The 121,896-nt window shown below is 36.5% G+C and overlaps 13 protein-coding genes, 1 long non-coding RNA gene and 1 pseudogene across 19 annotated transcripts; 9 read left to right on the top strand and 6 right to left on the bottom strand.

The window, feature by feature from the left end:
- Positions 1–6,058: 6,058 nt before the first annotated feature.
- Positions 6,059–8,839, top strand: LOC121777283 (C-type lectin receptor-like tyrosine-protein kinase At1g52310). The gene is made up of 5 exons (XM_042174478.1): positions 6,059–6,394; positions 6,487–6,550; positions 6,861–7,268; positions 7,381–7,951; positions 8,027–8,839. Exons 1-5 carry the CDS (start codon positions 6,311–6,313, stop codon positions 8,553–8,555), a joined length of 1,656 nt encoding a protein of 551 aa, XP_042030412.1. The 5' UTR covers positions 6,059–6,310; the 3' UTR covers positions 8,556–8,839.
- A 171-nt stretch (positions 8,840–9,010) lies between these two features.
- LOC121776001 (allantoate deiminase 2-like) lies at positions 9,011–12,146 on the bottom strand. Its single transcript, XM_042173120.1, has 12 exons — positions 12,003–12,146; positions 11,377–11,447; positions 11,045–11,148; positions 10,878–10,962; positions 10,676–10,792; positions 10,474–10,583; positions 10,295–10,400; positions 10,132–10,218; positions 9,818–10,060; positions 9,600–9,725; positions 9,347–9,508; positions 9,011–9,251 (listed from the first exon to the last, which is right to left on the bottom strand). Exons 1-12 carry the CDS (start codon positions 12,073–12,075, stop codon positions 9,123–9,125), a joined length of 1,413 nt encoding a protein of 470 aa, XP_042029054.1. The 5' UTR covers positions 12,076–12,146; the 3' UTR covers positions 9,011–9,122.
- Positions 12,147–17,197: 5,051 nt separating this feature from the next.
- Positions 17,198–19,663, top strand: LOC121775980 (polygalacturonase QRT3-like). Its single transcript, XM_042173097.1, has 3 exons — positions 17,198–17,441; positions 17,514–17,741; positions 18,510–19,663. The coding sequence occupies exons 1-3, from the start codon at positions 17,277–17,279 to the stop codon at positions 19,503–19,505; spliced, it is 1,389 nt and encodes a 462-aa protein (XP_042029031.1). The 5' UTR covers positions 17,198–17,276; the 3' UTR covers positions 19,506–19,663.
- Positions 19,664–20,996: 1,333 nt separating this feature from the next.
- LOC121777869 (RING-H2 finger protein ATL73-like) lies at positions 20,997–21,895 on the top strand. The gene is made up of 2 exons (XM_042175209.1): positions 20,997–21,018; positions 21,224–21,895. The coding sequence occupies exons 1-2, from the start codon at positions 20,997–20,999 to the stop codon at positions 21,778–21,780; spliced, it is 579 nt and encodes a 192-aa protein (XP_042031143.1). The 3' UTR covers positions 21,781–21,895.
- Positions 21,896–24,415: 2,520 nt separating this feature from the next.
- On the bottom strand, positions 24,416–25,042 carry LOC121777866. The gene has a single exon (XM_042175208.1). The coding sequence runs from the start codon at positions 25,040–25,042 to the stop codon at positions 24,416–24,418; it is 627 nt and encodes a 208-aa protein (XP_042031142.1).
- An 8,185-nt stretch (positions 25,043–33,227) lies between these two features.
- LOC121777366 (copper-transporting ATPase RAN1-like) lies at positions 33,228–38,647 on the bottom strand. Its single transcript, XM_042174604.1, has 9 exons — positions 38,265–38,647; positions 36,614–37,228; positions 36,047–36,476; positions 35,615–35,940; positions 35,421–35,479; positions 34,955–35,297; positions 34,546–34,746; positions 34,191–34,448; positions 33,228–34,096 (listed from the first exon to the last, which is right to left on the bottom strand). The coding sequence occupies exons 1-9, from the start codon at positions 38,520–38,522 to the stop codon at positions 33,620–33,622; spliced, it is 2,967 nt and encodes a 988-aa protein (XP_042030538.1). The 5' UTR covers positions 38,523–38,647; the 3' UTR covers positions 33,228–33,619.
- A 6,954-nt stretch (positions 38,648–45,601) lies between these two features.
- LOC121775848 (thioredoxin O2, mitochondrial-like) lies at positions 45,602–47,928 on the top strand. Its single transcript, XM_042172924.1, has 6 exons — positions 45,602–45,920; positions 46,484–46,549; positions 46,647–46,697; positions 46,785–46,864; positions 46,972–47,016; positions 47,631–47,928. The coding sequence occupies exons 1-6, from the start codon at positions 45,674–45,676 to the stop codon at positions 47,727–47,729; spliced, it is 588 nt and encodes a 195-aa protein (XP_042028858.1). The 5' UTR covers positions 45,602–45,673; the 3' UTR covers positions 47,730–47,928.
- Positions 47,929–48,262: 334 nt separating this feature from the next.
- LOC121776584 lies at positions 48,263–50,403 on the top strand. The gene is made up of 3 exons (XR_006045335.1): positions 48,263–48,297; positions 48,535–49,392; positions 50,243–50,403. It is a non-coding gene; the product is annotated as an uncharacterized LOC121776584 (long non-coding RNA).
- Positions 50,404–51,413: 1,010 nt separating this feature from the next.
- On the bottom strand, positions 51,414–54,299 carry LOC121777865 (annotated as a pseudogene).
- Positions 54,300–57,251: 2,952 nt separating this feature from the next.
- On the top strand, positions 57,252–62,092 carry LOC121775956 (UDP-N-acetylglucosamine diphosphorylase 1-like). Its single transcript, XM_042173064.1, has 15 exons — positions 57,252–57,521; positions 58,055–58,109; positions 58,199–58,350; positions 59,003–59,042; positions 59,417–59,509; positions 59,580–59,689; positions 59,764–59,838; positions 60,141–60,180; positions 60,269–60,351; positions 60,454–60,531; positions 60,624–60,767; positions 61,172–61,239; positions 61,313–61,427; positions 61,535–61,691; positions 61,777–62,092. The coding sequence occupies exons 1-15, from the start codon at positions 57,381–57,383 to the stop codon at positions 61,872–61,874; spliced, it is 1,449 nt and encodes a 482-aa protein (XP_042028998.1). The 5' UTR covers positions 57,252–57,380; the 3' UTR covers positions 61,875–62,092.
- Positions 62,093–62,643: 551 nt separating this feature from the next.
- On the top strand, positions 62,644–64,211 carry LOC121775753 (50S ribosomal protein L7/L12-like). Its single transcript, XM_042172794.1, has 2 exons — positions 62,644–62,777; positions 63,258–64,211. Exon 2 carries the CDS (start codon positions 63,318–63,320, stop codon positions 63,930–63,932), a length of 615 nt encoding a protein of 204 aa, XP_042028728.1. The 5' UTR covers positions 62,644–62,777; positions 63,258–63,317; the 3' UTR covers positions 63,933–64,211.
- Positions 64,212–64,858: 647 nt separating this feature from the next.
- Positions 64,859–66,070, top strand: LOC121775872 (50S ribosomal protein L7/L12-like). Of its 2 annotated transcripts, none has more exons than XM_042172950.1 (2): positions 64,859–64,995; positions 65,275–66,070. In XM_042172950.1, the coding sequence occupies exon 2, from the start codon at positions 65,298–65,300 to the stop codon at positions 65,922–65,924; it is 627 nt and encodes a 208-aa protein (XP_042028884.1). In that variant the 5' UTR covers positions 64,859–64,995; positions 65,275–65,297; the 3' UTR covers positions 65,925–66,070. The 2 variants fall into 2 exon arrangements, with proteins under 2 accessions (XP_042028884.1, XP_042028885.1); XM_042172951.1 differs by having other exon boundaries at positions 64,887–64,995; positions 65,297–66,070.
- Positions 66,071–66,183: 113 nt separating this feature from the next.
- On the bottom strand, positions 66,184–68,885 carry LOC121775871 (protein FAR-RED ELONGATED HYPOCOTYL 3-like). Of its 3 annotated transcripts, none has more exons than XM_042172949.1 (3): positions 66,637–68,885; positions 66,506–66,556; positions 66,184–66,426 (listed from the first exon to the last, which is right to left on the bottom strand). In XM_042172949.1, the coding sequence occupies exons 1-3, from the start codon at positions 66,931–66,933 to the stop codon at positions 66,352–66,354; spliced, it is 423 nt and encodes a 140-aa protein (XP_042028883.1). In that variant the 5' UTR covers positions 66,934–68,885; the 3' UTR covers positions 66,184–66,351. All 3 variants share the same exon structure in this region; 1 of them encodes a protein (XP_042028883.1).
- Positions 68,886–79,268: 10,383 nt separating this feature from the next.
- On the top strand, positions 79,269–85,514 carry LOC121776176. 3 transcript variants are annotated; one of them, XM_042173323.1, is made up of 10 exons: positions 79,269–79,453; positions 80,221–81,746; positions 81,897–83,387; positions 83,520–83,600; positions 83,839–83,991; positions 84,113–84,276; positions 84,345–84,492; positions 84,654–84,776; positions 84,892–84,979; positions 85,118–85,514. In XM_042173323.1, the coding sequence occupies exons 2-10, from the start codon at positions 80,373–80,375 to the stop codon at positions 85,321–85,323; spliced, it is 3,828 nt and encodes a 1,275-aa protein (XP_042029257.1). In that variant the 5' UTR covers positions 79,269–79,453; positions 80,221–80,372; the 3' UTR covers positions 85,324–85,514. The 3 variants fall into 3 exon arrangements, with proteins under 3 accessions (XP_042029257.1, XP_042029256.1, XP_042029255.1); XM_042173322.1 differs by having other exon boundaries at positions 80,221–81,873; positions 82,024–83,387; XM_042173321.1 differs by having other exon boundaries at positions 80,221–83,387.
- A 547-nt stretch (positions 85,515–86,061) lies between these two features.
- LOC121777721 (potassium transporter 11-like) lies at positions 86,062–90,221 on the bottom strand. Its single transcript, XM_042175066.1, has 8 exons — positions 89,862–90,221; positions 88,880–89,105; positions 88,557–88,802; positions 88,421–88,471; positions 88,083–88,343; positions 87,833–88,000; positions 87,385–87,639; positions 86,062–87,222 (listed from the first exon to the last, which is right to left on the bottom strand). The coding sequence occupies exons 1-8, from the start codon at positions 89,982–89,984 to the stop codon at positions 86,216–86,218; spliced, it is 2,337 nt and encodes a 778-aa protein (XP_042031000.1). The 5' UTR covers positions 89,985–90,221; the 3' UTR covers positions 86,062–86,215.
- Between the last annotated feature and the right edge of the window lie 31,675 nt (positions 90,222–121,896).

Here is a 121,896-nt window from a genome sequence, read left to right as displayed (position 1 = left end):
CGGCGAACGGGATGGAGGAGAGGGCAGAGCTTCGACAGAAAGACAATGCAGGGAGAGGGAGAGAGCTTATGCAGAGAATGCTTGTAGGTGTGTGTCCTAATGCAGTGGTATGGCTAGCCTATTTATAGGCCAACCACCATGCAGGGTCAACCAGCCATTGAAGGCTCATCATGGCAAAAACGTAACCGACGTCGGTTACAGGCGTGTGGCTGTAATGTGCCACCCGTGTGTGGAGCGTGTGGATTTCTCACGTGGCAACCGTGACTGTGCCTCGCTTGACGACGTGTCAAGCCACTTGGATTGCTGACTCGGCGGTGGTCCAAAAAGAATAGTTTGGGCCAAGCACCAAGCCCAAAGACCACCCAAAGACCAATTGCCAAGATCCAAGTCCAAGTCCAAGATCAAGATCGAGATCGAGATCGGGCTCGGGCCCGAGGCCCGCGGCCGCGACCGCGAGCACGTGCACGGGCTCGGGCTCGGGCGGGCGGGCGGCGGCGGCGGCGCGCGCGTGTGCGCGCGTGTGGGCTCTTTCACCCATCTTGGTCCACTATAATTATTAAGTAACATAAAGTCACTTAATTTATACACATTAAAGATGTGTTAATCCTCCAATGTGGGATAATTAACACTAGTTAATTATTCCCTAAGCTCCATCTCCAAGCTTTAATTAAAAGCTAATTATGCCCAACTTTAATCCACTATTTCTCACTCACCGGAAATCGGATTTGAGAAAGTGAATATACTACATTTACCTACGTAAAATGTAGATCGACGCTATGTCATTTAATTTCACAAAATTAAATGTCTCGTCACATTTATTATTTGGTCAAAATCCATTGACCGGGCATATTTAATCCATGATTTTTTACAGTTTTGGTATCCCACACTGAATTCACCAGTAAGCAAACAAAAGAGGAATTGTGTCTTCAAGCAACAACAAAAGATTTGGCTCAATTATGGCATCGCAGATATGGTCATCTTAGCTATAAAGACCTCAAAACTTTGCAACTCAAGGAAATGGTGAGAGGTTTGCCTAAGTTCTCTGAGTCCAGCGATGTATGTGTTGATTGCTTGAAGGCAAAACAACATCGAGATTCAATTCCCAAGATGAGCACATGGAGAGCCTCCCAGAAGCTGGAACTTGTTCATGCAGACTTATGTGGACCAATCTCCCCGATCTCCAACAGTCACAAAAGGTATCTGATTTTCTTCACAAACGATTTCAGTAGAAAAGCATGGGTGAATTTCTTGGATGAAAAATCAGATGCATTTGCTGCTTTTAAACTCTTTAAAAATTCTGTGGAGAAAGAGTCTGGTTTGTCCATTAAGTGCTTTAGGACAGATCGTGGCGGGGAATTCACTTCAAGAGAATTCAATGATTATTGCAAAATGAACGGAATAAAGAGGAAACTAACCAATGCCTATACTCCGCAACAGAATGGCGTTGCAGAGAGGAAAAATCGGATAGTAATGAACATGGTGAGATGTTTATTATCTGAAAAAGGTGTTCCAAAGAGCTTCTGGCCTTAGGCTGTGAATTGGACCATCTATGTATTGAACAAGAGCCCCACACTATCAGTAAAAGATGTGACTCCAGAGGAAGCTTGGAGTAGAGTTAAACCATCTGTAGAGCATTTCAGAATTTTTGGAAGTATTGCACATGCCCATGTTCCTGACACTCGAAGGACAAAACTTGAAGACAAGAGTTACAGTTGTGTTCTATTGGGAGTAAGTGACGAATCAAAAGGTTATAAACTTTATGATCCGGTATCAAGAAATGTGGTGATAAGCCGTGATGTTGTATTCGAGGAGGAGAAGAAGTGGGACTGGGATAAGAGTTATGAAGATCTAATCCTACTGGACTTGGAATGTGGAAATGAGGATGAGAAAAATGTCTCTTTCGGGTCTGGAAGAGAAGACACAGAAACTGATGATGAAGTACTCCCAAGTCCTATAAGTGCAGCTCCATAATTGAGTGCAGGAGCTTCTCCAGAATCGTGTGCAGAAGCCTCTCCAGATTCGTCTAGTTTGGAAGCAGACATGAATCGCAGAGTTCCGGCATGGATGAGGGACTATGAAACTGGTAATAATCTTGGCTTCTTTGATGAAGATATTAATGTCAATATGACTCTCTTTGTTAGTGTAGATCTTATCATTTATGATGAAGCAGTAAAGGCTGATAAATGGAGATAAGCCATGGATTCAGAGATGGAATCAATTGAGAAGAATGGAACGTGGTCTCTGACAGAGTTGCCAAGAGGAGCTAAAAGCATTGGGCTCAAATGGATATACAAAACGAAGCTGAACGAACTTGGAGAGGTTGAGAAGTATAAAGCTCGCTTAGTTGCAAAGGGTATGCTCAAGAATATGGAGTTGACTATGAGAAGGTGTTTGTACCAGTTGCTAGAATGAATACAGTTCGAATGATTCTTGCTTTTGCTGCACAAAAGGGCTGGAATATTTATCAATTTGATGTTAAGTCAGCATTCCTCCATGGAAAGTTGACATATGATGTCTATGTTGAACAATCAAGGGGCTATGAAGTAAGAGATGAAATCCATAAGGTTTATAAGCTCAACAAGGCACTGTATGGACTCAAACAAGCATCTAGAGCTTGGTTCAGTCGGATTGAGTCATATTTCCTAAGAGAAGGTTTCAAAAAATGTGATAGTGAACAGACACTCTTCATCAAAACCAACGAGCAAGGTAAACGTTTGATTATTAGCTTGTACGTTGATGATTTAATTTATACCGGAGATGATGAAGCTATGATCAACGAGTTCAGAGATTCAATGATGAATGAATTTGATATGTCGGATTTGGGGAAAATGAGGTATTTCCTCGGTATTGAAGTGGTGCAGTTTGGTGAAGGGGTCTTTATAAGCTAAAGGAAGTATGCTATGGAGATTTTGAAAAGATTTGGAATGGAGAACAACAATGAAGTTCAGAATCCCATCACTCCAGTGTCCAAGATATTCAAAGATGAAAATGGTGTGGAGGTTGATAGCACCTATTATAAACAATTGGTGGGAAGCTTGATGTATCTGACAACCACTAAACCAGACATAATGTTTGTTGTCAGTCTGATCAGTAGGTACATATCAAAGCCAACATAACTTCATCTCATGGCAGCCAAGAGGATTTTGCGGTATATACAAGGAACGACTGCATTTGGGATCCTTTACAGGAAGAGAGAGAATAAGGAGTTGATTGGCTTTACTGACAGTGATTGAAGGGTGTTTGGAGGATAGAAAGAGCATGTCGGGTTATGCCTTTGTTCTGAGCTCTGGAGCAGTTGCTTGGTCTTCGCGTAAGTAGCCAATTATTACTCTTAGCACAACAGAGGCTGAATTTGTACCTGCTGCAGCGTGCTCATGTCAGGCTGTGTGGATGAAGTGAATTTTGAAGGAACTAGGTTATGAAGGCATTGAAGGAACTACCATATTCTGTGACAACAGTTCAACGATCAAGTTGTCCAAGAACCCTGTGATGCATGGTAGAAGCAAACACATAGATGTTTGTTTTCACTTTCTACGGGAGTTGGCTAGAGAAGGAGTCGTGCAGTTGAAGCATTGTGGAACACAGGAGCAGATGGCTGATGTGTTAACTAACCACTTAAGTTAGAATCTTTTCTGAAGTTAAGGGATCAGTTGGGAGTGTGCAATGCACCATCAGTAAACTAGTTGCTTTGACAATCTAGTTTAAGGGAGGGAATGTTAGGGTTTAAAGTTTGTTATTCAGTTAATAAGTGTCATAGTCTTTAGGATAGTGTGGTAGATTTGAATTATTGTTAATTTGTTACAATGTTTATAGCTATAACGTGGACTGTATTTCAATTTTGTTTTCTTTGTAAAGCTATTATAAATAGCTCCTTGCATCTTCAATAAAAGTAGTTCATTCCCTCAAATTTATACTATCTTGTGAGATTCATTATTCCTATAGAAATTATCATCGAGCAAAACTTTGTGGGATAAAATTTGCTAGCGATGAGAGTTCTAAGCAAGTGTGAGGACATGGGTGGAGAGTAAGCTCTGGGGAAGAGCTTTCCGGTGAGAGTGGTCGGAGAGTTTACGCAGTGAGACTGAGCCATTGTTGTCTCTCTCTCTACGTTTTCTCGCCGTTTTTTTATTTTTTAGAATAAATTTAATAATTCATCTTTTTCTGCTTTATAATGGGCTTAGGTTGGGATAAAAGCCCAAATATAAAAGGCCCATCCTTGATAGTAAGTTGAATATAGAATCTCATGATCAATGTTGGGATTGGAACTTATCATATTCTTCATTAGAAAAGACAAAATAAAACTTTACAATGTATCAAAGAAACAAAACTCTATAGAAAAATGAACAAATTTATTTATAATCACTCTGTTTGCAATAGAAGTTCTATTTTATTATTTTGATTCATCTGTCATATTGAACTAACACTCCCCAAGTTTTCAACTCACCTTTCTTAAAGTCTATCAAAAAAAAGTGAAATTCTTATTCGCAGATAAATAATAATATGAAATAAAATTCACACTTTGCAAAAAATTTCAACTCACATTTCTTAAACTTCGTCATGGAAAAAAGTAGGATTCCTATCTGTGGACAAATGGAGTATAATATCAACATGAGCAAAGCATAAATCTAGATGAGCCCCTAGTTTAAAAAAGCAGAAATTACGAGTCTGTTGATACAATTAAAAATGAATTTTATAAAAAAGTAGAAAATCTAGAATAATCACAAAAACCAAGTGGTTTTCTATAGAAAATGCAAACTTCATGAAGAAAGTACACGTTTTTGTTAGAATATTGTCGGTCTTATGTTCTGAAACACATTCTCATACGAGAAATTTCGGAATATGGGTTTAAATTCGCTGACCTTTCGAGATAAGGGATTCAATTCGCTTACCTTTCGAAATATGGGTCCTATACATGCAAATTTTTCGGAATAAGGGTTTTACACCTTTTTATATTTATTATCTTCATTTTTTTTTATTATTTGTCTTTCAATAATTATAGATTTACTAAACTATCATTTAACCCATCTTTCAAAAATTTCATTTTACCTCCCTCCAAACAATTTGCGCACGCCGCCTCCGCCTCCACCCTCCACTTCGTCGCTGTCTCTTCATCAGCACTAGAGCCCAGAGAGGAAGATGATTTTTGATTCAAATCAAGTTACAATCACCAGTTTTCAGCGACACCCGAGGGCCTCAAATATTGTTTTATATATGTTTGCTTACAGGAATGGACACATAGCTGCTCTGATTCAAATATATTCATCTGATCTCTCTCCACAATTTCACCCAACTCTCTCGTTTTCAAGCTTTATAAACATGTTGGAAAAATTGATCTTTGCAGTGTTTCCACTATCGCCTATCGAAAGAATCAGTGCCCTCTACTAATGCAGGATTGAAGTTGCACAGTGGCGTCAGGAAACAACCACGGAATTTATGCATGACTAACAGCTGAATTAGGGTTTATTAATCCAAAATTAAGGTTTCGTAATCCAAAAATTGGGGTTCAGTAATCCACATTTAGGGATTAGCAGTTATATGACAAAAATAGCTAAGAGTGGAGCGCAAATCGCTTGGAGGGAGGTAATATGAAATTTTTGAGAGATGAGTTAAATGATAGTTTAGTAAATCTATAATTATTGGAAGGGAAATAATAAGAAAAATGAAGAGAATAAATATAAAAAGGTGTAAAACCCTTATTCCGAAAAATTCGCATGTCTCGGACCCATATTTCGAAAGGTAAGCGAATTGAATCCCTTATCTCGAAAGGTCAGCGAATTTAAACCCATATTCCGAAATTTCTCTTCTCATACTCGCATACCTAAAAAATCATTTAGTAAACTGTTGAATCGCCTTATTGAACCGTCAAATAACTGTGTAGATTAATAAGACGATTTTGATTCAAACCGAGATGGCCGATTTCAGTTCGGAAACCGTAATCGATGGTTCGGTCCAATCACAATTGACCATCTACATGAACCAATTGAAAAATAGGCAACCGGGCCGAAATGACCCGGCACAGCAACCCACATTATCACGGGTACGGGTAGAGAATTAACTGCAGTTGTCAGAAAAGTCACCAACTCCAACCCCCTGGTTTACTTCTACCTTCATTTCTCTTTAATGTCGAAACCCTAATTCCACTCCTCATCTCTTCTTCTGCTTCGCGCGAACTCACTCTTCGACATGAGCTGCGCCTCAAATCAGCCGCGATTATGTCGGTTTACATGCTTGCAATTAGTTCACCAGCTCTAATTTGTTGGATTTTGCTTTTTGATTGCCGTTGATTCAATTCTGAGATAGCGAAAGCTTGATGGAATTCAAGCTCACAGTCCACGCACAGGCTCTCAAGCTGCTGATTTTTTGCCTATTGCTTCCGCTCAGAGCTTCCAACTCGGTCGGTATACTCGCTGATTTTCGCGATTCAGCTTATTATGCGTTTAGCTTGTTTGCTCACTTTGTTATTGCTTTATGTTTCTGTTTTCGCAGGGTATCAACGAGTCCGTTGCGGCCACTGTTATAGAGCCTTCTTCAAATCAAACTGAAAGCAGAGGTTAGTCGTTTCTTTCTACTAGGATTGGATCGTTTAATTTAGATTGTATGCTATCTGAAAGAAGAGCTAGTTAGTATTTATTTCCGATTGTGTGATTGAGAAGCAGATCATTTCGTTTTTTTGGAATACTCATGTAATAGTAGTTTAGCTAGCTGCATTGGTAAAAAAGTAGGAGTTGAAATGTTACAGACTTCTATTGTTTTTTGTCTGTGTTCTTGTCTTTTTTGTTTTTTTTTTAAATTTTTTACTTTTATTTCAATGATCTCACTCTCACGTTTCACTTGGTAAATGTTATCTGGATGGTTTTCAGCGCTATGCCTGCCTGGTTGGAGTATCAACCTAAGCAGGACTAAGTGTGTTAGATACAATGCAAGCAATGAATCGTGGGATGAATCTGAGAAGAAATGCACTTCTTACGGTGGGCATCTAGCAGCTGCTACATCATTGCAAGAACTAAATGAGCTTCAGCAGTTGTGTAATGACAGCTCCAGTGGTTGCTGGATTGGCGGGAGATTCATCAGTGGAGGTTGGAAATGGTCTGATAATACATCATACTTAAATTCATCTATCATGCCAACCCAGTTTGATTGCACCAATCAGTCTTGCTTGAGCAGCAATGTATCCAGTCTGTGCACATTGGTCATGAATAATGGAAGTGCATTGCTCATGGCTCAAGGATGCAATGGACTGCATGCATCCCTGTGCATGCTCGATTCGGGTACGTGATTCTTTGATAACTATCTGTCCTTTTGGCTAGCTCTTTTAACACTTATCTTGAAAATTATCTAGAAGTATCAACAACTAACATTTGAACCAATTTTCATTTTCAGAAAATAAATGTCGGGGAATGCATTGCCACGAGGAATATCTTATCATTCTTGCTGTTGTGAGCGGTCTGATCTTTTTCACTACCCTGGCTGTTGTATTATGGCTTCTTGTATATCGACGTAATAAAAGGCGCAAAAGATCTCGCAAACTGTCCAATCCGGCAGAATTGGCATTAGTTACGCCTCCATGGAAAGTGTTTACGCGTGAGGAGCTCAAATCAATTACAAAGAACTTCAGTGAAGGGAACCGTCTGCTTGGTGATGCAAAAACAGGTGGAACATATAGTGGACTTCTACCTGATGGCTCAAGGGTAGCAGTGAAAAGGTTAAAAAGATCAAGTTTTCAGAGGAAAAAGGAGTTTTATTCTGAAATAGGACGGGTTGCTAGACTGCATCATCCAAACCTTGTGGCTATTAAAGGATGCTGTTATGGTCATGGTGATCGTTATATTGTGTATGAGTTCATTGCGAATGGACCTTTAGATAGATGGTTGCACCAGGTTCCCAGAGGTGGGAGGACATTGGATTGGGCAATGCGAATGAAGGTTGCTACGGATCTTGCTCAAGGAATAGCGTAAGTGAAAACTTGTGCTCCTGCAATTTAAACTTTTATTTATTATTGAATAAATTATTTTCTGTTACTTAATAGGTTCCTCCATGACAAGGTGAAGCCACAGGTGGTGCATAGGGACATCCGTGCAAGTAATGTTCTTCTCGATGAAGACTTCGGTGCCCATCTCATGGGAGTTGGTCTCTCAAAGTTTGTTCCATGGGAGGTGATGCACGAGAGGAGAGTCATGGCTGGTGGCACTCACGGATACCTTGCTCCAGAGTTCGTCTACAGAAACGAGCTCACAACAAAGAGCGATGTATACAGCTTTGGGGTACTCCTGCTCGAGATCGTCAGTGGACGCAGGCCTGCACAAGCTGTTGATTCTGTAGGTTGGCAAAGCATCTTCGAGTGGGCCACACCGCTAGTGCAATCCCATCGCTATCTGGAGCTTTTGGATCCCGTGGTAACATCATCTTCTACATCCGTAATACCAGAGGCCGGAACTATCCAGAAAGTTGTGGATCTTGTATATTCTTGCACTCAACATGTACCATCGATGCGCCCTAGGATGTCCCACGTTGTCCATCAGCTACAGCAGTTGGCGCAGCTACCTTCTTTGAAATAAGTTTGGCTACAGCAGTTGGCGTAGCTACCTTGTTTGAAGTAAAGCTCAATCCTCTTATATATGAAGTTGCTTCACATAGTTTTAGAACAATATAGGAACTTTGCGCTGATATTATTATATATATATATATATATATATATATATATATATTGTACTCTTTAACTTTGGTAGCTAGAGTTGATTCAAGACGTTTAAGCTGATTTATGTATTATGATAGACGATGGTTTCGTTTCCTTTTGGCCCAAGTTTTTTTCTTGAAATATCATATACGTATGCTCTCCTTATCATTTTTGACGTACTATAAAATTAATGAATTAGTGTGAAGTTTTATCGTATTCGTGTCTTTATCAAATTTATTGAATAAGAGCATCATAATTTTAGGTTGGTAATGATTTATTATCATTAAGAAGATGAACAAATGCATTTTTCATTTTTATTTTATGAAATTAAGTTAGTTAACTACAAATGCAGTTTTCATCTTTATTTCATGAAGTTAACTATCATTAACCATTTCGTCTCTACGAACAAATAATCACATTTGGATGATTCTAATAATACATGAATAATTTATTTATTTACATAAGACTCTAGAAACTCGAGGAGTGCCATTCCGGCAGCCCAAACATCATCGTTCAACACATGCTCCGCCGGAGAATGACTAACGCCGCCGCGGCAACGCACAAACAACATCGCAACCTATCAAAACAACCACCAAACAAATCATCAAACAACGAATGCAAAATCACACATACATCTGAAAATTAATAACTAAACAGGTCATAAATCATCACCTTCGTAAGATGAGACATGGCCATTGCATCATGCCCTGCTCCGCTCATCAACACGGGCATGTCGAATGACTCGTTGCCACTCAACGTCCCGACAGCAGCATAGGCCGTGGACCTGAGCTTCGAGCTCAACTCAGCGTCGCACGCCACTGCATCAGCATCATGCTGAAATTATCCAAAACTCCAAATGAGCAACAAAATTGCTTTTAGGCATACAAGTATGAAAAAGATTGGGGGGGGGGGGGGGGAATGGAACCTTCCGTTCAACGAGACACAAAACCGAACGCTTGTCACATATTTCGTGAATTCTGTTGGAAAACTCGTATATAATTGCTTCTCTTCCTAGATCGTCCATCGCCCGTATGTCAACTGTGAAGGTCACCTGTCTTGAATGAACAAAGACTGTAACTCTTAAACTCATGCCAATGGCTGTAGCAGTGGAAACAGCAAAGTTTCAGCTCGTTGTCGACTTGCCTGGCCGGGAATCACGTTGCTTGCGCTTGGCCAGGTTGAGATTTCGCCAACTGTACAAACGAGTGATCCTGCTAGCAATTGTGCTGCTGATGATGCACACTGACCGTCGTAGGATAGAAAGCTCTCGGGTTGATTACAGAGACTCTCAAGCAATACAATCAGTTCAGCAGCTCCAGCCATAGGATCCCGTCTCATTTTCATAGGGACCGTGCCAGCATGCCCTTGTGTACCTTTTACCGTCACCTGCAAATCATGAAGACTACATATAAAAAGGATATCAGACGAATAACATGCTTTTGTAAAGGCCACGTTACCTTCAACCGTGTCTGACCTGCAATGCCTTTCACCAAACCAAGAGGAAGGCCAACATTCTCAAGAACCGGTCCCTGTTCAATATGAACCTACAAAGCAGAAGATATATTAGGTACATGTCTACATAGATGGACTCTTGAATCCCGCTTGCTCTCGATTGTATACCTCAACATAGCCATAGACAGATTCCGGGTCGTACTTGAGTTGCAAGAGATTCTCCTCAGAGATATCAATGGAGTTCATTTTCAAAGCACCTTGCACTGTTACACCACTGGAAGTGTCATATATGGTCAGACGATTCTGAGATTCTATCAAACTTAACTTCTTCGGTTAGTAATACTGACCTTTTATCGTGCACTTGCAGCGTTGAAACGGGTAATACACCAGCAATGGCTGCACTTCCTAAGAAGGTAGATTGAAACCTAACTCCCTCCTCATCACTAAATGCAATAACCTGAAAAAGCAATGATAAAAAAAACAACCAACACCTCATCACTACCATAGCCTAAATGCTTAGAAATCCCAATCCAACATAAATCTTGCTACCTCCACGGGTCGTTTAAGGTTTCCAAGCATTCCTCTGATTTTCAACACTTTTAACGCAGACAGTGCAGTGATAATTCCCAGCGCTCCATCGAACACTCCAGCATCAATTACTGTATCCTACATGAGATAAAACAATCTACTCTACTCAAAACAATCATCAAATATACACTATCAAAGAGTGTCAAGTGCAAAGTTGCTTCACCGAATGAGAGCCGATTAACAGAGCTTTCTCTCTCGGATTTAGCCCTGAATGCCGACCATGCACGTTCCCCATTTGGTCCACCCACCTAGAGAAAGGAAATACAAATATCAACAAAGTACTTTGAGACATGGAGAAAAATCCGAACAAGAATGTTTCTGGCTGCTTACGTCTCCAATCCCGCATCCTCCATCCATCTCCTAATAAGGTTTCCTGCTCTTACAGAAGCTGCAGACTGAAAAGTCCTCTCAAGAAAATCTTCCGAATCACTCACCTGCAACGCCAAAATCCACCAGCTACACCGTTACTCAATTCTATATCCAAGCATGATGCTCTTATTCACTGAAAGACGCGCAGTCGACAGATCCTCAAGCTAACTCAAGATGCAATTTACTGACCATATATCAAGGAAAAACATAATGTTGCCATACCACATTTCAACTTTTTTCACTCCATGAACATTCTTGTTCACTTGCTCATGTAAGAAAGTTCAAATTCGTACCTTCCCGAGCTCAAAAAGTCTTGCCACTGCCTCATCTTTTAGTATTTCCGAATGCAAAAGTTTCTTCTCTTCTGCATATTCAACAACACACAATAATTGTTCCAAAATATCTCAAATGACTACAACTTTACTCAAGGGAAACGCTCTGAACTCAGATTATCAAGTGCAAACTGAATTGCATCCATGCATCATCGATATCAAAATAATTGAAATTCAACATCACCATTTTCAAACACATCAAATTATTAGTACTTTTTTTTTCTGAAAACGACCATGGCCTTAAAAAACTAACTTAGATTTCATGACTTCTTCAAGCTCAATAACTAGCAGCGATACTAACAAACAGAATGATAGTGACAACAAATAAATGAATATTTCCATCAACAGGAGTTGGTACAAATATATGAATCTAGTTTCAAAGCTCAAACTCTATCTCAATTAATTCACAATCTCCAGCTCTCAGCTCACAATCACAGATGCTCCGATTCACAAAATACGAATTAAAATAAATCAAATTAACAAGCTACCGATCAACAATCACTAGAACTCATTTCTATCGAAGAAGGCGTCGATTACGATTTACGAATCAGAAACGATGAGCGAAGAAGAAGCAAAAAAATGAATACCGGAGAATCCGTTTGCAGAGGCAGATAGTAAAAGGAGGAAGAGAGAGAGGGAAAGATGCGGAACCGACGGCATTGGGGAAGAGGATTCGAAGCAGAAAATTTAAACACGGAAATGGAAATGGAAAATGGATTCAATCCGAATAAAAAGGTGGTGGAATTGTGAGGTCATGACGATATTGGCTGCTTGGCTTTCCGCCTCGTGACTGTATGTTTCTGTTGGGGAAAGTGGGGCCCACTTGATACTCAGCCCCACAATTTTTTTTACGCTTTATATCATTCAATAATAATTTCCCTCGAGATTCGTATTTATTTTTATATATAATTAATACATCAAAATTACTAATATAACCTTATTTTGATTATACAAAATTCGATTATTTGTTACCACTCTCTGCTAATGTTGATGAATAGTGAGAAAGCATATATTATTGTGATGTACTATCTATATTAGTAATAGTAATTCTTTAATTCAATTGATAATTTCCATTTAGTCAAACTTGAGAGGTCAAAATGGTCTTTTACGCTTCAGTATGAGAGATTCGTCAGAATCGTACAATGAATAAATAAAGCGATATGCAGCGGGCCCCACTCTTCTCATGATCTCAATTCTCATGCAAATGTGGAATTTGTTTAATTTAACTAGGAGTAATATGGAATTCGGCATTTTCATTAAAAAAATACTCTATGGAAATCATTGTCAGTGTCACACCACTAATTATTAATCCATTATTGTATTTTTATATCATTCATGATTCCTAGGTGTAAGCCAACCCTCAAATAGCACTAGCCATATGCCTCAACTATTAACCATGGTATGTCAATAAAAATATTCAAATTCATGGAGTTTGGAATTCATTAATAACCCCTTTAACTTAATAATCATGATTTCCATTATTGTAACCAGTGAGATTTTTTCCAAATTACGTAAATGATAATGTTACCAATTTTTCATAGTATAACAAATCTTAATCCCCAACTCATAGTATGAAACCATAGAAAACTCAACTCATCAATATATAAGACTTCGAAGATGAATTCGAAGAAATGTTTAGTAGTGCTACCGTGGATAAAATCCATTTTCTATTTATTTCTTTATTGATTTGACCAAATACAGCCAAAATACAATTTTGTTTTCCATGCCTTTGGGACAAGGCATTTCCAATTGTAACACTCCAAAGTCCAACCCCATCTAATATACATTTATAATTAAATAAATACAAATAAAAGTAAAATAGTTGCTTCATATCATATAAATTCATGAACCAATACTCATGAGTGACACACAGAAAAAGAAAAAAACATTAATGTAGATTTAACTATTTTTGTAATTTTTTGGGCATCTATATTCAGCAAAAGATAATATTAACACTCTTTTAATAATTTACATAAATTTATAATGAAGAGATATAGATTTATCATCCAATATGATATAGTGAGGCTCTATTAATATGACCAAACACAATGAACAAATGCATTTTGGTTCCGATGCATTGAGATGAGACATATTTTTACTACATTATAGTAAATACAACACAAATACATTTGGCATATATTCTTATAATAAACAAATACACGTAAAAATAAAAATGATGATGTCTTGAATGCCAACTGTGACACGACCTTTAAATTTTTAATGTACTTTACAATAAAATAACAATACTATTTACAGATACATTTCCAAATAAATTCTAATCTCTCTCTTTGAGAGGAAGGCCCAGTTTAAAAGTAAAAGTCATGATGCTCCAAGAAAACAAAAATAATGCATAAAGCCCACAATGGTATGGGCTATAGGCCCATAATTTCAAGATTTAATGCAGCTAATTAAATAAATCACTGATACTAATTTATTAGTGTGCTATAGTAGTCCAAATGCTACTATGCCTATAAATATAATATACTCTAGGATATATATGGAACATAAAATCATGGATTTTGATATATTTCATTTTCTTGACCGGCCTAATTCACCTGTAATCAGTTTTTACACACACAACATTTTTCTTATTTTGACTACATTTATTCTAATTTTTTCTTATCACATTTTTTTCAAAAATTGCCCTACAAAAACAAACTGAACTATATCCTTCAAGTTACCATTGGCGTATCCAACATAGAACAAGGAGTACAATTGTACCCCAAAATAAGATACTAATAATATGTATTGAGATAAATTTGTTAAAAAGTCTCTCCGGTCCAGTGGTTCTGCTACTCATTTTCATAGCTCAGGTTCCAGGTTTGAAACCCCTTGGTTCATATTTTGATTTCTTTACCTTTCTTGTTTTATTTTATGCTACATATTTCTTCACCTTTCTTGCTTTGATTTATTATAACATATAAAAGCTCTGCGTATATCATATTACTTATTCAATTGTTTTTTGTTTTAATTTTGTTGATACAATGTGTTTACTTATTTCATGTTTTATTTTATTCAGAGAATTAAAAATTTTACAGCCTTTTACTTCTTTTTCTATCTTTTTTATTACTAGAATAATGAATTTACTTTTTTTGTTTACTATTATTTAAACAATTGAAAAAATAGATATATTATCTTTTTTATTAGTTAAAACAATTGAAAAAATAAATTTATATACTTCTTGATCAAATTTTCAAATAATCAAAAAATTTACTTTAAACCTAATTTATGATTTTATCTATTTTGCAGAAATTATGTGCACATCTATATAAAACATTTACAACTAATAAAATATCTATAATTTTTAAAAAGTAATTGACATTTTTCTTAAATTATTTATATCCACAATGTTCAGTTCTAAAAACTTTTAATCTATTATTTTTTTTAAAATTTACTCAAATAAATTATGTCAAAAAAATTTATTTCCAAACTATATAATTTATGTCTATATGCGACATTTGTATTTAAGAGAACAAAAAGGATTGTTAACTTCTATAACTATTTTTCGTACCCCCGAATAAAAAATCCTAGATCCGGCACTGCAAGTTACAACATAAAAATAAGAAGGTAAAAGATTCGTGTGTGAGTTGATCTAGTGGTAATATGCTAATGTTTGATATCAAAGATTTCATATTTAGGTCCATTGTATCACGATCTTTAATTTTATAGTATTAATTTGCCTATATAAAAAAATCACTTCCATCACAAAAGTTGACATACGTTATATTGCAACGGCATTAAACACTTAAAATTGCCCACATTAAGTTTGTTTCATTGCATAATAAACTCTTCTGACCTAAATATAGTTTGGTTCCCTTTAATTAAATAGAATGACTGCGCCAGATTTACAATTAATCACTATTTAAATCTTGCATGCAACAAATAAAATACTATATTATATTTTATATTTGAAAAAAACATCATCAATATTTTCTATTTTTAACACGATGAATATTGGTATATGGAAATTCAAACTTTTTTATTTATGTATTCCTTTCGGTTTTATGATCTAAATATATCCCAATTGGCTATAAATTCGTTGGAGGCGGTTGATGAGTTAAAAAATACTCAACTAACATATATAAAGCCATTAATTACCCCTCTACACTTTATATTTTCACCTGCCACTTAAACATTTTATTCCCCCAATTCCATAAAGCAAGAAATAAATGAGAAATATAAAACATATTGTGGTGAATAATGCATCGAATCGTTGCGTTAGGACATCTAACTTCCTAATATAGTATGACCATTTCTCATATTGTGATGTCAAGTAAAATGACCAATTCAAATCACAACAAAACTATAGTTCAAAACTTCAAATCAATTTAACGAAATTCGACTTCTTATTTCAAATCAATTTAATGGTAACAATGTGTCTTAAAGTCTTTTACTCCCATCTTATTTCAAAGTACAATTAATAGTAATTTCTAAGATAAGTTCTAATGTAAACAAGCAAGAGAAACTTGAACTAGAAGCCAATTGAAACTAGAAAGTAAAGAATCACCAAACCAACAATTATGGTGGGCTTGATGACTCAACAATCTTTGAGAAATGAGGAAGTACTCGATTAATTGTTGAAGTAATATTAATTTTCCTTTGGAATACACATACCTTACATACATGTCAAACTTTGCTAGGACCACTTAATTACTTTAATTTACCAAGAAAACTAGTAAGCCACTTTTATTTTACCATCTCATTTATTAGTCTAATAACTTTGCTGACTGACGCAGTTTAAGACTATATAGTTTGGATGTTACTTTATTTTGCGGCATTTCTGTTTCTTATTACTCCATTCCATAGTAGTGGAGACATATTTTTTCGGCGGTTAATTTAAAGAAAATTGTGTTAAGTGGGTTAAAAATAAATGAAGAATAAAGTAGTTAATGAAAAAGGTAGAGATGAAGAGAGAATAAAGTAAGAAAAAGTAAAGTAAGTGAGAAGAAATATGTTGATTTTTACTAAAAATAGAAATGACTCCACTACCATGGAACGCACCAAAATAACTCCACTACTATGGAACGAAGGGAGTAGTGTTTATAGGTATCACGTTCTTCGGGCATAAGAAGTTTTCAAATAACGTTAGGAATACTCTCTCCGTCTGCGAATAGGAGTCCCGGTTCATTTTTACTATAAATGGTAATAGGGTCTCACATTCCACTAACTCATTTCATTCACATTTTATTTAAAACTAATATATACAAGTGTTACCCATATTTCACAACTTTTTTCATCCACTTTTCTTAACATGACTTCAAATCCGTGCCGCCAAGAAATAAGACTTCTAATGACGGACGGATGGAGTACATTATTATTTTTATTTTATTTTTCCTTGTGTTTTTTTAGTGCTTTTGGGACACACACGATTTAAAGAAGCATTTATATTCACTATTTTTTATAAGTGGAACTACGCTGGACTAAATCGTTATGCACATTTTACTAAAAAAATTATATAAAAGTGAAATTCATATTCAATTAATTTTTTTTACCATTTTTTTAAAGTTAAAATAATTTTTTAAAACTTACACAGAGTCAAAATATATCTTGAAATTCTAGACTGAGGGAGTACGTGTGATTGCATTTAAGTACCCATTGTGGTAAAATATCATCAAGGTCATTACAATTTGGCAATTTTTAGTTTGTGTCAAAAATTAGAAAGAAGCATTGAATGATTATACTATCTAACTCAATTCACCAAGAATCCAACATCAAAAGAGAGTGACGCCTCCTTCTTTCCGTGAATTTAAATCAATTCGCCATATCTCTCTCTCTTTTTCTCTCTATATATACCTCCACCATTTTATCCCACATTGACAAACAACGAAACGACGCAGTTTGTCCAAAATCCGACCAAAAACATGAGAGCTTCGATCACAGCTATAATACTCCTCTTCGCCGCCGCCGTCCACGTGTACGCCTCCAATAGGCCCGTTGAGTTCTCACGCAAGCGCAACCACCTGCACCGAATGCAGGGGATTCTGGAGAGGCGCAGTCTTCAACAAGAGGCGCCTCGTTCACCTTCGGTAAGTCTTATAATAAACGATACGGCGCCGTTTTGGGGAATGTTTAACCGTTGTTGGCTGCCGGTAGTGTAGGGTCCGGCTGTTTATCACGTGACGGCTTACGGGGCGGACCCCACGGGCCAGAATGACAGCACGGATGCGGTTCTGAAGGCGATCAGCGATGCCCTCAACTGCCCCGGGAGAGGGGTGTTGTTCGAGGGCATCGTTAATCTTGGCGGAGCTCGGGTTGATCTTGACGGTGGAAATTACTTGATCAGTCGCCCGTTATTGTTTCCCGTCTCCGGTAGAGGGAACTTAGCCGTAAGTTTCGATTTATCCTTGTGTTAAAACGAGTCACTTTAAACACGAAGTTTTGATTATTCTTGTATTAAAAGCTAAAACGAGTTACTTTAAATTTGAATTTTATTCGTTAAATTTAAAAAATAAAAATAGAAATACTACAAGTGTCCTAGATTCGATTTGTGATTTGTTGTTGAACGTTTGAAAGCTATTGATTTTGACAATTGATGATGCAGTTTGGTTGAAATGTTTTGTTTTTATAGAAAATGTGATTTTATTTCTAGATGAACTGTTGACATAATATGCATGACCACTTTTTCATTGCATTATTTATGAGAGGTAATTGCACATAAATGCCTCTACTTTCATTCAATTTCGATCTTGCGTGTTGAATAAAAATTGTACTAGTAGTAAAAATTAGAAAAATTGATCAAATTCAGTTTAGTCTAAAAAACTGTCTATATTATGATTTCGATGAGACAACATAAATTTAAATTTATATCTAAATTTTTATGTTTAGAATTTTCATTATTTTAACAATCCACTTATATGTCACGTGAATAATAGCACTCCATATTACTTGTAGATAAGTTCAATTTTAGTTCTGATATGAATTTCATGGTTTTTTCGACTGATAAAAATTATCATAAGATCATAATTTGACTAAATTTCATATTTTTCATCAATTAGCTCAGTAAAAATTCCATCTTTCAATGCATTGGTTTTTTCAATTTGCGACAAATTAGTGTCATCGTAACATCATTTTGACTAGTTGAAGTGACGTAACAGATCCACGGGGGCTCACTCACGGCATCAAACAACTTCCCAAACGACGGCTATTTGCTCGACCTATCATCATCCTCAAATTCTACATACAACTATGAATTCATAACCCTACGCGACCTCCTCCTCGACTCGAACTACCGAGGAGGCGGAATCCGGATAACAAACTCTCTCCGCACCACCATCGACAATTGCTATGTCACGCGCTTCAACACCACCGGGATCCTCGCCCAGGGCGGCCACGAGACCTACATCCGCACCTCCTACCTCGGCCAGCACGTCACCGCCGGCGGAGACTCCGGCGAGCGGTCCTTCTCAGGCACGGCGATCGCCCTCGCCGGAAACGACAACACTGTCTCCGACGTCGTGATCTTCTCCGCGCAGACCGGGATCCTCGTCACCGGCCAGGCGAATCTCATCTCCGGCGTCCACTGCTACAACAAAGCCGCCGGATTCGGCGGCGTCGGGATCCACCTCCGCCTCCCCGGCCTCACGCAGACGCGGATCGTCGATTCGTACATGGATTACACCGGAATCGTCGCCGAGGATCCGGTGCAGCTCACCGTCGCCAACACGTTCTTCCTCGGCGATGCTTTTATTCTTTTTAAATCGGTTAAAGGAGTGATGAGCGGCGTAAATGTCGTGGATAATATGTTCGCCGGCGGCGATAGGGGGATCGAGATCGTGCAATTGGAGGGGAATTTCGGTGAGGTGGATCAGGTGGAGGTGGATCGGAACGCGGTGAGGGGGATGGCGGTGAAGACGACGGTGGCGAGGGCGAGCGTGGAGGGCGAGGGGCCGTCGTGGACGGCGGATTTGGGGGCGGCGCTGATTTTCCCCAATTTGATTAAGCAGGTGCAGTACACGTTCATCAGCGATGCGGCGTCGTTTCCGAGGCATTTTGTGAGGAATGTTTCGGATAATAAAGTTGTGATTCAGTCCGACGTGGCGGTGCAGGCGAGGGTCTATGTTACGGCAGATCAAGGCGGGACTTATTTGTAAATTCATTATTTTAATTTTATTCGTTTTAAGCCCTTTCCTAATTGGTAGGAGAAAATTGGGGCTTGCATCTCTCTACATTCCTTATAGGAAAATCAGCAAAAATTGTGAAATTTGATCGAATTTGGTTCATTTTCAATTTTAAAAACTATCTAGAAAAATGACGAAGTTTGATTTATTTTAAACTATCTTGTCTTGAAAAGAATTATAATATGGATGTGTTTCGATTAAACGATGTCATATTATAAAGAATACCGGCATCGTGTATACAATGCATTCTTATTTACATTCTATTTCCATGGAGAATAACTAGTTGGAAAAATTGTTGAAAACTTTGAAACGCGTTCAAAATTTGGTTTATTTTTCAACTCTAAATACTAGTAGCAAATAATTATGAAGTTTAGATTTGTTCAAAATTATATTTTGTTGAAAAGAGTCGGTTACTTATGTATAATAGTAGAATATTGTTTATGATTATCGACTAAACTAAAGGATGTTGTACTATGTATGAATAGACGACATTGTTTAAGTCAAAGGGGTAATATCCATATATAATTACCAATTGATATAGCAACTGCAAATCAATAAAAGTTTTCACCATGATATAATTGCAAACGAATCCAAATCTCCTGATTTTTCAGCTGATTTTTAAAACCGCGGAAGGAACTTGTATTACGCTTCACGTTATTCCCGACAATTTGCCATATTTTATCTATATTAGTTCAATTTGTTATTATTCATTGTTGCATAAGATTGAAATCAGAATCTAGGTGGTCAAAATGATTGAAAGAGCAAAATGAATTTCAACTTGTTGGTTGTTTACCAACAAAATTTTTCAAGAAACAGAACTAAAATGTAACGAATTGAAATAGTAATTTATTGTGTATCAGCACTATTAGGTGAACAATGTGATTGTTTGTATAATGTGATTCGTCATCCGTGCATTTATATATTGAATCTGTTAGGCATAGGCAATATTTATTTCTCGAAAGATAGATTTGTAAACTACTACTATTTGACAAATAAGTGAGCTGAGGAGTTAGGAATATTAATTTATAATTATGCCAGATTCTTTTTATTAATTTATAATTATGCCAGTTTATAGAAACTGCTTCAAAAGTGTGATTTCAAACCCAATATACAATCTAAGCCCAAATTAAAACTTTTATTTAGGCCCATATTATCAGTCGAGGATATGTAAGCAAGTGCCCAGTATGAAAGCCCAAACTCTAATAAAGTTAGCACTTTATCCAAAAGGAATCGGAAAAACTATTTTGGCAACTAAACTACTTTCTTGTTTTAGAGGGTTTTCTTAATTAATTAAAAACATAAAAAAGCTAACATCATTGGATTTTCAATTCAGTTAAATAATCAATTTTAGTTTCCCAATTATTGGTCCTTCACAAATTTTAGTTTTATACTACTAAAGTTCGTGGCAAGCAGAACAAAAAGCAACAATGATTTAGCTGTGCTGAGCAGAATAAAAAGTTACCTATGCTATTACGATTAACCCGCCGTAAGAAATAACAACATAAAATATAAAGTTTATGATATTTTAAACCACATGTAAAGTTTGTAATTCAAAATTATCATAATTGAGTCAAAATTTATAATTTTAAGAGCCAACCCCTTTTAAATAAGCTTATAAGCTCATCCAAATGCCATCTAACCATGAAAATGCATATGTCCAAACCCCTTATCTCATGTGTCCCAAAACAAAGACAATCATATATGGAAATCAAGTAAGCATGCATCATACCCCACAAACAATTCCACCCCAATCCCAATCACACAATCAATATTTCTTCTTCCCCTCAAACAAAACCTCCCCACAAAATGTCTCTCCTCTCCCTCTCCCAACCCCCCAACCCCCCACCCTCCCAAATCCGCCGCTCTCAACCTCAACACCGCCGTGATCATCGCCGCGGCCGCCTGCGCCTTCCTCTGCGCCGTCGGCCTCAACTCCACGCTCCACCACTGCCTCCTCCAGTGCCTCCAGCGGGCTCTCGCGGAGCCCGTTGGCTGGCTCCCCGCCCGGGGGCTGAGGAAGAGGGACGTCGTGGCGCTGCCCACATCGCTCCATCGTCCCTCTTCCTCGGGCTTGGTCGGGTGCGCCATCTGCTTGGCGGACTTCAGCGATGGGGAGAGCGTGAGAGTGCTCCCGAAATGCGGGCATGGATTCCATTCCGCTTGTGTGGATAAATGGCTGCTGTCGCATTCGTCTTGTCCTGTTTGTCGAGTTTGTATCGAGCCGCCGCGTGCTGCGACGTCGGTTTGATTTGTCGTAGGTTGTTGTGAGGAGTACTCTGTTTTTTTTGGAGGTATTAATAGTAATGTGATGTTGACTGTTCTGTACTAATCAATCTAATTTGAGTGAATCTCTAATTGCAATTTGCACATATTCAATAATAGATAAATTAGTTAGGTTATTCACTTTTAATTCAAATACATAAATTAGGATATTAACTCACGTTTACTTAAATTAAGATTAGAGTTAATTAATAAATACGGATAATAGAATACAAGCTCAGTGACTAGAGTCTACAATGTAGTTAATTTACATTTTTCTCTCTCAATTATAGACTTATAGGAGTACTAACAAGAAGTAGAATTTTATGTTTGTGAGATTTAGAGTAACTTTTTATTAGACAAATAGCACTTATATTTATTATAGAAATTCTTTAGTTTTTTTCTGACGAGATTATTGAAACTAATGGATTCACCAATTGAATTTTATCAAACACCGGAAACAAAATACACAACAAATAAATCTATTAAATATTGTGTTTATATGCTCAACACACATTTTATGTTATGAATTTATACCATATTGTCGTATGTAATTTCCGCTACATATCATTAACATTAGATGATGACATAAATTTCTAACTAATAATGTCACATAGTTGAGCGGCAAATTAAACAACGTCGTTTATTTTAAGTAGTTTAGAATCCATTAATTGTCTTGATTAAACTCTACTTATTGTGAGTAGTTCTTATGGAGAAAAAATTCACAAGTCAAGACACACCAACGTGTCATTATGACATGATATGTCTATCCAATAATTATTTGACAAATGGAAATAGATTAATACCTAAACTAATCTCACCTAATGGGACATTTACTTTATTTGGAAAAATTCTTACATATGGTAATATTTGTGGACTTCCTATATACTCCTACAAATCTCAAATATGCATTCATATGCACACACACATATAACTTATATATTAAGAAAATATTTTTGAAAGACTTTTATCATAATTTTAAGTTTGAATATTTATTCATTTATGATATACACAGATATAAGATATTTAATACTCCTACTATATTAACTATTTATATACTAATTTTGAAAGGGTTAATGTGATCACGATTAGTGACAGTAAATAAGAGTTGGTTCGGCCTCTTGGACTTTTTAAGGCCCATTCTCCATCTGCAGGTTTTATATAGTAGTAACTTTTTAATTAAAAAATATCAATAATTTATTAAATAGAATCGTATTAGAGTAAGGTTTAAATTAAATTATATCAATAATTTATTAAATAGAATCGTATTAGAGTTTATTTAGTTTGAGAGAGAGAATGACATGATTCTGATAGGAAATATTTTGGAAAACGGTATTGAAAGCTAGCCTTTGCATGCTTTCTGAGTGCTAAACAACACGAAATGCACATGTAATTTCTATAAACATAAATAATTCGACCACACTTATAGTTAAACAACATGCAACGCACGTGTAAATTATACTATGAAGATATATAATTGCTGATATTTGTAAAATAATTGTTGACAATTATACAATGCGCCAAGGCAGTTGAAAGAGATGGATGGAAGGAAGATATATAAAAAGTAATTTATTCCACAAAATACAGAAAAAGAATCAGCAAGAATATCATACTATGCTTGTTTGATATCTTCTCAATCAAGATCTTACGCAACTCATGCAATCACATCCAAGAATTTCGGTGCAAATATTTATCATAATATTATACTGATATACAAATACAAGACAATTGAATAAATAATAATCTCTTCTGTCGCAAAATACCGTCCATATTTGACTCGGCGCGGGTTTTAAGAAATATGAAGTATTAGTTTTATAATAGTATTTGAGTGTAATGAATTAGTGAAAGTGAAGTCTATTTACTAAAAATAGAAAAAAATAGAAAAAAAATGGACAACATTTCACAGACAAATCGAAATAACAAAATTAAATACTCCCTCCGTCCCACATAATTTGACACAATTTTCCATTTTTGGCCGTCCCACATAATTTGACCCATTTCACTTTTACCATTTTTGGTAGTGGACCCCACATTCCACTAACTCATTCTTACTCACATTTAATTATAAAACTAATATATAAAAATGGGACCCACATTCCACTAACTTTTTCAACTCACTTTTCATTACATTTTTTTAAACCCGTGCCTGGTCAAAGTGTCCCAAACTATGTGGGACGGAGGGAGTAATATTTTACGGACGAAGGAAGTACAGTATTCAAATAATGTCTCATTTTCCATTAAAAACCATCACACTGGCTGAACAATAGCACTCATATGTCATTATATAGTGGATCCATATTTATTTGACTAACCTTTTAAAACAAATTTCCCTCATATTTAATAAACACGGTTTGAATCAAATCCTAAGCCAATACCTATTTGAATACTACTACTATATTACTTACTATTAATAATAATAATCTCACAAACATAAAACGATTACATAAAAATGCCATATATTGATACAATAAAACACGAAACGTAAGATCCCCCACACAAACTATCCGAACCGGCCAACGAACCTAATCACGAACCTAGTCTACCGATTACAACTAATTCTAAACACCTTGTGCTCGACACACGACCTAAATCTAAACCGGTACGACGCCGTATCACAAAAACCCTTAATACCCCCAAAGCTCACGGTCCACTGCTCCAGCCAGCACCGCATCGCACCCTCCACCTCCCGCCGCCATCTCCCGCCCCCAAAATCCATCCTCGGACACATCGAAGCCCCCCTCACTAGTCAACGCAAGATCATTTCCAATTCCCGAAACAATCAATTGCTCCCCAAAATCTTCATCAAATCCCACCCGATCTCGACCATTAGCAGCAGAATCATCGATTTTCCCGCCAAAAGGGAAAAATCTCCGATCAGATTCCTCCTCAGGATTCCGATTCACGGGATAGAAGCTCCGCTGCTTGAAGTTCAAGTTGATCGGGCCCTTGTAGGCCCGGAGCAGCGGGCCCTCGCTGTGGCGGCCCGTGAACTGCTGCACAAGGGCCCGAAAGTTGCCCGGGTCCGCAGCCAGGAGCGTGGCCGGGGCCTTCCTGGGACGCGCCTTCCTGGCCGCGGGCTTCCCCACGCGGCTTCTCGGGCCCGTGGGCGAGCCTTTCAGGCCCGGACCGATGTTTCGGGCTGGGCTGGGGGAGAGGTCGGGTGGCTGAAAAGGATCGTCGAAAAACGGGCCGGGAATGGTGGCGATGATTTCTTCGAAGCTTTGCTCCCAAAATTCTTCGGAGGATTGCATGTTTTAGTAATTTGGGGTGATTAATCAATCTTGATTAAATTGGATTGACTAATTACATGTTTAAGGGTGGTGAGAGATGTATAGTAATGTGTGGTGTTTTCTTGGAAAGGAAGTGTGAGCCTTAGTTAAATAGTAGGGTGATGATGTGAGAGTTTGGAAGACAGAGATTAATAAGGTACATGTCAGCATGAAATTATGTACACTTGAGACTTGAGAGTTAAGGTGTTGTTAGGGTACTTCCAAGGAAAAAATCATGCTTACCTCGAGTTATTTAATATCACTAGCTCATGCAATAAACTATACTCCCGGTTAAGACGGCACACTTGTTGGATGACACAGAATTTTAAGAACTGGAGTATTATTAGTAGTCTTTCGATCTTAATAAAGATACCTATTTCTAGATGACATGAGATTTTATGCAGTACTGCCTCCGTCCATCATTAATAAATCCTCGGCTCGGATTTTAAATAATATAATATATAGAAAGTGAGTGAACAATATAACTGGAAGGTGGAAAAGAAATAGAAATACTATTATTAGTACTTTGGTGGAACGATGAGCTAGAGTAATATATTTATAAGTATTTACCTTTGTTACAAAGTATATCCTTTTACAGCAATTTCGGTATTTCAATTTCTGTCCACATTGAAATAACATTTGGTCTATGAACAATTTTCTTGAAAAGATCGAAAATCTTGAAATTGCTATGATTCAAAATGTAATGTACAGTAACTATTAAAACTTTGGAAAAATGTAAGGTACTATGCATCAATTTATTCCACAAGAAGTTGAATCAAGTGAAGTTTGATGTGTATCAAGCAGCAGATTTTCTCATGGCTCGTCACGTCACGTCACGTGTACCAATAGAAAATCAATGTGAACATAATATTTTTTTTAAATAGAATATTACGATGCGTGGGGTGACAAATTATTTGTGACCTTTTCAAGTTGCCAACTCTTTTTTTACTATTCACTTCAAATTTCATGAAGAAAACGATGAACATTGATTTTAATTGTTCATTTTAGGGTTACGATATCACAATTTCTTTTTCACAATTTCTTTTTTTAAAAATATAGACAAACGTCTAGAAATTACATTTTTCCATCCCACATAGCATATGAAATGACTGAAGATAGAAATTTATGGGTTTTATCCTAAAATCAATTGGTGATAGGAGGAGTGACATATTAGAATTATATAGTGGTTTCAATCAATTGGTGATAGCAGGAGTGACCTATTAGAATTATATAGTGGTTTCAAGTCTATGTGAACACCGATGCGTGATAGTTGTAATATATTTTTTTTAGTTTCAATTGCTAACACCCTCCCTCAAAGGGTTGGACTTTTTTTCTGATCGATTGGACGACTTATCCAATTTTTTTTGATTGGTTGGACCACTGGCCCAAATTTTAAGCCCAGATATACTGTTGGGTCAGTCATTTTTTTTCGGTTTCAGTCCAGATATACTGCTGGATCACTTCACCTTGGAGGGGTTGGACTTTTTTTCTGATCGATTGGACGACTTATCCAATTTTTTTTTGATCGGTTGGACCACTGGCCCGAATTTTAAGCCCAGATATACTGTTGGATCAGTCAATTTTTTCGGTTTCAGTCCAGATATACTGCTGGATCACTTAAATTTGACCTTAAATCGGAGACCCGCTCTGATACCATGATAGAAATCCATGAGTTTCATCATAAAACCAATTGGTGATAGGGAGAGTGACCCATTAGAATTATATGGTGGTTTCAAGTTTATGTGAACAACGATGTGGGATAGTTATAATATTTTTTTAGTTTCAATTGCTAACAAGTGAAAATATATAAATTTCATAATTTTTCATCAAAGAAATCACACTCATTAATAATTATATCATTGGTGTTTAAATATTTAAACGCAGAAATTACGTAAAAAAGAAGTGATATCAAATAATATACGTAAGTAGATAAATTAGTTTTCTAACAATATTATGTAAACAAAATTAATTACATACAAGCTAGTTAAAGATATTGTTCTATATATAAGTGGTGCAATGGACGAAGAATAATAAGATGACGTTGACGATGAATTATTGAAGTATTAATTTATAATTAACGATGCTAATTATAATGTGAGTTTGTGACGTTGCATATGTGGGATAAAAGGGTCCAAAATAACGAAAAAAAACGAGTTCGAGGAGGTAAATTTTTTTTGTTTAGGATGGAGATGGGCAAACAAATCATGAATTATTATTGGATAGTAAACTTTGATGAGACAATAACTAATAATGTTTTTTTTTTCGTCGCTACCTACTGTTAAAACGTGGACACTAAGTAAACATGAGTGATATATAAAATTAATCTTAAATGATAAGACATTCACAACCAATCAATTGGTCGGAGATTCAAGTTCAAGAAAAATTATTATTGATTTTTAGTAAAAAATAAAGTAAAATAAAATAAATTTATACTACATGCAATTGATTTTGAGTAGCCACTATAAAAAAACTGAGTTTTGCTACACATTTTTCTGTCATTAAATTTAAAAAATTTATAGATATTTTTACTTGGAAATCTTCCATGGACACTATATCACACTATATCGATAATTGAACGATATCATGTATTAAAAAAAATCATCATTATATTACATGTAGACTATCTGAGATTTTCACCACGATATGCTTGTCAACAAATTCAAAGCATCTTAAGTACTACATGTTTTAAGAAAGTTGGTTTATACTATGATATATGATATTTTATGTTTTACAATATCTATTATTTATTTACTAAATTCAAATATTTCTATATTGTGTTTTTAATTTACTTTCTCAAAATATGTAAAGTAACACCATACCATCATTTCTAGCCAATCATTTGTATACGTGGATGAATAATCAGCTGTCATGTGGCAATCATAAAAAATGTTCAAGGGTAAATTTTCTCGGCCAGCAATATCCAATACACTATACAACATTTTTTCTCGGCCAGCAATATCCAATACGCTAGATTGCTGTCTAGCGTTTATACTATTGTTGTGTAGCGTTTATAATATTGCTGGATACGTGGTGTCACAGTGTCACTTTCAGAGGTGTTTTCATTTTAACACAAACATATATATATATATATATATATATACATATATATATATAGGGGTGTGTTAAGGTCCTTCGCAGTTTTTCAGTCCAATGTTCTTTTTAATCACAACCCTTGGATCCTTGAATTGGATGGTTGTGATGATCTGCATTATTTGACGAAAAATTTACATTATTAGTCGGTGTGCATTATTCAACTGAAAATCTGCATTATTAAAAGACACGTGGCATCAATCTAACCGTCGGATGACAAAATCGTGGGGCTGAGATTAAAAAGAACAATAGAACAAAAGATACAAAAAGGAAATTAATACAACCCTATATATAGGGAGATGATCAAAATAAAAATGCATTTAAATCCAGAAATGCAGCTCAAATCTTGGCCCTAGGATTAGATGATCTAATGGTCAATAATTAACCAAAAACACAGAAGGTCATAATTAAGCAATTTTAGGTCATATTATAATATTTGGGTTTAATGTCATGCTAAGATCATTTTAGGTCATGCTTTGTTAGCATGACCTAAAAATTAACTAACTATGACCTAAAAGTGCCCTACGTATGATATTGTTCTGCGTTTCTGTATTTAAATATAGTTTTGCAGGGATGTGATCAATTGCTAACTAATTAGAAATCCAAAATTAAGACCAATTTTTAATCATTAGATTATGAGATCTGGTGGTTGATATAATGTCAAGTAGATTATATTTTAAATTTAAATAATTATTAAATAAACTTAAAGGGTATTAATGTCAATTCTCTCTTATTAAAATTATCCCAAAACTTTAAATTTATGTAACTCACTCGATTTAAATTATTTTTCACAAAAAATATATCAAATTAAAGGTAATTTTATAAGGATTCTAACGAGATCTCAATTGCATATGTTCCGACGACGTTCGGATAATGAAATTTGATGATTTTTATTTCAGTTTTTGTATATGTTGATAAACAAATTTTAATCAATAAATAAATCAAAAAATCTCAATATAATGTATGTAAAATCTCAACATAATGCATGTAAAATCTCAATAAAAATGTGTTGATATTCTCGTGTACTTGTGTTGAAATGTTCATGTCATTGTGTTGATATTTGTAATACACTATGTTGATGTAAAAAAACACAAAAATTATGATATGATAATAGAATGTCGATCTTACCATTTTGTTGATATTTTGTCAACTATTTATTGAAATTCGTAAGATTTAATCTCATCCACTCATTTTGAAATCTAATGGTGGAGATTTTGCCTTGATTTTGGATTATGATGCTATAAGCAATAGAAGATGACCATATATATATAGGGTCCTGTTAGGTTGAGATTTTTTAGCTTAATTGAGAATTGAGATGCATTTTCAGCCACCCATCCACAATATTTTTGAAATGTCAACTGCAAATAGATTATGTCAACTCGGAGGTATTATCGTCAATAGCCTGCACATCAAATGTCAATAGTTTGCACATCAAATGTCAACAACTTATAGTTGACTATATGTGTGTAGTTGACTATATGTGTGTAGTTGACATGAATTGTATATGTAGTTGACATGGATTGTACACATAGTTGACATTATATGTGTGGTTGACAAATTTTTTTTTTAAATTAATTTTTTTTAAAAAAAATAAAAAAATATTTATTGAATAAAATGTACCATGAAATTACCATTCCGCCCTTTCAAAATTAAGTAATCTAAAAATATTTTCCATGTGGCAAATTCTGGACCACTCATTTAATAAAAATGATTGGCTGATAATGCATCTCAATTCTCAATTAGGCCAGAACCCCCCCTCTCTCTATATATATATATACTATAATTTTTCCTAAAAAAAAATATCGCAAGCACCTGCACAAATTAAACTACATGGCTTGAAGGCAAAGTCCACATAGAAGAAAAATGACATCATTTTTCATATTAGAGCCGACACTATCAACTCAAACAAGACTACAAATTTCAAATACTAGTAATTGGTGTGGCCTAGACTTACGACTTTGCATCAACAATTAATTAGTTACTATATCCATCGAAATCTATAATGTCATAACTCCTTATCTTGTTCTTCATTAAAACTGGAGACAAGATTGTCTCATGTAATTGGTTGGATTCATATCAAATCATGGAATTAATTGTCACAAAGTCAAACTGAGTACTTGGTCATGCTCAAGTAACATAAACAACAACCCTAATAAATGAATGGCATGCTATTGTTAGGAACATTGCTCTAAAGTCAACGTAATCAATGCACGATTTGTGGAATAGAGAAATCAAACTTATACAAAAACTAAGCCATATACATGTACATCTCAACTTATGTGTTACAACTATATTTCATGTTAGTTTTTCCATTTTGGATTGTCTATAAAAAACAATTATCTTCTAATATTTTTTAATAAATTTGTTCTTTTTAATAGGTGGATCTCATTTTATACTAACAATATTCTAACCAATTACCTCGTTTCTTTGTATCTATGTTAATAGTTTTGTAAGAATATTAAAATATGTGTTGTTTCCTATCTGAATTATTGATAATGGACATAGGGAGGGAATATGATATATTTGAATTTATTAAGCTGGCAAAATTGACTAATTATCAAAAAATTTGACTACTTGTAATATAATAAACTTCTTTAAGAGTGGATTTGTGGATAATGGGACTCTTACATAATCTCCTTAAATTTTTTAAAATTAATTGAATTTAATTAAAAAGTAGTTTTGTTATTTGTTGTATTATTATGTAGTATTTAATAAGAAAGAAGCGATATAGAAATTTTATGTCAAATTGTAACATGATTTCGAGTTATATTCGAATTAATTATATACTCCCTCCATCCCACAAGAATATGCACTCTTTCATTTTTAGTCCGTCTCATAAAAATATTCACTTTCTAATTTTGGAAAGTTTTGTCTCTCTAATGAGGCGAGACTCATTCTCCACTAACAATACTTTCATTACTTTTTCTCTCTACCTCTCTCTTACTTACCAATTTGACATTAAAACTCGTGCCGAATCCAAAGTGCATATTCTTTGGGACGGAGGGAGTAGTATTTAGTAAAAGAATACTATTTTTTTCTTAAATATACAAATATTTAAATAAAAGTTTATTTTTTTTGAAATGTTGCAAAATAATTAGTATGAATTTTATTTAAAATCAATTAATGTTTATGAATCGATTTTCAAGGTTAAATGTTAAAAAAGTTCGAACGTACAATTATGTACATTTATCATTACCCATAAAAATATATGCCAAAATAACACTTTGATTAAGTCAATAGAATCTACATCACTTTTATCAACTGCGAGTTTTGACTGTATAAAATTAGTAGACACACATAACTCATATTTGATGATGTATTTATAGTTTATTAGTGTATGACTGATTTAAATAGAAAATTGACCTACTAATCCTTGGCAAAATTCGTTAGATGATCTCACTACTATTAGAATTTTCGCAAATAAAGCTAAGCCTTCCTTCCATTATTTTGACGTGGTATACAGACAGTGATATGAAACTCCAATCTCATGTTTATGTCATATTGAAAATGACTTGTCTTTTGAAATCCTAGTGGATTTTGACTAGCATATGTTTGTATGGTCTCCTACAAAATGATGTATACTAAATTTAATTTTGGGCAACTTGTCAATTAAATCATGAAAGATGGTTAGAATTTTGGTTTATCCAATATTTTTTAAAAACTGAATTATAAGTCATGAAGTTTATAGTTTTTTCAATTATGTTATCCATCTTTTTTTCTAGTAATATACGCAATAATGTGGCAGACGATCTTAAACACGTCATACACCACATAAACATATGTATCACACTAAAGAAGAAAGTCAACATTCCTAACATAGCCCTAATATATCTGCGTGTTTTAAAATCGGTTGGTACAAAATCGTGCATTTAGTTGAAAAGAAGACGAGTGATATAATTGCAAAAATTACAAATTCTTTATGATTTATAATTTACTTTTTTAAAAAGTGTGAGGCGGACTAGAATTTGACCAATTTTCGTTATCTGGTGATTTATCCTTTGATTTTTGTTGTATGTTAATTATTAAAATTATATATTGTTCAACTCTATCATTTTTATAGAAAATAACTATGCCATCACTATATCCCAATTAAGACCATCAACTACCGGCGAGTGTTTTTAAGAATAGTAGGTGAGAGATCATAGTGGGGTTGAATTATTTTTTTGTCGCAGCCTCGTATGTAATTAAAGCTTATACCTAGTCTACTACTAAATATATTTGAGTGGTCAAATATGTGTAATATTAAAATAATGAATTGCTACAAAAAAAATTCAGTTGTGAAGGGAAAGGCGGCTTGAATTCAAGGTTAAGACTGAAAATATATAAGGGGCTATCTCGTATTAGGGCAACAGTAGTAGTTTTTTCTGTGATTTAATTTCGTATTTTAGGTATATTACATATTTGTTAGAGCATACTTCCTCACTAAAAGCATTTGATAAATATGGAATTTAATATAACGGCGTTTAATGACTGAGTAGAAAGAAAATAATATTGGAAAACATAGAGCGTAAGTGGAAAATAATAAACTAAGATTAAGTTAAATCCATCTCAGAATAGATATCACATTTTCTTTTTTAATTGTCTTACAAAAAATATCATACTTTTTGGAAAAATTAATTTTCATATTAATATAAATATATTATTTTATTTATTTTTTCACTTAACACACAAAAGAAATTTCCTAAAATCATGTTTTATTATTCAAGTGTGACATTTATTATGGGACTAAGTGATATTTTTTAATAATAAAAAATAACTCAAGAGTAAACTATAATAACACAAAATGGAATGATGGGAGTTAAGTAATTCGTAATGGTGGAGTACAAAAAAATAAAATAAAACTTTTGGATCATAGTGTGGTGACACTGTGGCCCACTCCCAAAATTGACGAGAAAAAAACATTTTAAATGACACATTATTTTTGTAGAATTTCAAGGGTCAATTGTTTATGTGTGTAATAGTCAATTGACTTCACTAATCATGTGGAAAAAAAATTGGTAAAGAAAAGTGCCTGAAATTAACACAATTAACGAATATAAGAAACATCTATGCTATCATAATAAACCAATCTAAAACATGATAAACCAATATAAATTTTAGTGTTTGGGTATGATAATAAATTCTGGTGAGTTTGTACCATAATTTTGTAGGGGACCAATCGTTACAAAAAATAGAAATAGGAGTAACTCACAGATTCCACTACTTAGATATTCCAATAATAGTTACACAAAATCTCATAAATGAATCTATACATCAATATACATTTATGATCAGCACAAAATAAAATCACAATTGAAGGATGACCTAGTTTGTGAAATGTAAGAATTATAGAAAAATTATAATGCATCTTTCCAAAAATTAGAGAGAAGAGAACTCATAACCTTTTTCCATACATTTTTTTCTCTCCTTTTAATTTGCATTTTTTACCCTTCTTTTTTTTGTTTTATCAAATTTATTCAGCTTCATTACCTACTCAACAGTTATTTCAAGCACAGTTGTAAGTCTTGGTTTTCTGTATCTTCTCAGAAGAAGAGAGGAGCACACAACGGTTACTGATGACATGGCCATGCATGCGCCGGCGACCCACGGCGGCAGCCGTACCCTCAGCCAAGGATACAGAACTCCGGCGGCCACCGGTATAGCTACCACGTTATAAGCACTCGCGAACAAGTAGTTCCATCGGATTCGGGTTATGGTCTTTCTAGAGAGATCGATAGCTGTGATGACATCCTCTAGGTTGCTTCTCATCAGCACATAGTCGGCAGCTTCTATGGCAATGTCGGTCCCGGCCCCAATGGCCATGCCGACGTCTGCAGCAGCCAGGGCAGGGGAGTCGTTAATACCATCCCCCACCATCGCCACTACATTCCCGCCTTCCTGGAACGAGCGGATGACGTCAGCTTTTCCCGAAGGCATCACTTCTGCCCTCACATCTATAATGCCAACCTGCATCATGATGAAGATTTCTCTTCTTGTAAAAATGTCATCAATCATACAAATAATCGTTTGATCGAGGTAGATAAGGCGATGAGATATTAACCTCCTTCGCGACAGCCTTGGCTGTTCTCCAGTTGTCACCGGTGACCATGACAGGATTGACTCCCATTTTCATGAGGCCTTCTACTACCACCGCGGCTTCTCTCTTTAGTGGATCGGCTACCCCAAGAACACCAATCAACTCGTTATCATAGGCAACGAGTACTCCAGTGTTGGCGCTTTCTTCCAACTGTACGACAAAACCTTCCACGTGTTCTGCAATGGCGACTGAATTTTCCATCATGAGCTTCCGATTACCAACCTGTTATAAATAGGCACAACCTTGGCATGAGCATAAATGGAGCAAATGAAATTCTCTCTCTTGTTGGAGATAAGTTTGACTGCCGTAAAACACTCACCAGTATCTTCTTCCCGCCTATGAAGCATTGCACACCTTGTCCAGACAAAGAAGAGAAACCGGATACATCATGAAGCCATTCGAAGGACTTAGATGCGAGCCCATTGCTTTTAGCATCCGCAGCAGCTGAAGGTTCATCGAAGAAATGGAAATGCCGGGTGTATTCCAGTATTGCTTTGGCCAACGGGTGTTCACTACTAGACTGCCAAAGAAAAGAGGCTTCATCAAATTTTATACATGAAAGTCGGTCACCGATGGCATTAGTTGAAATGCACCTCCAATTAAAATAATGAGATGCCACTTGATGACAGAAAACGAAGTAATTACAAAGGCAGCCAGAACCAGAAGAACAAGATTCAGAGATACTAAAATGGAACAGCAATAAACTCGTATAGTATTGAAATTAATACCTCAGCAGAAGCTACTAATGTAAGAAATTCGCCACGGTCCATGCCTGAAAAAACTTTTGCAGAGGTAACTGTGGCTTTCCCCTGGGTCAATGTTCCAGTTTTATCAAATATGACGTGCTTGATCTTATGTGCCTTCTCAAGTGCATCTCCTCCTTTTATCAGGACTCCGTTGTTAGCTCCAACTCCTGTTGCCACCATAACAGCAGTTGGGGTAGCCAATCCAAGAGCACATGGGCATGCAATCACGATAACTGATATTGCAAACATTAGAGAAAAGACGAAGTAATTGCTGTTTTCCGGCAGCCAATCATCGGGATAGAACCCAAGAACCCCAGCAAGATACCTACGAACAGATGAATACTTGTTATTGGGGATTTTAAAAGGAAAGAGAAAACCACGACTTCTTTACAATGTTATTTTATTACAGAATATATATCAACACCAAAGTTTGCCACTGTAAGCTTACCATCCTAGCAATGTCAGGAATCCCAAAGTTACCACTGTAGGGACAAATATACTTGCGATCTGCACGCAATTTTCCACAAAAAGAGACAATTTTAGAATCACTCACAGATTAAGTGGATAGAATCACACAAGCCAATGCAATGGTGTACAAATAACAAAACAAAGCATCACAAAGTATGAGAAGTTAACACTTACAAAATCAGCAAACTTTTGAATAGGCGCCTTAGACATCTGTGCGGTCTCAACCAAAGATATAATTTGGCTTAACACCGTGTCAGAGCCTACTTTCTTGGCCTGTAGATGAAGTGAACCATGCAGGTTTATTGTACCTCCAATAACTGAAGCATTCAGTTCTTTAAGAACAGGTGCTGATTCGCCAGTGACCATACTCTCATTAACATAACTTGAACCCCAAACAACCAAACCATCAGTAGGAATTTTTGCCCCTGGTAGTACTTTTAATAAGTCACCAGGCTGGATCAGCAAAGCATCAATTTCCTTTTCTCTGACAACTTTTCCACCTGCACCACCAAAAATAAGTTGTGCCGAATTCTCATTTTTTTTTCTTATACTTATACATGCCTACACAGTCCGCTATAAATTTAGTTTATGCTTAGAAACACATACCTTTCTCTTTGATAAGCAAGATAGCTGTAGCAGGAGCAAGCTCGACGAGCTTTTTTATAGCATCTGATGTCTTTCCTTTCGCAAGAGTTTCCAAGTACTTACCCAATAGTACAAATGTAATTAACATAGCACTAGCATCAAAGTATGTCGGAGACCAAAACCCAGTCATTGCACCATATAGTAATGCACCTACGGAATAGAAATATGAAGCTGAAGTTCCCAGTACTACCAGTACATCCATGTTAGTTGAACAATTTCTGAGTGCTCTTCCAGCGGCGACATAGAACTTCTTGCCAATAACAAATTGAATAATAGTGACCAGAGCCCAATTTAGCCAGTCACCCATTTGGAATGGACCACAACGCCAAAGTAGTAAAGAATATAGCAGAGGTATTCGCGGACAGATGACTTGCATGAATAAGACTGGGATCTGGAAGATACATGAACCCATATATCAGCTGTAAATTTTTCATAAGGATATTTGAATATGCTGATTATTGAAACTACCAAACTAAACCATACTAAAAATTAATTAAAATAACCATTGTGCCAGTTTAGATAACTCACACTGAGACACAAGCTCGCTGTGAACAGACGAAACATGTTTGAAGACTCCTGTAGATCCTTGGAAGCCATTCTACTATAAGGATTCTTCACAAGAAGCTTTAGTTTTCCGAAGCTGCTACTTTCGATCTCGTCCACTAATGTTCTAGAACCGAGGAGCTCAGGATCAAAATGAACTTCTAAGACATTAGATGTTCGGTCATAAAAAAATTGCCTCACGCCCCTCAAAGTGCAAAGCGTTACTTCTAACATTTGTACATCCGTTTCACTTGCAATTCCAATAACCCCTAGAACAAGTTTATCCTGCTCATTACTCTGTACGAATGAAGCCTCAAAACCGGCATCTTCAATTGCATTGACTATATCATCCTTACTGGTAACAGTTGAATCATATTCAACCTCTCCCAAAGATGTAGCTAAGGCAACTACAGCTTTTCTGACACCAGGTATATCCCTTAAAATCCCTTCTACAGAATTGACACAAGCAGCACAGGTCAATCCTCCTATCGTGAACTGGCCTATCAAGGTTCCATGTGTCTTAGAATTAGATTGACTTGGTTCAGGTATAATTTCTGCTTCAAAACCTGCATCTTCAATGGCAGTTTTAATGTCTTCATCCTGAACAACAAACGTACAGCAAAGACTTAGAAATAATGTTTTCAATATAAGCATAGCAATATGATGCTGCGATACATACTAGCCACCAAAATTCTTGCCTTTCAACTTTTTATAATGGAATGAATGCAACAGTGAACTCAAGGTATTTCCTCCAGAAAATAAATAAATCTCTTATAATACTAGTACAAATGTTTATGCATATTATAATAGCACCTATAAACATGGAAATATAAGACCAGAGTAGTCTAGATAGTACTCATTCCCCAAAGCATTACATCATACATGTAACAAAACCAAAGGATTATTTGAAACAAGATGAGGTCATTACAAAATAGAGTTTTGCAGGTAAAATCAGTCAATTAGCATGAGCTAAAAGGTAATATAAAAAGACTACAGAATCATGGAGCATATCTACATCCAGTACTCATACTATATACAAGCTCGTAGGTTGCATAAATTCCAGATTGCAAAACATGAGTGCAAATCAAATATTTCCCGATGCAAATGCCAACAGAAAGGATTCAAGCAAGAATAATTACATAATTTCTTATTTCCACCTCCAAGCTGGGAAACTTCATTGTAATAAACATTTTATAAAGATACTGGGAATTCTCAATTTAGAATTCAACTCAAAATTGACAGCATTGGCTTTGTTTCATGAGCTAATAAAAAGGTTAGTACTCAATATATTGTAAGCACATCAGGAAGGAGAATCGAGATTTTGAATTTCGATCAACTCAATTCAGAGAGCTGAACCACTGCAAAAAAATATTATACCTCAACAAATCAACCTAGAAAATAAAAAACCTCAAAAGGTGGAATCATCAATGCCTTGGTATGTACAGAGAGGAAAAATTAGACACAGCAAGTCATAAATATGCCGCCAATTTCCCCCTACTTCAAAACATTTCCAAATTCACCAGCAAATCAAATCCTCCCGCAAGTCAGATCAAATTTCAAGAGTGCAAACAATCCACATGCATATTCAAACAACATATCGCTCGAATTGACCAAAACCATAAAAGCTTAACCAGACCTTCACTAGAGCAGGATCAAAGGTGACATCCGCCTTGTTCTGAAGCAAGGCAACAGAAGCCTTAACGACGCCGTTTAAGCTCATCAGAGCCGATTCCACGGAATTCGAGCACGCCGCACAGGTCATCCCCGTCACGCTGACTTGAATTCTACTCAGATTCCCGGAGCTCTCCTCGTCGAATCCGCTCAGCAGCCTCTCCTCCTCCCCGGCGCAATCGGCGGCGCCGGTGAGCTGCAGGCCAATCGCACTCGGCGCCATCTCAAAAACCGCCTCTTCTACCGATTGAGATCGCACTTTCCGTTGAAAATTTAGAATGTATGGAGATGGTGATTGTCAGCCCAAAATGAGAATCAGCTGTCTCATGCTTGGGTTTATCTGTGGGTATGTGTTAATTGTATATGTGGAGAGGGGATTTGTTTAAGGAGGTGTTTGAGAAAATGTCACAGTCAACAATGGGGATGCTGGAAATTACGAAAAAGGGCTTGTACTACCTGTACTGCATATGCGTGTTAGTTGAATCTGATTTGGAGTTGGTGCGTTTTTGTGTGACAAATTTCAACCACTTTTCAAGAATTCCGTTATAAGGTTAAACCGTTTACACGAAGAGATTAATTACATTTTTACTTTTTTCATTAATAAAAAATAGTCATAGTAGGTGTTGTTCAGTTGCTAATTCATTATATAATTATTTTTTTAGATGAAATTATGCAATTATTTTAGTTGGAGCTGATTAGCTATAATTTATTATTATATAATTAGGATTAAGTTATAAAAAATGAATTAAGGATAATTCTTATTCAATTATGACATACTATAATTTTTCAAATTCAAATGATCCATAATAGATGGTATGAGTTTTAATAGATTATAGTAGTTATTTATAGAATTAGAAAGAATAAGAAAAAAGTGTTTTAATATGTTTTGGAACCCGTGTCCTTAGTTGTGAAAAAGTGTTTATAAAAAGAGATTTATATCGATACAAAAATGAAAAAATATAATTATTTTGTGTGGAAATAGAGTATTAAGTTATGCACACTAAATACGTCTCATCCTTCTGAATTTTTTACGAATTTCAAATATAAATATTGAGGTGTACGCTTCAAATATCTTCATATCATGGCTTAAATGAACAATAAAAAGTGAATGCTTATAACGAAGAATTTAATGGAGTCGATCGGTGCTAAAATTTAAAATAATAATAATATTCAAATACTAACTCTATGTATAATGCCTATATAATTTTAGGAGATGCTAAGTGCAATATAGAAATAGGAGTATTTGATATAATGTACATATAATTTTAGGAGATGCTAAGTGCAATATTCAAATACTAACTCTATGTATAATGTATACTGTATACATTATTCACGCTAATCATAAATCATAAATCATAAATCATAAATAAATAAAGTATCGAGAGGCAATTTCACTATCTCTAAACTATTAGTCATTTAATTAATTGAAATTTTAGCACATGTATATTCAATTATAAAATCAACTTGTAGTAAATCAGATTTTAATGAAATTAATTTAGGTTAGTGAATAAAAGCAGTTTATTCCATTGAAATAGGAAGTAAGCAAAAAGAAGATGAATCTCACAAACAGCAAAGTAAACTGGTTTAGAAAAATAGGTGGGCGTTATTACGTGAAAACACTACAAATTTGGAAGTGGGCGTTATTTAGATGTTGAATTTTGGGTGAAATATTTGCATATTTTTTTAGTAAAATTATTCCTAGATAAGTTATACAGTACTAATAATGGGAGACAAAATTTATCATGACAGCTCCCTATCATCTTTCTTGAAATAATTGAATAAAGTCAAGCGTTATTTTATTTTATTTGAATTGTGTAGATTTTACAAAATCAATCCAAAACTAAATATACACTCGAAAATATATTGAATATTTATCATATTTTAAATGTTGGTTGTACGTGCTATATCTTCTTGTACTTTTCGATACTACGTTTTTCTTCTTTCCTACATATTTATTCCGTTGAAGATATATTTCTAGACCTTATTTGTCAAAAGACTAAAATTATAGATTTTGGCCAAATAAAATGTGTTTCAACACATTTTATAAACTTAAATAGGAGCATTAAATATACAGACAACGTCGACGTCGAAGTTATTGTATAGTGTCTCTAGGCTAAATTAAACTCTCTATCATTTTGTTGCTATTAAATAAGCATTTATATTGTCCTTAATATATTTTTCGTTTAGTTTATTAGTTTATTATTTCAATTCAAATAAGTTTGCCTTTCCATAGATAAAATTAAAATAGATTGTTTATTTGTAGTATATAACAAAAGCTGAACAACAGTCTCACAAGGAGTATGGATGATATTGAAATTGAGAAGGATGATATTGGTCTATTTCAAACAACCATATTTAAAAGCTAATGATAAAATCTGCAGCATTTGTTTTTCATGCAAGTCAATGCAAAATTATTTACAGGTGAAATTAAATTCCATAAATCTAATAATTTCGAGAATCGGTCAAATTGAAGAATTAAAATAATTCGAGGATTTCATACTATTAGAATATTCCATTTTTTTATCCTATTGCATGAATTGTGAGAGAAGGGTAGTTTTGGAAATTCGAGGGAAAGGTGGTTTAGTGCAGCCGCCGGGTTCATTGACCCAGTTTCTAATCCGAAGCTTAAGCTAATTAGAAATGTAGAAGCATATTATCTAACCTTCCAAATTTACCCTTCGATTTAATCACTCCGCACACAAACATGGTGAGAGAAGAGAAAAATTGAAATTGTGTAAGGGTATTTTAGTAGTTTTATTAAATTTTTAAATAACCATAATTATTTACTTAATTAAATTTAAGAATTCGGCATTTGTTTTTTGCCCAAGCTTTAGTCATGTGGCCAATTATCAAGAATTATAGACTATTTTAATATTTTTTTTTAATTTTTGTTAGTTGAGTTTAATTTATATGTAGATTTTGGATAGTTATTGCCAAGAAAGTTGTAACATGTTTTAGGATAAATTATTAAATAATTGACAAAAGATGATCAAATTCTGGTTCACTCGACACTTTTTCTGGGCTGAATTATAAATAACGATATTTGTGATTTTCGCAATTATCTCATTAATCTCTTTCCGACAAAATACAGCTACATGACAATTGATTTCCGAGCTTCGCAAATGCGCATCCCTATAACTTTTAATTTCTTATCTACAATACTTTCCTCGTTTCTTTTTAATTTTTTCCCTTTACATTCCATTTCTAATCTCCTTTGAGGGTGGATCAACTAAAAGTGCCCATCAACTTTGTTTTCCCTTGTAACAAATTTTACTTTTCAATAATGCATGTCTACAATAAGTTGCACATTAAACTACTTTTGGTATGGATTTATCACTTTCTTTATCGATTTTTTTGCGATTGATACTAGTTCCAAATAATAATGATAACAATAATGCATATTGAAATATTTATAATACATGATTTCATAATTGTGTCCACTACATCTACATTAGAATGTTCGTTAGTGGAAGTTTAGACAGTTACGTGAAATAAAGCAAGGCATTTTCGAAAAATATAAGGTATCTAATTATGAATGCATGTCGCTTTAATTAGACGTAAGATTCTAAGGCAAAACTCCAAACCATCGATATATATTCCTCATAGTGATATGATAATCAACTTTATTCGCATTGAGTGGGTGTTTAAGGTAATAATTGAGTTGATAAGGCACGTTACCTATGTGGAGTAATATACATATGGCATTTCTATTAAACTTCTCTCCCTCTCTCACACACACTAATAATCTAAAACTTTATAAGTTCATAGCAATTAGCATTTTAAATCATTATCAAAAAATGGACGATACTTAGTAGATTTTTCTTTTTCTTTTTTCATTTTAAAATGGAAGATAATTGGATGAGAATAGTGTTGGGGTGATCGACTGCACGTTAGTTTGATATTGGCCGCTTTGGGTGGAGCTAAGCCCGCACGGATTTGTTTTTGAGTCACTCCAAAGACTTCAAACTAATTGAGGTTGGACAACACTTATATGCTTTCAACTTCCCTCACCCATCTAATGTGGGATGGGTTTATACACAACAAACAACAAATTGTAAGAGACTAAGTATCAATGAGAATATGATAATCAATATGATCACACCATAAATTTAAAGAACCTAGAAAGAAGTTTTTATCGAATGAGAACATTCAACTAACTTATGATTTGAATAAAACTTTTTATCCCACGTGGAATTATTTTCATGATACTCAAGAATAACTATAGAATATATTGAATAACATTTGCCTAATTCACACTACAAGAAAAGCAAGAAGATAATGGAGAGAGACATATTAGTGGTCAGTGTCACAAAGGCAAAATCTGTACATTGATATGGAATTTTCTCATTGGAAATATGACTTAGTTTCCACTTATCAATTCCCTCGAAATCGTTGAAGTAAAAAACAAAATAAAATAAAAAACAACCTAATTTATGATGGAAGACGTTCGACAAAATTTCCCAATCAGCATAGTGGAATTCCATTTTACACTCGTGTAAAATAATTAAGGAATGTTGGATAATACCAAAATTTTATTAATCTAGTCACTAAACAATATGAATTGGTCCTAAAAGTGACTGTATCATTAAATTTGACGGTCAAAGTTGTTTTAACTACACCTTTAGTTGAATAATTAAATGCTACACTAAAGTTTATCTTTATCCTAAATACATGAGTATTTTATAATTTAAAATTAAAATATTATATTTTCAATCTTTGGGTAATGTTATTACTACGATTTGTTATTTTTCTTCAAAAATTGACAAGATTATTAAATTGTGACTGCATTGCGACATGAATCACGATGATTCCAACCTAGATATCTACCAGTATTTTTCAATTTTAATTTCACTTGCGATGTGAATCGCGATGATTCCAACCTAGACATCTACTAGTATTATTCAATTTTATCATATTCGTATTGACCAGATGATATTACCTTTTTTCATATGGTGCAAGTTCAGGTTTTAATGTAGCAAAATCATGTTTAAATATTGTGTTGTTTCATATTGTTGGTATATAAGTGTACTTGAAAAATTGGTACTTGCTTGGAAATTGGAATTCAATTTTCTCTTACTCCCAATTAAAATTGTGAAATTTATCAAACAGGTTCGTATGTATAATTAAATATATGTTCTATATAAATAAGGCGTGAAATATTAACAAAAGCTGTCATGTATCAAATGTACGAATTAAGTAAGTAGTAAGTACTGCTATCTAAAATTCTAGATTTTTATTTGGAGTAGTTAGAGTGTCCATTATAACCCGGACAACTTCAATAGCCCCGCCCCTTTTTTGTTCACAGCCCCAGTTTTTTTATCCGCACAAAAAAAAATGTTTCCGTCATTATAGGCGGACACTTCCAATAGCCCCAATTTTTTTCATTTATTTTAATTCAATTATAAATAAAATTATCGGACTATACGTAATTAGAAGAAAAAAAAGGCTATAAGTGAATAAATTAAAATTAAACACTACATTTTCGTCGTATTAAAGTACTGGAAAAATTATACAATGAAATATTAATCAGAAAACGGCCTCCGCGATCTCCGCCGCGCGCGCCGCATCCTCTGCGTCGGCGTCGTTCTGCACCTCTTGAATCAGAGAATTTCACGTCTCGTTCCACAAATCGTCCATTTTAAATACCACTGGAATCCACAAATTTTAGCGAGAGAAAGTATGAGTGAAGAATTGGAATGATGTAAAAATAATGAGTGAAATGTAGTGTATTTATAGGTAAATTAAATTGAATTTAAAGAAAAACAAAAAATAAAAAATCGTCCGCCCCGCCCCCACTATAGGCCGGCGGATGGCCTTCCGCCCCTTTTTTTTTGTCCGCTTCGGGGCGGACGTCCCGCCCACTATAGACCGCCCCGCCTAGTGGACACTCTTAGTTAGCTATAACAAGCCCATTCACCTACTATAATATGATTAATTAAAAATAATAGTGTTACTTGTCTGCATCAGAAGTAGATGAGCGATGGTGATTTGTTGTTGAAAATGGGATTTAGGCAGGTGAACAACACCAGACTGTTGTTGCAATGTCACAAAAAAGAACTAATTTCACTAATTTTTTTTTATCATGACATTTCCTAACTAAATCACAAAACCAAAATCATACTAACAAGAAAACATTAATAATTCATTTTATGTGTCTGTGTTGGTCTTAATAGGATAGTGATTCGTGTCATAAAATTCATATCTTAAAATTTCTATTTGTCAAAAATAAGAGTTTGTTTCGTGTGAATTTAGTGAATGGTAGTGGGCTTACTTTTTCATTACATGTGTACATAATATGGGCTTACTTGTCAGTTGTCACTAAAATAAAAGTAATCTTATCAGTATTTCTAGTGGATTTAAAAGTTTTGGATTACTGATTTTAAAATTGGATAAAAATTTTAGTTTTCTTTTGTTTTTTTACTCGTGTCTAGACAATAATATATACTCCCTCCGTCTCATGTTACTTGCACTTTTCATTTTAGGCCATGATTTGTGATTGATTTTTAGTGTAATTAAAGTAGAATTTGAAGTGCAACAGGACATCACTTAATAAAGGACCTCTTAACTTAATCTAACATATTAATTAAATACATTAATTCTAACTTCAACTAGAAATAGTGTAAGTAGTTTGTGACGAGCCGAAAAACAACAGTGCAAGTTACATGGGACGGAGGGAGTATTAAGAGACTCTCTGCAAAGGTATTGATTTTGTTTTGCATATTGAATGCTATATTTGATAAAACATTTAAAAAATCACTGTTCATTTTGTTGAAGTTCAGAAACACGTAATATCAAGTTGCTAATTTGCAACAGTTGAATAATGATTATATTATTGAAACATGTCAGATATTATACTGAGAAACTGAGAAGGTAATAGTTTTACACTAATCATGGGCTGATGCATAAATTTATTTTGGGAAGAGCTACATATTTAAAATTTTTGAGTTTGAAATATTGAATAAGAATTTATATGCTTTTTTTGTGTTGATAGAAGATTTCGCAAAATTATAAAATAAAAAGATTTTTTTAACTGAGTAGGGACTTAACCACCTAGTCAGTCCCATGTGTTCCCGCCAATGCATGTAATGTGTCGAATTGGAACGAGATTTTATCGAGTCGGGATCCAAATAACTATCAATTTAACGGAATTTATTAGCCACCTAAATAACTACTATAGTACACAATATATTTTTGGTGGGCTTGATATAAGCCCAAGAAAATCCAATTTCTAAAAAACTTATGCAGGCTTCCCAAATTCACAAATTACAATTGTGGGCTTCAAAACTATATTTTCTAGCTCAAAGCAAGCCCAATGTTCCAGCTAATCACTCTCAAAAATATCTAAATCGAACTCCGGCGACGGCGAACGAAGGAATGAGAGGAGCAAGCGTGATCCTGCGTCGTTTAGTAGGCCGTCGGGCGCCGTGCTTAGCCGCTCTATCGTCTTCTATCGGAGACGGCCTTATCGTGTCCTCCGCCGCCGCCGCTGCTTCGTATTCTACTCTGATCCTCGCCGAGGATGCACGACCGCTTTTAGCTTCCGTAGCTGCCACTGGCGCCGTTTCAGCTCTTCATCCTTTCATGAATCGGTCGCGGAATTTCTCATCTGCAGCCTCTTCAGGTCTCGCTCTGACTGACTGACTATGTATTTGATATTGACAAGCTTGAGGATTGGATTTATGAGGATTTTTTGGCTTTTTAGGGTTTATTTTGATCTGAATCGAGTTTTATTTTGTAAATATGTGTTGAATTTACTGCACTCCTTGGTAATCTAGAAGGAATGCTCATGGTTTCAAGTGTAGCTGATTTTGTTATGTTTCTATTTGAGGCATTTAGGTTTAAAGAGATATGTCAAATGTATAGTTACTATTACATGGGGATATAAAAATGTTAGATGTCAAATGTTGAATGTATGAATTGATATAGGTTATTTCAGCTCAATTTCCGAATAGTGTTAAAGGTGATTAGTTAGAGAAATAGATATTCATATTTCATTGTATATGTACATGTGAAATTTGAGAAGTTTGAGAGTGTTTGTTTGTGGTGGAAAAATAATTGGCATGCAATGTCAGCGGTTACACAAACATTTGCTTATGTGATGAAATAAATCAATGTTTTCAATCCTGGGTGATTAATTTTACAATTTGACTTTGATATTCATCTTAAGATATGCATTATTCACAGATTCGTCGAATGTGGTATCAATCGAGTCTGAAGAACAGTTTAATGATTCAGTTCGGAAAGCTGTAGGTATATTACTAAAACACTTTTTTTGCCGGCATGTTCATAGGAAAGTGTTGTGCCAATCTTATAATCTAGTTTGATCTGATGTTAATATCTGTCACAGAGGAATCTCAAGCTGCAATATTCTACTTCACAGCAGCTTGGTGTGGCCCCTGTAAGTTTTGATATAAATGTTTCTGATAATAATCTCAATACAATAAGGTATCTAAATTGTTAGTACAATTGTGGGCATATTCTGCAGGTAGATTATTATCACCCATGCTTGGACAGCTCACTCAGAAGTATCCACATGTAACAACTTATAAAATAGATATTGATAAGGTTTGATGCATGCCAAACTCTTTATATCGTCTAGTTCTCATGATTCTCCTCATCCGATGGCTTCATCTAAATATCTAATAACAACGAAAACCTTTGAAAAATTGCAGAATGGGCTAGAAAATGCAGTGAGCAAGTCAAACATTCACTCTGTGGTAAATCCACCATCTCTCTTTGTGTTTGCTGTCACTTTTAGTTATCATGCTTTTGTGAAAATAAAGGTGCTCATGTTCATAATATAAGGTATTGATAAGGAGTGCAGATTGTATTTATGTTCAAGCCAATGAATTTGTTACTGAAAAACTCAAATAAGAGATTCCAACAACATATGCATGCAGGAAGATCATATGCAGTAAACAATCATACCTATTCCTGCATGCATAGCTTGTTGCATAATTTGCAGAGAGTTGAAACTAGTTAAAGCCGTGAAGGAAAAGGTAGCACCGACCTAAAAAGACTTAAACCTCATGTACTTGGAATAGTACAAAAATGGTCCATGGATGGACATGCGATAGTTGATGCTTTGGCGTGTAGGGTAGGTAGTCATGCATGCAACACTTTGTGGATCGAAAGAATGAGACACATAAATACTTTTACTTCTCTATCCCAGTCCTTCCAAAACAACTTCCATAAACTAAAACTGGAGCATTTCCCCCCTCAGTTGTAGGTGCATGTTATGTATGTAACTGCAACTATGTTGTCGAAGTACTTTGTAAAGTGTCTTTCATGTAATTTGGTTTGCTGACCTGTAAGAGCTATCCTTTTGCAGCCTACACTGCACTTCTTTAAGAATGGAAAGAAAGCTGACGAAGTCATCGGTGCAGATGTCGAACTCTTGAAGGATACCATGGAAGCACTATACAAGTGAAGGCAGAAATGCTTTTCCATTGTGCTTGAACTGTGTGGGAAGACCTGTATCTAAAAGAAATTTATCATGTAGACAGCATTCCCAGCCGTTCTCCAGTTCCATTTGTCATTAGAAATATTTCTTTTCTTTTTTTCAGTTAATTCTGTATGATATTCGGCTGCACTTTTCTATTTAATGTATGGAGTTATTTTCAGATCTAGCCTGTGTTCCTCAACTCATGAAAATTTGTGGCTTAACTTGACTAATAATTTTTTTTCGGTGCCAGGAAGAATTGGATTTATTGATTTTATTTGTATGATTCAATTCTCTGCCATTTTGTTATCACAACTATTCGGGTTGGTTACATTTAGGCGATGGAGTGTGATTATATGGGTTGGATATGATGCATACAACCATTGAACTTATGGACTATGTGATTTGTATTCTAAAAGTACATGTGATAGCCTAGCCAGACCTTTTAACCAGTGTCTCGTCTCCTTCCGCTGTGCTTCGCGTTCATTTGATGACCCACAAGATTACAGGCTTCCGGTGGCTGCAGACGTCTTCAACTTGGAGGCTACATTGCAAGGTAATCTCTTGTTTCCCTGTTATTCTTTTTCTACATTTGGTGCTTTTTGATATTGTATTTGTATACTGTTGTATGAATCATCATATGGTAAACAAGTTAATTTATTTTGCTGCAAATAAATTATGTCTAAACTAGATTTGGTATATTCATTAGACCAATGTGAGTAAATTTGGACTGGGTTGGAGTGGCCCAACTGCTCTAACCGAACTCCAAAAATATTGCTTTGATGTTATGCAGGAAGATGGTCAGTATTTGTTATTGAGTGGAACTTGCTCTCAGGAAAGTACATACTGACTTGCATTTGAGTTGTTTTCCATGAAGATTCTATTCACTCTCCACCCATCGGAATGTATTTTGTCAGGTATGATGTATGTCATTTGATGATTGTGTTATAATGAATCTAGTCCTTTTTGTATGATTATTCTTGAAAGTTTTTCCGGGAATATGGTTTCTAATATGCAATGAAGAATTGTTGATAGATCTTTTTCTACTTCATAGCAACATTATATTCACGTGAGGCATGGGGAATGTATTTATTGGCCGGTCAATTTTTGGTGTTGTTGGATTTTAATTGCTGAGTGCAGTCATGACTTCAATAAAATTGCTGAAATATTAGTCATTTTTTATTATTTGCAAATATCATTCTCTAATAAGTTGGGCATCATTTCCACGAACAATACTCAAACCGTGTTTCTCTATTTCTCTTGTGTTTTGTAAATTTTGTATTGAAATATGTGACATTCATTATCAAGACTATTGGTTATTGGACGGAGGGAGTATAAGTTAATTCCAAAATTCATATCTGAATAGGTATATTATATGCATACATATTTTGACAAACTCACAAAAGTACATGATTTCTCCCGAAAATTATTAAAGTTTGCAACTTGAGCTCTGGGCCAATAATTGTACAATTCTAGCCCTAGTCTTCACCACATCCAATTATAGAATCATCCCCAATCACTTTGACCATGTTGTTTCAATTGACTGTCTTCTATTGCTTGATTCACCCTTTTCCATCTTGCTCTCGTTGCAACTTTCCGTGACAGGGACTAAACATATCATGTGCATACGACGTTGTCTCTCAGAAAAATGGTCAGTTCTTCTCTCCAATTTATTGTGTTTTTGTCCTACAATGTTGGATTGATGGCTCCTAGTACTAGTCTTAGGCAATTATATGAGCTGTTTTGGTCGTCTCCTTTCGTTACTTGTTGGGTTCTGCTTGTTTTCTAGTGATATTAGTGAATTTAATGCTACTTGTTGTAGGAAAATTAGTGATCAAGAATTTTTTATTGTGTTAATCCATATTTAGTATACTTCTAACTAGGTATTTAAGGTTCTCCCCAGTTTGAAAATCATTTGGAGTTATGCATGTGACTATGAGTCAATCATGCTTGTCGTCACACAACATATATGTCGAAAATTAGATTTCAGAAAGTGGACCATGTTGCTGGTAGGGAATTACTGTATTTGTTTGATGGTAAAGAACAAGAACCTTAATCAAATCAAACATTTATTGATATTCATCTTTACAGCTTTTTAAAATTTTTCTACTTTAGAAAAGGGTGATATACCCTCTCTTTTTAAATACCCTATTTTATTGTCATATTCCTAGGAGCCTGTTGCACCACATTTTTTATTTTACCATTATAATTTAATTAACATTCTCCTCATCTGAATCTGATTATAAGTGACTCATATTTCTTTTGAGGTTGTGCCACTATTAATGGCTCAATCCAAAGAATGAACATTTTAAAGCCTCATAAGGAGTAGCATTTTTTCTCAAAGTTCCTGGGGTTGATTTGCCCTTAATTGTAACTTGTTGTTCCTAAACTTTATGTTAAAACCTTACATTTATTTGAATCTACCAAATGTGATTTTCTTACTACCTTAGGTTATTCATAACCCATGATTTTCTAGTCATTCGTGCTTTACATTTCCGCAGCCTTTACCCCTGTACACTCGGCCGGGGGAGTAAAAAATATGGTCGTTGCCTTGCTTTTTCCCTTGTGCTAAGTCACCTTCTGCCACATTGGATGATTTCTTCTTGGCGTTTGCTACCTCATATTCAGAAGTGCTCTTCTATCTCTTCCTTCGACATTTGGTATTTTTTAATAAACACGAAAATAAATATATATATATATATATATATATATATATATATATATATATATATATAATTATATAAAAGTCACATGGTAAGTTATGATTGGCCCACCCTTCCGCGTGCTTTTGCACTTATCTTTGCGAAGGCGGAGTATGCTTTGGACAGTGCAGGGCTGAGTAGTTAAGCATATGCCGTGGTGGGCTATGATGCTCTTAATTGCATAAAATTGAGCTCGAGCCACCATTTTTACTTTTTCAAGGCTCATCTACCCTATGCAAGAAGCAATCACATGGATTTTAATTCGTTTGTTGACTTGTCATGAATTCTCTGAACTCAATATTAATTACTGTCGTAAAAGTATAATGCCACAATTACAATGTGCTCTCCCCATACGAAATGAATTGGTTTTTCTAGCTAAAATTTATGAATAATAAATGTGTAGAACAACGAGATATCTAAGTAGCCATCATCCTACATTGCTTATTTTAAAATAAAATTCGACATACACCATAGTATAGTACTCCTATTAGTAGTAAATGTTAACTTGGGCAAAAATAAGCATTCAGTTGCAGGTTAAATATAGTTGGGCGAGGAGCAGTCGCCACGTGGCACTTCCCGGTTGATTGTAGCTTCCAGAGAGAGAAGTGCGGGCCCACCTTATGTACATTATATATTTGCACTTTTTAAAAAAAATTATATTCGCAAACTATTTTTAAAAAAAATTATATTAAAATTTTTTAAATGCTCCACCGTGCAAATTTGATGATAATAAAGAGCCAAATTTTTTCTATTCCCAACAACAAAATTAAGCGCACCATTACCGTTCTTGCCTTATAATGGAGCTCATATGCAAAACTCAATAATCATATATTTTCAGTAATTATCATTAATTAATATAACAGCATTAAATTTAATATGGAACCACTAAAGTACTAAACTTTATATATGATACATAAGTGCATCACAATTAATAAAAACTACATTTTCTTTTATCATTATTTCATTTTTATCAAGGAAGTGGAGACCTCTGGGGCGCCCCTTTTCTTCTTCTGCTGAAAGATAGCATGAGAAATTCTGTCTTCTTCTTGGATCTAGAATTACTTGATCGGTAATCAGATCTTTCGTGAAGTGGACTGGAGATGACGTGGCCGCCCTCATCTGCCACGTCAACCCTCAAGTCTTCGAATTGAGAGATGGCAAAATCAGAGTGGTCGAATTTATATAAGATTGCCGACAAATCGTCCCCTTGGTGAACCATGTAATCGACCTGCATTGATCGATTATTAATTAAATGAAATACGAGACTGGTCATTTTTTTTAAAATTAAAGAAGAGTGGACCTTGCAAGAGAGTGAACAGAAGTGGAATGAGTCTTGAAGAATTCTATTGCAGTTGAAACAAGAATTCGCAAAAGAGCCCTTGCAAGATCTTGATTTCTCTCTTTGATTCAAGAATATCACTTTTGCACTATTTATCGTGTAGGGCTGCAACAATTTATTACCAAACAACATTGTTACGTCGAACACCATTTGTGAGCACCGTTCAAGTTAGAATTTTATTGTTTTATTTTCACATAAAGACTCTTAGATAGACAATTTCTCAATTGATATTAAAAAGTGTTGATTACTACTTACAAAAGTCTCCATAATAGATCTGTTTGCGCCACACAAACAAATACACTATAATCCACATATTTCTTTTGTGCATGATAATTTTTAACAAACAAAATCCATTATACAAATTACATGAACAATGATGTTTGATAATCAAAACCATAAAATTGTAGCCATCACTAATTTAGTAATTTTTGTCACACTTCTCTCTTTCTCATATGGCATTATGTTATTCATATAATCAATATTAGAAGACAAAATATTGTCACTACGTCATTACGTTATAGGTTGTGATAAGGACATAAATATACCTGAATGTAAGAACAATCGATGAGCTTTTTGAGGTCATCCAATATTCCAATCTAATCACATCTTGGTAAACATAACTCTCCTTACCTGCCTCAGTTCATCATTGCATTTAAATGGATAGTAAACATACCAAAATATAGACCAAATTGTTAGAAATATTGTGAAGTTTGATCAAATTCTAGTCTATTTTGTAATATTAAAAAAATCTAATTATATCATAACTCTCACATTTTTTTCAATTGTCCAATTTATTTGCATTTGGAGGAAATTGTGTATGACACAAGCCAAAATCTATATAGGATTTTTGTAAATTTATATGCCACTTACAAACGCCATTGATTTTAGTTTGAAAAATAAAACAAATACTACTATAAGATTAAGCTAAAGTATTGTGAATTCCAAATCATACATAATTTCCCCTCCAAATTTAAACTAATGGGACAATTATGAAAAATGTTACATTTAATATAGTAGTAATTGACTATTTCTAATTATTTGATTAACCAAAATTTAATCAAACTCCGTGATTTATAGTATAAAAATTTTCACATATAAAAGTGTTTAAAGAAGTTGCCATCATATCCTAGTACTCTTCTTACAGAAATTGCAACGTATTTAATTTATGACACCCAAATTAAAACATGTTGTAAATAAAACAGTTACTAACCTAAAATTTGTACCTATTATTTATTGTGTTTACTAGATAGGACAAATGGTCGTTCCAAATGTATTAAAAACATATTGCAAAGGACCCATCGATACCTACTAATAATACTATTCCGAATCTATTACTACTATATTAGAAATAGTGATATTATATAAATTCTGTACACATAATTGGAAACTGTTAATTATTTTAAAATAAAGTAGTATATTACCTACTACAGCTTACCTTTTTACAAATTACAATTACTTTAAAAAAGATTATATATATTTTACATTGAATATCTTTTCAAATATAATAGGGATAATTTAATAAAAAAATATTAATTCAAATAATATATCGGCTCAATTTAATATTTAATAGCATTGTATGTATACTATTTATTGCGTTTTATCTTATTTCGTGTTTATCCAATCTTCTATAAAAGAGAATGTTGTTAATTTGGTCACGTTTGATTAACCTATAATTAGCATTTGTTACTAAGTGGAAAAAGATCTATACATTTTAATAGTACTATGTATTTTTTTTCTTTTTTTTTATCGAATTTGTTCAAGATATACATTGCATGAAGGTAAATAATTTTTCATGTTTTTATTTTAGCTTCAATTCACACATTCCTTAGCCTTGAGTCTAATGAGAGTGACTCAAACTTCCAAGCTATTAATCGAAGATTAAGTGTTTTAACTATTGACGTATATCACAGTAAAGAATTATAAATTATACTTATGCCCTATAAAATATAAGTATAATATTACACAATCGAATTCTTACCCACTTTTTTTTTCTTTCTGAATTCACGATTTTTTTTTATAATTTTGACCAATATATTTGGGATATAAATGGTTGTTTCCAAAGTTAAGGGAAATAGTGAAAGATGTATATAGGATTGTGATCAAAACAAAACTTATTCTTATTGCCGAACACAGAATTGTCATTTTTAAATAATACGGAAGTCGTTTTTAGTTCAAATTTAGTTTACTTTAGAAAATTCAGATTTTAAAAATATATAGTAGATAATTTTTAGATTGTTTTAAGTCATCTTTTCTAAAAATTGAACTTAAAACGAACTAAAAATGACATGCACGTATATCGACATTTATGTACGAAAAAAAGAGATCGGAAATACCTGTAGGAGAGGGTGGGGTGGGGGGGGGGGGGTGATGAGAGAGGAGACAGTTAGGACAAAAGCTCAGGCAACAATTCAAGCAGAAAATGTTCTTTTCATTTTTCCTGCAATTATCGTGGACCCCACAAGCAGCAAAGAATGTTTCCGCCATTAAACCTTGAAGCCATGCAGGCTTCATCACCATATCCTTCCACACCTATCTCTCTCACTCACACACACACACACACACACACACACTGCACAGTCACAATGAATGAAGCAAAGTTACAATGAGAGAGTAGAGTTTGTGGCTAGGGTTTGTGATCAAATTGGCTAATTATATACCCTACTACTAGTACTTGTGTACAAAAGGTTAGCTGCTTGTTTATCGCACCGATACTTTTCTTCTGTCCGTGATTACTTGTCATAATTACGTGCACAATTATAAAAATCATCAGCTTTGGAAGAATCCTGATATTTCTTACGAACTTTGAAAGTGATCTTATAAAAATCACGAACTTTAAGATTGATGTCGACAGGTTATATTCAAACCTAAGAGATTTGCGAGACATATTTTATTCTATGAGGCACTTATTCAACGTCGAATTAAAAAACTAGGGCATTACACGACGGCGTTTCAGTTATAATTAAGACTAATCCAGCAATCCACATAGGTTGCACGACTAGTCACATAGGATCAAAGTCTGTCGAATTTTTTTTATTCGGGTCAGGCTGAGAGAATTGCACGCTTTCAAAAGTTTGTAATTTATAAGACTATTTTTAAAATTAGTGGGAAATGTCTGAATTTGTCATAATTTTATGACTTTTAAGAGCAATATCCATATAAGTTTGAATCATATTGAATAAAGTAAAAATGTGAAGGAAGTACACTCATTTGGGCCAATTTATTTTAAGGCCCATATTATTATATATTTAATTTAATTTTGGGCTTTCGAAATTAGCCCAAAATGGTTTTACATCCATCTGGAGTGGGCCTATGTAAAAACTATGTTCCACTTTTCATAGTTTGTGGTCGATTATTGACTACTTGACTTTTTTTATTTAAACCAGTTTAAAATATAATTATATTGACTATATTACCCCACAAGTTTTAAGTTGGGCAAATCTAGTCTCTTTTTGTAGATAGGTCAGATAAAATTTATTGTTTTTGAAGGAATTAGGTACGAATTATAAAGAGTGGTGTAGAATAAATTATTGGTGGGAGTTAGACTTTCTTTTTGATGTTCTGTCAAACCATTTTTTTGTATGAATTGATTTTGTATCCACAATTTAACCATTTTGTAAAAATAAAATATAATATTAAATAGATATATTAAATATTTAAAAATGTACATATTTTATTTATAAGACGGGATTTTGACATCAAGTTGTAGCGAAGCCAACTTATTAATTTTTTTTTGTATATTTCAAATATTATTTGAACCTAAAAAATTCTTCAAGGTAACAAGGTAAATCCTAAATAATTCAAGAATCTCGATTACTCTAACAAAATTTGCAATTTTTTACCAAACTTATTCGCTCAATATACGTGTATATATTATTTATAGTTTCATTTTTAATATATCAATAAAATTCTCAACTTTATTTAATTTATTACATGGAATCTACTATATTTCTGTATTTTTATATTAATCACACTGTTATATTCCCCACTTCCTTCACACTTTAGATAACATATTATTTTCCTTTTATGTTAAATAACATATTATTTTCCTTTTATTTTAAATAACATACTATAAAATTAAATTGACATTGAGTTGTCGGTGGCATATAATATATAGTTTAATTTTGTCGGCGCAAATAGACAAAATTCAAAGCTAGTTTACGTGTGAAGCATATATAAAAAAACAAAAAAAGTAGAATCATCACATTTTTTACTCACAAAAAAGATAAACTTATTTTCATGATTAAATTTGCTTTTAAGAAGTTTTTTTTGTTTCAATATGCTTTAAGAACAAAAGATATTCCCTTTGCCATTAATGGGAGATTTCGAGTTTATTAAATGCGGTAGATCAGCTAAAAATAATAGGAGTATAATATACGTTTGAGGAATTCGAAACACGATCACATAAATAAAACAATAAAAATAATAATAAGTTAATTATTTTGCAATTTAATAGGCAATTATTAAGGTGCAATGCCTACATCTTTATAACACTGTCGGCTGATTTTCAAACATACCAGCTCACCGAAAATCAATATTTTATGTAAGGATTTTTTTATATTTTTTAAAATCAAACAAGAAAAAAATTAGATGGGTTTAAAATTTTTGAAAATAATATTCTAATTTATAAATCTTTATACGACATTAGTATTATATATGTGTTGACTGATATTTTATTTAAAATTAAATATTGGAATATTTCATTCATACTACTTCATTCCTTGCTTGGATACTACTCTTTATATTGCGATTGTTTTATTTCTTTTTGATAATCCGATTCCCTTTATTGTAAACAAATTTGTATTTGTTGTTTAAGTACATGCTTTCAATATATACTAATTTATCAATAACTAATATTAAAATCACATATAGTATATTCCATTTATCAGACTGGAAAATATATACTTTGAGCATTAAATAACTTTTGAAGTACAAATGTGCTTCAAATGAAAATCTATTACACATTCACGGATATTTGTATTTTTCTTGTTTGTTTTTAGTCTATTTGAATTTTTTTCCCAAGAGGAAAGTCTGTTTGAATTCTATTTAAATAGTAATTTATCTAAAAAATTGTAAATGTATATGTACATTTTAACAAAAAAACAAATAAAATATTCTTCCCATAATAAATAATCCAGTTTTTTGTATTTAAAAAAATAGGTACGATTAGAGCCATGATTAGTGGGAAAAGCAGCTTATTTTAGAGTGTTTTTCATTATTATTAATGAAAAAAATATTCATAAAAATGGCAAATCCATGCTTATTAAACCACCCGTGTCCCAAGCTCTTCACAGTTTGTTAATGATTAAGTAGCACTGAATTCCCTAACCTACCCCCGACCCACCCTTATCAAAGCGTTAGGTACACAGTAATTCCGCTCACTCGCAAGGGCTGATCTCGTCAATTCGTCTCCTTCAAACTGATTCTTTCTTCTCGCTTCTTCTCTCTATTTAACCACCAAACTGAAACAACTCGCACTCTCTCTTCTCTTTCTCTCTCTGTATTTCTTCACATAAACAACACTCAATCTTCTTCTATCTATACTTCCAATTGAAATCGATAGATCTGGCTGAGATCCAGAGAAGCTTTGACAATTGCGCGATGAGAGAGCCGGCGTCGGAAAACAATGCGCCGCCGCAGTCGCTGCTCGAGAGGGTGAAGGATTACGGCCAGGAAGACGTGTTTGCGCTTTGGGATGAGCTCTCTCCCGAGGAAAGAGACATTCTCGTCAAGGATATCGAGGTCAGCTGCTGCTCCTTTTGTATTGAGCGGAAGAAATCTGAGTGAGAGATTTCCTGTTCGATCGCATTAATGCGTATTAAGTTAGTGAATTGGAATGAATTCTATATTAGGAGTGTTCTGGTGTTGTTATGGAGCTGCTGAATTTTTCCGTGGCGTAATTTTTGAATTTTGAGATGTTTGCTGTTTGCAGAAATGGAAATTTGTTGAATTATCCGATTAGAGTGGTTTATTTCATTGTTTTGAGTGTGTATGTTAGTTTTCGGATCTAAAATTTGATTTTACATTGCTGCGTCTGAAGTTGATGAATTGGAATGAATTCGAGATTAGGAGTGTTCTGGTGTTGATATGACACTGATGAATTTTTCCGTGGCGTAATTTTTGAATTTTGAGATGTTTGCTATTTTTGGAAATGGAATTGTTGAATTAACCGATTAGAAGTGGTTTATTTCAATGTTTTGAGTGCGTGTGTTTGTTTTCGGATCTTAATGTTGATTTTGTGTTCGGATCTTAATGTTGATTTTGCATTGCTGCAGAGCTTAGATCTTCCGAGAGTTGATCGAATTATTCGGTGCTCGTTTCGCTCTGAAGGTTTTTGAATAAATGCTACTTCCAAATTTTGCATGTGTAGATACACTGATCATGTGTGTATAATTGAGGAAATTGGCTTGATTATGTAGGGCTGCCGGCAGCAGCAATAGAGCCAGTTCCAGAAAGCAACGTTTCAACAGTAGAGAAGCGGACAATGGAAGAAAGGGAGAGGTGGTGGAAAATGGGACTAAAGGCCATATCAGATGGAAAATTGGGTGTGATACTGTTATCTGGTGGACAGGTTTGTTTGACCATTCAACATCCATTAATTGATGATAGTGATCAGTTTTATTTTCTGATTTTTGTCTTTTATCTTTTGTTTGGGTTTAGTTTAGTGATAGAGCAAACGCTTTGAACAGAGATAACTCACTTGAGGATATTTTTTGGTTGACAGTTGGGAAAAGATGGTTGTTTTGGTGATAGAGTTTGGTGAAATGTCACTATTTGTGCTAGTACACGATGACTTCTCACAATGCAATTATTGACTAGTTGGTAGGAGTATTTAGGATAATAAAAGTATGTTTGTAGTCCTAGTTAATATCATACATCATGTGACTTGTATGATTTTCACTTCTTTATTTGAAATGCATTTGCTTCTGTGTGTGGGAAGTGCATGACAAAAAGTATGCTTCCAGTGCATGACTAAATCGAGAATATTGTGATCAAGAGATATTCTCGATAGACTAATAGTATTATTTTAACATAACATTGCTCGCGGATTTATAGTTTACCATGCACTATACTACTTAATAAGTACTATTACTATCTTAGTGCAAGATATGCCATTCTGGGTCATTTTTACATAACAATATTTTGCTACTTTTTTTTGTGCATGTAAATTGGCCTGTTCAATTGTAAGTTTCCATTTTGATATTGGAATCTTCTGAATGTAGGGAACTCGTCTCGGAAGCTCAGATCCAAAAGGGTGCTTCAGTAAGTATAGTTGACATTGCTTGATTTGGATAAAATATGCTAAAGTTTATGAGAAAACTTTCATTTCTATCATTCTATGTCCCTGACAAGATCTTCATGTTGCACTCTTTGTATCATGCGGTTATTTCATTGCTTGCCTGCATAAAACAACTGGAAAGTAAAAATAAATCCGGAGGTCACGACAAAAAAATACTCCCTTGTAAACTTACTTATCAGTTCAGCATTCCTTATAATACTTCTTAAATTTGTCATTTTCGTGATGCATTAATTGATTGATGCAAGAGAATATGTCCTGTTTTACCACAAGTTACCATCCTTGAAAATTTACTCTCTTCTTTTTTTTTTCTTTTTTTTCCATTTTCTTATCCTTTCAGATATTGGACTTCCCTCTGGGAAATCACTTTTCCAACTTCAAGCAGAGCGAATTCTGTGTCTTCAAAGATTGGCAGCTCAATCTGTCAATGATGGTGAGTGTTCCTATATCATGAACTCTCCTCATTATTTGACGTCCAGCCTTGACCACTCTGAAATGTACAGGTGCGAATATCCCACATATACATTGGTACATAATGACCAGTCCATTTACTGATGAACCTACCTCCAAATTCTTTGAAAGCCACAAATATTTTGGCCTTGAAGCTGATCAAGTAAGAAAATTCTGGCTATCTAGTTTTGATTTTAGGATTCTGAACAATAAGGACTCATTAAAACCGGACTCCAGGTTACGTTCTTCCAGCAGGGGACAATTCCTTGCGTGGCAAGAGATGGTAGATTTATAATGGAAAGTCCGTACAGAGTAAGATTCGTTAGCAATTACCTTAATGGATATCCAGACTTGCCTGTTTCTTGATAATTTTTGACCTGTGTGATACTTATTATGATTTGTTTAAGTAGGCATCAGACTTGTATTCATGAAAATATGGCTGCTAAACAATATTTTAAAGAAATCTCTACTAAGACATGAAAATATTCTTGAGTGGTGTTTCATCTAGTGTTTAATCTTTATAATTGTGCTTAACTTTTTGTGTGCTGTCATTTCTGTAATATGTATGCAGCATATAAGTATATACCTAAAAACATCTAAATTTCTAAAGCCAGGTTGCAAAGTCTCCTGATGGGAACGGAGGAGTCTATTCAGGTACAGTAGATTGAGAAACCTGCAATCATTTTACATTATATTGTGTTGTGACCCTTTATACTAGCTAACAAGAAGAATAAACTGACAGCTTTGAAATCATCAAAGTTGTTGGAAGATATGGCTTCTAGAGGGATAAAATACTTGGACTGTTATGGAGTTGATAATGCTCTGGTTAGTTAATTTTTCCATTTTTAATCCATCTTAATTTTCCAGGTGGAGTTTACTTTGAGATATGTTCCAAACATAACCAAAAATGAGTGTCTTGTAAAACAGGTTCGTGTTGGAGATCCAACTTTCTTGGGTTATTTCGTTGATAAAGGCGTGGCAGCTGCTGCCAAGGTTGTCCGAAAGGTATGTAATTTTCAGTTGTTTCTTACAACAGAATTAAAGTGCAATTTCTATATGTGGTATTCATTGTTTCCTGTTTATTTATTGGACTGCAGGCGTACCCACAAGAAAAGGTTGGGGTATTTGTTCGCCGAGGGAAAGGTGGACCAGTCTCTGTGGTTGAGTACAGTGAACTGGACTCGTCAATGGCTAGTGAAATCAATCAGGAAACTGGTCGCCTTCGCTATTGCTGGAGTAATGTACTTCCCGTACCCTACTTTTCTTTCTCGACCTCAAGCTCCCTACGTGTTTCCCTTTAATATTGCAATGCGTCATTATGCTTCGGTATGGCAAATGCATCCATTGATCTGACAAACTGCTCAAAATGTTATCTTATTCAGAGATGCTGTCTACAATAAAATCATGCATATAGTCTGATTTTGAAATTAAATTTTATAGGAAAATAATATTGTTGAAAGAACATTAATTTGAAATTTTTAACAATCAAACTAAGCTTCCCAATACCCGCATCCCGAGCCTACCTGCTGCTAATTCGTGCTTGCAGAATCAATCAAGTAGGAGATAATCGATTCAAAAATAGTCGATTCAGATACTAAGCTTTCTTCTCAGGCGATTCATCATTTTTATTTCCTCCTTATTTCAGGTTTGCCTGCACATGTTCACCTTGGACTTTCTGAACCAAGTAGCAAACGGCCTTGAGAAAGACAGCATGTCAGTATCATCTCTGTGTCTGTTCGTGTGTGTGCGCAAGTACCACCATCTCATGTTATTTTCTTGAGTGCAGCTATCATCTAGCAGAAAAGCATATCCCTTCGATTCACGGACACACACTGGGATACAAGCTGGAGCAATTCATATTTGACGCATTTCCTTATGCACCTTCGACAGCACTTTTTGAGGTACGAACACACCTCTACTCTTTCCTTACTTACATACCAAATGTTTGTCCTTGTCCTCTTAAAAGAATCCATACATAACTTTGATAAACCCACCCTCCGCTGGACAGGCATTGCGCGAAGAAGAATTTGCGCCAGTCAAAAACGCCAACGGATCAAATTTCGACACCCCAGACAGTGCCCGGCTGCTTGTCCTTCGGCTGCACACTCGTTGGGTGGTTGCTGCTGGTGGCTTCTTGACTCATTCAGTGCCCCTATACGCTACTGGTACTAGTTTTTGTTACTAACAGTTTACTGCTTAAATCAAGATCTCGGGTTTAGCTAAAAAGTGTTTGTTTGAACGATGAATTAGGCGTGGAGGTTTCGCCTCTGTGTTCGTATGCTGGAGAAAACCTCGAGGCGATCTGCCGTGGAAGAACATTTCATGCTCCTTGTGAGATTTCATTTTAGTTTTTCACAGTTTATGTATCTTATTTTAGCAGTGTGTTTATTTTTTCTTTTTCTTCAGTTTGAGGCTTTGTATATTGGCAGTGAGAATGAGATTTAGCTTTTAGCAGTATGCGTTTTTCTTTGTTATTTTTTGAATGATTATATGCTGAAGCACTCTTTTAGATGTATTTCTTGCAAATCATTTCTCCGTGAATGAATGAATGATTTGTTGAACGGAATTTGTACACGACTTCATTTGATTTATTTTGAATTATTCAATCAAAATAAGGAGAATTAACATATTCATATAATTTTTTCTTCATTATTTTATATTGATATAAAAGCTTTAAAGTTTAAAAATTAATATAAAATGTTTCATATAATCTCTCATTGTAATCCATTGATTCCATTTCGTTGGCAAGCTTTTGACGATGTCAATTTTATTTACGTTGCATCTGAATCTTCGACTTAAATGGAAAGAACAGTTTACACAATCTCATATCAAATTACCAACCTTTATCGATCTAAATGCATATATTCATCGTTTTCAGTGATGACTCGGATCGAACTAATCCAACAATTCGTATCATGTCAATTCCAAAAAAATTATATTAATATGAAATATTTGTAACTATTTTGTACCGAGGGCAATTAACCATGTAATACTCCAATTTTTACAAAATTGGAGTATTATTTTTTAAAATTACGGGGTATTTCACCATAATTAAGTCATTTCTAAATAATTAATTACAGTACATTTTATATTTTATTATCTTTACTTTAGTAATTTCTTTTTTTTAGAAAAAATAAAGTACTACCGTAGTTTCTAATTTCAGTTTCAGGTTTCACTTGCGAAAACCATACACTGAAAAACCCTCAATTAGGGCTCAACTTCATTGCTCTCTCTTTCTCTCTCTAGCCAAGGTACGAACTCCATCTCTCTCCTCTCAATCTCTACTCATGCGCTGTTTATGTATCGCGCATTCGTAAGATTCAGCGACTGATGAAAGCATTCATGGATTAGTTTTAATCCTTGGCTACTTATGATTTGACTCAATTCGTGAATTTTTTTTTCATCGGTCTAGCACTGGATTGAAATGGACTATGATTATTCAATTAATTCCACGCCCCTTAGTTTCATGTTTACCAGGAATTAGCTGTTTCGAAGATGGTGAATTTTTAATTCATATGCATTTTAGGTTGAGGTTTTGGATCCTATCGCTTTTTCTGCGAAAAAAGGATTTTATTTAGCTTCCAATCTCCGTGAATTTGCTGATTTTTGCTTTTGATTAGCTTATTATAATTAAAATCTTTTGCCGATTGTAATTTGCTCTACATTTGGATGTTTTTGCTCATCTAATTTCTCGAGATCTTTGCTTATTTGTGGCATTTCCCCCTTTTCAGACTCTAAATGACAAATAGGTGAATTGAAATTCAATCAATTTACAATTTGGAGAGTTGGAAATGAGTTTGCTTGTGAGAGCCAGTCACCATTTATGCAATCGATCTTTGGGTAAACATATATACTCTCCTGTAACCCGACACTTTGCTCAAGCTGCAAAGGCCGAGAATGACGATGACGAAGAAGAGATGATAGACCAAAGAAGGCTTCCAACTGATTACGACCCTTCGAATTTTGACCCCACAGAGCACCGGAGTCCTCCATCCGCTAGGGTCTGGAGGCTCGTTGATGAAATGGCTGGACTCACCCTCGCTGAAGCTGCAGAGCTCTCTCTCATCATGAGGAGGAGGTTGTCGATGAAGGAGGATGTAGTCGTTGGGGTCATGAAACCGGGCGCTGGTGGGGTTGCTGGAGGGGCACCTAAGTCAGCAGCAGCTGCGAAGGAAGACAAGAAGCCTGAAAAGACAGCCTTTGAGCTGAAGATTGAGTCTTTTGATGCAGCTTCGAAGCTGAAGGTGATCAAGGAGATACGGAGCTTTACAGACTTGGGGCTGAAGGAGGCGAAGGAGTTGGTCGAGAAGGCACCGGCTGTGCTTAAGAAGGGAGTCTCGAAGCAAGAAGCAGAGCAAATTATTGAGAAGATGAAAGCAGTTGGGGCAAAAGTTGTCATGGAATGATCTTTTTGCTGTGGTGGTCTTGTTTTGCTCTTGAGACACTTTCTCCAAATCCAGTTATTGGGATATTGAGAAAAACAATGCATTTCCATTGTTTGATTTTGATTTGGTAATAACAATGGCGGTTTCATGCCCAAATAGATGTTCTTGCATTGGAATGTTGTTTTAGTTGTGATTTCGGAATGAAACTAGAGAGATCCTTATATACTCTTTGTATTCTTAGGATTTCTTTGATAATTTGAATTGAAACTAGATGTAATATCGAGAAGCTTGGTTAAATTATGATTTGCTCCGTATATTTCAAAATTTGAATGACAAATCACTAGCTTTAAAAAGTTTACAATTGTCCCACAATCTTTTTTGTCAGGCATTTGAAAACAAGTCCCCTGTCTCGGTACCTACATCATGGTTTCGCACCAAATAAGAAAAAAACCTAAACTCTTACTAATGTGGATGAATAATGGTATGTACTCATATTAATACGATAAACGACCTCGTTTTGAGTCTAAGAAATGATTTTTTTAAATAAAATAAAATAAATTATCTCTCCACTATCTCACTCGTTCATCTCTTTTTTTCTTTTTCTTTTTCTTTTTTTATGGTTAAACGAACATAAATTTAAAGATCGTAACACGTCACGGAGCACCCGAATCTGAGACATATGGCCTCATGTATTATTAACTTCTCTGACGCTTGACTAACTCACACACACACTCTCGTTCATCTCTATCACTATGTAACCTACAAGTAGTTCCATCCATATTGTTGCTCGACCACCACTTCATGTAGACTTTTTCGTCTTTCAACTAAACTTCAATTTCCCCCAAATTTAAAGCTATTTATTTAAAATTCGTAATTTATTTGTACTAGTATTTAGTTTTACTGAATAGTAGTACGTGACAAACCATAAATAGACTTTCTATTTGTGATTTTACTAGTAATTAAGGCACATTATTTGTTAGAGAGATCCCAATCCCCAAGCAACCTAAAAGGCTAAAACCCTTCAATCGGATAAACCCTTTCACCTTAAACCCCTTCAGAGTTCAGAGCGCTCTCTCTCTTTCAGGTACGGATTCTATCTCGTTTGTCTCCTGAATTATATCAGATCTTGTTAGATGTTGTAGTTATCTGGAACTCTTATCTCGTCGAATTTGATGGCTGGAAATGCCATATGACTGCGTGAAAATTCCCCTTTCCCCTCAATTTAGCCGATTTTGCAGTGATAGTTTCTTCGGAATGTTGATAAATATCAGAAATTGAGTGAACTTTGTTTATATTTTTATACTAATCGATTGATCTAATCACTTTCCCTAAAACTTTAAATCATCTGAATTTCTTATTCTAGGGCTTTTGCTCTCAAGTTGCAGAATGAGTTTGATTTCGAAATTGAGGCATGTACGGCCTCCTTGTGTTAGGGCAATTAGGTCAACGACAAATAGACATTTCACTCAAACAGCAACGTCTCAAGGCGAAAACGAAGATGAATTCGTGGAATTCGACCAACGAATGCTCCCTGCTGATTATGACCCCGCATCGTTTAATCCCACAGACCACCGTGCCCCTCCGACCACTAGGGTTTGGGGGCTCGTCGATCAAGTGTGCGGACTCACGCTCGCTGAGTACAACCAGCTCTCCACCATAATGATGGAGAAATTCTGCTTCACAATGATGAAGAAGCTGACGATGAAGGAGAGGTTCGAGATCATGGCCCGAATCCAAAGTGCTGACGCGGAGGCTGCGGCAGAAGCAGCAGCGGGGAAGGGAGAGAATATGGCTGAGAAGTCGACTTTTGAGGTGAAGATGGAGTCCTATGAAGTAGCGTCGAAGCTTAAGATAATCAAAGAGCTCTGGACTTTTATGGACCTCGGGCTGAAAGAGGCCAAGGATTTGGTGGAGAAGACGCCTGCTGTTCTTAAAAAGGGGCTCTTGAAGGAGGAGGCGGAGAAGATCGTTGAGAAGATGAAAGCTCTCGGGGCGAAAGTCATTATGGTATGAGCTTTTTTTTCACCTTTATGAGAATCTTTAATGGAGTACGTAAGAATTCCTGCCTTGATTTATGATTTGTTAAGTTTTGAACAATGCATAAATTCTGCTTCAATTTGCTTCGGAATAAAAAATTTTAGAGTTGGTTTTTCTTTACCTATTGATGGGGAATTCCTGCCTTGATTTGTGATTTGTGAAAGTTTTGAACAATGCATAAATTCAGCTTTAATACATTTCTTATGGGATTTGATGCAGTTTTTGAGCTTAGTGATGAGAAAGAGAGACAGAGATTTTGCCATTTGAACTTTGTATTACAAAGGTGATCTTGTTCATCAACTGTACATAACATTAGCCCAAAATAGCTGCACATCATAGGTTAGAGCTCTCAAGTTTAGCTGTCCTATAGTTATCAAGTCAACGAGACGTAGTGCTCGGGAGTTCACACCATCCCTCGTTCGGTTTGCTGTGGTCTGTAGCAACAATCGAGTGTTGATGCTCGAAAATTCAAATATCCCTGCAACATACAAGTTGGTTATAATTTGTTTTACTTAGACCTATTTGTAACCTAATCAAACTAAGACAAGCAAGCATACCATTTGGTCCCATTGCAATCCAGTAGTTGTTGTCTCCTGCTCCAAATGCACCTGCAATAAGCAGTTAGTTAGTTAGTTAGTTAGTTATGCATACATATATTATATATATATCGAGAGAGAGAGAGATTCACCTTTTCTTTCCCTGAGGTAATTTCCTTTGTTTTGGTCTTGCCCTTAATAATTCCTCCAGACTCTTGAAGAGCATAGTTTGATGGCGAACTGGGGGGCGACAGCGACACTGTTTCGACTGAAGTGTTAATGTTCTCACACTTTCTAACAGCATCTTCTACTGCAGCAAAAGCAACTCTGTAGGTCTCTTGGCACCACCACGAAGCTACATCGCCAAGTTTACAAGCACGCTGGTACAAATCGCTGCAACGTTCATCCCTCGGACTCCAATCCATCGCCTTGTCTCGCTCCCTCTCCATTCTTCGCGTTCTTTGTCCACCGCTGCAAGATATATTTGGCCGGTATGCTATTCACACCGCAAATTTGAAGAACAATCATCACATGTCTTCAAAGGAAACCGGTGTACTCAAACATCCGGCACCCACAAGATGCATCTTCTGTCTCTTCGTTCCACGTGACTCGATAAACCTGGTTTCCCTCAAAGTCATGGACTTTGAACGCAGTCGTTGCATCCTCGTCTCTGCCTTCCACCTTCGGGTGACAGGCAACCACCCCCAAGACCTCGGCTTGGAACTTCTTGAACACAGCATGAGTGTATATCTGAGCCATTTGTTTCCCATAAGGAGACGGGGACTTCAATCCCGGCTCCCTCTGCCAGCTATCGACATCCGCCCTTGCTTCCTCCTCGTATCTCTCATCTAACGTCATCTTATACTGTTGCAGAAACTCCTTCACACTCGTCTTACGCAGCAAGCTTCTGTCTAGGACAGAAACAACGCTCTCCAAACGCTTAGGAGACGACAGCCCTGCCAAAAACGCACTGTCATCGTGCAACGACTCAATCCACTTATCGCTCCTCAGCTCGAACCTATCGACCAATTTCCACCACCGTTTCTCAAACTGTTCCTCAGTCTGAGACTTGAGAATGCACTTATGAAACTTCTCCACAAACTCCTCGTGCTGCCTCATCGCGTAACCTAGCTTCTCCGGGATCTTACTCAACACGTGCTACAGAGCAAAGCAATGTCGAGAGGCGGGAAGAACCTCAGCCACGGCCTCCTTCAGCACGGTGTCCTGATCGGTCAGGATCACCTTAGGTGGACGCACTGATCTCAGCCAGGCGCGAAGCAGCCACGCATACGATGATTTGCTCTCGTCTGCAACGAACCTCAACCAAGCAACGAGAACTCGAAGTGATTGTTCATCCCAATGAAAGGTACAAATGGCAACTTAAGACTCATTCCTCTTATACATTGTGTCAAACAACACCACATCTCCAAAATTAGAATAATCAATCCTCCCTTTTGCATCAGCCCAAAACACATTCCTCAAAAGCTGCTCTTTGCTCAGATCGATCGCGTAAAAAAAGTAGGGATTCTCGTCTTGTATAGACGAGAAATACTCGAGCAACACCTGCGCGTCGCCTGAAAAGCTCTCACCTCGGCCCGAGCTCACACACATCTTCTTCTTCCTCACATTTCTCAAACCGGAATCATCGATAATGAGATCGTGATTATGCTCCTTCACGAAATTGCTCACGATCCACCTCCCATCCTGCCTCCTCTTCACGTGCATACAAGCTTTGCAATCCGTTTTCGACCACGATCGGTTAATGCGCCCTCGTTTCTTCTTCGCTTTAGCATTTCCTGCGATTTCTGGATTCTCAGTAGGTTCTGGCTTGGCGCCATAGCGAGTGCAGACGAACTTCGCATCGATGAATTTTCCGGAGATTCTCGATCGACGGATGGCCTTTATGATGGCGGAGAATCCAACGGCTACTGCGTGCTCTTTGTAGAAGGTGAACGCCTCCTCTTTGGACTCGAAATCGCGATTGCTAGTTTCGCAGTCAATGGTGATTGGAGCGGAATCAGCTGCTTTATCTCCAGTTGATTGACGATGAAGATCAAGTCTCATTGAGGTAGGAGGTTTCAATTCTCCTTCTTTTACAATGAATTGTAGAGAGAGAGAGAGAGCTGGTGCTTTTTTCACATAGAAAACACAGACTGCGCGTAATCTGCGAGCTGGAAAAAACAAACAGAGAATTTGTGGAAACACAGAAATGTGTATGCACAGAGATAGAGAGAGATATCTGCTGTTGCTGAAGATGAAGATCAGTTAGGAGTGAGATCGTAGCAGAATTCGGAATTGGGGGCGATGACGGAATTGAGAGTAGGAATTCTCTGATTAGGGCAATGGGATTTCGTTTATCGTACTCGCACCTCTACTCGCGGCTCTGTTTTTGGATTGGATATTGTGGGCCAGCCCAATTCACATGGAGTATCAGTAAAGCTGAATCATTTTATTTTCTCCATAGCAAAGGGCCCATAAGCCCATAATAAAATAAAAATACTAAGTTTATTAGTAGTAATTATTTTTTTCAATGTTGGATATATGTGAATTCTGATTAATATATATGCAACTATTTTGAGGAATTGGTGGGTCCAGATGCTCATATATCCTATTCTATATTTTTTTTATCTTAACCTAATTCATGGTAACAAAATAAATTTGAGCGTAAAATGAATAACTTTAAAAAAGGGAAAATGTCTATAAATTTTCATTTAATAATTCGTGGAAGAAACAATTCATACAATATTGAACAAAATACAATTTGCAATAAAAACAGGAGTTATGATGACAAATTCGAATATTATTGAACAAAAAAAACGACTACAAGCTTGGATTAGAAATTTAAGAATTTCATTAAATCGTAAAATAATTGGACTATTTGTATCGCTAAATGAAATGGATAAACCTGAATCAATAGTTTAACAAGTTTGGATTTGTTAAAATAATTACGGCGATCCAGCGTAACCCTATCCTCCATTTGTGAATGTATCTGATCAATACAAAAATGTAAATTTTTAGAAGTTAATGCAAGAGAATAACTTTAATTGCTTAATACACGAGGCGATTGATTGTAAGGAAATTGCACGCTTGGCAAATATTTTAAGAAGCAATTAGAAAAATTAATACTTAGATAAATGGACCAATCACAATAAACGAGCAACAATGGTTGGTTACTTGGTTTGGTGGATTGGTAATAGTACTAGGTTCATGAATCCATTGCTTGTCTATCAACATTCATCTCTTTCTTCTCGAATTTTGATCCTCAATTTCAGCCCTAAATTATGGTCATGGTGTTTTTCAATAGAAGAAACACACGTCACGTCACATTGCAAATTCATTCATGCAAATTTCCTATATTATACTCCCTCGTCCTTAAAATTTTGTTACATTTCATTTTCTGCATTCGTTTTAGAAAAAAAGATAATAAATAGTTAAAGTGGAGAGATGATAAATTAAGAGAGATAATAACGTAAATGAGAGTCTTATCTACATTGTTCTCTCTCTTACTTTACCCTCTCTCCACTTGAACTATTTATTATCATTTTTTCAAAACGAGTGTAGAAAATGAAATGTGACAAAATTTCAGGGACGGAGGGAGTATATATATACGAGAATAATGCTTTATAATTTATATACTATGTTCAATGCGAAGTTTCATTTTGCAAGAATGGATGGATTGGGTAAAATAAATTGTAATCGTTATATGTGATGAACGCTTAGAGTTTCCATCATATTTCCAAACCTCAAGAAATAAAAATGTTCGTTGTTGATAAGAAATCTTCTGGTAGATCGAAATGAAAAGAAACACACATAAAAAATCATGATATGATATGGATTCTAATGTCATATATCGATTGTGCAAGATAATTGATGTGTGGTATATAGACAAAATAGTTTTTGGGATAAACTCTCATGTTTAATTTCTCATGTTTGCTTTCATTAAGAGTCCTACGACTCAGAGTAGTGGTCTGGAAAAATAACCAATCATGACCAATGTGGATGTTTGAGAGTCACTTGAAGTAGTGGCCTGGAAAAAGAACCAATCATGACCAGCATGGCTGAGACCAATGAGCAACTCGGAGTGATGCCCTGGCAAAGGAACTTGTTGTGACCAATGAGAACATTGACAATGTGATGAGTCAATTAATATAGACTCTAATGTCTCATATAGTCATATCAATTGTGTAAAATAAATGGTGTGTTGTAAGGTTTTAGACCAAATGAATTATCTCTTTTGACACACTAGTCTTTTAAGACTACCGACTTCTCCTCTTTGACATGCAATATGATCCGCATGGTAGACTCTCAAACTAATCAACCAAACATTAGTCTAGCCACATTAGATTATATATATAAGTACAAATCATGCTTTCATTAAAGGAAAAAAGGTCTAACATGAAAATGCTTGATGATTCAACTTTAGATTCACACTTTTCCATTTAAGTAAATCTGATAGCACGTTGAAACACGTGATCAAATAGTAGGAACAAAATAGTACAATAATGTAAAAGTTAATACTATAGTATAGTTCTGTTACACCCACACTAAATTAATAAAAAAACAGCTTAAATCACAGTCTCATTTAATTCAATCAAATATACTCCACCAAATCACACATTTCTAGAAAATTTTATGCTCACAAAACATGTCAGATGACTATAGTATTTTCTTCTTTCATCACTGAATAATTCAAATATCCAGCCAGTAAGAATATTTGAATTATTTTGAAGGGTGAAGCAGAATTTATTGATATAGATTTGATATGATAAAAAAAGATTTTGATAATTGTGGTAGCAGAATATATGAGCAAAAGCATAGCATAATGTTTGGTGGTCTGGTCAACTCTGGAACCAGTAATAAATTCATGTGGCTGTATTATAATAGGAAATAGTGGTGGTTGTGATGGTTTTATTGCAGTCAAAATATGTCACATTCCATATCTTCATATTACAAAATACTATATAATATAGTATTGGATAAACTTAAAAAGAAATCGAAATAAATAATTTCAAATTGCCTTATTGTAGACCCTTCTGTGGAAGGGTCAGTATACCATGTGACAAGCACCCCCACCCCACCCCACCCCCACCAAAAGAAAACACAAACTTTGATACTTTTATATTTTGATGATAAATTGTGTTTATTAAAACTTTTAACATCGCATATGTCTAGAACAAATTATCGTGGAATAATTCTGAATTTAAAACTTCATGATTTGTCATACAAATTTTAGAATACATAGAATAAATTAGAATTTGACCAAATTGGTAATTTTCATTATTTTTATAGGAGAATCCTAAATTTAAATATTAAAAATTTCAAATTTCTTTTGATTTTAAGATGTCAAGTGTGAACATGGAAATTAGAAAAGTAATAACCATCATTTTGAGCTCCTAACTGAAAAAGTGATTATGGGGTAAACATTAATTTAATTACGATGAGATCTACATAAAGTGCAGCTTTAAACAGAAAATAAAAATTAAATATATACGCTTTCAACTTTATAATTAAGGACCCTATGATTGATCTATCTCATCATGACTAGTGTGATTTGTTAGGAGATTAATATTTAAATATTGAGAATCTTGAAAATAATTTGAAAAAAAATATATGTAGCTAAGACTGGCAAGATCTGCGTCACCTCATAGTCAAATTAATGTCGCATTATAATCAAATAATCTGACAATCAACAATAATTAATGTAATAATCCCAGCTTGACCACTTGTTCTAATCATTTCCTTCGATTTTCGAACTTTGCAATTTCGAAATTTAAGATGTTTTAATTTGTGGAAATATTTAATAAATTATTCGGTCTTCGTAATGTCAGAGAAAAAAAATCATCGTCTTGATTTCATGACAACTTAATTTGTTGTATGTAAAGTAAAAGGGAACATTTTCAAAATAGAGTATATATTTAATTCGATTAAATCAAAGTTTAGTTGGAATCTTTGTACTATAACAAATTAAAAATTGTATTAACAAATCAGTTATGAAACCCTCTATTAGCTTTGAGTAGCCGTTGCATATGCTACTGTCTGCGAATAAGAATTTAGCATATTTGACCAACTTATTTAACTAGGAAAAAAGACCAAATTAGAAATGACAAATTTAATTAAGTTTTTAACAACATTCTATTGCTAGACATCTCTTTAACTCGTGACTAATTGATTGGGAAAAGTTCTTATTAAATAATTTTATTAGACTTAATTAGGCGTGATAGGTCAAAAGATTCTATATCTCATACATTTAAACTTACTTTAAAATGCAATAATAGTAGATACATAATGTCAAGTAAACTATATTGTTACTTGAGTAGAACTTAAAGAACAATTCAAATCAACATACAAAATTAATGATTTTTAAAGGATTAATCCGGCAAGACTAAAACATTTAAGAGATCTAGTTTAATAAATGACTATTCCAATCCGATCACAAGTTAAGATTGAAGGAGGACATCAATATTATAGCAATGATCTAATGCAAGATAGTATATTGTATGATTATCTAATTTATGAAGGACATCAATATAATAGCAATCAACAAATGCATGATACATTGCATGATCATCTAATTTAATTACTTTCTTTTGTTTTCTCACATCAGTTAAATAACATTAATCCCTTTTTCACGATTTAAACCAGCAAAACTGTTAAAATTCATAATTCTTGTCCTACGTCGACTTGGTAACGATCCTAGCTCACCTATATAAGTGTGGATAACCCTCCCCCTTATGAGGCCTTTTAAGAGGTGAGTGACCCATTTCTAATATGGTATCAGAGCGGGCCCAAGTCGATGATGAATTTTATCTCTTCTCTTGCCTACCCACGTGATGGAAGTCTGACCATTTTTATAATGTAAAATCACAAATCACCTAGCATTTAAAGGCTGGTGGTGTGGTGAGAATTTGCCTCACCATCCTCGTCAATGACGCCTAAACAAGTCACTAATCTCACCCTAAACCATGTGCCATCCACTTACAATTCCATATGCAATATAGTACTCATACCTATTTATTTATTTATTTTGTCACACATTAAATTAATCCAAACTTCCCCTATAACACACTCCCACTTGTCCCCACTCCAAATCTCCACCCCCCCTAGATTCCTACCACTCCCATTCATTTCACTAACACAATAAATACACCTCTATCCACAAATATTTAATTCACACATCTACACTATACTCACATTAATAAAAAAATTTAAATATTTCAAACCACCAATTACCCCCTCACCCCCCTATATATATACCCACAATCACACCCCTAAAAACACACTATCATCACACATTCACACACATAATTCATCAAGAAAAAAAATGATCCATTTACCACTCCCTTGGCGGCCAAGAACCACCACCTCCGCCGGCGGCGGAGGCTCCGAGACCGCCTCCGTTGCCACGTCATCATCGAGCAATTGCTGCGGCCTATCGAGATTGATGAAGAGGCTGAAGAAACGGAGCCGGCAGCCGGCGTTGCAATGCCACTACGATCCGCTGAGTTATTCGCTCAACTTTGACTCGGGCGGCTCAGGCGACTTTCTCGACGAGGATTACTATAAATTCTATGCATTCTCGTCGAGATTCGTCGCCGCGCCGCCGCAGGAGGCTCACTGCAGAAGAGTGGCGGCGGCTTAATTTAGCAATATAGTTATTAAAGTGCTAGTTAGGTTGGAAATTTCCTTCTATTTTTGGTGAATTAATTAGTGCCATGAATCCATGATGATATTTGTGCAAGATTTAATATTTTGCTATAGGTCGAATTAGATGAATGATCATTTCTTTAATGTACTTAGTTATATATATGACCTCATTATGCTAAATTCGGCTATTTTCCATGTTTCACTTATTTTCTTATATGGATAATACAGTAGCTATTTAAATCGCAAAATTTGATCAAATTCTGATGAGTATTACAATATATAAATACTACGTGATTTTAAATCACAAAATATTATTTTTTTCTAATTGTCACATACGTGTAAGACGCAGCTTATTTGGTGATGCTCCAAACGATATTGTTTAATTAGCATATATACTTTCTTTCTATTCTTTTCATGTTTTACTTTCTTCTTAACCAAAGATGTATTTTAACATAAATGAGACAATTATTTTGAACTTCATGATTTAGTAGTATTATATTTCAAATCTTATAATATATCAAATTTTATTATTTAAATAAGTATATTTTTCATTTCTTATCGTGTATATATATTACATGTATGCTTGTTCTCACATTTGAAGATATATTTGTTAGATGAATCAAGAACTAATTCATGTCTTAGAGCATCTCCAACCATTACACTAAACTCAAACTCATTTTATTATAAATGTCACACTAAATATCGATTTTGCTCTAACCATTTACACTAAACTCAAAAGTAATATTCCTCATCCACTAACTTTTTACACTTTTCAATCATACCTATATATTTTATCTAAATTACACACTAACCCCATGGCACTTTGTCAATATCTTAAATTTAAAATAATACTCCCTCCGTCCCCTAATAGGAGTCGTTGTTTGACCGGGCACGAGTTTTAAGAAATGTAGAGAAAAATTGGTTGAAAAAGTTAGTGGAATGTGGGACCCACTTTTTTATATTGGTTTTATAATAAAATGTGAGTGGAGTGAGTTAGTGGAATGTGGGGCCTACTACCATTTATGGTAAAAATGAAGAGTGATTCTTAATGGGGGACGGCCCAAAATGGAAATTAGCGACTCTTATTCGGGGACGGATGGAGTATAATATAAGATTTATTAATTAATATAACTAAACATGAAATCTATTATTCATTAAATAATAAATTACAAAATTTAGAAAATTTAAATGATAAATTACAAAATTTTAATTATTAGTCTTATGTTTTTATTTTATGTATTTGGCTTATGTTTCTCTATTTTATAATTTCTATTTGTTTTAATTATTAAAGTTTAACTATTGTTTATTATATTTGATAGCATATTTTATTTGAATATATTAATATACGTATAGTATTTAATTAACTAGTAAAATAATTGTTTCCATACATTTTATATGTACCGTTAGTTATTAGGGGCCAGCCACTATTTAATAACTAAATCAAATATTAATAAGATTAGATTAGGTTAATTCACAGATTCATCTTCTCCACGCCGCTCTCTGCTTTCTTCTCCGTAAGTTTTTTTTTTCTGTGTATTTTGATTTTTCTCTTCCTTCACTTCTTTTATCTTCTTTTATTTTGATAAATATGAATTGATTTGGACTTGAATGCAATAACTCAAACTATAAAAAATGTTTTTGGTATATCAAATCTAAATATATGTATTTTTTCTTCAAAAACCTATAATGGGATTGGTTTTGCCGTATTGTTAAAGGTAATATTCTACCGCATTTTAGATTTTACGGTACTGTTGAAAATGGTCTTAAACTCAAAAATACAAGAGTCCATTGAATTGATTTGGAGATGAATTAAGGTAATAATAAAATAGGTTTACATTTTCGAGAGGAAAACTTCATGGGACTTATTGTAGTAGACTAAATAGTCAACAAAGACTAATCATAAACACACACACACACACACACACACACTCTTATGGCATGTGCCCATGTGGTGACATCTCCCGAGATAAACTTGGTCGGTATGGTTTTTTCCCAAAATTACTATAGATTTCGAAACGACAAAAGTCCTAAATTAGTGGTTGCAAATAACATTTTCCTTTTTCTTGCCAGAGGTAAAAGAATCTACTACCTTGCCCTACATTTCTTACACATATCTCGTCAAACATTACTCCCATATAGAATGTTCTAGGAGTAGAATAGTTAATACTTAAAGCAACAAAGTCAAAAATTGTGAGTTCGAGTTTAATATTTTTTGAAATTTTTATTTAATCATAAAAAATGTGGTTTTGTTACTAAATTTGAGTTTGTTTCATTCTTATAGAGAAGATTTGTTTGCATATTTTATGGACTCTAGGCAAAAACGTTGGGAATTCGAAAGTTGGAGATGGAAAAATGATAGTTCTGTTGGAGTTTCAATGATAATGAAACAGTCTGTGGTCTCTGTCAATTGACGGTCTATTGTAAAGAGGGTGCTATGTCTAAAGAAGAGAATTTTATGTGTTGATAGTCTGTCATATTATGCTTATATTTTCCATAGAGGAATTCATGTTTTAGAGACGTGTCACCCGATTCTTTACAACTAGATTTTACATAATAGATTAATTAATTGTATCTTATCTTCGTTAGTTCGTTGTATACGGACTTTGTCTGCTTTTGCTTTTGTGAAAAAGGAGTATAGTTTTATTACCACGTTATTATGCCTTTTTATTTTAGAGTGAACTACGTAAATGATACCTGATCTTTCACTTTCGCACATAAATGAGGAGTAACTAATTTTAAGATATAAACTTCTTGAACTTACAAAAATTCACCATTCATTTTCACCTTTTATGGAAACATTCATACCACATTCATATCTTTTGGGATACCCATTTTCATTAAAAAATACATTTTTGAATATCTTACACAAAACATTTGCTGTCGGCAGATTCAGAAAAAACCTTGCACTTTGCTACAGTTCATCATTGCAATGTCAATGCAATACACAGAGAGATGGGGTCAAATGCCAAAGAGGAGTATATGTTTTATAAAAGTATAAAAAATAAAATAAGTACTAATAAATAATGAAATTTTCCCACCCCCAACGTTTTTTCAGTTTTACTAATTGAATATCAGTAGCATGTACTATATTTTAAGCTCACACTGATGAAATTAAGCATGCATTTCATAGTAGAAATGTTTGCAACATACAAGTATCTATTGCAAATTTGATAAATTATTATAGTTCTAAGTAGCAAATGGAAATACAATTATCTCCTTTTTTCACATTTTTTCCACAAAATAAATACAACTAGGTCTAACTGATTGGATCAATTCATGGACCCATGTTGTAAGAATGTGACCATGGAACATATTGACATATTGTTGATTATTGTGGCAACCATAGGTACAAATCAATCCATAACTTTGACAATCTAGTTTACAATTACTATATAATACTACCATATTGAAAGTAGAAATAAAGAAAAAAAATAAACAAAAAAAGGCGACAATATACACAAGGTATGAAAGAAAAATTAGCTCACCTACAAGTCTTATATTTTTTAAAAGATAATCAATAATAATTTCACATATATCCCTGATGTAATAACTAGAACTCTCGATCTACTAAATGAAGAAGAAACGTCTTACCAATTGAGCTGCGCTTTATCATCCAGTCGGCCGGTGGTTTCCATTCATTTTTCCCATGGATATATCAGCAATAATACATCCATACATAATCTTTCGGTAAATTCAACCGGTAAAATGCAAACTTTTTTTAGCTTGCAACAATGAAACTAATTAACTAAATGGAAATCAACGGTTTGGAGCATCTATTATTAAACTTTTGTGTTACTTTTTAGATTTGTGTTACATATATCATTATCATACAAGTGTATCTTAAGATTAGTACATGTAATATTACTTGATTCATGGAGTGGAAAACAAATTCATCAAAATCCAAAACTTCAATGTACCTAAAATTGAGGACACGCCCGGGAAAGTTAGTGCTAGAAAATGATGACATCGATTCAATTTCTAAATCAAACTCCCAACTCAAAAAATAGAGATATCAAATTAACTAATAAGGCCAACATATTACTCCATCCATTCCATAAAAATATATGCACATTTTATTTATATCCGTCTCATAAAAATATGGATATTTCTACTTATAGAAAGTTATTCTCAATTCATTATAACTCATGAAATACTAATAATAATATGAGTCTTACTATCCACTGACACTATCTTAACTGCCATCCTTCTCCCCTCTCTTACTCTGTCAGTTGTGTATTAATTCTCGTGTCATTTTAAATGTCTATACTCAGAGAGAGTATAATATTAATATATTGAAGGGGTGTTCGGTTAAATGAATTAGAGAAGACCAAGACTTCTTAACATTGTTTGATTGATTGGAGAAGTCATATACTTCATCTCAAAATAATATCAAGTACGATTGGACTTTGCTATGAGCCTTGGCAATCTCAATGACATGTTAATCTTGAGCATATGAATTGGACTTTGCTATGAGCCTTGGCAATCTCAATGACATGTTAATCTTGAGCATATGAATATACCAAATAAATAAATATAGTTAAAGCCCATATCTGTGTATAAACCAAACAACAATTATTCAAGGTCTTAATTTAATTAAAATTAATTGTTAAGTACTCCGTTATAAAGTTAATTAGAAGTTAGTACAATAATGGTTAGAATTCTGAATTTAATTAAAATAAACTATAAATTAATAAAATTAAATCAGAACAATAATTTAATCCATACAAATTAAAGGCAACCGATTACAATCCTACATAAACATACATAAAAAGAAATCGACATTGATATAAAGGCAAAAATTGCCAACGGTAGAAGGCACCTGAACACTCCCCTCTAACGCGACTGCCAGTCACCGTCCAATATAATTGGTGCCATGTTACCCAATCAGTGTCATCCGCCCAATAGGACTGCGGCGTGGTATACACGCACAATAAACTGCGCGTGGCACATTGTAAAATTTAGAACATTCTCAAAATATTTTGTGTCAAGCAAAATTAAATTTAAAGAATATCGTGTGGTTGAAGAAAGAAAATTGATTACCCCGAAAATGACGCAACTACGCTTCTAGTTGCACGATTTATCTCCACCGATCACGCTTAAAACAAACACGATTTCGATTGTGCTGACGCGATTAAACACGAGTTTAGCCTGCACTGGTCATTACTGTAGAGAAAAATCTCGTAGACTAGCGCCAGGTATGAAAGCTTCGTCCGTTTTATGAGAGAAGACTAGAGAGAGAAAGGGAGAGGCTTTTCTGGTGACGATCCACGACTTTATAGCTTTTTAACGGAGTTGAGAGAAAATCATCACTTTACTCTGCCACAGGTATATTGTATTTCGCAATCAGCTAGCTTTTTTGCGAATTTGAGGAATTTCAGTTGATCTGTCTCGATTCTGTGCTCGCGAAGATTCACGAATCATAACTGTGCATGGTCTATTATTTTGCTTTACTCTGTTTTTCACAAGCTTTGTGGATCAGTTATTTCCTGATTGCGAACTTCTTAATTGATTTCATTGAGAAAGTGAGCTTGCTAGTTTACTTGAGATCATTGTTGTTGTGTGAATTAAATATCCTTGGATTTTTGTATGACGTGGTCTGGTAGTTTATTGGATTATTTCTTCTTCTATTGATTGTGAATTGGATGATTGGACCGGACGTAGTATATTTGGAGCTGCGGTTAGGTGGAGTAGTGCAAAGAGGTTTTGTTGTGTTCGTTGTTCCAATATTAAAACCTCTCACCAGGAATGGAGAAGAAATGCAAATTAGGTGATTTAGGTTGATCTGTTTGCTATCTCATTGGAAGTTTTGCTTGATTTATGATAGTACACTTCTGATTTTAATTTATCGAGTTAGAGTATAATTTCTTAATGTTCTGCTCAACTTTTAGTGAGTTATAAATGAGAATGTTAGACTTGAGGTGCATTGTGCTGGGCATAAGCTGCAGATTAGTTGTTTTATAGTTCATCAGCGGTTGTTTGGTAATCTGCAAGATCAGGGAATAGTCAGAGGTTGTATATTTATCTGCCGTTTTTCTAACTCTCGTCTTTTATTAATTGCTTGTTGTCTTCTGAAAGACCTATAAATTTTGCAGGGTTGCATCTGGTGCGCTATCGATCCGTTTCAGTTAGAAAACTGAAACAGAGAAATGAATAATAGTGTAGTTCTTATCATGGAGCCTGATTGAGAACTAAAAGTCCGTTGCTTGGGGTAGTTGACTGCCCTGTTAAGTGGTAGAAATTGAGAATGGAACAAGTAAATAAAATTTTCCTAAAGGATCAGCAGAAAAACCCTGAACATATAAATTATAATTCTGTGGAGAGAAGGAATGAGGGTGGTGTGGGAAATTTAAACCAGATGTATAGTCAGGATCCTTCCAACTATATGAATATGAGTGTTAGACCAGCTGATGTTAATTCAAGTGCTGGTGCAAGACCTGTTATGAACTACTCCATTCAGACTGGTGAGGAGTTTGCTCTTGAATTTATGTGGGAAAGGGTGAATCCAAGGCAGCCATATATTCCAAATCCATCTGTTGAGGCTAATAGTGAAAGAAGACCTGTGGATCTACAGAGCATGCTTGGAGCATCTCGTACTGGCGGTGCTGAGAGGGGGGCTGATACTTCCTTGTTCCCCTCTATCGAAAAGGGTGGAGTTCAAAATCCTTCAAGCAATCCTCCCATAAGAGAAGAAAAACCTATTGGCCCGCTGCCTCAATCAGGGAGTAGAAACTCATTGAAACAGTCGAGGTCTCAAAACTTCCGTAGTCATTCTTCTTTGGGATCATCTAGTGGCTCATCCAGGAGACTGAAGCTGCTTTGCAGTTTTGGGGGTACAATTATGCCTCGTCCAAGTGATAGAAAACTTAGATATGTTGGAGGTGAAACACGCATTCTCCGGATTAACAAGGATATTTCATGGGAGGAGCTTAAACAAAAGGCATCTGCGATGTATAATGAACCTCATTCTATTAAGTATCAACTTCCTGGTGAGGATCTTGATGCATTGGTATCAGTATCCTCTGATGAGGACCTACAGAACATGATGGAAGAATGTAAGGCTTTTGATGATGGTGGATCCCAGAAATTAAGGATTTTTCTCATTTCAAACAATGACTTGGATGATTCTCAGCTTGCTCTTGAAAGCACAGACGGTGAATCTGAGATTCAATACGTTGTTGCAGTAAATGGTATGGATTTCGGTTCAAGAAGAAACTCAATTAATGTGGACTTGGGGAACAATTTGGATGAGTTACTGAATTCCAGTGTCGTAAGAGAGACTGGACAAGCAGGGGTCAGCCTCGCTACAGGAAGTACTGTACATCCAGAACATGTCTCATCTTTATCAAATTTATCTTCCCGAGTAGAGCTGCCAAGTTCATCATATGCTTTAGAGGCAGTAGGTTACCACGCGCATGCTGTCAAGCCTGAACAGCAGCCTGAATGGAATTTGTCACGTGGTTTCCACCAAATGAGCGTCCTTCCTACCGCTGAAGAGAAATTAAGAGTTCCATCATCTGGCACATTACAATATGATTATGGTTTTTCTACATCAAATCATGCACCACTTGCGCAGAACGCAGTCCAGAATCCTACCATTGGGCATATGGGTCCTCAGAAGGCACTTAATATGGAAGAGCTCTATGGAAGTTATAATGCTAAGGCACCAGGAGTATCAGGAACAGAGAAAAACATGGATTATAAAAAGGCTCTCCAGAAAAAAACTGAATCTCATACAGATCCAGAAGGTTTTCTGATGGGTCCTCAGAAGGCACTTAATATGGAAGAGCTCTATGGAAGTTATAATGCTAAGGCACCAGGAGTATCAGGAACAGAGAAAAACATGGATTATAAAAAGGCTCTCCAGAAAAAAACTGAATCTCATACAGATCCAGAAGGTTTTCTGATGGATACACATATGAACAGAGAGAATGCAATCAGCATAAGTAGTGTCGTCACTGAAGTTCAGCCTCCTGATGATGGGAAGACGGCGTCTTTAAATGGAATATCTGCTCCTAGTGTTGCTGCAGACAAGGGGACTTCAATGATGCAAACAAAAGGCAGTGAAGAGAACCACGAACACACACAGAATTACATGCCTTTAGATAGGCCCGACAATGATGGTAATGCTTCATCTGGTGCAGCATTCATGCCTGGTCAGGGTGAACATGAAGCATATACCAAAGACATCAGCCACGAACCAGATGTTCTTCCTCAACGCGTCTTCCATTCAGAAAGAATACACAGGGAATTGTCAGGACCAAACCGGTTGTTCAAATCTGATGATACTTTGGGTCCACAACTCCTAGTGACTCGATCAGATGTGTCGCATCAGATCATTGAATCTGTTGATAAGTTAACTGATTGGAATGTGACAGCCACTCCTGAAAGTTCTTTTGCCAAATCAACATATGTGGATTCCCTAGCTACTGAAGAGAAATTAAATGGGTCTTCAAATTTGGCAGATAATGACCGTGGCATCAGTGCAACAGCTTCTTCTGTTCATGATAGAAATAAATCAGAAAACAAGGCTGAGCTGAGTTCTGCAGTATCTCCCATTGATGTTACTTCTACAACAAGTCCCATAATAAACCAAGAAACTTCTGAGTATCCCCAAGACGAATCTGCTCAGACATCAATGGGAGTTCATCAGAACAGGCTGGATAAAAACACCAATGACGGAAATTTGCAGGATATGGGTAGGGTAGATGTTTCTTCTGGAGCTACTTCCCAAAGTAATCCTCATTTTGGTGCTGGAACTTCAGTGCACGAAAGCATCCTCATCGACATTAATGATCGGTTTCCAAATGATTTTTTATCTGATATATTTTCTCAGGCTAGAATAGCGGAGGGATCTGCTGGCGTTACAGCACTTCATGACTATGCTACTGGTTTGAGTGTGAACATGACTAATCATGAACCTCAACGTTGGTCATTCTTCCAGAATTTGGCACGAGACAATCCCAGAAAGGAAAGTTCTCTTATGGATCAGGATCATCCGGCTTTCTCATCTTCTCAAGCAAACATTGGAGAAGAAGCATCCCGGAATTATGGTTATCCACACCTTGATGCTGGTCAAGTTACATCAGAGAATGTAGATTCCAGTAGAAATCTCAATGCTGAAAATCAGAGGCAATCATCTGTCCCTCCAACACCTGATGCAATAAATTTCCCTTTGCCTTCAGATTATGATACATCTCTGGCTACTGGTGTTCAAATTAATCAGCCAATGACTTCAAGGGCGGTTGGGTCTAATCATGAGGTACTACTTGACTATGTATAATTTCGAAATATTATTATTATTATTATTATTATTATTATTATTATTATTATTATTATTATTATTATATATATTTTTTTTTGTCCCTATCATTTAATCTTTTGATATTTCAAGGATGGGAAGACAGCAACTCAGCCTTCTGGATTCCCAGTCGTTGACCTCTCCCATGGAGACTTTGATTCCAGTAGCCTGCAGGTATGAAGACTTTTAAGATACTGCACCTACTGAACGAACTAGTGTGGAAAATGAATGGAAATATTTCAGTTGCACCCGTTTTTACTATATCGTTCTTGACATAGAACTTCAATCCTGTGTGAACAACTTAAAATCTCTCTGAGACACTCTTATCCATCATCAAGAACTAGAAGTACTATATATTTTATTGAATGCCGGATGCCGTTTGCCAAAAGTAAATGTCCGTCTGCTGTTTCAGATTATTAAGAACATAGATCTTGAAGAGTTGAGGGAATTGGGTTCTGGAACATATGGGACGGTTTATCATGGTAAATGGAGAGGAACAGATGTTGCTATCAAGAGGATCAAGAAATCCTGCTTTATGGGACGATCATCTGAGCAGGAAAGATTGGTAAGTGTCTTCGAATTAAATGTACCTAAAATCCTCATCATATGTAAAGAATATTTCAATGTGCTATTACTATTTGCAACAGTTAGATGATGGCTTCCATCTTCTTTTGGTATCTCTGTAGTCATCTGAGTTTTGGCATGAAGCTAATATTCTGTCGAATCTTCATCATCCAAACGTGGTTGCCTTCTATGGCGTCGTGCAAGATGGCCCTGGAGCGACACTTGCAACTGTCACAGAGTACATGGTCAATGGGTCCCTTAGGCATGCTTTGATTTCCAAGGAGAGGTACTATATATTCTGCTATATACAGACCCTGTTAAATGCCCACTTTTTTTAATATGGAACTTGTTCAGGCATCTTGATCGTCGCAAGCGACTCATCATTGCAATGGATGCAGCTTTCGGAATGGAATATTTGCACTCGAGGAACATTGTGCACTTTGATCTAAAATGTGACAACCTGCTCGTCAACTTGAAGGATTCATCCCGGCCAATATGCAAGGTTCGCTCATTAGCATCCTTTAGCCCCATGAACAATACTGCATAAATCATAAAATCTTGTGCCGCAAAAAGAAATGCTTTCCTTTGAATGGGATGGAGGGAGTGTATTTTTGTATAAATATTATAACTGTGCTTGATATAAGTTTATACCAAATTATTCAGGTAGGTGACTTTGGCTTGTCGAAAATCAAAAGAAATACACTGGTCACTGGCGGTGTCCGGGGCACCCTTCCATGGATGGCTCCCGAGTTATTAAACGGTAGCAGCAGCAAGGTTTCAGAGAAGGTAAGATTTCAACATAACAAATCTCCATATTCTACAAAACATAAGCCATAACAGAAAAATGGGAATAAACCTTATCCATGTTAGTTGATGCTTTGCCATCTCCCATTTCATGTAGGTCGACGTCTTCTCTTTCGGGATCGTGCTTTGGGAGATCCTCACGGGGGAGGAGCCCTACGCCAATATGCACTATGGAGCCATCATTGGTTTGTTTTCTTGTTGGTTTATACTGTTCTTTCGGTTTGTTGGTGTGTTAGTTTATTGCGTTGTTGGTTCGTTGAAATCAATTTTTCGTAACTAGCTAAAAAGGAGTGTGTACAATAACAGATTGATATTATGGACAGGTGGTATAGTGAACAACACGCTGCGGCCACCGGTGCCCAACTTCTGCGACGCCGAGTGGAGGCTGCTGATGGAGCAGTGCTGGGCTCCGGATCCGTTGCTCCGGCCGACGTTCACGGATATCGCGAGACGTCTGCGTGTAATGTTGGCAGCATGCACCACCAAAGCTCAAGCGATTGCAGCGCAGAACCAGTTGCTGTCTAAGTGATTTTTGTGTTTATAAGAGTTTTTCCATTTAAATGGGGACACAATACACATGTATATGTATATGTTTACCTATAATCAAAAACAGAAAAAAATCAAGTTATTTTCCCCATATTTCTCCTTGCAGATAATGTACAGGAAGAGAGTGTTTTATATGTCTGTACAATAATAAATAAAAGTAAATTGTGTTAATTACTTCTTTTGCAATTTCCATATTTGTTACTATTATTAATGCTTGCACGACTTGGATATTTTTTTGAATCATGATTAGAGTAACATATTTACAACATTCTTGGATAAAATGTTAAAATGAGACTCTTAAAGAGTAGTTTGTTTGGTAAAAAAGTCATTTATACAAAACAATTTCCAACAATATTATAAATTCTTATGATTTTGTGCATGATAGCTTAGATACAAGTCTTTAAAATTGTATGAGTATTTGTTACGCTTTTATGTATCGACATACGTCATCCAATACATACATATGATTCGTTTTTTTTATGTCTGAGTAGACGACACTCAATATTTGTTTTGTATTTATAATTAATTGGAATTTCTTATCCTGTTTAAAGTTGTGGTGAAGACCACTACTTTTTCGGTTGCTTCAGTTTTATGAGTATTATTTATGTAATGGTTTTATATAAAACTCTAATTTCTTTATTTTTAGTTGACTTAATAATGTAATTCTAACTTTGTAGTACCTCGTGAAAAAGGAAACGAGCCATACGAGTCACAAACAAAATACAGAAAGTACAACCATTCAAATATATTATTACTTCAAAAACAACTCTACAATTATTTACACATTCAAATATATTATTACTTCAAATTACTATACCAAAGTATGAAAATGAAGAACATAAAGCAAAAATTACCTATTTACTAAACAAAAAATATCACACAAAGAAAACCTGGCCAACATTCAAGAGACTCTCATGAGGCACATTAAAAATCACACTATTCTCCCTGCAAATCTTCCTAAGAAATGCATATATATAATCAATAGCTATTTTCTTGTAAAACCTCGATTCCCTTCTTGCTATAACTACAGTATTCCCCAGAATATGTACCACCCCAGCATCCCTACAGCTCCTCATAAACTCGAGCTCGTCCCCCTCCGTCTGCCCGCTCTCCCGGCCAGACGACGTGTTCCCGTGCATCGCGGGGACGATGGAGTCGGCCGATGAGATCGTGAAGTCTAGATTCGACGCCGATGTCTCGCCGTTTTCCCTCGACTGCACGGTCCCCCCGCAGAGGCTGTACTCGTCCGAGTCCGAGCACCCGTCCATCATGGCCTCGAGCCTCACGAACGTGAAGAGGTTTGCGAAGAGCTTGTTCTCGAAGTCGTCGTCCTTCTTGTGGAGGTCCTTGTACCCGTACCGCGCGACGCACCGGAACATGTGGAAGCTCTTCGGGCCGATCCGCTTCACGAGGAACCGCTCGTCCTCGGGCACCGTGTAGACGGGGAGGTACTTGACGCAGACGAAGACGACGACGGAGTGGATGGCGGGGAGGTTGGTGATGAAGTGGGAGAAGATGTGAGGGACGCCGCTGGCGAGCTCGGTGTAGACGAGCCCGATCCCGGGGACGCGGACGAGGCCGAGGCTAGGGCCAAGACCTAATATCCAAGCTAAAGAAACCTTGCTATGCATCTCGAACTCGTAGCGTTTCAGGGTCCCGTAGTGCCAGACGTACATGATGAGGAGGAAGGCGGCGGCTATCACGAGCGGGACCCAACCGCCTTGGTCAATCTTGAAAAGGACGGCCGAGAAGTACGTGCACTCGACCACGAGAGACAACAACGTGAACAACAAGACGAGGAGCCAGTGGCAGTGCCACACTAGCAACATTATCAGAGTCATGAGAAGTGTGGTGACGAGCATGACCACAACGACAGCCGTACCTGTTGGCATCATCAGTCGTACAATTCTCATCAGATTCAACAACAAAATCGAAGAAACATAATCCTAGAAAATATCATTTAAAAAGACGACATTCTTCATGATTTAAATGACTATTAGCCCAAATATAAAACAGTATATACGAGTCGAGCAGGAACACGAACCGTATGCATTGCCAATTTGGCTCTTGTCTCTGAATCCAGCAGTGACAGCAATGCAAAGAACCATGAGAATCCAATTCATGTCGGGGATATAAATCTGGCCGAGAAACGTCTTTGACGTATGTACAACTTTGACCCTCGGGAAACAGCCAAGGGCGTGAGCCTGCTTGATGATCGAAAACGTAGCAGATATAGTGGCCTGGCTAGCAACGATTGCTGCTAGCGTCGCAATAATGAAAACCGGCCAGTATATACTTTCTACAAAAGACGTTCAAATCGACCATATCAGAAACTAAAACGATTTCCGGTTCAATCTAAACACGAAGATGAGCAAATATTACTACAAAGTAGTGTCTCTCAATCTAGCTTCCGATCTGATTTAACATGGCACGTTCGATTCTTGAAATTTTACACTCGTTCTCAGACATGCGAATTCAAGGACGAATTATACCTGGGATCGATCGATAAAATGCATCAACAACGTGATCATGATTTTGCATGAGGTATGCTGCTTGGCCCGAGTAGGCTAAAAGGAGACAAGGAAAAACGACGATGGTAAAAGCAAGCTGTACAGCAGAAACCGGAAAATGAGCAAGATCAGCAAACAGTGCTTCGGTTCCTGCAACGACGAGCAGTCAAAATTAGTACATCCATTTTTTTGCGTGTGCGTGAGAGAGAGAGAGAGAGAGAGTCATCCGAACCTGTGATACTGAGCATGATCCCGCCAAGGGACGTCCAATCTTTCTTCTTTCCATTTCTGAAATACCGATATATGTACAGAGGCGAAAAGGCTTTCAGAACCGAGCTATCGTAGTTGTATATGTTGTAGATGCCGATGCCTCCAATAAACAGAAACCAAAGCAAAACAACCGGAGCAAAGAGCCAGCCGACTCTATCCGTGCCATAATGTTGCATACTGAACAATCCGACCAAAATGATCACGGCTACAATCACCACAACATCTGCACCAAAGAATAGAAGCTCAATCCCGTAACATAACGAATTACAAAGAGGATAACCATCGGACCGAAGATCGTACCATTGCTCATCTTTGGATGGTCCAACCTGATCCCTCCAGAAGCAGAAAGAACTGTGTATATTCGTTTTGGTCAACAAAGAGATAGAAATAGGTGTAGATGCATCATTAGTTATGAACGAACGAACAAAATAATTACCGGATATAGCGGGGGTGAGAATCCCGTCACCAATCACCATGCACGTCCCGACAAGTACTAGCATAAGAAGGGAAGTTTTTCTAAACGCGTTTGCCTCCAGCCACGCCTTTGTCTTGGCAGCAAACGAAAGCTCATGGACCGTGTTTCGGCTATAAGTTGTCAGCTCCTCGTCGGTCTTGTGTTGATTGGGAATCGTTCGGACTTTAGCATGCCGACAAAGTAAAGAATAAAGAGCAAAAGTTCCCCCTGCACAAAAATGTTCAATCATTCACAATGATTCTTAAAAAGCCCCAACAAATCTTTGTCGGACGAGGGAAGCTTACCTTGGCCATTGTCGGTTGCTCTGCACACGATGAAAACATACTTGAGGAGAGGTATCAGCGTGAGAGAGTATATGATCAACGAAAGGGCGCCTATAATGTCCTCTGTGTCATCTACTCCATCGGGAAAGGTGTTGTAGAACACGTACAGAGGAGACGTTCCTAAGTCGCCATACACCACTCCAAGGCTCTGAAACGCAAGCCTCAAGAGCAAAAGCGACGATAATTTCTGTTTTATTAACCAAGTGTTAGCACCATATATCCATATCTCTAATCAAAATAAGATACTAATTCTCACATGAACTTGATGCCTACATCAACTTAGGGAGCGTTTTGCTTTAGAAATACGAACACATAGGATCGAGTAGTTGAACGATGTGATCGCCAAACAAGTTCGAAATTAATCAATGCATTAAAGTAAAAGGTAGATTAGCTTCGATTATTTTTATCTATCCATCCTATCGCTCAAAGTAAACGCATCAAAATCCAACACGAACACTCTTTGACTGTGTTAAATACATCATCCAACCATCCATTTCCAACTAACAAATTAACACCACAAAAATGATTCAAGAACAACAGCAAACACGATAGACCGATAAAACATAGGATTGAGTAGTTGAACGATAAGATGGTTGAATTCGAAATCAATCTCTCCATCCTATCATTCAAAGTGAACACATCAAAATCCAACAAGAACACTCTATGATTGTATACATCATCAAACCTTCCATTTCCAACAATCAAACTAACACCACAAAAAATGATTCAAGAACAACAACAAACCAATACAACTCCACAGAAAAATCATGTGATCTCAAGAGCTATAGGACTATAACATTAAAAGAGACAAAACACCAAACATCAAGATTCTATGTCAAATCAAAGTCAAAGTGAAAAGGGGGTGAAAGCTGCACAAAATCCTACACCTCAGTTAGGATCAGCCTACATAAAAAAAAGCAAAACAACTTTATCTTTTTATTACCTTTTCTCTATACATATTTTTAAGCCTCCCAGCTTCCTCATCCATGGGCTGATCAAGCTTCTGCTCTAAATCCCACATCTCCCCTTTTGCTTCACTCCCATCAAAATCCACACCAGATGCCATCTTCTACCCAATCTATGATTTCAAGAACTAAACTTTCTTGATTTCAAGAATCCCAACTTTCCCAGATTCAAGATTCAATCTTGCAAAGGGAAATCCAACCCTTGATCAAGAAATGATTAAATTTTTTTTGAAGGGGAGTAATAAGATTTAATTTTTTCTTGGGTGGAGAAGGAATTGAGATGTGGGGTCAGCTAAATAGCAGCCACATAAGGGTAGAGTTCAATCGTTGAGAACCAAAAAAAAAACACATCTTCTCTGGTAATGAAACTCAACTGTCTGAGCTTGCCGTAGGCATGCACGAACCAAACCGGTCCGCCAGTTAACCGGCGGTTCAAGCGGGCCGGTTCAGATTCGGAAATATCACGAACCATAACCGGCGGTTCACCGGTTCGAACAGCCGGTTCAATAAAATTTTAAATTTTTTTTTATTATTTATAAAATCAATTTTTATATATAAAAATCAATTTTCACAAATAAATAAATACAATAATTTTATAATAGCCCATATTTATTTGTTGGGCCTATGATTCTAAGAAACTATTATTGGTTGTTTATCTTTTATAGAGACATCCTTGAATATTTTGCGTTTCACTTTCAATATGGGACGAAATATGTTGAATTATTTTCTTTTATAAGTACATGTTTAGATCATTCATTCATCTTTTTACAAGGTGAGATACAAAACTTTCATTTGTTTTCTACTTTTCTTTATTTTTTACTACATTTTATTATTCACTAACTTTATCTTTATTTTTGTTATAATTCATTTTTCTAAGACAAATTTATAGATAATAATAGAATCAAATAGAATAGTTCAATTAAATTTGAATGTTGTTATTCTAATAGATGTAGTATAATTTATATATTAGTAGTAGACTAATAGTATGATTTTGTATAATAGTTGTTATTCTAATAGATGTAGTATAATTTATATAAATAAAATTATTATTTGTGAATATATTCTTGATAGATAAAAATAAACAATTATTGAGTAATATGATTTGTATAAAGATAAATAATTATTCATATTATAGTTATCACTAGATTAATAAAATTTATATAATAATTATTCTCTTAATGTGTATAAATTATAATGGTATTTACTAGTTAATATATACATAAACTTATACACAAACAAATCGATAATCATAAAGAATTAAAGAATAATACTTTATGTAATTATATTTATTGTTAAGTTATAATAATAGAAGATAGTTAAGATATAAACTAATATAAACAAAGATGATGGAGATGTATCATGTAGTTATATATAAAGAGTTTTATCACATATTGAAATAAAGAACAACACATCCAAGAACATGTAGTTATAAAAGAGAATCATCCAAAAGCTCAAGTCCAACATTAAGTGTAAATTGTAACTTATAAGTTGTGACTTGTGACTTGTAGTCTCGTTGGAATAAACACTAAAACGAGAAGAATTGCAAAAAAAAAAATTACGAACCGCCGAACCTGCCCGGAATCTGCGGTTCAGGCCAAAAACTGGCGGTTTTGAACCGCCTCGTGAACCGGCGGTTTTTTGAACCAGAACCGGAACTGCCGGGACCCTTAGCGGGCTGGTTCCGGTTCATGGGAATGATATACCGTGAATCGCCGGTTCCGACCCGTGTGCGAATGTGATTCAGCTTGAAGTGGGCCACCCTCAAGATTTCAACTTTAGTTAGCAAAAGCCAACTTCTTCATTTCCATCTACTGACAATGATATCATCTGATTTAATCTTGAAGATGGAGGCTAGAATGTAGAAATCAAACTATGCTCTCTTCTTGAACTTTCTCTTTGAATTTTTGATTGAGTTTTCAGGTATGTGTAGAATTAGATTTAGAGCATCAGCAGTGGCGCGGAATTCCCGACGGAATTCCTCGCGAAATTCTCAAAAACACCTCCTATCACGTCATACGGACTTTCCACTGCACTGTCATGTCATAAGGACTTCCCACTGCACAGTGGCGGACATCTCCAAGAACTTCCCGAAGGACTACCCACAATTAAAAAAACCACAATTTCCGGAATTAAACAATTTACGGAATTAAAATTTTGACACAAATAGGGAAAAAATTCCATTAAATAAAAAGAAAAGAAAAGTACATTTCACCAAATTAAAAAAAAAAATTTCAATAATTAAAAACTACATCAACGACGACCCCTCCGCTGCCATACTTCTTCAATAATATCGTTCTGGAGCCAAACATGGGCTTGTATTTGGCGCATGTTGGCAAACGCACGGACTCGATCGACATCATCATAGGGTATCCCCATACCCCATACGTACATTGCTAGTGGTCACGCCGTGGCTTGGACCCGCAGCACCAGTATCATCATTGGTCCAATCAGTCTGTGCTAGACCTTCATCTTCGACAATCATGTTGTGCACAATAATACATGCGTACATGATGTCGGCGATGCTGTCAACATACCACAGCCGTGTTGGACCCTTCACTGCCGCCCATCGAGCCTGGAGCACACCAAATGCCCGCTCCACATCTTTGTACGCTGCCTCCTGGCGACCCGCAAAATATATCTTCTTTTCATCTGCTGGGCATCTGATCATCTTCACAAATACGGGCCATATAGGGTATATCTCATCCGCCAAATAATAGCTCATATTGTGCTGGTTGCCGTTGGCGACGAAGTTGACGGCCGGACCAACGCCCATGCACTGCTCGTTGAAAATGGGCGACGACTGGAGGACGTTGATGTCGTTGTTAGAACCGGCTACTCCAAAATAGGCATGTCAAATCCACAGCTGTTAGTCAGCTACCGCTTCAAGGATCATCGTGGGATTCTTGGCCTTGAAACCAGTAGTGTACATCCCTTTCCAGGCAGCGGGGCAGTTCTTCCATTCCCAGTGCATACAATCTATGCTGCCTAACATCCCTGGAAACCCGTGCTGATTCCCGTGCAAATCCAGCAGAGCCTGGCAATCTTCGGGGGTAGGCCTCCGAAGATACCTATCCCCGAATATCTCCCTAACGTCCTGACAAAAATACTTCATGTAATCGCGGGCAGTCGTCTCGCCGATGTGGAGGTACTCGTCGAACATGTCGGTCGCGCCTTCGTATGCCAGCTGCCTGATTGCGACAGTGCACTTCTGAATAGGCTTGTGGCCGGGTTTACCGGCCGCATCCTCCCGCACCCTGAAATACCCGTATCGACGCTCCAAAGCGCCCACGGTACGCAGAAAGTGCGGGCGATGCATCCTAAACCGTCGCCGGAACAGGTTCTCCCCAAACCATGGCTCCGGCGCAAAGTAATCCTCATACAACCGAGCGTGGGCAACGAGGTGGTCCCGGGGTATTATAGTTCGAAGATGAATGGGTCGATGTACCGCCGGCGCCAAGGTCGCTTGTTCCTCCCTCTCCGCTGATTCCCGTGCACGTGCATGAATCAGACACATCATTTGTTCATAATGCCCACCACTACCACTACCACTACCACTACCAATACCAGTCATTCCGTATATATAAAAGAAATGTAGAGAGGGAAACTTGTTAAAACAAGTGGTGCGAATGAAATGCAGTTCACCGAGCTGTATATATAGAAATTTAAAAATAATTTAATGCAATAAACGGGAATTCCGCGCGGACGTCCGTGGGAGTCAACACAATGGCGGACGTCCGCACGCCCGTCGCGACGGAATTCCGCGTAACGCCGCGGAACTGCGATGTCCTCGGCGGAATTCCACCGGAACGGACGCCATTGCTGATGCTCTCAGAGGTTCCTCACTCTCTTTGTTTGTATTTATGCGTGCCAAGTGGATTTGAGATACAAATCCAAAATCTTGAGAGATGGATCTGGAAAATTGATTGATCAATGTAAAAACAGCCTGAAAATCTTGACTTGCGTGTTGTGTTTGATTGGAACTTATTTTCGTATGGTATCACAACTCTACTTCTGCACCACAGATTATTTTTTCATTAAATGATATGGAAAATACCAATATACTTATCTGATAAATGTAATAACATATTATACCAATATACTTATCTGATAAATGTAATAACATATTATTATTATTATTATTATTATTATTATTATTATTATTATTATTATTATTATTATTATTATTAGCATCAGGTTCAGGCCACTCATATTCTACTTGCATACTATAAATTTAGCTATTCGATTTTGGCTTAGTCATATTCAAATATGACAAAAATGCACATTTTTTAGATTGTGTTAAATCAGATAATTTTAAGATAAAAGGAGTTATTTATTCTGATTGAGTTAGAAATTTCCAAACGCTAATCTTATAAATTTAGCAAATTATTTGGATTAATTAATAAATTTCGTGTTGTATTTATGTGGAAGATTAGTTTGAGTATCTTAAAATTTGAACTTGTCATTATTGACTATTTGTTCAAATATAAATTAGCTACATGCACAAATAATTATTCACAAAGTTTATTAAATGCCCACATAATTAGTTTCTTATTTGATCAAATTCTTATATGCTTTGCTTTGTTCAAATATAAATTAGCTACATGCACAAATAGTTATTCACAAAGTTTATTAAATTCCCACATAATTAGTTTCTTATTTGATCAAATTTCTTATATGCTTTGCATGCTCTTAATTTTTTTTCCTAATAAATTACTAATTAATACACTTAAAACACAATTGATAGATGCTTTGACAATTAAGTCAAAAAATATATTTATACTGCAAGTTGAAATATATAAGGTGCTATAACATTTTAATATCGTCATTAGTTTTGTCTTTTTAAGGCGACTAACGATTATTTAAATTTATATTGGTGTGGCGTCACGATCTAATAATTTAAAACAATCTTCCACTAAATTGATGCTTTTTAATGGCTGAAATAATGAAATTACGTGGCAGAAGAAAAGTTAGACATTTCTATTGATAATACAAATTATTGCGTCATTCAACTATTATTCTAATCAAAGATGCCATTTAAATGAAAAGATAGATTGCTGGAAAAAGGTAAAGGAAAAAAAATCAATCAAAATTGTACGATGATTGATACTCTCCGTCGTACAAGAATATGTATGCACTCTTTTCTTTTAAATTCATCCTACAAGAATATGCACTTTCCAATTTTAAAAACTATTTTCTCTCTTATGAGGTGGGACTCATTCCCCACTAACAATACTTTAATTATTTTTCTCTCTACCTGACTCAACTTATTTCTAACACAAGTATACCCACAAGTGTAAGGGGCTAATGTAGCAAACAGTAAGCAAGGGTATCGTATCCACAGAGACAATAAGTGTCAACCTAATTACCACGAACCAACCTCAACTACTATCTAGATGAATCGGAAAGTTTTATTTTTCTAAATCTACTTAAAAGCAAAGTAAAAACAATAATTAAAGCAATTGGAGACAACTTAGAGAACTAAAAACAACAAAAGGTAATGGATGTAGGTCAGGAATTGGGAAGCGTAGAATCCTACGGGATCGATAACAACTATCCTATGCTCAACTAATTTCCAGACTATGTCACACAATGGGTCTCAAGGGTTATTAAGCTATCACTAAGGTAAAACTATATCTTCTCTCGAAGCATACAATTTGTAGATTGCTATCTAGAACTGAAGTCTCATTCCTAGAACTAAGGCAACAACTCCTAATAGCTCCTAAGATACTTAGCTTCATTCAAAGGCTAAAATCTCTCGATTATATTGACAAAGACGTCAATTTCTTCTATTTCAAATTAAACTACTCAATTCTCAGTTCTTGTAGTAGAATTCACATGCATTTATAAGGTGATCAATCAAATAAATGTATAAGCACAGAAGAAATCAAAATAACCACATGAACCAAGACATAGAAAACAGAAATCAATTAAACATAAAAATCATTGTATCTCCCCCGTAGAACTCTATGGAAGATTTAGCTACTCATGTTCGTCACAAAAGTCAAAGTAATATTCGAAGAAATATTCAAAAACATTGTTTGAACAAAAATAAACTAAAATATGAACTCCTAGAATTGGATTGGGCAGATTGGAGGCCTCGTCTTCAATCTTGCGATGAATACTCATTCTCTACTCGCTCTTCTCTTCTTTCTAGGTGGAAAACTGGTATTCTTGGGGTATGAGGCGCGTAAGGTTGTACAGGAGGCGTCCTCTTCATATTTACTTAATTAGGGCTCTAATTTCGATCATTAGTATAGTCGGACAAACCTGGCGGGTCACCAGGTTCATCGAGCCTCAAAGTTGACGACTCACCAACTGCTTACGGCGTTTTTCCCGTGCGTTACTGGCGGGTCGCCAGGTTCGTTTGCACGCGAACCCAGAGAGTCGCCAGCTACATCACTGCTACGCGCAGTCTTTGCAAAACGGCTATAACTTCTTCTACCGACCTCCGATTGAGACGTTTAAGATATCCACGCGAAGCTCTTTCAAAGATGAAGAGAATGGTATGCTTTATGGACTAATTGAACTTCAAATTCTCTAGAAAATATGTCTCGAACCAAAGCTGTTGCACATCCACATATTTTGTACATTTTTCTACACTTTCTTCACAAAATGGTCAAAATATCAACATAATAGAGAAGTAGATATAAACACGCCTAATAATAGAAAAAATATGATTAGATTCATACAAAACTACCCTCTAAAACCATGCAAAATCCAAGTGAATCACTACCTCTCTCTTACTTTACCAATTTTGCATTAAAACTCGTGTCGTCCCCAAAGTGCATATTCGTTGGGGACGGAGGGAGTATAAAATTATTATGGTTTAGAGTGAACTACACAAATGGTCCCTGAGCTATGCGTTTTGCACGCAAATGGTACCTAAACTTTAAAAATATCGTGGGTAATCCCTTAACTAATGTGTAATCACATTTTTTTATACTTTTTCACTATTCATCATAATTTTGCACCAAAAATGCCCCAAGGCATGAAGGGAATTTTTGGACTTTTATATATAGATACTAGATTGGATATTTTCTTTATCTTTCTCTCTAGTACTAAATATGATATTTTCTTATAGTTTGAGTACCTAAAATGATATTATTCACTTCACTTTTTTCAATCACTTTATGCCATATCTTCTTTCTCTCTATTTCTATAAAATTTTAGGAAGTAAAAAATTAAAATAAAAAAATACACTATGAAATTCTTAAATATGGATTAAATTTAAAATTATAAATTTAACTATCAAAAAATTTTAGCTAAATTTAATTTGATTATGGTTCAATAAATTTTTTAATATTAAATATTATGATTAATTGAAAATTAAGAATTTAGTTTTAATTTAAAAAATTAATTTTTAATATTAAAAAAAATAATCAAATCACAATTAAAATGAAATTTTGCTACGAATTATTTTTATAATTAATATATTTAAGAATTTCATACTATTTTTTATTTTAATTTTTTACTCCTAAAATTTTTAGAGAAAGAGATAGAAAGAAGATATAACATAAAGTGATTGAAAAGTGAAGTGAATAATAACATTTTAGATACTCAAACTATAAGAAAATATCATACTACTAGAGACAAAGATAAAGAAAATATAAAATCTAATATATAGATATAAAAGTCCAAAAATGCCCTTCATGCCTTGCGGGGGCATTTTTTATGCAAAATTGTGATGAATAGTGAAAAAAGTATAAAAAATATGATTATACCTTAGTTCAGGGACTACCCACAATATTCTTAAAATTTAGGTACCATTTATGTGCAAAACGCATAATTCAGGGACCATTTGCGTAGTTCACTCTATGGTTTAATTCCATGAGTGAACTATAAAAATGGTCCATGAACTATGAGTTTATCTCGCCCATAGTCTCTGGACTTTAAAAATATTGTCAGACATCCCTGAACTAAGGGTTTATCTCGAAATTGGTTCTTTTGCTATTTTTTATACGAAAATACCTTTTTGTGGGTTTGGGCAATTTGGTCTTTTTACACTTTTAACATTTTAAATCTGAAATTATTTCAAAATTATCATTTTTCTTCCCTTTTGTCATCCTTCACTTTATTTCTTTATTTTAATATTAGATTTAATTTTATAAATTAAATTTTAAATTTAGATTTTTAAATATTAATAATTTTTTTAATTATTAGAATTATTAAATAATAAAAAATAATAGTTTTAATCAATATTTGATAGTGTCTAATATTTAATCAATAAGGTATGCCGACGCTAACTTAGTTTTAATCAATATTTAATGGTTTTAATCGTAAATGGATCATATAACACGATTATTCTGAAATAAATATGCATCTAATGTAAGACTAATATAATTTTCGTTTATTTATTTGAAAACAATCAAAATTAACTAGAAAATTTAAACAAAATACTTCTATATAAAATTTTTAGTAGTATCAAATTTTAAGTCAACTTCATAATATATAATCACAAACAATTATAACAATTGAAGAAGGCTAAGTAACTCTTATTTTTCCATCATGATTAATATTATTTTCTGTAGTTTTCGATTCAACTGAATATTATATTAAATAACAAAAATTAATAGTTTTAATCAATATTTATAGTCCATGAATTAATAATTTTAATTAATAAAAATTTATTGATATTTAAAAATCTAACTTTAAAATTTCATTTTATAAAATTAAATCTAATATTGAAATAAAGAAACAAAGTGAAGGATGTCAAAATGGAAGAAGAATGATAATTTTGAATATTATCAAATTTAATACATCACTAAAATAATATTGAATTTAAAATGTTATATGGTATATGTTGAAACGAATAGGGACCTACATTAGATGGTCTATGTTGAAAAATGTAAACAATGCTTTGGTCCAGTAATTAATATTTTATTCAATAAAAGTTTTACCAAGTTTTTAGAAATATAAATTAGACATGCATGATTACTAAAAATAGTTATTTTGCGACAGTTTTGGCCATAATAATAAAACATACTACAAAATATACTCATTTTCGTATTAGTAAATGTATGCAAATTGTTTATCATGAAATAATTACCAAAAAAAATAAAAAATTATTTTATAAATTTAAAAAATTATAAGGTTGATTAAAAATTAACCAAAAATGTTATTCAAATGAACTATCCCCTACAATAATTGTTGCTATTACTGAAGTTACTGTTATAAAATGATTGTGTATCATGAATCAGTCATTGATTAGTGATTATTGTTAGAATACTCCAAATCTTTAAATCTGCATGTTTAATTTATTCAGACTTTAGTTAGTGGAATATCTGTGTATATAGGAATATAAAATCAGAAATTTGAACATGATATATATCAACTTATAATTAAGTGATAACACATTACTATTTACTAACATTTATGGAGCCCACATGTACACCACTTGATTAGTACAGTCAATTACATTAATGATAATCCTATTCGTAATCGTATGGTTAAATTCAAAGTGCAATACGAATTTATATACTCCTACTAGTACTAGATTTCAACTTTTGGACAATATTTTATCAACAATCTACACATGTCAATTTCCTTACTTTACTGGCAAAAAGAAAGAAGTCAATAGCAATCGAAAATTCAACTAATTAAAAAGATAATATACTATGATTTCCCTAATCTAATAATACTATGATTATATATTAATTAGGATTAATTGAATGCTGCGCGCCGCATATATTTGATGAGAGTACATTCTATATATTTCATTTCTAGATAGGAAATTAATAACGAAATGGAGTTATATATGTAGGAATTGATGAATTTAACATATAGTAGTAATAAAATGTAAGAAAATGACATTTAATTACGAGGGAAATGGTTAATAACCACTAAATCATGAAGTTTTGACAAATTTCAGTTAGTCCTATGAAATTTCAACTTTGCTCAATTATTGAATCAGTATATAAAACAATATTTCTAGAAATAGACTTTATTTTAATTAAATAAGTACTCCTGCGATATTTTCTTTCCTTTTTTCTTATTCTAATTAAATAATATAATATTATTTTGAGCATCACCAAAGATCTTATTTTGTACACGGATGAAGCAAGAGATAATTAACAAAAATTGAATCTTCAAAATTCAGTATATATTTTCAAACTTCATGAAACTAGCCATAATTTGACCAATTACACAATTTAAATGGCTATTATTCCTCATAATTAAGAGTTATTATCTCTTGTAAAAAATCACACCACAACGCACCCAACATCAATTTAGCCAATATTATATCCATTAATTGTAATAAAATTTTTATCTTCTTTATAAGAAGCTATCATATATTTTTTTTCCAGTTGAATTGGGTGAAGGGATATATTAATGAAAATACATAGGAAATGTCCCACGTCTATTGTTTGGATGTACATGAGATGATGAGAACATGGTTTTGCATATTTAAAAATAAATTACATCACCATTTTAATAACTTATATCATATTTAAATAATCAATGATTTATTAAATTATTATCTGTCGCCGGGGTTCGCACTATGAATTCGGAATCTAAAGAAGTCGTTGAATAAAATAATAAATTAGGTTAGTAAAATTGAACAGTTGAGATTCTCTCTCAGGCTTATTTTAATTGACTCTTTTCGATTTATTTTAAATATTTGAGCTGCCAAGCGAAATAAACAACCATTAAATAGAATTTTTAAATTGTTCCAAATTTTTCCTACGTAGCAGATATAACAACATTCTGGACTTGTAATGTATTTTTATTGATGAAATTCCACAAAGTCCACTTTCTAAATCATCTACATAAAAAAGGGTTTATTTTTTAATAAAATATAGCTAAATTGATGTAAGATTGTACGAAGAGCAAATATATTTTATTAGTAATTTTTTTGTAAATAAAGACTTTAATTATTTAATTTTTGCCGTTCCGTTTAGTTGATAAAGAGCAATTACAGCTGATACGACGTCGTGTGCACTTGTATCAGGTCTTTTCCGTACAGATTTAGATTAATAGCACATGACAATGTTCATTATATAATGATTTATTACTCAATTATCTTTTTTTGTCTGAATAATGACAATTATTGTCATTGACAAAAGGATGTAATGTGATTCATACAATTTCAAATAATTTACATGGCTTATTTTCAAAGCACTGAATTCTTTATCGTATAATTATGCAATATTAAGATTATATTTTCTAATACTAACATCTACCGAAAATATTTTTGAATGCTCTCCACTAATTTATTTCTACTAAAAATGTATGAAACTTATAAAAAATTATGTTTAACCCTTCTCAAATTAATGTCTTAAAATTATAAACATAGTTAATTAATCCTTAGCAAAAAAAAGTTTTCTGAGTCTGCCATTGATTCACTTATAAACGGAATTGAGATATATAAAACTTTAAAAATAGTAATTTGAACAATAATCAATGATTAAAAAACGTTATGTCATTTTCACAAAAAAGGAATATCCCCAAAAAAAATGTTAAAATTTGAATGGGTTGGATAATCTCACTTTGTACAGTAAATACAACCTAAAATATTAATTATGCTATACAAATTGAATTTATTGATGTGCATTCTATTTTCTATATTTCAAATTCGAGAATTTGAGAAGATTTCTCCAATTAAATCTGATGATTGAAACTTTTACTCCAGCACACAAACCAAATTTCAATTTTGTAGAAAAGGTAAAATAAAAAATTGTTTTGTGGAGACATATAGCATAATTAAATATGAAACCTTTTGATTTCTCCAAATTTAAAAAGAATATAAGACCCTACAAGTTTTATATATATATTCGTAGACATATTTAATTGATTGTGGAGTTGTAGATCCTAGGATCAATATAACTTCTTCGAAACAGTCAAATTATATGGAGGAAAAATAGTTGATAGATTATTTGATTAGAAAAATAGGCCACTAATTGTATGACAGTCATTAAAGCTTAATTTTAATGGTTTCTTCTACCAAAAATAAAGATTATGTGCATCTCATTTTTAACTCGAATTTTGTAATTGGATTCACCACGATGATTATTGCAAATAAATTAGTAGTAATTGGTAAAGAAGTGCTACAAATGGGACAAATGAAGACCAATACACCATGCTCAATAATTTAGTTGCTGACCAAACTTTGCCTAAATGGTGTCCACATCTGAAATTTTCATCAGATTTTTCAGGATAATATAATTAATGGAGTAATAATTTTGCCTAACATTTGATACAATTAAATTCAATTGGTTTATAATGCTGTCTGGTTTTTGCAAAAAAGATCACACTTTGTTTGGTGCATTATTTCAAATATATTACTAACAAAAAGAATAGAAACGGTTAAAAAGTTTCATCAGCAAAAGTAGGATTATAATAAATGCATAAATCTCATAACTAACTTTACTTTAACATTGTGTTTTACACCAACAATATGAATTGAAACAAAACAAATTTCTCTAAAATAAGCAGATAGGTCAGTTCCAAGAAATTTCAGTTGGCAATTCTATGATTAAATGAAAATGTTGGACTTCATAACTATAAATAAATGAGAAAATGACCCATCAATTTTTGGTTAGGCATATTAGTCTATCAAGAGAAGCCCAACCCATAAAAATTTGGCACACTCACTAGTTTTAATTTTATGTATATTTTAGAAAAATAATCTTTGAATTTTTATTTTTTTAGTCCGGATCTTGTTTTTTTGGGTTTGGTTTTCAGATAGGTTTTAGTTTTCACCAAAATTTAATTTTTCGATTCAGTTCAATTTGTGCGTAAGCATCAAATGAAAAACCGAATGTTCACCCCTAACCTCGAGCTGACCAAGTTGGTAAATAATCGGCTACGTGATTTAAAATATCACGAGTTCGGATCCCGTCAACACCTTTAAGGTCGAGCTCGCTACATCTCTAACCACAAATAAAGAGAGAAAACGAAGTAAAACAAGAAAATAGTGAAGATAGAGACTTAACATGGAATTCACATGGTGAAATTTACACCTAATTGCAACCACATGGAAATTTGGTCCACAGTTATCAAAAATACATTCTCCACTTTAAATTATTGCAATGATTGAATATATAGAAATTCAAATTGCCCAACTTGATGACAATTGACATATGTTCAGTAAAAATCTCCTAGCAGTCATGATTTGGTAAATGTAAAACCAACAATTGGGCCCAAATTATCTCTAGTTACAGATGCTGCCTATTAAGTTTGGCCCAAATTAACTCTAGTTACATATGCGGCCTATTTAGTTTGGCCCAATCTGTAGCACTTTTTTTCGTTTTTCTCTATTTCGGGGTGTTTTTATGAGCATAATTCTTAGTTCCATTTTTCTTCGTAGAATTAGTTAACTATAAATTCATCATTATCAATCATAACTCTCAACTATAATTACGTGAGCAAAATATAAGAAATAGGAACCAAATCAAAATTAAAAATTAGGTTTAGATCATAAATTTCAAAATCTGATGTTTAGATTGGATCGAATAAAATAATATAATCTGGTGTAATCCAAAATTCGAAATATATTTATATGTATATCATATATAATTTATTTTTTATTAATATAATATTCAACCTAATAAACTTAAAACTTGTGGTGAGCAATTTGATTGGTATTAGAGCATTCCTCAAGAGTACAACACCCACCTCCAATGCTCTTCTGCAAGGACATGCTCAAGGGCCACCATTCAGTTATTTAATTTAAATACTTCAATTACTAAAAATATATTAAAATTTAAAAATTACATAATTAAATCCTAAAAATTAAAAATTACATAATTAAAATCCTAAAAAATAAAAATACATAATTAAAATCCTAAAAAATAAAAAAATACATAATTAAAGACTAAAAAATACCCCCGTGGAAGACTAGTCCGCTGGCCCTATCCCTATGTTTTTCAGAGACCCCGTATCATTGCCAAATGTGAATCAAGTTGCTCGGGAGTCATATTTAACCTATCGGCCAAATTGAATTGAGCCAAAAGGGTACACAGCAAGTTGGTGGGGGGGTTGAGGTGGCACAAAGGGAGCGGAAGCGGGGGCGGATGGAGTCGCGGCCAGACGGCGGTTGGCCGTCGACTTCTTCCTTCCTTGCGGCCGGCGTTGGGAACTGCTCGGGCCGGCGTCGGGGCTACCCAAGTTAGCTCCGCAAGCTGGCTAGCCACCTCATCCTCGCCGGCGTCGGATAGGGATACCGACCTCGACCGTTTGCTGGAGGAGCTGGAGGAGGATGATACGCCTCCCTTATACGTCATATGCACACGCACCTCCTGCCAAGCGCTGAGGTACTTGAATGGTTTGTAATTTAGGGATTGGTAGATCGCCAAGGCGGCACTGATGATGTTGAGCTTGCTCCTGCCACTCCCCGCCGACCGCTCTTCCTGGATGTAATACCCCTGGAACTTTTGGACTTCTTCGTTGGCTCTGAATATGACATTGCGCACCATACTCTTATTGTGCTCGATGGTTCCAGCCGGCGGTTTTCATTGTACCGCCGAGAGACGCACCACCAAAACCTATCCCCACTTTGGTTCGTGCCAACCTTCGGATCTTCGGAGAAAATCAAATAGACTTTGAATAACTGATCCATCTCCGCCGGAGTGTACGGGGTGCGGACACCACGAGGAGTAGGAGTAGGAAGAAGAGGAGTTTGAGAGCCGCCGCTCCCTCCCGATCTGGGTTCGGGTGCCCACCCGTATCGCCCATCGGGGACATCTTGGTCGTCCACCGGGTAAGGCCGGTAGCCACCCGAAAATTGAGAACCTTGGGTTTGAGGAGGGGCCGAGAATTGCGTTTCCGGACTAGGGAATGGTTGTGAGCCTAACCATTCGTGGTTCCAACCGCGCGAGTCGGAGGGGTGATCGCTGGAGCCGGATATTTTTTTTTGTAAGAGTGAAAGATTAAGAATTGATAAGAGAAAGATGAGAGAATTTAGATGAAAATTTTGTAGTGTGGTGTGAAATTTGTTTTGTGGAAGTGAGGGTATTTATAGATGAAAATGTGAATTTTGGAAAAAAAATTAAAAAATAAATTAAAAGTGGGGAGAAAACGGATATAATTTATTGGGAAGTGGAAAAATATTTTTTTATTTAAAAATTATTTTTAAATTAATATCAATTTTTTTAAAAAAATAAAAAATGCCAACGGCTTTCCAGTTGGCCAATCCCGTGCGCCACGTCGCCTACTTAGTGGCACGGAAGAGCTCGATGCATCGAGCAGCGCCGTACCAGCGACGAGAGTGCAGCGGCACGGACGTCGTTCGTCCCAGCAAGCAGCGCTGCGGATGCTCTTAGATTTTCACATTTGGCATTGGATTTGTGCTTTTGGTTCTGTCGGAATCTCCCGATGTCGAAAGATTTCAGAGAGCTTGAGAGGTGTTGTTTTTGTTTTAGGCAGCTTTTGTTGAAGCTGAGAATTATAGCAGCAAGGTTGAAGCATGAAGAAGGAGCTGAAGCATGAAGAATAACGTTAGGAAAGAGCATTTTTGGTATGTTGTTTGTGTTCACCATTTCTACATGGTATCAGAGGTAAACATCTCTTTTCTGCTCCGATCTCTGCGTTAATGTCTTCTCTCTTCCTCACGATGAACAACCGTGGTAATCGCGGAGATGATGCAATTGTTCCAGCTAATGATCATTCTAGTCCATATTATCTACATCCTAGTGATAATCCCAGCCTTCAGCTGGTTCCTCATGTTCTCACCGGATCCAATTACATCAATTGGAGCAGATCTATCATCACTACTCTAATTGCTAAGAACAAGCTGCAATTCATTGATGGATCTTTTGTTGTGGCCAACCGATGATGATCTTCTATTCTCTGCTTGGATCCGATGCAACAGTATGGTGGTATCCTGGTTGCGAAACTCTGTGTCTCCACAAATCTGCTCCAGCATTATGTATCTGGATAATGCTTATGATGACTGGTCTGATCTCCATGATCGTTTTTCTCAAGCTGATATGCCAGATCCTATCAACTTAAGCAGCAGCTTATGGCTCTTGTGCAAGGGCATTCTGATGTTAGCACATATTTTACTAACCTGCGAATTGTATAGGATGAATACAAACACTCACAACCTGATGCTTGGTGCACTTGTGGTACTTGTAGGTGCAATAGTGCCCTACGTTGGCACACTTATCAGGAAGATGAATGCACAATTCAGTTTCTAATCGGTTTGAACTTTTCTTACTCTCAGATCAGATCTGCTATTCTATCAACAGTGCCATTACCTTATCTATCTAAGGCTTTCTCTCTTGTTATTCAAGATGAGAGACAACGAACTATTGATGGTAACTTGCTAAACTCTAATCCAGTTTCCTCCAGTGAACAACCTTTCAGTATTAATGCAGCTTCCTCCACTTTTGGCCGTGGAAAACTATTATGCTCTCATTGTGGCCGCACAAACCACACTGTTGATAGATGCTTCTCCTTAGATGGTTTTCCTCAAGGCTATGGCAAGGGAAGAGGCAAGCCACCTTACAGAGATTTCTCTAACTCCAAAGTGGTGAATTATGTTGAAGAATCCATCACTGAGAACTGTGACAAAGTAGCCAGTTCACTGCCTCTATCTGCAAGCTCTTCGTCATCTGATCAACTCCAGCAGCTCATCTCTCTTTTGCATTCTCAGCTTGCTGCTACATCTGCATCAAATTTTTCTCAATCTTCATCTTCTCCCCAAGTTCCTGCCACTCAACCAAGTCCATCATTCACTCCTACTCAGTCAACACCTTTCACTGGTACCACTCTTTTCTCTCCTTTTGTTGCTATCTCTTCTCTATCTTCTTCTCTGTGGTTGCTTGATACTGGTGCCACCCACCATGTTTGTTGTGATATCACTCTTTTCTCTCATTCATCTCATGTTTATGATGCTTTTGTGAATCTACCAAATGGTGATAAAGTTGGTGTCACTCACATGGGAACTATACACCTAACTCCCACAATAACTCTCCAATTTGTGCTTTGTGTTCCTTCATTTTCTTTCAATCTAATATCTATCAGTTCTCTCACCACATCTCTCTCTTGTTCTGTATCTTTCACTCATGATTCCATCCTCATTCAGGGAGCTTCTTCGGGGACTGTGATTGGGAGGGGTAGCAGACTTGGTAACCTCTACTCTCTTGACATATCCACTGCCATTCCTTCCAGCTCCTCAGATTTGACACTCTCTGATTCCATTTCTTATGTAAACTCTGTTGTAGCCAGTGATATCTGGCACCAAAGGCTAGGCCATTTGTCTTTCAATAAACTCAAATCAATGAATGATGTAATCTCTTTTTCCAAAACATCTCACTCCATCTGTGAGGTCTGTCCTCTAGCCAAACAACACCATCTTTCTTTTCATGAATCTGACTCAGTTGCATCTGATATATTTGATCTCATACATTGTGACATCTGGGGCCCTTTTTCCCCTTGCACCCCACAAGGTTATGCCTATTTTTTGACTATTGTTGATGATAAATCTAGGTTTGTGTGGACTTTTCTTATGCAACATAAATCTGATGTCAGAACCATATTAACTCAGTTCTTTCACACTATCTCCACCCAATTTTCCAAGAAAATCAAGACCATACGATCTGATAATGGTCCAGAATTTAACCTACCCTCTCTATACACATCCTTTGGTACATTGAATCAACATTCTTGGGTTGAAACTCCACAACAAAATGCTAGAGTGGAGAGAAAACACCAGCATCTTCTTAATGTGGCTAGGAGTCTCCTTTTTCAATCCCATTTGCCCATTACTTTCTGGGGGGATAGTATTCTGGCTGCCTCTTACATAATTAACAGAATTCCATCTTCTGTTCTACCAAACCGTGTCACTCATTTTCACATTCTATTCAACAAGACACCATCCTACAATCACATGAAAGTCTTTGGATGTTTATGTTTTGCTTCCACTCTCCAGAGAGATAGAAATAAATTCTCCCCGAGGGCTTCCAGATGTGTGTTCTTGGGCTATCCTTCTGGATACAAAGGTTATAGAGTTTTGCATCTTGACACCATGCAAGAACTCATAACCAGAAATGTTGTATTCCATGAAGATTCTTTCCCTTTTTCTCACCTCAATCCCTCCACTTTCCCTTCTGTCTCACCAAATATTTCTGCCGTACCAAATGACTCTCCTGAATCTTCTGCCTCAGCTTCTCCAAATCCTACTACATTATACCCCATTCCATCTTCAGACATATTTCCTTCCATATCCAATAATCCAAGCAATGCCATCAGTAGCCATGGAAGACTCATCAAACCACCTGCACATCTCACTGATTATGTCTGCAATTCAGTGTCTTCTTCCACTCCATATCCCATCTCATCATTCTTCACTCTCTCCAAATTATCTCCACATCATCTCAAATATATAGTCCTTATGACTGCTGTCTTCGAGCCTAAATCCTACTCCCAAGCCTCTTCTTCCCCGGATTGGCAGCAAGCAATGCAAGAGGAGTTAGCTGCTTTGGAGAACACAAATACATGGAGAATTATGTCTCTGCCTCCAGGGAAGATTCCCATTGATTGCAAATGGGTATATAAAGTGAAATTGAAGGCTGTTGCATCAGTAGAAAGGCTTAAGGCACATTTAGTTGCAAAAGGCTTCACACAACTTGAGGGTATTGATTTCCTTGACACTTTCTCTCCAGTTGCAAAACTGACCACTGTCAAATTCTTGCTAGCCATTGCTGCTGTTAAAGGTTGGACTCTCTCTCATTTAGACATCAATAATGCCTTTTTTTATTGAGGGGAATCTACATGAATTTGCCTTCACGGCTTATTGTTGAGGGGGCAGCTCAAATGGTCCAAAACTTGTGTGTAAGTTGAATAAATCCCTATATGGTTTGAAGCAAGCTTCTAGACAATGGTACCTTTAACTCTCTGAAGTTTTGGCTAAATTTGGACTCCAACAATCAGCCTCGGATCAATCTTTCTTCTTTAAGAAAAATCAATCAACTATCTTTGGTGTTGTGGTATATGTTGATGATATGATGATTGCTACAAACACACCAGATATGATAGAAGAATTCAAGATCTTTCTTGCTCAGTTTTTCAAATTTAAAGACTTGGGAGTTCCAAAATATTTTCTTGGCTTTGAGATAGAATCTTGATCTCTCAGAGAAAGTATGCTATGGACTTGATTAGAGATGTTGGTTTGTTGGGATGCAAGCCATCTTCAGTGCCTATGGACCCAGTAAACCATCTCAAGCAAGACACAGTACACCCTATGAAAGATCCATCTAAATACAGGAGACAAATAGGAAGACTGCTTTATCTCTGCATAACAAGGCCTGATATAACATTTGCAGTCCATAAATTGAGCCAATATGTATCAAGGCCATGTGATGAACACTGGGAAGCTACTGAAAAGGTACTTAGATATCTGAAAGGGACACCAGGGCACGGTTTGCTCTATTCAAGTGATAATGATCCCACACTTAGCATCTTTTCAGATGCGGATTGGGCTGCATGCCCTGATACCAGAAGGTCCATGACAGGCTATTGCCTTTTTCTTGGTTCATCCTTAGTCTCTTGGAAAGCAAAGAAGCAACACACGGTCTCAAGATCATCAGCAGAGGCCGAGTACAGAGCCATGTCTCATGCCACTTGTGAAGTGGTGTGGGGAAAGGCTTTATTGGAAGACTTTGGCATCAAAGTTAAGAAAGCAGTGCCTTTATTTTGTGATAACCAAGCGGATGTCCATATCAGTTCTAATCCAGTTTTTCATGAGCGCACAAAGCATATTGAGATTGATTGTCACACCGTGAGAGAGAGATATTTGGAGGGTGTGATCAAGCCTATGCCTATACGAAATGATCAACAATTGGCTGATATTTTCACTAAGCCTCTAGTAGCTTCGGCCTTTGGAAACATTCTTGGCAAGATGAACTTTCAAAGCTTGTATTGTCCATCTTAAGGAGGGGTGTTGAAGCTGAGAATTATAGCAGCAAGGTTGAAGCATGAAGAAGGAGCTAAAGCATGAAGAATACCGTTAGGAAAGAGCATTTTTGGTATGTTGTTTGTGTTCACCATTTCTACAGCTTTGATTTTGTGTCTTGTAACATAGCTTTGTTAATTTCTCGGTTGACCATTGCTCATCATCGATAGTTTGAGTCATTTCTTTATTCGGTATTGATGGGGTGCGTACTAAACAAGCCCAACAGCAATGACGGCCCATCAGCCCAAGGAAGAGTATGAGTTCGGCATTACCAAAGAGTTCGGCCTCAGCCTACAGCTCGGTAAAAGCCAACCTATCAAGCTCTGCTCTCAGATCGGCAACCAAAGCAGGAGTATGAGTTCGGCATTACCAAAGAGTTCGGCCTCAGCCTACAGCTCGGTAAAAGCCAACCAATCAAGCTCTGCTCTCAGGTCGGCATCAAGCTCTACTCTCAGATCGGCAACCAAAGCAGTTCGGTCTCGGTATTCGGCCGAACAAGGAGTTAGTGGACCCATACAGGATGTCCAACACACCCACTACCACGTGATGTCAGTTCTGGCCACGATCGTAGGCCATGACCTACGCTTCGCCCACGATCTTAGGCCATAACCTACACGACATCCACGACTTAGGGTGGTGATGCAAGCCATGATCTGAGTTCATTATATAAATAGAACTTAGATCTGATAGAAGAGGTTAGAATCTCTCTAGAGAAACAATCATATAGCAAGTCTGTGTTGTAAGCTGTATTTGGCAGATCAAGCAATACAATCTTGCCCTCCCTTTTTCCCGTGGACGTAGATTTACTTCAGTAAATCGAACCACGTTAAATTCTCTGTGTCTGTATTTTCATTCTCTACCAGCATTTGCTAACATCAATAATTCGCGGAATCATCACTGGCGCCGTCTGTGGGAAACGAAGAACAAAATTTGTGATAAAGCGAATTTTTGATCCATTTTTTCCACCCAAAAAATGCATACCAGATCGCAGAATACCCGCATTCCTGCCCGTGAGAACCCGGAGGAAGCCAATCCATCCCATAGGTCTGGAAAACAGCCTAGGGATAAATCCACCACCAGTTCTCATGGCGAAGGAACAGGCCGCTCCAAAAATCGTCCCACTGAGTCTTCCCAGCAGCCTGATCTGAATGAGGCTGTCAAGCTGTTCTTGGCTGAGAAGCAGGATGAGTTTTTAGCCTTCCTGCAAAAGAGCCAAGAGCCGAAGACGAAAACGGAGGATTCTCCTTCCTCATCCAGACATGAAAGTCACTACCGCAGTAGTGCCGTGTCTTCCAGGAAGAAGAATCCTCAACCCCGACATATTCCTGATCTTCCTCGGTACCGGAATCACAGGAGAACTCAATCTCCTCCATACCGACGAGATATCGGATTCGCCGTGTACGGAGCACTGAAGACTCCGTTCTCGGACGACATCACCCGAACTCCCCTACCACAGAACTACCGAACTCCGTCGATGACTTACGACGGGCTCGTGGACCCTCACGATTTCCTGGGGCGCTATCAATATAACATGGCGAACCAGGGTCTCAATGAGGTCCACATGTGCAAGCTATTTCCCGAGCTGCTCATCGGGAACGCGAGAAGGTGGTTCGATAGCCTCCCCCAGGGCAGCATCAGATCTTACCGAGATCTAATGGATGCCTTCCACAGGAGGTTCTTTCAGAAAGCGGAAGCCCGAATCACTTCGGCTCAGCTGCTTTCCATTCGTCAAGGTCGCGACGAAAAAATCAGCGACTTTATGACAAGATTCCACAAGGAATGCCTGCAAGTAGACGATCTCAACGATCTGCTTGTCATCTCGGCATTCCAAAATGGAATCCTGCCCGGAGCTCTCTACAGGAAGCTCGTTGAGTGCGGTCCGCAGACAGCTCAGGAAATGTGGGACATTGCGGACCAGTACTCCCGGGCCGATGAGGCAGACCGTCGCAAACGGTCGTTAGACAGCTCATCGTCCCGAGGAGACAGGAGGAAGCCCGATCATAGCGATCAGGGACATCCTCGCCGGACTCCTTTTGGCGATCAGGGACATCCTCGCCGAACTCCCTTTGAAAGGATTCAAAGGACTCCGGTGCAAGACAGATTGGGACCCCGTCTCAATCCCGAGAAGCCGCCCGCTCAGTTCGTACCGCTGAACAAGCCGAGAGCGGAAATTTTCGAACTGCACTCTGACCTGTTCGAAAAGCCAAAGCGGATGACGAAATCAGCCGCGCGCCGACCCCAGGATAACTACTGCTCCTACCATCAAGACCACGGTCACGATACCGAGGAGTGCAGAAACTTGGCTGCAGGTATCGATGTTCTTGTGAGGGCAGGGACATTGAAAAAATACCAAAGCAAGCAGTCAAAGAAGAATAAGAAGCAGAGAGGGGCGAACTGCGCTCCTCAGGATCCGAAAAGGCAGCCGGATCCCGAAGACGATGACGAGCCGCAATATGATGGAGTAATCCTGACTATTGACGCTCTCCCTGCCGGGAAGACCAAGTCGTCCCTGAAGTCAGAGCGCAGGGGCTCCAATCGAGAGGAGCCAACGCATAAAAGGCTGAAGCAGGACGAAGTGATTACGTTCTCGGATGCTGATCCCGTCCCGGCCATCTCTCCTCACCAAGACGCCATTGTCATCCAAGCCGGAGTGGCAAACAAACTGATCCACAGGGTGTTTGTGGATACAGGAGCGTCAGTCAGCATTCTTTTTAAAGAGTGCTTCGACAAACTAGAAGTGGACCCAGCTCGGCTCAGCCCGGCTCCGCTTCCCCTGAAGAGCTTCGCCCAGGAGGACACCCGCCCTGAAGGTATTATCAGCCTTCCGATCACGGTGGGGAAAGCGCCTACTAGCTCCAGTACGATGATTGAGTTTTTCGTGGTGAAAGCTCGGTCCCCGTACAACGTCATCCTGGGAAGAGACTGGCTCAACACAGTTCGGGCCATTTGCTCCACTTATCACCTCACCATCAAGATCCCTACTAAAGGAGGGATAGCGGTCATCCGAGGTGACCAAAAGAGAGCAAAGGAATGCCTGCAAATTGCGCTTAGAAGTGCCGAGCAGTCAGACCGGCACCACCAAGCATAGCAATCACAGCAGCCGGAGTCAGAGGCGATGACCGAAGTCATACATGAGCCGAACTCGATGACAGTTCAGCTGTACGAAGACGACCCATCCAGAACGGTTAAGATCGGCTTCGCGGGAACGCCTCTACTTCGGGAAAAAACCATCCAGCTCCTCAAGGAGTACAAAGACGTCTTTGCATGGTCTCCGTTGGACATGACCGGAGTGCCCCCCGAGGTAATCACTCATCGTTTAAATATTGATCCTTCGGTCCGGCCGATAAAACAGAAGCAAAGACTCTTTGCGGCAGAACGGAGTCAAGTCATCCATGACGAAGTCCGTCAATTATTGAAGGCGGATGTGTTATTCGAAGTGAAGTACCCTTCGTGGGTGGCCAATCCTGTCATGATCAAGAAAAAGGAAGGAGGATGGCGGATGTGCATAGATTTCACCGATCTAAATAAGCACTGTCCCAAAGATTGCTATCCCCTTCCGAACATAGATAAAAAAGTAGAAGCTCTGATAGGCTTTGAAATTTTTTGTTTTCTTGATCTATACAAAGGATACCATCAGGTTTTAATGGATGAGATTGACGCTTCAAAAACGGCCTTCATTACTGATTTCGGCATTTTCGCTTATAAAAAGATGCCATTCGGTTTAAAGAATGCCGGAGCCACTTATCAAAGGATGGTAGACAAGCTTTTTCGGCACCTGATTGGAAAGGAAGTCGAAGTATATGTTGACGATATAGTCGTCAAGAGCAAAAGCACCTCGGAGTACGAGCACAACCTCAAGTCCACTCTCAACGTGCTCAAGAAAGCCAACCTCAAACTTAATCCCCAAAAGTGTACCTTTTTGGTAGATTCGGGAAAGTTTCTGGGTTGTTGGGTTTCAAAAGACGGACTCAAGGCAAACCCCTCAAAAGTTCAAGTCGTTCAGAACATGGCAATGCCGAAGTCCATACATGACGTGCAAAGGCTAACCGGATGTCTAGCCGCACTGAGTCGATTCCTTTCCCAAGCAGCCGAAAAGCAACTGCCGTTCTTCAAGGTGTTGAAAAAGGCACCAAAGTTCGAGTGGGGAGCCGAGCAGAAAAAGGCTTTTGACGAGCTCAAAAGTTATCTAGCCGAGCTTCCTATTCTCTCTGCTCCAGCCGAAGCCGAAGTACTATTCTTATACTTAGCGGCATCGGATCAAACCATCAGCGCGGTGCTTGTACGAGAAGAAGGCCTAAAGCAGTTTCCCATCTACTTTACAAGCCGAGCATTAAGAGGTCCAGAAACAAGGTATCAACCTCTGGAAAAAATTGCTCTGGCGTTAGTAAATGCAGCAAGGAGACTGCGGCCATACTTCTATGCTCACAAGGTATGCGTCTTAACCGATCTACCTCTTCGGCAAGTTTTGACCAAGCCAGAAGCATCAGGCAGAATCGCCAAGTGGGCTATAGAGTTGGGAGAGCACACAATTGAATATCTACCTCGGAAAGCCATCAAGGGACAAGCCTTGGCAGATTTTCTTGCAGAAGCGAAGTTCGATCAAGCAATTCCTATTATTGCCGAACAGAAGAATTCTGCCAATGCCGAACTAGCACAGCCCTTGGAATCCGAAGTAGAGCCGCCGGACTGCTGGAGCGGATTCGTAGATGGAGCTTCAAACAAGATGGGAAGTGGAGCTGGTATTTTACTTGTCGCTCCCGACGGACACGAGGTAACCTACTCACTTCGTTTCCTATTCCCCACTACTAATAATGAAGCCGAGTACGAAGCCCTCCTGGCCGGACTCCAGTTAGCGCAAAGTCTACTCGTCAAATCTCTCAAAGTCCATTGTGATTCACAAGTCATAGTAAATCACATGTTGGGTACAAGTGAAGCCCGTGACGAGAGAATGAAGAAGTATTTGGACAAAGCGCAAAGCATCAGCCGAAGTTTCTCCTATTTCCGGATAATCCGCATTCCCAGAGCGGAAAATAGCCGAGCAGATACCTTAAGTAAGTTGGCCTCAGATCCGAGCTCAAAGGCGGAAGAATTAATGCATCGAAGCATTGATGAAGCCGAGGTACATTCTGTATCCAGCTCGCCGAACTGGATGACGCCGATCTTGCAGTATCTGGATCAAGGACAATTGCCCGAGGATAAGAGAGAAGCTCGGAAGATCACGTGCCGAGCTCTTCGGTACGAACTTCATGAAGGAGTCCTCTTTAGAAAGTCTTACCTCCAGCCGTTATTGCGGTGCGTAGGACCAGAAGAGACGGACTACATCCTCAGAGAAGTTCATGAAGGATCGTGCGGTAGCCACATCGGAGCCAGAGCTTTAGCTAAAAAAGTTCTGAGATGGGGATATTATTGGCCAACCATGGTACAAGAGGCAGTGCAGCTCGTCAAGAAGTGTACGAAGTGCCAAATTCATGCAAATGTCCCAAGGATGCCGCAGACCGATCTATACACTATGCAAAGCCCTTGGCCTTTCATGCAATGGGGCATAGACATAGTGGGACCACTTCCTCAAGCTCCTCGGCAAATGAAATTCCTTATCGTTGCCGTGGACTACTTCACGAAGTGGGTGGAGGCTGAACCTTTAGCTACGATAACGAGCTCAAAGGCATTGGACTTCGTCTGGAAGAACATAGTGTGCCGATTTGGCATACCCCACATCCTCATCTCGGATAATGGGACTCAGTTCACCGACAAGACGTTCAAGAATTGGTGCCAAGAGCTGAACATTCAACAGCGGTTCACTTCGGTCTCCCATCCCCAAGCAAACGGACAAACGGAAGTAACGAACCGGATTCTGGTGAAAGGGTTAAAAGCTCGGTTAGAACAAGCCAAAGGACAATGGGTAGAAAATCTCCCTCAAGTCCTATGGTCCTACCGAACTACACCCAAAACCTCCAACGGTGAAACTCCGTATAGCCTGGTGTACGGCACTGAAGCCGTAATTCCGGTGGAGATCGGCGTACCCAGTCCCCGAACCCTAAATTTCTCCTCAGAAATGAATGACGACGGACTGAGAGCAGAACTAGATCTCGCCGAAGAAAGAAGAGAATTGGCGTGCATAAAAGCAGCCAAGTATAAGGAGCAAGTAGCCCGGTATTATAACCAAAGGGTGAAAAAGCTTCAATTTCAAGTGGGAGATCTCGTCTTGAGAAACAACGAAGTAAGCCGAGCAGAAAAGCTGGGCAAACTCGAACCCACATGGGAGGGTCCATATCGGGTGTCAGAAGTCCTCGGCAAAGGGTCTTATAAATTGACTCACATGTCAGGAGAACAAGTACCCCGAACATGGCACGTCTCCAACCTCAAGAAGTTCCACTTGTAAGAGACAAGTCCGGTCAGTCCGTCTCGTGTCTAGTTCGGTCATAGGGGTATGTGTTTTTATTTGTTTGTTTTTTACTTGTACCTTTTACTTGTCGTTTTAAAAAAAAAGGTTTAAAGTTTTTTTCCTTCGTCTTTTTCATTTTTTCCCTGTGTGTTTTGTCTCTATGTGCTTGTCGTCTCTTACAAATGGCACCAAGGTATATCGTTCTTTAAAGACTGATCCCCTTTTTAGATCGATTATTAAAGACTATTGTGAGTCCAAGCTTCCAAGGAGGATATAAGACCACAATTCAGCTTAACAAGCAGTCCGTCTGAAACGAACTGCAATAAGCCAACGATTGTGAGTCCAAGCTTCCAAGGAGGATACAAGACCGCAATTCAGCTTAACAAGCACTTCGTCTGAAACGAACTGCAATAAGGGAAAGTCCGATCCACGCGATAAACCTCGCCGAATTAGGACGACCAAGTTCGGTCAAAGAAGTTTACCTCATAAGACCGGGGACGACCATGTCTAGTCAAAGAGGTTTACTGCATAAGACCACTTCGGTTAACTGGGAAAGTCCGATCCACGCGATAAAACTCGCCGAATTAGGACAAGGGAAAGTTCGATCCCGGCGACAAAAATCGCCAAATTAGAACACAAACCAAGTCCGGTCAAAGATGTTTATTTCATCAGACCAAAGACGAGTCCGGTCAAAGATGTTTATTTCATCAGACCAAGGACCAAGTCCGGTCAAAGAAGTTTACTTCATAAGACCGAGGACAAGTACGATGAAATTTTTTCGCTAAGCTGTAAATACAGTGTTAGAAGCGAAAACAAAATTTCATTTATCAAATCTTGTTCGGCATACAACTCCGCTACCCTACAAAATGGCGTTACGCTATTACAAAGGACTATTCTACTGTCCAGGGTTGCTGAAGTTAAGCCACCTATCTGCAAAATCCTCTGGAAGCCGAGTTCGGTTGTTCCGAGCAGATGAAGAATAAGCAGGTCGACGAGATGCTATCCTCGACCCAACGCCTCTTCCCCGAGCCCGAGAAGTCCTAACACCTCGGCGATGAAGAGTCTCTGCAATAAGCATCCGCTGATCTTGCTCGCTCATAGTCACAACTCCTCGGCGAATTTCAGTCCGTCCCCGTCTTGACGATTCCGGTTGCTCCTGAGCCCGTTCTCGTCTTGACGTTTCCGGCTGTTCCGGAGTTCGTTGTTGGCTGGGAGTAGGATTTTGAACAAGGGAACCAGAGGTTTGATCTGGAGTGCGAGCATCTGTTGGCGCGATATGCCGGAGGAATCTCTCAATTGAGGGACGCCGGGCAAGAACAATGTCATACCGAGAAGCCCAGCGCCGCAATGATTTCACGACTTGTTGGCAAGCCGAGCTCTCCAGCGCATTGTTCCTCCGGAGTACATTATACTCCTCCCACAGTTCGTCAACTCGTTCCTGAACATCTGAGATGGTCAATCCCCCGCGCACACGGATGTAATCCTCGTACGCAGTCCTCTCAGCAATGGTCGTATTCAGCTCGGCCTCCAGATCCTTCTTATCGGACTCTAAGTCCTTATTATCGGCCTCCAGCTTCACTAAACGAGCCAGAAGCTCGTCATTCTTCGTCTGATCGGCTATAGCTCTTCTCTCAGCTTCGTCTAAAGCCGAAGAGTACAGCCGTTTCCAGTGAAGTATCTCCATCTCCTTGAGTACAAAGCAGCTATATTAGTTCGGCAGCTGTACCGAGCAGATAGTAAAATACAACAGGAGTAAAGGCGAGTACGCAAAGCTATACGAAGACAAGTGTAGAGAATTTTTCATTCACAAGGAAAATTTTTTACACTAGGGCTTCAAGGCCATTTTACAAGGAAGAAACTAGACTAAGAGAAGGGAGACGAAATCATACTCCGCCAGCTTCGTCTCCGGCTCCTCGGTCTGGTACAGCTTCTTTCTCTTGGGCTACCTCAGCCTCGGCCTCGCCTCCTGCCGGCCTCGCCTCCGCCTCCTGATCGGCTTCCTCCTCCGGATGCCCGGCCCGCTCGACTTCGGCCTCCGGCTCCAGCGGCTCGGCCTCACCCTCTCCGTTGTAAGTCGAAGCGGGTGAAACGGGTCCCACGGAGGCAAAGATAGCCTCCAGGTTCTCGTCCCGATCAGCTCGACAACTCCGGACTCGGTCTGCAGAAAGCAGGACCGAGGATGAAGCGAGCTCCTCAAGGAGCGGCAGATTCTGAAGCCGAGCAGCTATCTCTCGGCTGTACAGAGGCAGCACGACGTCGGCCCCCTGCTCGCCCTTATCGGCAATTAGCCTTACCAGGCTACCGACAAAGGCCGAGAACTGGCTGCTCAAAAAGAGTTTCTCCGTGTAAACATGGAGAGCCTCCCCTTGGGCAACCACGGCAGCAGCATCGCTCCGCTTCGCCTGCTCTCGCTGGATGACGAGCTGGTTTTTGGCAAACTGAGCTTCATCCTGGGCCGAAATCCTAGCAGCTCTGGCCTTCTCAAATTTAGCCTCAGCCTGTTCGGCCCGATGACAAGCAGCCGCCAACTTCCTCTGCATCTCGGCATAGTCATTGGACGCTTTGGAGAGTTCGACGGCGACGAGCTTGGAGAGCATATCGTTCCTCTGAAAATAAATAAAGAAAAAAAAAGTCAACAAAGGGACCACAAAAAATACAGAAAAAAAAAGCAAGGCCAGAAAATCAAGAAGAGAATTCACCTCGGCGAAGTCCGTGGGCCATAAAAAAGGCTCACAGATATGTTCCGAAGGAGGCGCCAAGACCACGTCTTTCTCTGGCGCTCTCGGGGGCTTCTGGGCCTTCCCCCTCCCCTTTGCCGAAGTTGACTCCGGCTTCTTCGGATCCGAAGAGGTTTTTTGCCTTTTCGGAGTCCTCTCGGCATCAGACGCCGAGCTGGTTGTTTTCGGCCTCTCCGGCTCCTTGGACTCCGAAGATTTTCGGGTAGCCTTGTTCAGCATGAACACTGCCAAAAAGCAAGAAAGCAAGGTTAGTTTTCTTCGTTAAAGCAGTAGAACATAAAGGTAAAGAGAAATCCTCACCCTCGGCCTCTTCGTCCGAAGACGAGATGTCGAACACGACGTCGCCCTTGACGAGCTCAGACTCCGTGTACTGTTTCCTAACTAGGGGAATCTTGTTGAGCTCGTCATCGAGCTCGGCCAATGGTTCTAACCGAGGGTGAGGAATCACGGACTTCGGCCCTCTCCAGGGGAAGCCCGGAGCCGCTGTCCTATTATAAAAAAAGAAGCGGTTTTGCCATTTCGGCCACTTGGTTTTGCAGAATGCCCTAAAAGGCTGTAAGGGGATCAAGTAAAACCAAGATCCCTTCCTTTTAAATTGGAAAAAATTAAGGATTGCCCGCAGAGACAGATCCTTATCTAACCTACGGAGTTCGGCAGCAAAAGCCGACAAGTGCCTCCAAGAATTCGGAGTCACCTGACCTAAAGGGAGTTGAAAAAAATCAAGAAGCTCTACAAAAGGTGGGGGAAGAGGGAAACGAAGCCCGCATTCTAAGCAGGCTTCGTAAACGGTGGCATAACCCTCCGGCGGGTCGTTAGCCCTATGATCATCGTCAGGAACCACCGCCTTCCCCCCAGGAAAAGAGTATTTTTCGTAAAGGGATATCACAGTATCCTTACTCAAGATACTGTGAAAATACTCTACGGTCTTCTCTCCGGATTCTTTCCGGCTAGAAGACCCCTTACCCCCTTTTCTACCGCTACCAGACTCAGACGAAGAAGAAGCAGACATGGTTCTTACTCTTTGAAAGTTTGAAGAAATCCTGAGGAAATTTTTGAAAGCGGAAGGAAATTTTTCACGCAAAAGATAGAGAGTGCAGAAGAAGCCAATAGCAAAGGTGTTCAAATGATGAAGAAAGGCGGTATTTATCAGATTTGGAAAAGATTTCAAATCATCGCACCGTTTCATATCCCACCTTTTCAGGATTCGACGGCCGGATTTTACTGTCGCATTTAATGCCGCATTTAATGCAGTCACGCGCAGGGCACGCCCCCTGACTTCAGCCTCCCCCGTCCCCTTTTGCAGAATGCCGAAGTGACTCGCTTCGCCGAAGTGATTCACTTCGCTTTTCGGGGGGGGTAGTGATGGGGTGCGTACTAAACAAGCCCAACAGCAATGACGGCCCATCAGCCCAAGGAAGAGTATGAGTTCGGCATTACCAAAGAGTTCGGCCTCAGCCTACAGCTCGGTAAAAGCCAACCTATCAAGCTCTGCTCTCAGATCGGCAACCAAAGCAGGAGTATGAGTTCGGCATTACCAAAGAGTTCGGCCTCAGCCTACAGCTCGGTAAAAGCCAACCAATCAAGCTCTGCTCTCAGGTCGGCATCAAGCTCTACTCTCAGATCGGCAACCAAAGCAGTTCGGTCTCGGTATTCGGCCGAACAAGGAGTTAGTGGACCCATACAGGATGTCCAACACACCCACTACCACGTGATGTCAGTTCTGGCCACGATCGTAGGCCATGACCTACGCTTCGCCCACGATCTTAGGCCATAACCTACACGACATCCACGACTTAGGGTGGTGATGCAAGCCATGATCTGAGTTCATTATATAAATAGAACTTAGATCTGATAGAAGAGGTTAGAATCTCTCTAGAGAAACAATCATATAGCAAGTCTGTGTTGTAAGCTGTATTTGGCAGATCAAGCAATACAATCTTGCCCTCCCTTTTTCCCGTGGACGTAGATTTACTTCAGTAAATCGAACCACGTTAAATTCTCTGTGTCTGTATTTTCATTCTCTACCAGCATTTGCTAACATCAATAATTCGCGGAATCATCAGGTATATTTCAATTAGTTTTCGTTTTTATATCAACTTTACCTCAATCATTGAAGTGTCTTGACTCTTGATCACAAAGTCAATAGATCTCATTTATGTATTGACTACGATTCTGAAAGCATTTATTATAATACTCCCTCCGTCCCAAGCTACTCGCACTTATTTCCTTTTTGGGCGTCCCAAGTTACTTGCACTCTTTCCATTTTTAGTAAAAATTTTCACCTACAGCCGTCATTTTTGACTTTCCTATACACTCATTCCTTAAACTCCGTGCCGAAAATGAAAGGAGCGAGTAGCCCGGGACGGAGGGAGTATTAACTAGTCGTATTTTGTGGGGTCCATTTTGAAAATTGCTCCTTCACCACACCTAGACTAATGACGTGGGACTGGTGGAGGTATATGAGATAATATTCTATCCGTTGTATAGCAAGTGGAGATATTTTGTTTCAATAAAGAAAAAAATGTATTCAGTTAAATACATGAAGAATAAAGTAAGGAAGGAAAAAAAATAGAGATAAGGAAAAAATGTTACAAAATGTTTTCTTTTAATCATCATATGTATGTATAAAATGATAATTTTTGTAATACTTAAAATTAGAGGTGAACACATAATTTATTTTGATATGGGTTATATATCAAGTTTTAGTTTGAAATTTCAACCAATATTTTTCATATGTTGTTTATTTATAACGGAGGTTTTTGTACAAAAAGACCAATAATTGGATGATATTATATAATAAAAAAATGAAATTATCATCTTGGTAGGGCCGCTTAAGCCTCTCGTTCGGCCGTGTGTGTCCGGCCTTGCTTTAAAAATGAAGCTATTTATTATTAAAATAAATGAACACCATTCTGTACTATATATTAAGAAATAAAATGTGCACCGACTAAAGTAAAGTAGGATAAAAAAATAAAACAAACAAACAAATAAATAAAGAA

The sequence above is a fragment of the Salvia splendens genome, chromosome 18, assembly GCF_004379255.2.
Source record: "Salvia splendens isolate huo1 chromosome 18, SspV2, whole genome shotgun sequence".
In the NCBI taxonomy this organism is placed as follows: Eukaryota; Viridiplantae; Streptophyta; class Magnoliopsida; order Lamiales; family Lamiaceae; genus Salvia; species Salvia splendens.
Note: the sequence above shows the minus strand (reverse complement) of the source record. Positions and strands in the feature narration are given on the sequence as shown.

Excerpts from the sequence above, each read along its gene's own strand:
- LOC121777283 (XM_042174478.1), top strand. The coding sequence starts at position 6,311 with ATGGAATTCAAGCTCACAGTCCACGCACAGGCTCTCAAGCTGCTGATT. Across the intron at positions 7,269-7,380 it reads CCTGTGCATGCTCGATTCGG|AAAATAAATGTCGGGGAATG; the intron begins GTACGTGATTCT and ends TTTCATTTTCAG. Across the intron at positions 7,952-8,026 it reads GATCTTGCTCAAGGAATAGC|GTTCCTCCATGACAAGGTGA; the intron begins GTAAGTGAAAAC and ends GTTACTTAATAG.
- LOC121776176 (XM_042173321.1), top strand. The coding sequence starts at position 80,373 with ATGGAACAAGTAAATAAAATTTTCCTAAAGGATCAGCAGAAAAACCCT. Across the intron at positions 83,992-84,112 it reads CATCTGAGCAGGAAAGATTG|TCATCTGAGTTTTGGCATGA; the intron begins GTAAGTGTCTTC and ends GTATCTCTGTAG. Across the intron at positions 84,277-84,344 it reads GCTTTGATTTCCAAGGAGAG|GCATCTTGATCGTCGCAAGC; the intron begins GTACTATATATT and ends GAACTTGTTCAG.
- LOC121775872 (XM_042172950.1), top strand. The coding sequence starts at position 65,298 with ATGAGTTTGATTTCGAAATTGAGGCATGTACGGCCTCCTTGTGTTAGG.
- LOC121777366 (XM_042174604.1), bottom strand. The coding sequence starts at position 38,522 with ATGGCGCCGAGTGCGATTGGCCTGCAGCTCACCGGCGCCGCCGATTGC. Across the intron at positions 35,941-36,046 it reads CTTGCTTATCAAAGAGAAAG|GTGGAAAAGTTGTCAGAGAA; the intron begins GTATGTGTTTCT and ends TTGGTGGTGCAG. Across the intron at positions 34,747-34,954 it reads CATTAGTAGCTTCTGCTGAG|TCTAGTAGTGAACACCCGTT; the intron begins GTATTAATTTCA and ends TTTCTTTGGCAG.
- LOC121776001 (XM_042173120.1), bottom strand. The coding sequence starts at position 12,075 with ATGCCGTCGGTTCCGCATCTTTCCCTCTCTCTCTTCCTCCTTTTACTA. Across the intron at positions 11,149-11,376 it reads GACTTTTTGAGCTCGGGAAG|GTGAGTGATTCGGAAGATTT; the intron begins GTACGAATTTGA and ends TTGGCGTTGCAG. Across the intron at positions 10,584-10,675 it reads ACCTTAAACGACCCGTGGAG|GTTATTGCATTTAGTGATGA; the intron begins GTAGCAAGATTT and ends TTGCTTTTTCAG.
- LOC121777721 (XM_042175066.1), bottom strand. The coding sequence starts at position 89,984 with ATGGCATCTGGTGTGGATTTTGATGGGAGTGAAGCAAAAGGGGAGATG. Across the intron at positions 88,803-88,879 it reads AGCAACCGACAATGGCCAAG|GGGGAACTTTTGCTCTTTAT; the intron begins GTAAGCTTCCCT and ends ATTTTTGTGCAG. Across the intron at positions 87,223-87,384 it reads CCAAATTGGCAATGCATACG|GTACGGCTGTCGTTGTGGTC; the intron begins GTTCGTGTTCCT and ends TGATGCCAACAG.
- LOC121775753 (XM_042172794.1), top strand. The coding sequence starts at position 63,318 with ATGAGTTTGCTTGTGAGAGCCAGTCACCATTTATGCAATCGATCTTTG.
- LOC121775956 (XM_042173064.1), top strand. The coding sequence starts at position 57,381 with ATGAGAGAGCCGGCGTCGGAAAACAATGCGCCGCCGCAGTCGCTGCTC. Across the intron at positions 60,532-60,623 it reads CTGCCAAGGTTGTCCGAAAG|GCGTACCCACAAGAAAAGGT; the intron begins GTATGTAATTTT and ends ATTGGACTGCAG. Across the intron at positions 61,240-61,312 it reads GGCCTTGAGAAAGACAGCAT|CTATCATCTAGCAGAAAAGC; the intron begins GTCAGTATCATC and ends TCTTGAGTGCAG.
- LOC121777866 (XM_042175208.1), bottom strand. The coding sequence starts at position 25,042 with ATGCAATCCTCCGAAGAATTTTGGGAGCAAAGCTTCGAAGAAATCATC.
- LOC121775848 (XM_042172924.1), top strand. The coding sequence starts at position 45,674 with ATGAGAGGAGCAAGCGTGATCCTGCGTCGTTTAGTAGGCCGTCGGGCG. Across the intron at positions 46,865-46,971 it reads ATAAAATAGATATTGATAAG|AATGGGCTAGAAAATGCAGT; the intron begins GTTTGATGCATG and ends GAAAAATTGCAG. Across the intron at positions 47,017-47,630 it reads AGTCAAACATTCACTCTGTG|CCTACACTGCACTTCTTTAA; the intron begins GTAAATCCACCA and ends ATCCTTTTGCAG.
- LOC121775871 (XM_042172949.1), bottom strand. The coding sequence starts at position 66,933 with ATGGAGAGGGAGCGAGACAAGGCGATGGATTGGAGTCCGAGGGATGAA. Across the intron at positions 66,557-66,636 it reads TTACCTCAGGGAAAGAAAAG|GTGCATTTGGAGCAGGAGAC; the intron begins GTGAATCTCTCT and ends TGCTTATTGCAG. Across the intron at positions 66,427-66,505 it reads GATTGCAATGGGACCAAATG|GGATATTTGAATTTTCGAGC; the intron begins GTATGCTTGCTT and ends TGTATGTTGCAG.
- LOC121777869 (XM_042175209.1), top strand. The coding sequence starts at position 20,997 with ATGCTATTACGATTAACCCGCC. Across the intron at positions 21,019-21,223 it reads GCTATTACGATTAACCCGCC|ACAATCATATATGGAAATCA; the intron begins GTAAGAAATAAC and ends CCCAAAACAAAG.
- LOC121775980 (XM_042173097.1), top strand. The coding sequence starts at position 17,277 with ATGAGAGCTTCGATCACAGCTATAATACTCCTCTTCGCCGCCGCCGTC. Across the intron at positions 17,442-17,513 it reads AGGCGCCTCGTTCACCTTCG|GGTCCGGCTGTTTATCACGT; the intron begins GTAAGTCTTATA and ends CCGGTAGTGTAG. Across the intron at positions 17,742-18,509 it reads CCGGTAGAGGGAACTTAGCC|ATCCACGGGGGCTCACTCAC; the intron begins GTAAGTTTCGAT and ends GTGACGTAACAG.